The following is a 144,179-nucleotide window of genomic DNA, read 5'->3' on the forward strand; positions in this document are numbered from 1 at the left end:
TCTCTGAGTCTCAGTTCCTTCATCTGCAAAATGGGTCCATCGTGTCCACCTGTCGGAGTTACTGACATAATTGAACGATACACTACATATAAATCCACCATCCAGCATGTGGTAGACGTGGATCTTTCTGCCCTTTTCCTGCCCACACTCACGGAATGTTTGAAAGGAGTAGGAAGAATCTCTCCTCTCCCCAGCAAAATCCTTTCCCCTCCCTCCTTCCCTTCTGTTCTGCTCTACCACACTCAAGTTCCAGCAGTTGCGCTTAATTGGATTTAACTTAATAGTTTTATTGATGCCTTTTGGTTCAGAGGACGAAGAGGCCTCTGGGTAATTTGCACATTTTGAACAAACCAAATAAAGAGCTGATAAGCATAAACAAGTGCGTTTTAATTGGATTAAGGGAAAGCTTTGCTTGGGGACTGCAAACCACAAAGGAGCTGGAGAAAAAAAGGGCTCTTGGAGATTTCAGACTTTCTGCTTCCTTGGACCCCCAAAGCACTCCGCACAAGGCTCTGGTTTCTTTCTAATAAACTGCGTTCTGGTCTATCTGTGTCCATGTCTTACTTCCTACATGAGATGGCAGCATCTTTCCCCCACCATCCTTCCCCACCTGCTGCCATGCGCCATGTTGACAAGTGGTTCAAGCCTCTGCCTTTGGTCTCAGACCCACCAAAGTTCAAGCCCTTGTCCTGACTATTCCATGCTTCTCTTGAGCAATTCATTTAATCCTCTAAGCCTCCGTTTGCTGTGAAAGGGGTTAGTGGTGTTCTCTGAACTGTAAGGTTAGTGTGAGAACTACATGCTGGGAAGTTGCCTGCTTCTGAATAGGCCCAGCAAAATGGCAGCCACTAATAGCAGGGGGAGGGATCAAAGTCCCTGTTCTCATGGGGGCTCACATATCTGTGAGTCAGATATTCTAATACTTATTGTCCAAAACATCCCCAACTGATGGGGCAGGGGATTGTTTTGTCATGTGAATCCCTGCACAAAATTTAAATATGCAGACAACTAAATTCTCATACACTCCTGGAGGGAATACAAAACGGTGCAGCCTCTTTGGAAAAGTTTGGCAGAGTCTCTTTTATTAAAGTTAAACATCTATTTACCTTGTGATCTGGCAGCAATTCCATTCCTAGGTATCTACTCAAGAGACTGAAAACATTATGTTCACACAAAGACCCACATGTGAACATCTGTAGTAGCTTTATTGATAACAACCAAAAACTGGAAAGAAGTCAAATTGCTATAAATTGGTGAATGGGTTAAAAAAAAAGAGTACTCGGAGTACTACTCAGGAGTGAAAAGGAATGAACTATTTACATATGCAACATTGAGTATAAATCTCAAAAGCCTTATGTTAGCTAAAAGAAGCAAGACTTGTATGACTCCATTTACATGAAATTCTGGAAAATTATAATGATAGAAAGCAGACTAGTGGTTGCTAGAGGCTGTGGGGTGGGGGGCGGAGGGAAGGAATTGACTGCAAAGGGCATCAAAGAATTTTCTGGGGAGAAATGGTAATGTTCCATAGCATGATGGTGATGGTGGTGACATGATTGTATATGGTGATGGTTAAAAGTCATCAAATTGTATAGCTGAAATGGGCAAATTTTGTTATATGCAAAATATATTTCAATAAACCTGATCAAAAAGCAAAAGAAAACATTGAGCCCACGGTGGAAGACATACTGATATTGACAACAATAATAATTAAATCCCTTCAGTGGGTCAGGCGCTCCACATACACGTCTCACTTTCTAGACCAGAAAACTGATGCTCAAGAACATGAAACAACATTTCTAAGGCCACACACCTGGGAAGTGGCAGAGCTGGGACTTGAACCTGGGAAGGTGAAGGCACCTCATCCAGGCTCCAAGACCAAAGAACTGGCCATCCTGTGGCTTGGGAATCAGGCCATTTGCTAGGGAAAGATGCAGTCCTAACACCTGAGGGGGCGCTGGTTTCTCCTTGGGGATTAGCTAACAATGACCGAATCCATGCCACCAATGAGGCGGAAAGCAGCCTCTGATAACAATAATTAGCACTGAAACATTGCTTTTAAACATTAGCTTGCTTTGAAGGTATGTTTATTAATTAAACACTTTCCACAGCCCTGGGAGGCAAGAGAAGAGTGGATGGCTGGCTTTCCAGGGCAGCAACCAAGAGGAGGAAGAGGGTGTGATTTTCCCCAGGTGGGGCTCCTGCCAGCCTCCCATCAAGACCCAGTGGCCTTAGTCCACTTAGCCCATCAACACACAGAGAAAGGGCACGTGGTGGGTGACTGTTCTCCGAACCATAGTTTTGACCAAAGGGAACGTAGGTGTGAAATACAGTTTGAGCAAACCTCTTTCCCCCTCCAGACCTTGTTCCCAGTGGGTTGGCTTGTGTGATTCTAAGTTGTACATATGCCCCTAGTTGTCCTATCCTAGGGATGATTGGATCATTAGGGGATCGCCCAGTTCAGTGCTCTGGTTTTACAGAGGGGCAGGAGACTGGGAAGTCCAAGAGCAAGGTATCAGCAGATTTGGTGTCTGTTGAGAACCCAATTCCTGGTCTGCAGATGGCTGCCATCTTGCTGTGTCCTCTCATGGCACAGAGAAAGTGATCTAGTGCCTCTTCTTCTTTTTATAAGGGCACTAATCCCATCACGAGGGCCCCACCCTCATGACCTAACCTAATCCTAATCACCTCTCAAAGGCCTCACCTCCTGGTACCATCACACTGGAGACTGGGGCTTCAAAATATGAATTTCAGGAGGACACAAACAGATAGTTTATAGCTGTTCTTGATCCCTCAAGTTAGCCAATGGCAGACAATTTTCCAGGTTATTACAAACTGAATTAATTCTTCATTTGCGAGAATCTTCCACAACACCATGAATAATCATAGTAATGATAATAAAGAGAATACGTTTGCACTTTTTATTCCCTCTGTGTATAGAGTACTGTGCCCAGGACAAGAAGTCCAGTAGTTATATTCCATGATAATCTCCAGTTTAGAGATGAGGAAACTAAAGCTAAGAGATCTTTGGCAGCTGGTCCCAAGTCACACAGCTGAGTCCAAAGGTAAGTCAGTTTAGTCTGATGCTGGAGGAGCTCCATACCCCGCTCCCTGCCCATTTCACTGAATGAGTGAATGAATGAATGAACAGCTCCCCTTTTATTATATTACACCAGGGTTTGCCAGCATTGGCACTATGGATATTTTGGGACAAATCATTCTTGGTTGTGGTGGCTGTTCTATGCTTTGTAGGATTTTGAGCTACATCCTTGGCCTCCACCCAAACCAAAAATATCTCCAGATATTGCTAGGTATCCCCAGGTTTAAATCCCCCTTGATTGAGAACCACTGTATTAGAGATTAGGAGTTCACATTTGGTTTTGATTGAAGATAGGGTTCCACTGCCCTACTTTGGAAACCACTGGATTACATGATTTTTAATTTCCTACTTTAGGTCCCAAAGAGCCTAAATGTTCCTTGAAACTCTATGCAAAACTCTGCATGCATGGGTATATGTGTATGCTCACTTTTTTCTGGGGAGACAGTTCATGGTTTTCATGAGATTTATAAGCTGATTTGACACCCCCTTCCCAGTCTGATGATTAGACCTGTGAGGTTTTATGCCCCTCTTTGTTCTTTCTTTGGTCCCCCCACTCAAATTTCTCCTCCATCATCATCATGAAAGGGTCTCAGGCCATTTCTTCTCCTCCAGCACAGTCTGTCCTGGGGAAGAAGCCGTCACCCTGCCTCTGTCGGCTGGGAGGAGTGGTAGTGACAGAGAGTAGGAAGGACTTTCCAGAGAATCAGTGAGCTGTGGAGTAAGAGATTATTGCTTGGCAGTTGCCATGGGAACCTATAAACCAACCTTGCTGCTGAGAACCCAGACTTGTCTGGAGCACCAGCTTCCGGCCTTGTCTCTATCTCCTCTTCACCCGGTGGTTCCTCAACCCCAGAAAGGCCAATCCTCTGCATGATGTGTTTTCTTCCCTCATCTCCCATTGCAGCGATCTCCTCTGTGTTGACCCGAAAACCACCCCTTCCTTCTCGGCTCTGCGCTCATTTCTCCCCCTGCGAGGCAGCATTGTGGCTAAACATATGGACTCTGAAGCTAGACTGCCTAAATTCAAAGCCCAGATCTATCATTTCCCAGCTGTGTGACACTGGGCAAAGTAGTCAACCTCTCTGAACCTGGATTTCCCTCACTGTAAAGTGGGGAGACTAAATGTCCCTGTCTCCCAGAGTTCTGGCGATGATTCATACCTATGAAGCTCCTAGCACAGCGCCCAGCATACAATTAGTACTAAATAAATATTAGCTACTATCATCACTCTGAATAGTTTTTCATTCTCCTGCCTCCCTGGCCATTGTCTGGTCAGGTGGATCCTTCTATCCACTCATCACAAAGTCTGTGATAGCTGAGAGGCTGGTGGATGGTATTAAATGCAATCGATGTATTCATTCTTTCACTGGGTCAACGTTTGCTCATCTGGGCTAGGAAGCACGTGGAAATCCAGAGGCGAAGACAAGGTTCCTGCCCTAACAGAGCTCATGCCCTGAGCACTGAGAGAGAGAGACATGCACCAGCTTACTGAAGAGATCACAACAATGGCCACGTCCAGAGTTGTTAGAGGAGGAGTTGAATTTGGTCTTTGTGATCAGGGGAAGCTGCCTGGAGGAGGAAGATCCTGAGCTGAGTCTTAAGGAGGCTTTCCAGGTAGAGGAGGCAGCATGAATAAAGGCATGGAAAAGACTAGAAATAGCACATATGTGCCTGTGTGCTTTGGGCAGTGGTGTGCTGGCAGATACTTAACAACTCTCCAAACAAAACGAAAAAACCACTCACCTGATTTGTAGCAGTTGCCAATTTCCATGGTGTAAATATTCTCACCATGGCCAATTTCAAGCTACCGATGTGATGTCACTGAATGTGAATTTGAGAAGAGATGTGCACAATGGGCTTTTGAGAGCTAGTATAAGTGGGCTGCACCACACCATCGGCTTTAGGGGCTCAGGCTGGGGGTGAGAGAATAGAAAAACAATTCAGTATTACTGGAGAGAAAATTCAGGGCAGCTAAGGGCCTGCTTTGGCTGATGACTTGTGGTTTTTCTCTGAATATCCTTTAAGAGTCCGTGATACACTCATTCAGAAAATCAACAAGCATTTCGGTCACACCTGCTGTGTGCCAAGCACTGTGCTAGTTCTAGGGATACGTAGATCACGATGCGTGAAAAGCCATGGATGTAGGGATGGTAACAACGAATCCTTTGAATGCTTCTACCATAGAGCATAGATCGGAGCCAGTAATTATCAACAAGGCAATTGTAAATACGACTTTGCCTCCCAGCAAGCCCACCAGATCCTTCACATCCACACCTGGACTCCATCTTTTGGGAAATCTGATCCAGAAGGTCTAGGATAAGGCATGGGCATTCCACGTTTTGGAAGCCCGGGGAACTCTGACTATGGGTTGGGTGCCTAACTCAGGTCTTGGAAGAGAATCTGGCCTCTAAGTTGCTTCCTGTTCCCTCTCAACCCCGACACTAGGACACACACACGTCTTGTCCCCCCCTAAGATCGACCCCCTCTCTCACTTCTGGAGGATGGTTCATTCCCCATAATTGTTCAGCAAATGACTCCAGAATACACAAAAATCATTTTGTTGCAACACATTCCGTTCTATAATGACATCATTTCAATTAGCTGGCAGAGCCTGAAATAGAGCTGCACGGTACTGCTCGGATAAATCACCACCTGGTTTGAAAGTGGATTTAAGGCAGCCGGGGTAGGGGGTGGGGGGCGAGTGGACAGAGGGGATAAATATTTCATCATTTCTTCCCTTCTTGATGTTCTGCCAGTTTGTTCTCATTTCCACGCTTCTCCCCCTGCACGCCGGCAGATTGCAGACTGTAAATTTGAGGGGAAGTAGTAAATGTGCAAACGTGATAAATAAACATGTTGGTTTTGCGGGGACGGATATTATTATCATCCAGATTTACAGCTCTCCTCGCCTGCATGCTTTATTGCATTTGGGGAAAAGCAGAGCGAGGTTCTCATGTTACATTGATCAATTTTCTGCCCTTCACCCCCGTAACCCGCTCTGAGTCATTTAAATATCAACCTAGGCCAGGGACACAATCCGTCTCCCTGGGAGTGACTGCATCTTGACAGGTGTTTTCTTTGGGGATAGTTACAGCTGCAGAAGCTAGCATCCTGTAGGGTGCTTTTGTTTCCTCCCTCCCCCTTTGTCATTTCTCTAAAACTGAACATATTTTTGTTTTCCCAGTAGGAAAAAGTGCCAGATGGATGATTTAAATCTCTCTCTCTTCCTGTCTCCTTCTCTGCCTGTCTCTTTATATTCTACCCTCTCCTGTCTTCCATCTTCGGGACAGGTTCTGGATCCTTCGAATCCAAGTGTCACCACCAACTTTTGGGCCACACGATCAAATGACTTACCGTCCCTGAGTCTCTCACCACCCTCGGGGCTGTGCTTTTTTCTCCGGGGCTCCTTGTTGCCAATTTGTAGGGAGAATTGAGTGAGATATTTCTGTCTGTTGCCACCTTCCCTCCCACAACGTCCCCCCAACTAGATGGTGAACTCTTGGGGACAGGGAGCTATGTCAGTTTACCATACCCCCACCCCCACCTGCTCCTCTGCCCCCTGTTCTCCATCTCAGTCAAAGGACCTCCTTCTGGAGATGCACAGAATCTTGGAGCCCCTTTACCTTCCTGGCCACCTCCCCTTCCCTGAATCCAGCCTGTCACCAGGTCCTGTGGACTCCTTCCCCAACTGTCTCTACTCTCTCTGCCTCTCTCTGACCCCACAGCCCCTCTATTTTTTTTTGAGTGTCCCCAAAGTGCCAGGAACTGAGCTGGTCTCTGACCGCTGTCCCCTCTCAAGAGGACCAATACAGCAGCGTCTATAGCAACTGCCCCATCTCCAGGCTTGCCCCCCGCCCTCTCAGTACTTACTGTAATAGCTAAGGGATGGGGCAGTGGAGCGCGTGCCTGCAGATTCTGTTGCTAAGGAAACCACTTCCTTGGTTACCGGCCTGGGTAGCATTTGTCTCACTGGGTCTGGATCCCACTGAGTCGCCCCCACTCTCCAGGAAGATGAGGAGGAAGAGGTGGGAGAGAACAACAGGGGTGGGGAGGACGGGAGACAGGGAGCAAAAGACAGGCAGAGACACAGAGATTAAGAGAGACAGGGAGAGAGTTGCTTGCACAAAGAGAAGCAGAAATCAAGAAAGAGATTACGATGGAAGAGAGAGAGAGATTCAGGGGTGGGGGGAGGGAGAGAGAGAGGAGAAAGACAAGAAAGAAAAGAGGTTTAATGAGCAGCTGGAAGAAATAAAAGAGACCACAAAGAAAGAAATTGAGAGCAGGAGGCAGTGTAAAGAAAAACAGTGACGGGGGTGGGGATGGCCAGAAAACAAACCAATGCAAGAGAGATGGGGGAAGGGAAGAAAGCCTCTAGGAGGAGCTGGGTCCCTGTAGGACCTTGCCCCCCACCATCCCCTTTGCCTCCCCATCCTTTTCTCCCACCCACATTGTCTACCAGGGATATGTTTGCAGCGGCCTCCAGGGTTCCTGGAGAAATCAGGAGGAAATCCCAGCCGTCAGCAGATGCTGGGCCCTGTTTGTTCTCCTTGAGTTCTGGAGGTGTACCGGAGGTGACAGCAGGATGAGAGCCTACGTGTCCCGGCTTGCCGGCCAGGCATGTCCCCTGCCCTGGGGACCACTGGAATGCAAAGCTTTCCTTCCTCCTCAAGTGCCAGGGTTGGGGTGGCACTTTTTGGAGAGGGCACACAGACACATCAGACACTGGGCGGTCATCACACCAGCCTGGGGGATGCATCACCACACAGAAGGGCAGCTGAACACAGAGGCAGAGACAATGTTACACACCAAGATACACAGTTCTCCACAGGCAGTTAGCGTTGCACAGACCTCAAAGCAATGATGCTCCCAGAACATTCTCTGTCTCTGTCTCTTACACACACACACACACACACACACACACACACACCAGAAAAACATTCCATTTGTGACCTTGCCTTACATGACAGTCTATCACGTGGTAGAATTATCAACAAAACTTGTTTTTAATGATGGTGTTGACCTGAGGAATCTTCAGACAGAGGCTGGTGGCCTGAGGTGACCACCAGCAAAGAACTGGCCCAGGTCTTGGACCCAGAGTCTCCCAGAGAGAGCTGACCTCTAAGAGGGAAGGGAGGCCAAGCCCTCTAACTGCTTCGTGAAAGAAGACTAGAAATTTGCCTGGGGGAAAGAAACACGGTACAAAATACATTCAGAGCCCCCTGGCTGGGCCCCGGGGTGGCCCGAATCCTACAGGTGAGGGGCTTGGGGAAGAGAACCACAGGTCCAACCCCCTGGCCCTTCTCTTTGCATGGCCACGTTCGAAGGGGTGGAATGTATTAGTCATATTCCTCTTAGAAAAATATATCTCTTTACACTCGCCTTCTCCACAGTCCCTTGGCTATCTGGGAATGAGCATTTATTTGCATCCCAAGGCTTCAGGGGTGGCTGCTTGGGGGGCTGCTCCAGACAGAATAGCAAAGAGCTGGGACCTATGGCTTTCGCACCTACATGGTGGGGGGATGGTGTAGGTGCACACATGTGGGCTGGATGCAAAATCACCGGTACCCAAGGTGGCGGGGAGAGATGGGATCCTGGATCTCGATGCGTTCTGAGATAGATGATCAGTGATTCAGGTCCTCGGGAATCCTTTGGTTTGATGTCTCAGCATCAAAAGAGCAGCGTTTGTATGGACATGAGCAACCACCCCGTTCACCCCGTTCCTTAACCCCCTAAGAGAAGCTGGCCTATGACCAAAGGGAAGTCTACAGTCTGGGAAGGTAGTGGGGGGTCCCTTTCGCTCAGGGTTCCACCTGATTTGGAGCACTCTTGTTCTCTCTCCTGGATAGCAAGGGACCTACTGGTAGGGGTCAGAAGGGCAGTGTCAGATCAACATGTTGGAGCCCACGGTGGGGAGGGGTGTTACCAGAGCTCTCATTCTCGCTCAGATTCTGCATGTGGCTTGTGGCCGTCCTGGTGAGATAATGGCTGGTTCCTGAGGACCCTGGAAGTGGGTCACCACCTGGATACAGCTGGGGAAGAAAGGGAAGAATTCCAGCCCTCGAGGTGGACAGGAACCGGGTCATTTCTCAGGAGCACTGTGACCTGGTAGGGGGGTGGACTGGGATGTCAGTGACCCCACGCGGTGGCCCCAGTTAACCTGTTCTGAGCACCATTGCTTCCCTGACCCACCCAGAATGTCAGAAACCTAAGGCCGCAGAGAAACTTCCCAGCAATCTTTCTTCAAACAGAAGTGGCTGGGATAAACCCTGGCGTCAGTGCTTCCTGGGCGGGGCAGAGACGGGGAAGCTATGAGTGCTCAGCTCAGCACGGAGCAGAGTCTGGGGCCACATTTTTCCACGTCATTCTCTTTAGCTCTTGCACCAGGGTCCTCAACACCTGCGGTGGGGCACCCTTGTCTCTGGGACACCCATGAGCCCTCCTTCCCACAAGTGGAGCCCAGAGTGGTGGGCACAGGGACACGGGAGACAGAGAAGGGTCCACGTGGCTAGAGCTCCCTAACCCAGTTGCCCCCTCCTTCTCTGGGGGCGCGGTGTGAGTAGGCGGGGCGTGCCTGCACAGTCTCTTCGCCTGAGCCTCCTTTGTCATGCAGGGAACTCAGCGAAAGGCAACAGCAGCCATGGGGATTGTCCCCAAATCGAAGAGGGGACTGATGGGTGTGGGCCCCCAGGGGTCTGGAGTCCCCAGGGCCTGCTTGGTCTGGACTGCCAGCTCCCCGACCCGCTCCGACCCATCATCTGGGGTAGTAGTCGTCGGGAACGCCCGTGAGGTTCCTCCCTTTAAGGGCCGCATCCACCGTCTTGATGTAGGCAGAGATGGTCTTCTGCATGTCCGCCGTGTAGGGGTCGTACTCCAGCTTCCGGAGCCCCGAGCGCTTGAAGTTGCCGTCCTTCTGGCTCTCCACACACAGCAGTCGGTCCTCCCTGACAGCCACACCCAGCAGCCCGACCATCCGGCCCAGCTGGACGAAGAGGTCCTGCTTCAGATCCTCAAAGTGCACCACCAGCACCTTCTTGCCGAACTTGAGCCAGTCCAGCGTGTGCGTGGCCCACCACGGGGCGTAGTTCCTTACGAACTCTGGCCACTCTGTGGACAGAGCAAGGAGGCCCAGGTCAGCGGGAGGACACAGGTCAGATGGCGTTCGCTATTCACAGCAGCGCCACCACTGTTAACCCTTAGATCACCAAACTCGCCTCCCTCCTCCCACCTCGGGGCTGCTGCTTCTGCCTGGAATCATCTTAGCCCTTCCTTCTCTCTGGGGAGAATGACATCTGTCTGGTGCTTACTCCATGCCAGGCACAGACATATATAAATCCTTGTTACTCTATTTTTATATTTTAATATATATTGATCTTAATATAGAGTGTAATAAATATACTAATAGAGCGATCAATTCACTTATTCCTCACAAGAACACTGTGAGGCAGGCATCATCGTTTTCTTCATTTACAGAAGGGGGAATTCAGGCACAGAGAGGTTAAGTAACTTGCCCAAGGTCACGCAGCTAATAACTGGCAGAGCCAGAATTTGAAACCAAACAGTCTGGCATCAAAGTCTGGGCTTTTAACTACCAAGTTATCCTGTGTAGGAACAGTTATCCTGTGCAGTAACAGTATCTTCTCACAGGATAGTAATAGGGCCTTTGTACAGAGAAGTGGAAAAAGCATACAAAATTTTCAGCATGGTGCCCTGTACCCAGTAGGTGCTCAGTAAACGTTGGCTATTATTACTGTGATTATTCTGTTCTCAGGTGAGATGTCATCTTCCCTGACTCCCCAGGCTCAGGCAGGTACCTCCTCTGGGCTGAGGGCAGTTTAAATCAGATTATTTACATTGTCATTTTGACACCTTTCTATCCTATCTTTCTTTCTTTGCTTTCTATTGAAGTATCACACATTGTTTCTTTGTGCTGTTTGTTCCCTTGTCATGGTAAAAGGACAGGGTGGATTTTCACCCAGATTGGGAGTGTGTGTTTGGGATCCCCTGACTCGAGAAAGAGACAGGCTACAACAGAATGTGGGAAATTCACCAGACAGCCCTGGAGAGGACCTCAGAGAGACAGCCAGCCAGCCAGCCCCAGGAGCTGTTGAAACTCTGATAAAGGGGAACCCAGGAGGGGGGTCTTGGAGGATGTTGGGAACAGAGAGAGGGATTTGCAGCCTCAATTCTGAGCCCCAGCTGGAGAATCACGGGGCCTGTACTCCGGAACCCTGAAGCCATACCCCCTGCTTCTCACAGGGGCAGCACCACCCTGCACCCTCCAGACGGATATGTTTACTGAACGAGGCTCAGTGAGTCTCCCAAGCTGCGCTGGGGAGCCCAGCTGGTTCTTAATAACTAAATCCTCAACCTTTGCTGGATGATGGATACCCCTTATCTCATTTAATCATAGTAACTACCCTGAAAGGAAAAGACTACTGTTCATTTGTCACCAGTGAGGAAGCTGAGGCTCAGAGACGTGAAGTAATTTGCCCAAGGTCACACAGCCGGGAAGCATAATCCAGACCAGGCCTGCCTGATTCCAGGCCCCCATCTTTCCTAGGCACCAGCAGCCTCACCCCCACTCCCTCCCACTGCCTCACACCCAGCAGGGGCTTAATAAATGGTTGTTGAACTAAATTGAAATTCCCAGCCGCCAAGCTGTGATGTGATAAAGGGCTCCTCTTTCTTCGCAGAGCACATCAGAATCTGTGGTGAGGCTCCTGCTCCCCCAGTGACCCCCTGGAATACCACAGCCGCTTGGGAAATATTTATGCTGATGACAAAGATATATTTTCTTTTTGCGGTACGCCGGCCTCTCACTGTTGTGGCCTCTCCCGTTGCGGAGCACAGGCTCCAGACGCGCAGGCTCAGCGGCCATGGCTCACGGGCCCAGCAGCTCCACGGCATGTGGGATCTTCCCAGACCGGGGCACGAACCCACGTCCCCTGCATCGGCAGGCGGACTCTCAACCACTGCGCCACCAGTGAAGCCCCTGACAAAGATATTTTTTATCCTTCAAATAGATTATTTACAATGTATCTAGCTAACTGGGCCCATACTGTTATAAGACCAGATGTATCTGTGTGATTAGGAAAAAATCTAGCATGTGTATACTCTGCTTTACTTTTTGAGAAAGAATGTCCCCATTCCTGAGTCATCTCACAGCATCCCTGGTGATTCAGGACAACTGCCGCTCCCATGGCAGAAACCCAGATGGATGCGGAAGGCACTCAGTTACTCAGTCCATCTGGATGGACTTCCAGGCTTAGCCACTTGTGACCATCTCAAGAGGTGCCTGGAGGGTGGTCCTCAAGAAAAAGGAAGGGCCTGCCTGCATGATGGCCTGGATCCCCCAGGTGGTGCCCCTGGCCTTGGACACAGGTTGGGGGGAGATGACATGGCATCCCTGTGACTGCAAACTTCCCTGGGGTGGGAATGTATGTTGCCTGAGCACCTACTGTGTGCCAGGACTGTGCTGGGCACTTTGCATGCACTACCTCGTGCAGTGCCCCTTACAAGAAGCCTGGAGAGTAGGAATTACTCTAGCTCCATCTTACACACGGGAATGAGCCTGGCTCCTGCCCTCCTGGCAAACCCTTTAAGAGCACCTGATCTGACCATCTCCAGCACTCTTCTCGCCCCAGATCCTAGTCTACATCCGCTTACCTCACCTTCAGGTGTCATCTAAGACACGGGTCTGTTCACTGAAGACTTTGGAGTCAGACTGCCAGGGTTCAAGACCCAGCTCCTCTCCATATTGGCTGTGTGAACTTGGGGATGTCAGGAGGTCTCCTTGAGCCTCAGTTTACCCATCTGCACAGTGGCAACTGTGCCAAGAACTCCATCCTAGACATGCCATACAGATGGAATGGAATAAGATTTGCAGACCCTGGCACCAGGCCTGGGACACAGGAGGCGCTGGATAAATGTTGGCTACAACTATTCTCGATGTTGGTCCCCAGCATCTCTGAGATGCCCCAAGTGGCCCACCATTTTGGGGCAGCAGATACTCGCCCCCTCCCCACCCCTTCCTAGAGCAAAGATCCCTCACTTGGAGCTCCTGAATGACTTCGCTGGAATGAAGAACAAAAATGAAAATGAAAAACAAAAGCCCTCATTTAGCTCAGGATTCCCGGTAATTGATGGCTGCCTTCAAACTGGGTAATAAAGGCACACTGTGCTGTGGACCACTGGTGATGAGCGCTGGTTCTGCCAGAACCGTCCCCCACAAGGGCCTGGCGGGACACGCGCTGGCCACTCTCTGCTTCATCTTCCTGTCAAAGGGAGGAACCGGGGTCTGATTAATAGCTTAACTGTATTTAATTCTCCACGGAATCATTAAACACGGTCTCTGTTTCATTAAACAGATCCAGGACAATTCACCTTGTGTAATCGTATCACATAAAACTTTGCTTTGGGCCCACTCCAGGGATATCATAAAATCAATGTTATGGAAACAAAAGCCGGGGGGGGGGTGGGTGGTGGTGACACGAGCCTCGACCCAGCTATAACTGGGAGGGGGACACGGGTGAGTGACCTCTCAGCAGGTGAGTGACCTCTGCTCTTAGGTGGGAGTAACCCTCACATTCCCGGCGAGGGTGTCCTAAAGCAGTGATTCTCAAATTTGAAAGCTCACAAGAAGCTTCTGGAAGGAATCTTGTTAAAATGAGAATTCTGATCCAGTAAGCGTGAGGTGGGACCTGAGAATCTGCATTTCAAACGAATTCCCAAGTGATACTGACGCTGCTGGAGCAGGCAAGGGTCTCAAACTCAAGTGCCTACAGGGTCAGATGTTAATGCAGATGAGAGGACTGAGTGGGTGGGGTCCGTGGGGATGGGGTTCTTTGGGGAAGGCTCTCAGGCAGAGCACTTGAAGACCTGGGTCAGGCCTGGGAGGAAGCACTGGGAGAAGGTCCCTCCCAACCCAGACTAATGAGGGGGCCCCAGGCCCCCCATAGGAGGTGTGTGTCCTGAAATCTCCTCTTTCCCATCCCCTGCAGCCTCTGGGCTCAGCCTGTCCTGACACCTCCCTTATCTTCGGTTTTAAAGCTCCCAACTGTCTTGAATAAGGAAGAGGCAAGGTGGCTCCTGGGAATTAGGAAATTGCCTAAACCTGAGACGAGGGGTTATGCCAGGAGGGGGGAGCCTCTGAATGTACCGGAATGTCAGCAACACCCCGAGGTGAGAGACAGCCTGGTAGCTAATGCCTGGGTTTGGATCTCAGCTCGCTCAACTCCTGGGGCCTCCGCCACATGACCCGCTCCCTTCCTGGGATGGTGATCGTGGCAGCCCTTCTTACCTCCTCGGGTAATTAGAAGATGTGAATGAGATCATTATTGCTAAGTGCCTGGTCCCATATGAGCTTCCCAAGTGAATTCCCTCCCTTTTTACTTGGGGCAGTAGGATGCCTGGGAGGTGGAGAGCTGGACTCTAGTCCTGTCATTATGTGCCCGAGTGACTCTGGCAGGCCCTGCCTCTCTTGGGCCTCATTTTCCCCATTAATAGAGAATGAATCCATGGTTCTCAGGCCTGCCTGCACACTGCTTTAAAAAATACCAGTGCCCAGGCTCCACTCCAGTGATCGTCTGGGGTGCAGCCTTGGAACTGGGACTTCCCCACATCCTGGGATTCTGATGTGCTGCTGGGGCTGAGGACGCCTGGGTTCAGCGATCTCCCAGGTCCTTTCCAGCTTGACAAGCAGAACATCTGCTCCTGGGACAGGATCCTGCCGTTGGCACCTGCAGACTTCTCAGCCTGGCCCCAAACAGTGGTCATTTTTGATTGTTCTACAAATAAATAATTCAGAGGTCTCTTTACCCCTGGGAACAAATGTCATGCCCTGTCCAAGCTTCCACCCCCTCACTGAGAGAGGGGGTGAAGTAGGGGAAGGGACAGACAGGCCCCTTGAGCAAACTGGGAACCCAGGGCACAGTTGGTCAGGCAGGCCCAAGAGTTTCCATCAGTGACATCAGTGCTGAGAATGTGATTGGCTGAGTTAATGTTGTCCTGCCTGCTCCAGTTCTCTCTGGGGAGGGGCTGGAGCGTGGAGCAGCTGGGGGCCAGGGGGAGGGTTTGGAGGAGTGGGAAGCACCCCTGGGCCTAGAGGCTGCAGCAGCCTGGTTCCTTGAAGCTGGATGAGGTTGGCTGGGCTCACGTTCACAGAGTACTTACTTGGCATCAGGAGCTCTGAGCGGGGGGATCTGTAGCCACTGACGTTCAGTCTAACTCATTATCATAGCTCAGTGGTTAAGGGTGTGGGCTCAGGAGCAAGACTCCCTGGGTTCAAACCCCTGCCCCACCACTTCCTGGAAAAGTGCCTTCACCTCCCTGAAACTAGCTTGCACCATCCATGACACAGGGTGAACTGTGTGAACCTAACCCAGGCATTAGCTACCAGGCTGCCTCTCACCTTGGGGTGTTGCTGACATTCTGGTCACGCATGGAGGTGACTTTCATTATGGTAATGGAGATATGGGTGATAACTGACATGGGATTTTGAGGAGGCTGGGTCTGACTTCGGAGCTCTCCCCACTACTGTGGGCTGCTGCTCTGTACTGAGACGTTCTTCCATTCTGGAATCTACTAAGCACCAGAGGTGAACATCAAATTCAGGTCATCTTAATGAAGTTTAGTGCTCGGAGACTGACACTGTCACTTCCCAGCTATACCTGGGGCAAGTCATTAACCTCTCTGAGTTTTCCAATCCAGAGTAGTGGAGGGGGTTCACAGAATGATGATCTTAGGAGCTCATAGGTGACCTCATGGCCACTCAGCCACTGACCTTGGGCTGGATTCAGATCCCAGGAAAGGGCTCTTGAATACGAGGGTCCACTGAGTGTTTTTAAAGGGTGAAATTCTTGGATTTTACCACCTCTACTTTATAAACAGGACAATCTAAGTTCATGGAGGTGAAGGCGCTTTTCTAGGAAGTGGTGGAGTTGGGATCTGAACTCAGGGAGTCTTGGTCCAGAGCCCAAGCCCTTAACCACTGTGCCACGGTAACAACCTGGCTCACAGAGGGTGATGCTGGTGGGTATGGTGGGACGTGCAAAGCATACCTCCTCATCTGTAAGAAGGACCTGGACACTTACACACATGCCTTCAAGGATGCCCTCCTGGATTCCTGGCAGGAGACAGCACTAGCCCCTCGCACTGCCCTCTACACCCTAGGGCTCCACCCCCCCACTCCAAAGCAGTACCTTTGCCCTTCCAATGGGCGTGGGCAGCGAAGCCGATGTGTCCGCCATACTTGCGGTTGAACTCCGCCATGAGGGCCTTGTAGGGGTTGCGGATGAGCAGGATGGCCGCGTCGAAGGCCTCGATCTCCTTCTGGCCACTCTCGTGCGTCTTGATGCAGATGGTCCTCCCGCTGCGCCAGTGGTCCCGCTCACCTTTAAACCCTTCCCACAACCAGGGGGTTAGGGAACGTGGCACTGAGCCGAGGGAGACAAGAGGTCCACCCCACCCCCTCCCGGACCCCTTCAGGAATCCTCAGACGTTCATTTGTCTACTCATTCATTTACTCACGTACTTACAGAGCACCTACTACATGCCAGGCACTGTGCAGGGAGAAAATGATTTACAGAAACATCCATGGGTCTTAGTTTTTGAGAGATAATTTGAATAGTGACATAGATGAATGTAGAGTCACTGCCGTGGTTAGAGCTACAGAAGAGGAGTCATCATGCCTACGTGCCACAGGAGGGGCCTGACAGTGATGTGCTGGAGGATTCCTCTTTGGGTGGAGTCTACATCTCTACCCCACTGATGCTGGGCACGCCGTATGACTTGCTTTGGCCAGCGGATAGGGCGGAAATGGGTCTCTGCCAAAGTCTTAGGATGCATCACATTTCTGTTCACTCTGTGTGTTTCTGCTGTCACTGTGAGAAGGACATGCCCTGGAAGCCTGTTGGCCCCAGATGGTGAGAGACCCATGGAACAGACACGGGTCCAACCTGCAGTCTGCAGCTGAGCAGCCCAGCCAGCCTGGCCAAGATCACTGACCTAGTCAGGCAGCATCCAGAAAGACTTCCTGGGAGAAGAGGTGCTTAGGCTGAGAACTGAAGGACGAGGAAGAATTTACCAATCCAAGTGAGGAGGGAAAGGTGGTGGGAACAGCAGGTGCAAAGGTCCTGTGGTGGGTGGGAAGAAATGTGTCGCACATGAGCGACTGGTACAGGAGAGCAGAGGGCAAGAGGGGGTTGTGATGAAGAGTTTTAGTACTGGACCAGAAAGACTACACAGCCCTTAAAAGGAATTAAGCAAAAGGAAGGAGGGACCGGATCAGGTTCTCATTTCAAAAGCTGAGGAACTGAAAGACGTTCTGGGTAGCTGGAGGATGCTTCTATAGCACCGACTCCATGCTGAACACTGCTCTGAGCCCTTTTCATGTAGTAGACAACTGATCCTTTCAATAATCCTTTGTGGGTTTTATCTGATAGATGACGAAACTGAGTCCCAGGGAGAGCAAATAACTTGCCCAAGTTACAGAGCTAGCGAGAGGCCCTTCCAATGGGCATGGGCAGCAAAGCCGATGTGTCCGCCATACTTGCGGTTGAACTCTGCCATGAGGGTCTTGTAGGGGTTGCGAATAAGGTTCAAAGCTAAGCCATCCTGCTGCCCAAGACTGTGCTCTTCTCCATCTTGGCCTCCCATGCCCATGAGAGTTAAGGCATTTGGATGGGCTCTTCGAAGCCAGTTAGAATGCTAATGTATCAGTACTAGACCTTCAAGACACTGGCTGTGTGTCCAACTCAAATGAGTGATCTGGGACATCGTGTCACGTCTTTGGGCTTCAGTTTCCTGTATGAGGTGCCCAGCATACAGTAAGTGCTGAAGGAATGACTTAAATGGAGGGAAGGTCCCAGGCACATAGTAGGTGCTTAATAAGTGTCTAATGTTGACAGAAGCAGGTGAGGTACCCAGGACATGATACTCAGGAAATGTTTGTGGGATGTAAGTGAAGGGAAGGTACCAAGCATATAGTAGGTCTCGATAAACATGCCTAGGTGAGCTGAGCAGCACACAGTAGGTGCTCAGGAAGGGGTATTCCCATGCCCTTCCCGAGCTCCTGCCCCCGTTCCCTGTTACCCTCCGCCTCCTCACCTTTGTTGTAGAGAGAACCGTCGAAGTAGTAGCTGCCGGTGTAGAAGCCGGTGGCCAGCTCGATGAGGTGGCGAGCCCACGTGTTGCCGGCACCTGGGAAGCTGGCCAGAGCGATGAGCTGCTTGGACTTGGCTGGAAGGAACCTTCTGTCCATGCAGCGGTTGTCTGCAAAGGGCAGGGCACAGACAGGGGTCAGTGGCAGGGGCACAGCAGAAGGAGCCTGTTTAGAAGGGACCAGGGTGTGAGTCCCATCCCTGCCACCTCCCAGCTGTGCGACCCGGTGCTTTCTGGGCCTGTCTCCTCATTTGGAAACGGGAAAATGGTTATATGAGATAATATATGAAAAAGGATAAGCACATGGTAGGGATTCAATAAAAGTCAGCCAGGAGGATGAGCCTTCTCTCCAGCCTCAGTTTCTCCCCTGTCCCACTGAGTCTCTTATCACCCCCACACCTGCCTCCAGATTAAAACTCACAAATGCCGTCCATCTGCATGGGACTGAGTCCAAGGTTTTTATCTTGACCTTCAAGCCCCGTGTGGCCTGGCCCTTGCATCCTCCCGGGCTCACGCCACCCACATGCTCTCCCCTCAAACTCCCCCACCTGCCAGCCACTTGGTTCACTGTCTCATCCGTGCTCTGCTCCTTCCTGACTTGGCAGCTTCAGGTGCACTGGTCCCTCCGCCTTCACTGCCTCCTACCTGTCTCTGACTGCTTATTATCCTGCTCTCTGCTGAACTGGACCCTTCCTTCCTCCCTTCCTTCCTTCTTTCCTCCCTCCCTCCCTTCCTTCCTTCCTTCCTTCCCTCCCTCCCTCCCTTCCTTCTCTGACTCCCTGGGCTATCATTAGTGTACTATGTCCATCTCTCCTGTATTACTTTCTGCTACTGTAATTCAAATCATTATTTGTTTAGTCAGAAACCCTGCCCATATTGTCCTTTGCTGATTTCCTGGCACTTTCCATACTATCTGGCATCCACCTAACCATCCATCTACCCATCCATCCAAGAAACATTTATTATCCTTACTTGCTTTCTCACAATAGCGCTTCAAGGGAAAAGTCTGAAGTCCTAAATTTAAATTCCAATTCTGCCATCTCCTTGCTGGGTAACCTTGGAAAAATGATGGATCTGAATAAACCTCAGTTTCCTCACCTGTAAAATGGGAATGCTGATAATGATGACATCCTGGGGGTTGGTTAGGAGGGTTAGAAGAGAGAATGGGTGTTGAGTGTTAACACATGCTGTGAGCTCTTAGTATTGATGCTGCTAGCCAGAGACCAGGTCTCTTCCCCGTCATGCAGGTTTAATCTGTTTGTTCAGAGGAGAGCAGATTTTGGAAAAAAACAAACCAAAAAGCATCTTTATCAAGCCAAGTAGGTGTCTGGGAATGGTCTTCACGGGAACACATTGCAAAAAGGAGCCTAGATGCAAAACTTTCTGGAGAGTGGTTATGTTTTATATTTTGACAGGGGTGTGGATTTCATAGGACCCAGTTGGCATCAAATAGTACACTTAAAATTTGTGCATTTCACTCTATGTAAATGCTACTTCAAAAAATCATAAGTGGGGCTTCCCTGGTGGCGCAGTGGTTGAGAGTCCACCTGCCAATGCAGGGGACATGGGTTCGTGCCCTGGTCCGGGAAGATCCCACATGCCGCGGAGCGGCTGGGACCGTGAGCTATGGCCGCTGAGCCTGCGCGTCTGGAGCCTGTGCTCCGCAACGGGAGAGGCCACAGCAGTGAGAGGCCCGCGTACCGCAAAAAAAAAAAAAAAAAATCATAAGTAAATATTGAATTATAATTAGTGATATGCAGACTGAAGTGTAATGATGTTTGCAACTTACTCCGAAATGCATCCAAAAATAAAAATTGAGGGATGGAGAAATGGAGAGATGTATGATAAAGTAAACAGAACAAAATGTCGACAGATGTAAAATCTGTAGGATAAGTCTAACAGGTTCACTGTGTAATTCTTTCCATTTTTTTCTGGAGGTTTGACATTTTTTCATAATAAAATGTTGGGAGAGAGAAAGAACCTGGCCCCTCAATTTCCCCTGAAAACAGAATTCTCCATTCAAATACTGCCTGGGCGGCGAGGATAAAGCTGGTTATTTTCAGCACTAAAAAGGAAGTTGATTTGGTTCTTAAGCTCCACAAATCGAAACAGATGCTGGAGGCAGTGTTGTATATAGTTTTGGAATCAGACAGACCTGTGTTTCGATCTCGGATGATCATGGCCTAGTTGTGTGACACTGAACAAGGCTCTTCACCTCTCTGAGCCCCAGTTTCCTCACCTGTAAAGTGGGGCTAATAAACCTTACAGGATTAGATGGATAATGCATGTGAAGTATTTGCAGTATATGTTGAGAAGCTGAGATTAAGAGTGCAGGCTCAGGACCCAGATTGCCTTGGTCTGAATCCCAACTCTGTTCTGTCCCAGCTGTGTGGCTCTGGCCAAGCTCCTCAACCTCTCTGTGCCGAGTTGCCATATTTGTAAAACGGTAATAATAACAGCACCTATGTCATTGGACTGTTATGAGGATTAGATGAGTTAATTCAGTCTAAAGAGCTTAGACAGTACCCGGCACACAGTAGGTACTCAATAAATGGCTGCCATCGTGGACCAGACTCTTGGCGGCCTCATGAACCACATGACTCTCAAGCCACCCCAGTGTGTAGGGCCTGCAAGTGTGACATGGGAAATTGAACACCAGTAATGGCCTGGGGCCAGGCACTGGGAATGAGCAAACCCATCAATCAGGGGCTATTGAAAAGGCTCCAGTGTCGGTTCTGTCCACATCAAAGCTGTTCATGGTCACGGGATAATTAAGCTGTGTATGACCCTTCCCCCAAGCTGGGGTAACACAGTTCTGCACAGAGTAACCAACACTTCCTGGAAACTAACAAACACTCATCCTTCCTCACCAGAGTGTAAATAAAGCCAAGGGCCACACTGGCTAAAGACATTTCTGCTCACTGGGCTCTGAGCAATATTCAGCTGCCATGGAAGCAGCCGCAGTTGGCCACCACCGGTACCCCCATCAGGCCAAACAGGGGACAGGCTGTTGGTGAAGCTGCCACTAGCTCTTACAGCACCTTGGTAAAAATCAGGTAAAGGTTCCCTCCCCTTCCTCTGGGCAGATGTGCTGCCATCCAGAGTGCACGGCATGACAGGCAGAGCACAGGCTGGCTTTCAGGCATTACTTTTCTTCTAGGTTATGCCTGTGCAGTGCGCAACCTGCCCGACCGTATATGGCAGTCTAGTTCCTGGGAGATGAAGAGGGGTCTAGCCCAGTGGTGTTTTGTTAGCTCTCCAGGCTTCAGAGGGTGCGGGGAGTGTCCTTGGCACTGTGGGTAGAGGTTTCTAGCAGGGACTTTGGAGTCAGAGACCTGAAAGCAAATCACTCTTGTAGATGTGTGATTATGGCCAGTTCTCAATCTCTCTGAGTCTTGGTTCTCCCGTCTGTAAAACGGGGATGGTATCATCCTGATCATAGGCTTACTGTGGGCTTCCCATCATTAAATGAGACGAAGCTTGGCATAGGACTGCACGGCGCAGGTGGACAGTTTTTTCAGATATTGGGGTAATCCTTCACGGGCTTCCTTTGGGCTGAGCATCCCAGCAAGGCACCTTTCCAAGTGCCACCACCTTTCATGATGCCTCCAGCAGGAGAAAAGATTTTCATCTAGAAATATTATAAACACCATGACCTCAGGCAAGTCCTTTACCTGTGCTGAGTCTCAGTTTCCCTACCTGTAAAGAAGGCATAATGACTATTCCTGCCTCACAGGAAAGCTGAGGGGAATCAGTGAGAAAATGCATACGAAGGACTCAACACTGAGTCTGGCACAAAGAAAGTCCCTAAGTGCCACCGTCACCACCACCACCACCATCGTCATCACAGTCCGGTACCCCAACAGATGGAAGAGGAGATAAACATTGAGTGTGGGTTCCACTAGCAGAGGAAGAAGGATAAAAGCGGAAAGGATGAGTGAGACAGAGAAAGAGAAGAAAAAGTTACAGGTAAATTTGCAGAATCTTTGAACTGGAAGGCTAACCATCTACAGCTTCATTTTACAGATGGAGAAACTGAGGCCCAGAAAGGGGACATGACTCGCCCAGGATCATGCAGTGGGTCTGTGTTGAAGACCCAAGTCTCCTACTCCCAGATCAGATGTTTTCCCATTCAAGCTCACAGCCCCCATTACAGGAAGAGCCACCAAGGGGGTCTTCAGTATAAGGGATAGAGATGAAGGTTTTCAGAACCATCGCCCCCCGGGGGCCCTCCCTCCATTGCCCATGCAGGATCTCTAAGCCTGGCTATGCTCACCAGCCCTGCCTCTGCCCTCTGCCCTCTGCTCTCTGGCCTGCACAGTCCTCTTGCTGACAGGCTGGCTGGAATGGACTGGCTGGAGCATCTCTGGGAGGGAGGCCTCTGGGAGAGCTTCTGGGGGTCTGCTGGGTCGGGGCGGACCTGGCTTACCTTGGACCTGCGTCTGATACACAATGAAGTAACTGGGTGTCCCGCAGCTCTCAAACTCCTCCGCGCTGCACTTCTGGGCACAGAGCTGTTCGTCCTCTCTCTCGTGGAGGGGAAATCGCGTAGTGGGGAAGCCACAGTGGCAGGCGGTGCCCGCAAGGGCTGCCAGTGGGTACTCCTGGGGATGAAGCAGGAGAGGAAAGGGAAGAAAGTCACCAAATCCCTGGACAGCCCGGACTCTGGGTGCAGAACAGGATTTGCGTTCCAATCGTCCCCTTCTCCATCACTCTCCCCAGCTCAAGGGTCCCCAAGCTTCAGCAGCAAGATTTTGCCCTACCTGCGTACCTCCTGTACTATTATATTTTCCAGCTTTTTTGAGGTATAATTAAGTAAAAAATTGCATCTATTTAAGATGTGCGACTTGACGTTTCAATGTATGTATACATTGTGAAATAATCACCACAATCAAGCTAGTCAACACACCCATCACCTCACATAGTTACCATTTTCTTTTTTGCTTTCCTGTACTATTATTCATTTATTTGTTGCCTTTATGTGTCAAGTCACTTTTTAAAATTAATTTTTATATATATATATATATATATATATATATATATATAAAATTTTTGGCTGTGTTGGGTCTTCGTTGCTGCGCACGGGCTTTCTCTATTCAAAGGAACTATTTATTACTCCTGAAAGTAGCACTGGTTGAGAAGTATCATTTCCATACATTTCCATACTGTAAACCCCAATACTGCAGAAAGAAAAGCACATGATTAAATTCTAACTAGGCACTCTGCCTGCCAAGAACTTGAGCCTGGGGTCGACTCTGTTTTTCCTGCAAAAGGGAGATTAGGTGAGGGGAGAGAGGTGTTAAAGATACTTTAGCACTGAAAAGCAGCTTTCTCCTGGAGGTCTTGAAAGAAAACTGAAAAAGAAAAGTTTTTCTTATGGCCATGCATTATGCCAGAGTAAATCCTCTGTGTCTGACAGTGATATGAAGCCCATGCTTTGGGAAAAGCTGTCTGAATCCTTCCTTTTAAGCCAAAGAGGATGTTGATACCTACCCGTAGCCGCAGTCTTTGCTGGGAGAGCTGCTCCTAATTGTTTTATTTGTTCTATGAAAGAGCTAAGTGGGAGCAGGCTGGGCCTGAGATCTGGAGGGCAATGGACCGTCCTTGGTCCAACTTGCTTCTGCTCAGACGCATGAAGCTGAATTCTCCCTGGCGGCTGGTCCAGGAATAATGTGGTAACAAACCAAGGTCACACCGCCGTGGCTGGTTCCGGTGAGCTTTGCCATGGTAGGTAGGTTTGGTTTATTTCTCACAGGTGTTAAATATGAGCTACAGCACGTAGCCAAAGATCAGAGAGATGCTGATACAGGTGGGTGGACCTGGGCTGGGACTGATGGTATTTTCTAGCCGGTGACCCATGTTGAAGCCTCCTCTGACACCCTAAGTCTTTCAGACCCTCCACCACTTGACACAAGCAGCTCTGGACCCCTGTCCACTTAATCCCCTCAATTTTCCTCCTGTGGTGCTCTAAGGAGATTAGAAGAAACTAGAAGAGGGAGGTTTGCAGCGGGGTCTTCCTGTCGCCCCCCACCCCGCCCACGCAACCTGCCCACACCTTTGCTTCCCTCCAGTCCTATGTGCAGCTGGACCCTCTTCCATCCTGGTTTGCCCTGTGACCTCACTGTCTTGTGTTTGTCCTCCACCTCTGGCTGATCTGTAGGTTCCTCCAGAGCCCTCAGGACAGAGGAATGTCCACCTGGAGGGGATGCCATGGGAGGGGGATTCCTGCCCAAGAGAGAAAGCTGGACAAAAAGATGGTCAAACCCCCTTCATTCTTATGAACACTGCCCCTGACCTTCCAGGATGCCTCTTGGGAGCAGAGCAAGCACTCAGGAAATGCTTGGTGACCTGAAGTGGCCTGGCTGCCCTTGAATGGTTCCTGGAAGCCTCTCTGTGGGGTCTCTAGGGTAGCTCAGAAGTCAAGAGAATAGATTTGGTGTCAGTCCCAGTTCTGCCACTTGCTTGCGCTGTGAGCTTGGGCAAGTGACTTCATCTGTCTGAGCCTTGTTTTTGTCATCTGTGAAATGGGGATGAAAATTCCCAACACCTAGCTTTGTTGTGAGAGGTAAACTGTGTGACCCGTAGGGCAGAGGGCTGCATGGAGGAGGTGCTCGGTAAGTGGCAGTTTCTATGATGATCCTTTCAGTCTTCCTGAGACATGCTTTGTGAATTAGGAGCCTTGATGAAAGAAAAGCCAAGCAGGATGAGTCAGAGCAGGTGGGGGCATTCAGCAGTTGGGGCACACGCTGAGCACCCAGGAAGAGCCACAAAGTTGGCCCCCAGCAAATGTCAGCATCATGGAGGATAAAGACCATATCTTGTTGACTTTGCACCCCCAGCACTGAGCACAGGGGCCTGGCACAAAGCAGGTTCTCATCAAATATTAGCTGAGTGAATGAATGAAATGGGCAACCACCTTCTTGTGGTTGGGGAGGGCTGGTTCTCCTTTGGACCCTCGTGTAATTAGCTCACCTTGAGTGAAGGAGGGAGCTCCTCAGACATCACTGAATGCCAGCGATGAGCCTAGCTCTGTGCTGGGTATTGGGAGTGGTCACAAAATGTTTTGGGCCACAGTCTCTGCTCTTGTGGTGTTCCCTGTCTGGCTTGGGAGGAAGGATAAACAGTCACCCATCAAGGATCTCAGGCTGAGAAAGGATCAGCCAGTTGGATCATCCAGTCCAACTGATATCCAGTGTCCAAAGTTCCGTATGCCACAGCTGCTCTCCCTCTGCTTGCATACCTCCAGTGACGGGGAACTCACACTGTCACAAGGTGGGATTGTCCTTGCCTTTACCTGGCAATCTTCTACACACGCTTCTCGGCCCAGTTCACATGTGGCCCTCATTCCTGAGCAGTCCTCACTATTAGAACAAACACACTTCTTTGGAGGGAAAGAAATGGGCCCCATGTAACTCCTACCCTCCGGATCCACATGAAACAGTCACATTCCCCCCATGTCACAGATCACAGATCACAGTAATGACCTCTCTCATCCCAGCTGGGCTGCTGCTCCTCCAGCCAAGCATCCCGTTCCTCCAGCTGCTCCACACCACCCTCCCCAGAGCTCCGTGCACAGAACCAGGCTCACCTTCTCTGTGCAAAGGTCCACACACTTGTCCACAGACATGTTGGGCATGGCAGCCGTCACGGGCAAGGCCAGGGAGAGGTTGTCGGGCCTGCGGAAGCAGCCTCGGAAGACTGCACTTCCATCTGGAGAGACAGAGGGAAAAGAACTAGTCAGATGTAGGCTGGGAGAGCCACCTTCTAGGCAAGAGTCTCGCCCAAGGTCACGCAGTGAGCCACAGTGGAGACTCATGAGCTAGAAAATTCAAAGAATGTCCTCAACCCTGGCATCTCTGTCAACAACACAGGTCACTGAGATGTTCTTGCTGGGCCATATAATCCCCTTTTCTTTGTCACCACTCCTATGTCTCGCTTTCCCATTCTTGGTGGTGGCAACTTTTCATTTAGGGAAATGACAGATGCCATGGAGGATTTTCGTGATCTCATCAGGAGAGGGTTGGGACGGAGGGAAGCAAAGGGTCCAGAGCTCTCCTGCCCCTCCTTCCAGCACTGGGGTGCCCCCTCTCCCTCCCATTGTCCTGGGCTTTAGGGGAAAAACCGGGGCCTCGGGAGCCTCTGCCCCATCAGTGCTCTAAGGGACTGATTTGTTGGAGAGATTCCCCTTCAGATAACCTAATCTGGAAACATCCCAGCTACGCAACAGAAAATTCAGAAGATGTTGCTATCTCTTTAATAGAAGTCATCCTCAAAACAATACTCAGAGATGTTGTCTTCAGCTGGGTTTACTTGAAGCTGAACCTGAGACAATGTTTTATGGCTTTTCAGGAGAAGCAGGACAGGGCAGAGGAGGAGCTAAGTAAGCATGTGATCTTGGCTGGGTCCCACCTCCAGCCCGGAGGGTAAACTGTACCACAGAGTTGGTCCCACTTTAAGGAAAGGGGCCGACCTTGGCCCTATGTGCCCCCCTCCCCAACATCTGTCATTTGGAAGGCTGCTGGGGCAAGGGGGCAGATGTGAGCCATTGGTGGTAAAGAGGATTTGGGTGGGTACCCTTTGCATCCATTACAGGTGTACACAAAGACATCAATAAGGATGCTCACTGCAGCATTTATTTAAATTAACAGGTGAAAGACTGGAAGCAACCTTGCTGTCCAACAATGAAGTACTGGACAAATAAAGTAGGGAATGACAACACAATGGGATTCTATGCCCCATCAAAAATAATGATGTTAAAGGTTACTTTAAAGAGATGAAGATGTGTTCGAGATAGAATGTTAAATAAAAACTGAGACCATGAAACTCCACATATTATAAAATATCAATTGTGTCCGCAAATTCTCTCTCAGTGTAAATCTCTGGAGGGACATAGACTAATACGTTGACAACCATGGTTATCTCTTAATAGCAGACGTGATGGTTAAGTTTTGTGTCAACCTGGTGAGGCTATGGTGCCCAGTTGTTTGGTCAGACATTGGTCTAGGTGTTGCTGTGAAGGTTTTTTGAAGATAGGATTAATATCTACAGTTCATTGACTTTAAGGAGACTTAACAGAGATTTCCCTCTAAAACGTCGGTGGGCCACATCCAATCAGTTGAAGGGATGAGGGGAAAAAACGAGGTTTCCCAGAGAAGAAGGAATTCAGCCTCTGGATGTCAGGCTTGCCAGCCTCTACAGCTGCATGAGCCAATTCCTTAAATCAATCTCTTGATTTATATATTTGCATATATCTTACTGGTTCTGTTTCTCTGGGGAACTCTGATAGGATATAGGCAATTTTTATTTCCACCTTTTTGTAAAACGCTTTCTAACTTCTTCGACAGTGCATAGTTATTTTTTAATGTAATAAAGACAAATTTTAAAAATTATAAGTGGCCCCTGTCAAATTTATCTAAAGACTCATGGTGCCCATTTTCAATTGGGTTCCACTGTTCTCAAATCTGAGCTGTATACACTTTTCTAGAAGCACAGCTTTCACATGAAATAAAGGACACTGTTGATGCAGTGAATCAAAATCAGGAGCACAAAAGTAGGTGCCATTTACTGAGCACCTACCATGTGTGATCCACTCTTCTGAGAACTTTGCGAATGCCGTCTCATTTTACCTTCCTGGGAACTCTGCAGGGTCCATAGTAAACTCTCATTTTACGGATGAGAGACGCAGGGCTTAGAGAGGGGAGGTTATGTGACAATACTAGGGACCCACTGTTAGCGAAAACGTGCTAAGGATTATCTCAGAAAGACAATGCTAATCCTTGGGGAAAAGTGAAGCAAGCTACAAAAATCAACAACTCTGATACAACTCTGTCTTCCCCTGCACAGTCCTGGGCTGGGGAGGGTCTCAGATCCCCCAGGAAGGAGCCCTCTTTTTTTAGCATATACATATATATCTATATTTAAGTGCAGAGAAAAGGATATGAAATTACTCCCCGGGCAGAAGGATGGTGGAGGAGTGGGGAGGGAGTCTAGGAATGAAAATTTTAAATCTCAGCTGTCAAAGGCACCCTAGTGATTACCTCTGCCACCTGGCACCCTGTAGCCTGAAATTGCTCATCGTGGAGGCAAATCTAGCAAGCTGAGAAGACATCTGGAATTGGGTTAAATGACTGATTTCCAGAGCATGCTGCAGGCTCCCGCCACCCAGCACCATCTCCTCCACTCCCCACCTCTCACTCCAGGCTGCTGCGAGAGGCTGGTGAGAAGTGACGGTGGTGGACACTGTGGTCCACGCCTCAGTTTCCCCACATGTAAATGATAGGGAGGGGGTTAGACTATGCAGTCTCTTCTGTGCAGGACAGCCCTCCATCCCCCAAATGAGGAACTGCCAGACCCCAAATGGCACTAGTGTCCCGTGGGGGAACACGGGACAGTCTCCCATCCCGTGGCCCAGGATGCACCGAGGGACGCGCCATTTCATCGGTCACCCTGAGGAAGAGTTAACGATGCTCAGAGAACGTGCCGTACGAGGTGAGGATGCGGAGGGGAGTCAGGCGTTTAAGCTAAAGATTTACAGCAATGAGATGAGAAGCCGGAAGCAGTGTGGACGAAACCTCACGTAACCAGAAAACTTAGTTAGCTGGACGCCAATCAGGTCCCAGGGCAGAGACGCTGGACTTACTCTCAGAAGTAAGGAGACTCGCCTTTTCTCTTTAGACTCCACCAGTGTTTACTGAGCCCGCACGGATGCCAGGCTCCAAGCTGGGCGCGTTGGCTCCACTGAATCTTCGCAGCAGCCACGAGCAGTAGCTGCCACGGCTGGCTCAAGGAGGCGCTCTGGCGTCCAGGGCCACAAAGCTGTCTAAGGACAGAGTGAGATCAAAGCCAAGTTGCTCTGTCTCCCAAGTCTACGCTTCTTCCAATAATAATAATGCTACTATGATGATTAGATGCTTATAGTCATATCACAGTATCATTGTTATCATCACAGCCACCATATATGGGTCACGTGCTATCAGCCAGGAACTAGGTTAAACTGTTCACACATGTGGCCCCGTTGAACCCTTGCATCATTCTGGTGGTATAAGGATCCCCATTTTTACAGATGGAGAAACTCAAGCCTCAGAGGGCTGAAACCGCTTGACACAAGTCACCCAGCTTATAAGAGGCAGAGCTGAGACTGGAATCTAAGTCTGAGATGCTTCCATTCTTGACGATCTTATCGAATGCTCTCGCCGTACCAGGCACTGTGTAAGCACTTGATATACTTTATCCTCCTAATTCCTATAAAGAAAGTCTCACTCTCCCCATTATACAGAAGGGGAAACAGAGGTTCAGAGGGGTAAGTGGCTTGCCTAAGGTCACACAGCTGACAACTAGCAGCATCTGGATTCTAACCTGGGAACGTCTGAGCTCAGAGTCCTCACACTCTGGGCTGTCCCTCTTTAAGGAACCACCCCCAGGCCCTGTTTGAGCATTTTCAAAACACTGTGACATATATTCACTCCCCTTTGACCACTAATCATTCACAAAGGCTGTCACTCTGGGGTCTCTCAACTCTGGAGTTGGTTTCTCTTTAAGCACCTAAAAATGCCTAGAACTTGACACTGAGTCTCTAGAACCATATTCAAGTTGTTAACCTGCCCCTTCCCCACCAGGACCCTATTCGACGGACCACCTTATAATCCTCCTGGGCCCCAGCTGGGGCAATGGTTTTGGGGCTGAGGCCAAGGGAGGCCCCTTCAGGACTGGTGTGGTCCTGGGTACACTGTAGGGGTGCAAAGCCCACCACCTTTTATCCTATAGGGTGGATCCTTCCTGGAGCCCTCTTCCACCACCCTGGGGGGTCTGAGACCCTCCCCAACCCAGGACTGTGCAGGGGAAGACAGAGTTGTATCAGAAGGCATTGGAGGTTTGGGGGTATGTGTGGGTGTGAGGGAACCGATGGGGCAGGAGATGCAGACCATGAGGGTAGCTTGGGCCTGGTTGTAGTGAGGGTGTGTCTGGGAGGTGGGACACTTGTGCAGTGTGTGTGACAGGGAGGCAGTGTGTGCATCTTGTGTGTGTGTGCGCGCGCGTGTGTGCGTGACTGGGTTTGTGATGGTGTGAGTAGAGATCTACCTATTTGGGTGCATGGATACTGAGCTCTGAGACCACAAATGGGCCCCCGTGGACCTGGTTCATCTGAGCGCATCTGGGTCTGTCCACGTGGGAGTCTAGGACCCTGTATGAGCAGGTGTATGTCCACCTGCCTGCCTGGCCTCGTGACAGTGGGCACCTGGCTGTGACTGTGTGCTTCGGGCTGTGACTGTATGGTTGTGCACTGGACCTCTACGGGATGAGTCTTATCAAGGGGAGGAGACATAATCTTGGAGGCTCTCTCTGGGTTGCCTGGCAACCATGTACCAGAGAGAAGAGCTCCCCCTCTTCTACCAGAAGGCCTGGCTGAGCCTCAGCCAGCCTCCCACCGGACTGGCCCAATGCCACCAGGGTTGGGCATTTCCCAGCAACCCCTGAACAGCCAGCACCCAGATTCGAACAAAAACTTTCGTCTCCTCAGTGCAAGGCCACTTCATGCTTGAGCCACACGAGAGAGCAGAACAGGAGGGTGGGCCCCTCTGCTGGAGTCCAGCCCAGACTGAGTCTCTCCCCAGGGTGTCAAGACCACAGAGACCCTTCCACCTGGAGCCCACAGACAGGTGCCCTGGTGGTATCGGTCCAGCTCCTGCATATCACAGAACACCTTGCATACGGGTCTCTGTACAGGAGTGTGTGTGTCTGACCGTAGGCATGTGAGAGCAGGAGTCCACCCATGGTAGTCTTTGGAGTCACCTGCTATGAGGGGCTCACCCTTGGATCCTCTTGCAGATGTGACCTTGAGTAACTGAGGGCACTGGGGTATCACTCAGGGCCCTGTGAGCCCACAGGCTCTTCATCTAGGCCTCTGGCCAAATGCTCTGCCCTCCTATCACCCCCAGCTGGATGCCCGTCTCTTGGGCCAGATCAGCACGCATCTCCAGATGGCCCCGAGGGCCCAACTCTGACCCAGGGGCTCCAGAAGAGGCCATCCGGCCTGGCACCACACCGGAAGGCCACGGTACTTCCCAGGACCATGGCACTTTTCTGGATGAGCTGCCCTGGCCAAGGAGCAGAAGACCAGTGGCTCAGAGACACGAGTTCTAATCCCGACTTTGCTTCTCCTCCCTGAAAGGTGGCGTCTTCACCTGTCAAACGGGCAGCTCTCCTCCACACAGTGCACACTGGCAGCTCCACCCTGCTTCACTGACCTTGGCATGTTTCCTCTCCTTTCAGAGGCTCAGTATTCTCACCTCTAAAATGGAGGCATAAATACTGGGTGGATCATTCAGAGCCGGACAGGAATGAGATTTGTCAGTACAGTGGAAGGGACAGGCAAGGGGCTGTGAATCTGTCTCCTTACAGGAAGTAGAATTCCTACCCTGGCTTCTCCCCAGATGATTTTCTCCTGCCTTCCTGGATGCCAGGAGGCCAGACTGCAAGTGTGGGAAGAGGAAGGAAGACTCTGTAAGCCCAGCTCTGCTGAGACAGGTCTCCCTTTGACATTTAAGCATCCGCTAATGAGTCCCTGACCCTCCCACCTTAGAAAGCAGAGCTGAGCTGAATGCCCTGAATACCAAGTAAGGTGACGTTTTCAGAGGCCTTAAAGGGCCAGAGAGGGATCAGAAGCTGCTGCTGTGAGTCTCTCTTTGGTCAAGGTATGCACTGGGGTGGTGGGGGGAGGGGAACAGGTTTGGGAAGTTACTTCTAGGAACAGTAAACCTGCTGGATGTGGGGTCTTCCTACAGTCTTGCCCATTCTGCTTTTGGAGGGAAACCACATGGATTCACAGAGAATTCTGTGATGTCTAACGGGAAGGTCGGACTCCCAGGGATCTGGGGAACACGTTGGAGTCCACCTCTCTCTGCAGGTTGCTCTCCATTATGGCTTGGTGATTGGAACACTGAGAACATGCACGGTGGCCAACACGTTGAATCCTCCTGCTACCCTCATTTCCTCCATCTGTAAAATGGGTTGCGTCACCGGTTCTCCACACCAGTGGTGAGAGGTTTTCTTTTCTCTTACGTCTGAAAACAAAAGAGAAGTGGCCAGCCTGGGTCCCCTGACCTTCCTAACACTCTTCCTGTGATACAAAGAATTTTGGACTTCCACAGCAGTAGGTAGATGCCTTCCTGTTTGCAAAAAAGCTCTCGTGCCCAGCAGAAAGGGCCTTGGTTTTGAATTCAGACAGGCCTGGGTCAGCAACTTACTTAGCTGTGTGTCCTTGGACTGAGCCTCGGTTTCCTCATCTGTATATGGGGATGATTATCTCTACCCTGCACAGGTGGGACAGAAGGCGATGCAGTGACATTCACAGTGCCTGAGACCTACCAGGATTCAGTCAATGTGTCTTCCTGCTCCTTCTTCATTGCTCGTTCATGATATGTGAAGGGTGGCTAGATTGCAGGTAGGAGACACTATCAGTGCCCCATTAATACACTCCTGGCACTCACCATCCCAGTACAGGCTGACAGTGACCTACTGTAAACACCTAGGGTATGTGAGGGACAGACTGCACTTGCCAGGGAGTTAATCTCCCTGGGAGCCACCCTCAGCCAATGATGGGTGAACGCTGGAGGATAAATACTGCAGCTTCCTGCTCCTCCAATGGGACATCTCTGAAGCACGCTCTCCACCACCTCCCACAGCTCCCCGGTGGGATTAAGCCTCAGCTGTCCTCAGCAGTGACCTGCTTTGTAAAGGGCAAGTATTGTCTCCTTCCCTTCCCTTTCTCACATCTCCACTCCCCTGGAGGTGCATCCTGGGGTCATGATTCAAGTAAACCAGAGCTCACATCCTTGTCTCTGGGAGAACCCAACTTAAAATATCTTGGATCTTTGAGCATTCTTAATTCACAAGGGAAATCCTGCAGAGTTCAGAGCCACTGCTCTTCACAGCCTGTAGCCTGTGAGAAGGGCGCTCCCTGGAGTTGTGCAGTACAGAGTCCGTGGACAGTAGCAGCAACCCTGAGTAGTGTCTTCCTAACGACCAACCCTTGCTGAAGAATAGCAACAAAGGTAATAATAACAGCTGTTTACTGTATGTCCTTAGTGCTAAGTATGTTACACATATCACACCTCAATTAATCCTCACAACAACTTAAGAGGTAGAGGATGCTATTATCCTGTTTTGCAGGTGGAGACCCCGAGACGTAACAAGATTTGGTCACTTTTCCAGCTCATACAGCTAGTGGGGAGCGGAGTAGGGATTTGACCCTGATCTTATTTGACATCACATCCTAGGTTCCCACCTCTCTGCTATTCTGCAGGAGGCCTGCCGAATTCCAACATGGTTGGGCTCCAGAGACCCCATGCCAGCCACCTGAATTTCCCAGAAACCCTCTGAGGCGCCACAGTAGGGGTCCGAGGATCACAAAAGCCCATGCCCCACATTCTGATAATGTCAGCTCTTCATCGCCAGGCCAGCTGGGATGGTGCATGACCTCGGAAGCTTGGAGTTTCTACTAGCAAGAGGCGAGCAGAGCAACTGTTCATCAACTCCCTTTACTGGGGGCAGATGAAGAACATCCTGGAACCAGCTGCAAGTATCTCTGAAGTCCATCATCTCTTTGTTCTGGGGCTTCACAAAGATGAGGTAAATCCCACCAGGCATCAGCTTAAAGGCAGGCGTGGAAGAGTTCTCCTTGGTTTGAAAGAGGCCATCACCCCCCGGGTAATTAGGCCGAGCTCTACTGCATTAAAGATGCTGGTGAGGAGGAAAGGCAGTGAGCTGGGAGCTGTTAATGGCTACCTATAATCAGAGAGAGATTGAATTACACAAAGAGCCTAACTGTCCGAGGAGAATTCAAACCAGCTATTTTTAGGCATCACCAGCGGCTCCTGTGAGCTGTTGGAAATTCAAATAGCTTGAGTTGGGTGCTACTCGGAGTGAGTTGAGGAATTTTCATTTCAGGAAGGAGGGTGCATCACCACTACTTCATAACAGGCACTGTGCTATGTGCTTTCTCAACTTTATCTCACTTGGTGGTCAGAGCAATCTTTCAAGGTTGGAATTGTCCCCATTTTACAGATGAGGCATTTGAGGCTCAGACAGAATGAGTGGCTTGACCAAAATCAACACAGCAAGTAAGTGAAGGAGTTGGGATAGAAACAATGTCTGCCTGATTTCAAAATCTACAATCATTGCTCCCATAGCCTTCCTGGATTACGGTTCACGGAGAAGAGCAAACCAATTCTCCCCCATCATGATGCAGAAGGAGAAAAAAATTTCTAGCTAACATCTCCTTGGCCCTACACAGCAGAACACACGAAGACCCATATGAATTATAAAATTCAGGGGTCCCAGGCATATATCAAGGGAAAGGAGAGGCCTCCAGGCCCGGCAAAGAAGGAGCTAGTCCATAGCCCATCCATCCAATATGACTTTCCATGGTCATCTGAGGCTCCTCTCAGCAGAACTGGTTAAAACGGAGTATCAGTGAACAAAAACTACAAGCATTGCACAACGTTTCCCTTCTAACCTTCAAAGACAAAAAATCGCCAGAACTAGCAACAGTACACAAGAGTCACCAGGTACAGTGTGACCCACGAGTCAAGATCTACTGTTTCGGTGACAACATGGCTTCATAATACTTTCACCAAGACAGAAAAGAAAAAACAAGAGGGAAAAGTGCCGGGTCCTGGGAGAGGCTGGTCTGCAGTCATGGGGGTTTTAGGCAGCACTAAAGGATTGTCAGCACCACGGACAGCCACCCACGGGACCCACATACATATTGTATATTTTGTGTAATTCTAATGAACCTTGCAATGCGAATCTTGCAAGAATCTTTCAGGCAAATGAAATCTCTTGCAACACCCTATAAAGCCATAATACTCTCGAATCACCAGCAGGTCTCTGCCCCTGGGAGGAGAAGCTACACTTGCTGACACATTTAGCGAACTGCTGTGAAAAAATGTAAGCCAACCAAGAAGGAAGTCCATTTCTCGGTTCTTTTCTAACAAGGGCAAAGAGTCCGTGTGCCCGAGTGTCTGTGGCAAGAAAGAAGAGCAGGGTGCCTGCAGACATTTGCTCTGCCAACCTTCTAATGCTCTCACTACTGTAGGAGCATTCCATCACCTCGGAAACACGCAGGCTGGCTCCCCACGCAAGGTGGACACCCCACCAGAGCGGTGCTTGGGCGATAATAAGCCTCCTTTGGATCTTCACAATCATGAAGAGTTCTGTGCCACTGCTCAGGGAAACACAATTAGGACACGGTGTTAATACAAACTAATGACCCTACAAATGGAATCTGGTTTCCACCATACCTGTTTCCTGGAGTGTTTGCTCATTGCCCTCCCTAATGTAATACATGTTAGTGTCGTGTGCCAGTGGAAGGCCTCCCTTTCTGACTTATTTGTGTATAAATCAGATCTCAGGAATGGGAAGCCACTGAGTCAGAACAAAGGCACTGGATATTCTGTATGGTGTAGAGTCAGGATGCAGGGCAGAAGGAGAGGTCAGGGGTCAAGGAAGAAAGGAGGTAAGTTAAATCCAAGGAACACTCCCAAAAGAGAGGCAATGGGGTCCAAAATCCAATACAAGAGGTCAAGGTGTCTACAGCACTATATAGAGTTAGCACTCAAACTAGGAGTCAGAGACCTGGGTTCCAGCCTATGCTCAGTCCCTAAGAAGCGCTGTGGCCTTGGAAAGATCATGCCTGCCCGTCACGTCTAGAAATTACCTCTCAGCTTTTGCACACTCTATTCCCTCTGCCTAGATTTCTCCCCCACCCTCTGGCAATTCCTTGAGTCTGGATATCCTCCTCTTTTACACATCTTTCAAGGCCTTAATCAGTCAGCCCTCTTCTGTGGAGCCTCCCGCAGGGCTGTTCAATTTAGCCACTTGTGCTGTCTGGGCCTCAGTTTCTAAAGCCATAAAATGAAGCATCAGTGAGGAAAGGGCTTCCAACAGGTCATTCAGAACATCACCTTTGAGGATCCTTTTGTTCATGGCTGAATACACGACTCTCCCTTTCACCTGGAAATCTTAGAATGAGATTCAGCTCAAATGTTGCTCCCGTGGCTCCTATATATACCCGCCATGCTTGAACAGATCCCACTCGTCTTGGGTCTGTCTCTCCACTAGACGGTGGTCTCCTTGAGGGCAGGGACTGTGCTTTATTCCCCATTGTCCTCTCCATGCCTAATGCACATGGGAGCAATCACGTGTTTAATGAACAGTCCCCACGCTCTCTCCAAATACCATGTTGCCAACGGGGAGCCCACCAGGAGTCCCAATGTGACAAACCATCTGTCTCCTTATCCAAGCCACTTCCATTCTCATCTCAGCCACAGTAGCCTTGAGATTAGCAAGGCTTAGCTTTCCTTCTGGAGTTTCCAGCTGAAGGTGCCCAAGCTTCCAGCCTTGTACAGCGACGATTCAGAACAACTGGGCTGGACTTACAGAATCCAGGACTCCCCGCTCGGTAGAAATGAATGGGGTCCCCGTCTTCGACATAAATACAAAGATTCCTTTCTCAGATGGAACAAAACACCACTGCAGAGGTGGGCAAGCTGAGGGGCACAGCAGCATTCCCATCAGCCTCAGGGGTTTCTCACCAGCCACCACCCAGACAGCCCTCCCACTGCTACCGGGGTAAAACACACCCAATTGTAGCGGGATCTAGTGGTCTCGGTGTGTCGAGGTTTATATATTTCACCTGATGACTGAAAAATCTTTGTTGGTCCATGAGAGTGTTATTATACCAGGTGATCTCAATAGTGTGTGTGTGTGTGTGTGTGTGTGTGTGTGAGAGAGAGAGAGAGAGAGAGAGAGAGAGAGAGAGAGAGAGAGAGAGAGAGAGAGAAAGACAGGAGAATGTTCGTATTACTCAACCAATCTGAACATTAACCAAAAGGAGGTCTAGCTGATAGTGGCTGATGACATACACAGCCCAATTCTTGTTATCCAGCTCAGCATCATCCACTAGAATGTTCTAGTGGCATCAGCTTTCCCTCTAAATACACACAACTTTAAGGCCATCTCTTCATATGGTCAACGTCACCATCAAAATAATGTAAACATTGGCATAAAGAAATCAGTATTGGGGATGATAAATCTGCTATCAAATTAAAACCTCATTACACTAATGGCCAAACCAGAGACTTGCTGTATGGACACCATCCAGCCTGGATTTCACACACCCTCCCCGCCCTCTGCCAGCCAGACCTGCAGAGCTGGAGGAACTGAGGCAACGATGCGGGGGCAGAGGGTGCCTCTGTTTCTAGAAATCAGCCACTTTGTAAACTGGCGGCACGCTGGACCCCGTTGTAAAGCAAAGCTTGAACAGGGCTTCAGAAACACGGGGTTTGGAAAACAGAACAGTGTCAAGCACACCAGCAATGAATTCTTATAAACAATGACATTCATACGGAAAAGGCGGCATGCAGACAGGCATTAAGGTTCTGCCAAATCCACCTGGGTGGGCAGGCTGACATTCTGGGCGGAACTTGTCAGTTCCATGGAGGTCTAAGGCCTTATTATTCAAAGTGTGGTCCATGGACCAGCAACCTAGCATCACCTGGGAACTCCTTAGAAATGCAGAATCTCACCGGCTGAATCAGAATCTGCATTTTAACAAGATCTCCCTAGGGTTCATTGGAGCATTCAGATTTGGGATTCTTAGTTCTGGATTCCTATTCCTACCTCAGGCCCGCATCAGAAGAGTAACCAGGACAAACCTCAGCCCTCTGTCTTTCGTCAAGGCCATTAGCTCTTCGTATAGGTCTGAAGGTCACCTTTGAGGTCACAAGACTGTGTGACCTTGGGCAGGCTTACTTAAATTCATCAAGCCTCGGTTTCCTCACTGTAAAATGGAGATACTTAACCATGGTAACTGCCTGAAAAGTCTGTAGGGAAGGGAAACAAAATCAGGCTTGCAGTGGGCTCAGCACGTGCCTGGCACACGGCAGATGCTTGATAAATAGACATTAACTGCTATTAAACACCCAGAGAGGGGACAACGGGACAATATCCGCAGAAGAAGGGGTGGCTCTTGTCCTCGGCTATTCATCCCCTCCCTCCCTCAGTTTGGAAACTGGAGAGTTTTTCCAACAAGACTGAAGCACTGGCAGGCGAGGGATAAATTCTCTCTACAGGAGCATTAAAGACACAAGCTCTGGAGTTGGTTTCAATCCTCTGCTGTTTGTGTGACATCGAGCCTCAGTCTCTTCATCTGTAAAATGGGAGTGGGTGGATAACAGTGCGATTTCAAGGGTCATCACGAGGATTAGATGTGCTCTCCCATAGGAGGCACTTGGAAAACGATGAAGTGTTTGCTGTCGTCATTGTCACCATCGTTAGACACAAGCTGCTTTCAGAAAATGAGGAAGGACAGGCCAGCTCAGGCTCTAGCTGTTTGTTAAGGAGGAAGAGGGGCGTGGCTGGAGGTGAGGCTGGGGCAGGATGGTGGCAGCCTTGGAGGGCAGCCGAGGGCTTAGGAGCGGGGGGAGCCGTGGAAGGTACAGGTGGGCGCTCAGGTGGGCGAGGGCAGAGAGGGGAGGGGCCGACTCACGTACACCTGCGGGCTGACTCCTGGGCCAGCTGCAGCCGGTAGACGGAGAGGCGGTTGGCGCCACCGCACACGCTGCCCCGCTCGCCCTTGCAGTCCATGTCACACTCCGCCTCGCTCACGTTTGTCGCCTGGATCTTGTGGCCACAGTAGCACTCGGCGCCGAACTCCAGCCCAGCATACAGGTAACCCCTGGGGGAGGCTGCTGTCAGGCCAGGGTAACTGCCACCATGGAGACCCCAGGGACAGGGTGACTCACCTAGTGAGGAGGCCTGGGGGACGGGAGGGCTCTGGGGACCAGGAGGTCCCAGGGGAAATGGAGAGACAGACGATGGAAGGGGGACAGGGGAGACCTCACGGGACAGGAGACAGAGGCTTCCAGGAGACAGGGAGATCCCAGAGGAGTAAGGAGACTGGGGTGGGGGTCTCCCTATCTCCCTGGAAGAGGGGAAACAAGGAAGACTTTGGGCGTCAGGGAGACCCAAGGAGATCTGAGGTACAGGGATACTCCAAGGGACAGGGGGATCGGGACTGAGAATAAGGAGACCCTGAGAGGGTCAGGGAGGCTAAGGGGTTAGAAAGTCTTGGAGGTGGGATGGGCAGGAAGCCAAGAAGGAATACAAAGAGGTCCCTGGGGGACAGGGAGACTCTGGAAGGGGACAAGACCCCAGGGACCACCTGCTTCCATTCCTGCCTCATGTCTCACACCCCCATACACTTACCCACACAGACACACAACGTCATATTCACACCCATCTACATATACCTTCAACACACAGGACACTTGACACACACACCCCTCTGGTCCTGTGGTCCCTCTGCCCCACCCACTCTCTTGCTCTTCCCTGTCTAGAGCCACAAGCCAATCCTATCTGCAAAGTCCAGCCTCTTTATTCCAGGAAACATCCCCCAGGAATGATGCCTCTATGTCCCCTGAGAGGAGCTGGACCCAGGGGAGGGGGCAGGGACTCTCGTATGTCTTTGGAAGGTGGCAAAACCAAGGTCACGTATCCGGCCAAGTAAAAAATTCCTTTCCTTAAAACAACAAAAAAAAATATCCAGGCACTGCAAGATTGTCAATTTTTTTTCATAGCTCTGGAATCATTTCCTAAAAAGGACTTTTAGTGAGGACCTGTTCTGTAAACAGATGAAAAGGGAAGTGCTTGCTCTGCTTCACAGGGTAGGTATGAAGTGGTGGGGGAGAGGGGAGTAGGACGACCCCTGCGCAGTCCTCTTGCCCACTGTGGCCTCTGAGGCACTTTCCAGAATCGTGAAAGCTCCTTGGGGGAGCAGCCTGCAAAATACTGGTCATGCAAGGCTGGATCTACGGGAGGTGTCAGCTCACGCCATCACTCGGGACTTCCAGGGGCTGGGCTGGAGGGACAGACCCACCCAGACTCATGTCTCCAAACACCCCTACTACTCGGGTAGCGTGTGATCACACGGTCACCTGGGCAGACGCAGGAAGAGCAGCTTAAACTATCTGGGCATCTTGGAGCTGGGCCAGCCTCCTTCTTCCACCTGTCTGTCGCTGTCTCTCTCAAGCCTTGGTTCTCAGGTGCCCTTGGGACCCGTCTCATATAAATGGACCCACTGATAGAAGGAACAGTGGACAGCAGGAGTTTCTAAAATTTCCCAGCTGGGTGTGAAAATCAGAGCAGTGGTGCTCCAACCATAGTTCCAGGACCAACAGCATCCAGTGTCACCTGGGAACTTGTTAAAAATGCAGATTCTTGGGCCCTACCTCAAACCCACCAAATCAAAAGCTGCGGGTGGGGCCCGGCAATCCTGAGAGATTCCAGGTGATGCTGACGTGTGCGTCACAGCCCAGATGGAGTGACAAGCGCTTAACCAGAAAACGCCGGCATAGTGAGATGAGGGTTGAGATGGGGTAAGTCTCAGCTTGTGGAAATGCAGAAGAGGCCCCCAACCTGCCTGGGATGTCAGGAGAGACTTCTCAGAGGAGGTGACAGCCAAGGTGGAGCTTCAGAAGACGAGTCAGATCAACTCGCGTAATTCACTCTGGTTCAGCGCTGCCCACATGGGTTACCAGGTGGATGCAGAGATGAGCCAGCTGCAGCCCTGCCCCCAAGGGGCTCCCCAGCTAGTTGGGGAGGCAGAAGCAAGAACGGGGTTTGGGCCACAGAATGCCAATAGCTTACACTTCCTCTCTTCCAGGCACTCAAATATTTGCTTTGCAAATATTAACTCTTCAACTCCCACAAGACCTCTCTGAGGGCATGGACTCTGAAATTCACTTCTGTCTCCCCACCGTTCAATAAATAAATTAAAGAATCAACATCCTCAAGAGCTTGGAGTCTTTCCCAAGCTGGAGATGGTCCTGGGCTCAGGATTTCAATGGTGAACTCTTATGGAAGCTGATTATAAAGGGGACAGTGTGTTCTAGTCAGGAACTGAGGGAAGAGTCCCTTGGCCACCCACTTGCCCATTTCCACTCCAGCCATGCAGTGGAGCTCCTTCAGAGCTTGTGATCAGGCTAGAGCCTGAAGATGAGCATGTTAGAGGCCTCTCACAAGCCATCACACATCAGGGGACCCAGGGCACAGGGGAGGAGAAGGTCAGCTCACTCCACAGTGCCTCTAGGGCAGCAGTGCTGGTTCCCAGGCCTGGACTGAGGGTCCCAACTCGCCAGTCCTCTGGGGCCTCATCCACTCTTGGAAAGTGAGCGCCCTCCCCGCAGTGCATGTTCTAATCAAGAACATCATTTTATTCTTAGATTGGAAAACACTGTCTGGACAGGTGAGTGTTTCTCTCTGGTAGAGAAACAGTTTCTTGGCTGGTAAACCATTAAATAGCCCTGATCCCGGGCTCCCACCTCACCCTTCCCACGGGCACCACACAAGCCTCACGCTCACAGACTCACACTTGCCTGCGTGTAAACACCCACTTGTGCTTTCCCCACAATTCAGGACCCTTGCAAACATATCCACAGAGACTCCTGCACTCACAGCTACTGTTATTTAAAGACAGTTAGGTACTGGCATTAAGCTTACAAACATGACCCTGCATACGGTAGTACACTGCAAACTCACTCCTAGGCAGTCTCACAAATTCCCACAGACCAACTCCCTGCTCAGTTGCATGCACGTATGCATATGCACACACGCGCACACACACACACACACACACACACACACACACACACACATATCACCCTTTCCTTGTAGCCACATGTTCATCCTCCATCATGCCCTCCCACGGAAAAAGAAAGACCACCACAGGTAGGAATCTGAGAAGGAAGGGATCTGAATGCCTGGGACACTGGTGGGGCCCTACCGTTCTGCACAGTTGTCCTGGCAACGGAAGACGGTCATCTTTTTGTAGTCGAAAAAGGACACGCCTCGAAGGGCCCGGCTCTGGGTGTCATCCAGGTAGCAGCCGATGTACTTAGCTTTGGGGAGATGAGAAAAGTCAGATTTGGCAGGGGGGACAAAGCTGAAAGGGTTTCAGGAGTAACCAGTGTGCCTCTGGCTATGTGGCCTTGTTGACCTTTTGGTACCAATTCCTTCCTCTGAGCAGTAAAGTAGAAACAAGAGAGACTGAAACTCATGTGCATTGGCAGAACATGATCTATAAGGGCAGTGGTGTCCCATGGGTGAGGCTGTGGGCCCTGGAGGTCAACAGAGAGGAGGGAGGGACCTTTCCAAGGCCAGGGTTAAGGTCATGCCCCTGGGCTCTACTGGTGACAACTGGGCACCCAGTAACCCAAGCCAGCATCATTCCCTAAGCACCAAGCAGATGAGACCTGTATTAGGACAGCTCTGAAGAGCCTGATAAGTTGACAGCCTGTTATCATTTCTGCAAGATGGCTTCAGGTGTTATTTTCCCTTGGAAGGAACACTGGCCTGGGATATCTCAAGATCTAGGTTGTCGTATCACTTTGGTAACATTCTCGTGCTGACCTAGTGCATTTAGGCCAGTTACCTCCCTGAGGCCTACTTTTCTTCATTGTGGGGATGAAAATGTCAGCCCAATGAGATTAACATGGACTTATTTGTATAAACGTCTCTACCACAGTGTCTTGAATATAACAGGCACAAAGTTAAGGTGAGTGGAATAAAAAACCGGCCATTCACAGTGCTGTATAAGTACTTTACAGTTTGCCCACCTTGTGGGCCAAGGTGAATGCTTTCATCCAAAAGGAAAATTTTAAATAATGTAAAACAACTATCCAAGTACAAACCATTCACTTAGTTTTCTTAAAGTAGTACACGTGTTCCTGTACTTCCTGGTAAATATTACACAAAGATGGTACTTTACAGTTTATAAAGTCTTTTCCCATATGTTCTTATAATCATTAATTTGGACATGCACTTTGCTAACTGCTTTACACATATTGTCTCAGCAAATCCTTAGAATGACCCCTATGAGGTAAGTATTAATATTCCCACTCAATGTAGAAGAGGAAACTGAGGCCCAGAGAGGCTAAGTCACCTGCCCAAGGAAACACAGCTTATACCTGTGGAGTTAGGTTTGGACCCAAGCAATCTGGCTGCAGAGCCCATGTTCTGAACTACCGCTTGTTTCTCTTTGAATCCGAGGATCTTTGCAATGACCCAGGTGCAATGACCCTTGGCATGCTTAAACTGTTTTCTTAGATGATTGAACAGAGGCCCAGAAAGGTGAAGTGAGCTGTCTGAGACCTGAAACTAATTGATGGTAGAACAAAGACTTAAATCTAGATCTATGGGACCCCAAACCAGTGCTCTTTCCACCCTTGCACTTGGAAATAACTGAAGGTTAGACCGAGGACCCAGCCAGCCCTTGGAATTAAACGGCCCTCATAGGGAACGACTGAGGGAAATACTACATGCCACTTGATCTGGTTCATGGGTGGGCTGCTATCTATTTAAACTGTGGGCTTCTTGTCCCCCTCACTCATGGTGGAGAGCAGGGTCTAGCAGAGGATACAGGCTCATTATGGAGCAATTGTTTCCCTCAACACCACCCTGGTAAGTGCAGAATTTGTTAGCCTCGCTGGAGATGCGTCTCATCCCTGATCACCTTGAAGTTCTTTCATAAGACAGAGGTGATTTGGTCAACTAAGAACAGTCCGTCCATCTTTAAAAGAAACATTGCCTCCCTGGAGCGGGCGCATCAGATGGTGACAGCTCTGGAAAAGCCTACATCTTGTCACTGCTTGTTCAACAATGTATGTCCCTCCTGTGTCACAGAAGGAACCACGGCCCTGGGGCACGGATGCTTGCTTACATCTGGGCTGGGAGCGAGAACTTCCATGGGCCATGGTGGTGACAGCTTCACACCAACTTCAGCTCAATAGGTCACTAGAGGACAGAGTGTCCAAGGATGGGCAGGAGGAGAAAAAAAAGGAGGAAGGAGAGGGAGGGAGAGGGGAAGGGGGGAAGTGGTTGTTTTACTTTGTCAGCATGAGGTCACTGTCATCAGATCAAAACCTGTGTGTGTGTGTGTGTGTGTGTGTGTGTGTGTGTGTGTGTGTGTGAGAGAGAGAGAGAGAGAGAGAGAGAGCGAGCGAGCAAGAGAGAGCGAGAGAGAGAGAGAGAGAGAGAGAGAGAGAGAGAGAGAGGAGAGAATATGTATTGAGTGTCTACTATGTGCTATCTACTTTACTAAGTGCCATGCCTTATTTAAAAAAATTCAGTCCTCACACCCTTCTTATTAACCCATTTTATAGATGAAGAGGCTGATCCTAATGACTATTACATCTCTCTGTCTTAGATGCAAACCTTTCTTTTGGCATATGGTATATGTTCTGACTGGTAACCACTCATGTTATTCCATGTTACTCGTTTTTACGTAGAATTCGAAACTGTGTCGTCTGCCTATGTTACTACAGCTTGGAAGTGTCTCACTTAAAATTTAAGCCCAGATCTGTCCTCCGTCCATTTTACATTTGGGGGGGGGGGCTTCACTTCCATTTGGCCCACAGACTTCAGGATCACAGGAGGCCACACTGAGTTCTGATGGAGAGTAACACTCGTGACCCAGAAATGCCAGGCTTGGAGTTGGGTGTACTATGACCATGGGTGGTCTCACCTTAGGGTGAGGGTAGGTGCATTTGGCCATATATGGGATAGTGGATTGTGTTAGATGAGATTTTTATAATCAAATTAATAGGAGTGCGAGTGTATGTACACACACGTCCTCTGCGGGGTTAAGGGGAAGACTGTAATGGTACTGTTTGTACCTTCAAAGCACCCCCTCTTCCTATTTTTCTGTTAACAGATCTTAGCTGCCCCGACCATGAGGAGACACTGAACTTGAAAGAGCCAATCATGTTGCACCTGCCACCAGCCAGTGATTGATGGCTACAGGGAAGGGCACATGACCCATTCTTTGGATTTTTATAGATTAAAGCTGGGAGAAAGAAATCTGTTTCCCTTGGGTTATGACACTGGCATTCTCTAAGCCCAGAGCTACCAACAGCCACAATCCCTGGCATCAAAGTCAGTCTGTACAGGAGAAGAACCAAACTAAGTCAGAGGTGAGCAGAGATGAGAGTTAGGAAGAGAAGGGCACAAATCACTCATTTGAAAATCTAGCCCCTTTGGTAGTTTGGAGACAAGACACAATACATTTTCTTCTTTAGCTTAAGCTGATTCAAGATGGGTTTTTGTCCCTTGCCACCAAAGGTGCACTGACTAATATGCTGATTGTCAAGCTAAGTTGCTTAAGTCCACCCAGCTTGGAGAGTCTAGACTACACCATGTCTAGGCTCTTTTTCCCATGTACCACATTCAGTCTCAGCTTGGGAGAAGGGCTTCTCCATCCTCCAAGAGAGGCCTTCCTGGAGGGATGATGGGAGAGGGAGGGTCTTTTGGGAGAAGAGTTGAGATTTGACCATAGGTCCAACTGCCCCTAAGCTTGGGCTTTTAAATGTTATACCACCCCTTCCCTAACCCTCCCACAGGCCAGGCATCAGACTGAGATGTCCTACATAACAGGTGCTCAAAGACTTGTTGGGTGAACAGATGACATTCCATTTCCTCATCTGTCAACAGGAGGAAAAAAGAGATACATGGTACCTTCACTGATGCTCTGGAGAAGAATGGGCGTGTTACATACTGTGACCTGATGGACGGGCTGAGCTCTTTGGGTCAGGAAATGGATATTGAATCTGTTTCCTCCTTGTCCTGGGCAAGTGCTGGTGACTCTTTCCCCACTGACCCTTCAGTGCAGGCTGTGGCCAACGTAACCGGTGACCCTGTCCCTGGAGTTCTATCACCCTGCTAGCAATGAGCTCATCAGCAAGGGTACTGTCCAACCCACTTCCACCATTTTCCAAAGGCCCGCCTCAAGTTCTGCTGTGGTGGCAGAATCTCCCGGAGATGAGGTGGAGATCGAATATGTAGCACAGGGACAAAAATCACAGGTCACTCGAGGGTGAATTAATGGCCGAGTTCACATAATCTGTCAGTTTATCTCTGCAGCCATCTAAATATTGCTGAAATGGCCAAGTCCTGTCCCAGTCCGCCTATTTATCTCAAGCACAGAAACCAGTGAGGGGTGAGCCCAGGAGAGCACAGGCATCTGGAAAGGAGCTCTCCTGACTGTGTTTCTTCCCCTTTCCTTTCCTTTTTTTTTTTCTTTTGCTTCAATTAATCTTCCTTTTCAAGAAATTTTGCTCTCTTCAATGAAAGTAATTCGTTAAAAAGATAGCTACACGTATGCTAATTTGTATTCCTCTTATTTACCGTCTGTGAGTAGATTCATAGACAGGAGGCACTACAGTGTCCTACAAGAAGAGTTTTGGAGTCCACCAGATCGGGGTTCTAATCCTGACACTGCAGTAGCCTTGCAGAATTACTCAAGCTCCTGCCTGAAAAGTGGGAATAGTTATGGGTTGAATTGTGCCCCTCATCAAAAAAAAAAAAAAAAAGATAGGTTGAAGTCCTAAGCCCAGTACCTCAGAATGTGACCTTATTTGGAAATAAGGTCATTGGTGATGTAATTACCTATGAGGTGATACTGGAGCAGGTGGGTCCCAATCCAATGTGAATGGTGTCCCTGTAAGAAAGTGGCTCTCTGAAGACCCAGAGAAACAAGGAGAAGGCCATGGGAAAACAGAGGTAATGACTGGCGTTATACAGCTGCAAGGAATGCCAAGGGCGCCTGCTGATGCTAGAAGCTGGGAGAAAGGCTTGGGACAGATTTCCTCTTAGAGCCTTTGAGAGCCCATCTTGATTCTGGACTTCTGGCCTCCAGAACTTCAAGGTAATACGTTTCCATTGTTCAAGACACCCAGTTCATGGTATTTTGCTACAGCAGCCCTCAGACTCTAATACAAGGGTAATTTTAAGATTGATTGTAAGATTGATCTCTTCATGGAGAAGAGAAACTGTATATTCCTGCTGAGGATTCTCCGCCATCTTGGAAAGTTGTCCTTCAAGAGGATCACTCCAGTGCTGTCTGGGTTTCCTTGCAGAGAGAATGGAATTTCCTGCTCATATCTAGGCTTCCCTGGGGTAGAAGGGATGCATCTTTCACTTTGGTCAAGGCCCATGGATCTTGCAGGTTCAGCTCAACTATCACCTCCCCCAGGAAGGCAGCCATGATACAGCCCCATGACCGAACAGGATCCCTCCTTTGGGATCCCAGAGTCCCCTGGCTTACCCCACCTTAACACTTTTCTGAAACAATTTTCCAAGTATTGTCCATTATTTTGTCAAATTAGAAATAATTTAGGCCCATTGGGGAAGAATTTTTAATAAAATGAAAAAGTGCTATCGTAGGGGAAAGCAGGATATGATGCTATATATACACCATTCTATTCTTTAGAAATACACACATAGAGGAAAAAGACAGGAAGGTAAAGGTGATACACCAACAGTGTTGACTGGGACTGTTGCTGGATGGTGGGACTCTGGGCTATTTTTATTTTCATCTCTTTTTTGCTATGTATTCTAATTTTTCTTCTTTGATAATCAAGAAAAAAGTTATTTTTGAAAACATAATTTATCTTTTACTTGCCTGTCTTCCCCCAGGAGGGTGTGAATACTCCTCAGAGGAAAAAAAAAACACTGCTTGAATCATTCTTGTGTCTCCACCTCCCAGCACAGGGTGGGGCATACAGACGTGCAGTAAATATGGAATGAATGAATGAATGAATGAATGATTGCAGTTGGGGATTCTATAGCTCAGTGGTTAAGAATAAGAGCTTTGGATTCAGACAGAATTGGGTTGGAGTCTGCTCTGCCTCTTAGCAGCTGTGTGACATGGGGGGCAAGTCATTTACTCTCTCTGAGCCTCTGTTTCTTAATGTATGAAAAGAGTTTAATACTTCCTACCTGATGTGAGGCTGAGTATGAGCACACAGTCTCCGACACAGAGCAGACCCTCCGTAATCTGCAGAGATTGCATCTTCAGCTGGAGGAGATGGGGAGTGGGTCCCCTGCTGCCCCTTCCAAAAATGCTGACTAAATATCCCCGTGTCCTTCTTTACACCCAGCCCACCCTTTCTGTAATCTGGGGGGAACAGAAACAGCACAGACTTTGAAATCAAACTGGATTTGGCTCCTGGCTCTGGTCCCAACAACTGGGTCACCTAAGGTAAGTCAAATCATCTCTGTTTTGTCCTACAGAATTACAATATTAATAATAATAACCAGCACATACTAACTGCTTACTGTGTGCCACACTCTGTGCTGAGTACTTGTGTGCTGAGAAGGGAGATGATGTAGTGCTTAAGGTTCAGGTGTAAGATTCAAACCACCTGGGTTCAAATATTGGTTTACCCACTCCTCCAGCTGGATAACCTTGGGCAGGTTACTTAGCCTCTCTGTGCCTTAGTTTCTTCCCTGTATGGGGGAGTTAATAACAGTGTCTACTTAACTGAGTTGCTACGAAGATTACATGAAGTAATAGATGCAAAGGGTTTAGAACAGTGCCTGGCATTCAGAGAGCATGCTATCGATTTATCTTATATAATCATCACATCAGTCATCTGATGTTAAGTACTTTTTATCTCCCAAAGGAAACGGAGGCTCAGAGAGGTGAAGTGACCTGCCCAAAGGTGCACAGCCAGCAAGCTGCAGAACTGGGATTTGAACCCTCATTTGGCTGCTCAGAGCACAGGATTTCGCAAGCCTAGCAAGGTGACTGGCACATTGTAGGTGCCAGCTCCACCCAGGAAGTCAGACTTCCTGCCCAGCCCCAGCCCAGCCTGGGAGCAGCTCCACCCTCACCAACTACGCCGTGATGGGCTCCGAATCCTTTACAGCTTAAGTCTTGCATCACTGCATCAAGCAGAGCCCTTGCCAGCTTCAGAGAAAAGCCAAATGGGTGTAGCATCAGGTCAAAGAAGTGTCTCGTTTTTATTAGCGTTAATCTAATATGTTGTATTTCCTTGCTGAACTTGGAATAAGTTAATCAAGGACAGTCTGAATTTGTGTTTTCTTACTAAGACCACCTGATTCTAAAGCTGCCTGATGAGAGCTCTGGGGTCCAGGCTTCTTTCTTATTTTCTCTTCCTTCTCTCTTTATATTTTATAAAATACATAAGATTTCCAGAGGCAGCGGGGATAGTGTGGTAGAGAAGAAGGCTCACAAGCTTTGGAGTTAAATGGACCTTGTTTCAAACCTCAGTTCTTCCACTCACTATCTGTGTAACCTGGGGTAAGTGACCTCTCCCTGAGTTTTAAATTTTCCCATTTGTAAAATAGGATAATAGTCTCTAACTTTTTGAGTTGTTGTGATAGTTACATAAGGCAATGAAGCACTTATAGCATGGTCTAGCCAATAATGACCATTCAACAGATGTTTAGCTATTATTTCTACTACTAACAGCAGAAACTATTAAGTGACCTATTATTATAAACCAGGAGGTGTAATAAGCATTTTACATATATCATTCCATGCAAATAACATAGGAAAAGCAAGTGGGACAGTGACTGGCATGAAGCAGGTGCTCAAGAAATGGTAATAATTACTCGTGATAGTGGCAGTGGGATTTCATTCTCATAACAAATGGGGGGATGTTGTTATTGTCGTTGGATAGATCAACTGTGCCACTAGGGAATCATATTCTACCAAAGGACCTTGATAAACACAGGCAATTACCATTTACATAAGGGCCATGACAGGGAGTAGAGAAGAGGAACCTTCGATCAAGCCTGGAGGTGGGGTCAGGGACAATTTTCTGGAGGTGTGCTAAGCTGAGATCTGGAGGAAGAGTAGAGCCAAGCCTGTGGAGACACTCCAGGCAGAGGGCTGGCCATTCATTCATTTGTCCATCCAATCACTCATTCATTCAACCAGTAGGTATTGAGCGCCATCTTTGTTCCTGGTGCTGTCCCAGGTGCTGATAGAATGAGGTGACAGGACAGGCACTATCCCTGCCTTCTTGGAGCTGACGGTCTAGTAGTAGAGACAGACTATAAACAAGAAAGCGAGTAAAAACGAGATACTTTCAGATAGCGGTAAGTACTGTGACAAAAATAGAGCTGGGGCACCTGGTCCTGACCAGGCACAAAGTGGTGCTACTTTGGGACAGTCCAGGAAGACCTCTACAGGGTGGCCAGGTTTGACTGAGGTCCAGGAGGAAGGGAGGAAGGGAGCCATGCAAAGATACGGGGAAGAACACCCCAGGTGGACAGGACTATCTATACAAAGATTCCGAGGTAGGATAAGACTTGGTGTGTTCAATGACCAGCAAGAAGGACAACGGAGAGGAGTGTGTGGTGAGGAGGGGTAGGAAATGTTATAACGTGAGGCTGGATTGGTGGGCCATGGTGGGGACTCCGGAATTTATCCTAAGTATGATGGGAGCATATCCTAAGGCGCAGGCTTGTGGCAAACTTTGGGGTTTGCAAAGTAGCAGAAGGAGTTTGGTGTGGCTGGGGTGAGACGAAGCTTACTGATTGGAGAAGGTAGAGAGGGAACCCACATCATGATTTCTCCATCACTGTAGCACCTCACACCTCAACTGTGCCTACAAGATGGGGTCCCTTACCCAGGTAGATTACAAGAATTTCCTGATCATCCCTAAGGATTTACTGTGTGCAGGCAGTGTGCTAAGTGTTTCCATAACCATGTCTCATTGAACTCTCCGGAGAAACCTGGCGGGGAGGGGGTCATTATTCCCATTTTACAGATGACAAGACTGAGGCATGAGAAGGTAAAGCCACTTGCCTGGACCACACGGCTGGTTGGAGTGGACCTGGACTATGAATCCAAGTCCTCCAATCCATTCTGCCACCTCCCACAATCCCCTTCACCTCCCTGTGAAGTTTTCGAAGAGGCAGAATTCTAGGAAATTCCTGAGGGTGAGACGGTAGGGTCTTCTGGAGGCTCCTGAGCCAGGTGCAGGGTGGGACTGAAGCAGGGAAATGTGCTCCCCGGGATGAGTCCCCTCCATTAGTCCTGCTTCCTTCCGCGGTGGGAGAAGGGGTTTTTCATAGGTTGAATCACAGCAGAAGCGTGGCACGTGGCAGGGAACACAAGGGCTAGGGAGGTTTTCCTTCTGTCCTGATTGGTCGTAGATCCTCCCAAACCATCTGTCCCAGATTCTGGAAACATCCATTCGTGTTAATCTCATGAACTGCAGGGGTTGTGGGGTCCTCCCCAGAATGCGGGTTAGATGGGGAGGCATCGGCTGACTCTGGGAGGTAGTCATAGAGCCAGCATCCAGGCCAGATGGGTCTGATTTGAACTTACCACTTACCAGTTATGTGGCCCTGGAGAAGAGTCTTCACTTCTTCAAGCCTGTTTCCACGTCTGTTAAATGGGCATAAGTTCATATTCCTTGTTTAAGTCCGTGGAGTGTAGTGAAAATCAAATGAGGTAATGCATTTACGAAGAAAAGCCTTTTTTTTTTTTCTTTTTTTTGCGGTACGCGGGCCTCTCACTGTTGTGGCCTCTCCCGTTGCGGAGCACAGGCTCCAGACACGCAGGCTCAGCGGCCATGGCTCACGGGCCCAGCCGCTCCGTGGCATGTGGGATCTTCCTGGACCGGGGCACGAACCCGTGTCCCCTTCATCGGGCAGGCGGACTCTCAACCACTGCGCCACCAGGGAAGCCCAAGAAAAGCCCTTTTGGACTGTGACAGGCTAAGAAAATGCAACGAAATATGCCCAGGGCGATGAGGTTCCCCAAGTGCCATCACTGAGAGATCCAGCAAAGTGAACTGAGAAGCAATGCAGCGGAGCAGAAGCTCTGTCACTAGCTAGCTGTGTACACTTAGACTCTCGGTGCCTCAGTTTCCTCACCTTTAAAATGGGAATAACAGCACCTATCACATAGAGTTGTGGTGATAATTCAATGCATGTCAAGTGCTTAGAAAAGTACTTGGCCCTTAGTAAGTGCTCAGTAGATGCTAGGTGTTTTGATTTTCAAGTGTATGTAACAAGGGCTAAAAACTCCTGCAGGGGAGGGTCAGACTTTGGACTCTGACAGATTCAGGGTTCAAATCTAAGCTTGGCTGTTTACAAGCTGTGTGACCTTGGGCAAGCTACTTAATGTCTCTGAGCTTCAATTTTCTCCTCTGTGAAACCTCTTGCATGTATGATGACCGGTTCCTATTAAACACTGAACACTGGCAGCTTTTATTACGTTATTATCATCATCATCCCCCTTCCCTTCTCCTCAGCCACCTTCCAAGCCCAGATGCTCACCCCTCTTACCTCGCTCCTCCTCCTTCTCCCGAATGACCCTCCCCTTGAGGGCCCGGCTCCAGGCTCCCCCGTAGTCCACCAGCTTGGCTCTCTCATTCCCGTCCTTGCCCTTGAACCAGGGTCCATACCTGCGGGCGATGCTCGAGGTTTCACCTGTATCCCGGAAGGCTCTGCCCAGATTTAAGTCACCCAAAAAGGGCAGCTCAGCGCCCTCCACTGGGGCCCCCGCAGCGGGGTTGGCCTGGTTCTGGGAGACAGCAGGCTGACCCACAAAACCAGAGTGAAGGAAGACGAGGCTCCCAGCTGTCAGGTAGAGCACCAGGAAGGTAAAGAAACGTACAGGTTTCCTGCGGAAGTACCGCTGGAATTTGAACCAGAGCTTGGCCATAGCGGGATCATTCCGGACTGGATCGTTTCGGCTCCGCTGGGGGCTGAGGGGTGTGATCCAGGGAGGGAATGGAGGCAGGGCTCTGCTTCTCAAGCTTCCCTTAGGGATGGAGCCCCTGGGGGTCTTCAGGCTTAATCCGTCTGCGAAGGTGACTGCCAAGATCAGAGCAGGAGGGCAAATCCAATGCCTGGCTGAAGCCAAGAGAATAGAGGACAGAGTTCACCAGCCCTCCCGGAGCCAAGGAGAGCTTCTTTGGGCCATGAAAGGGGTTCTGAGGCTCGGGACACGCAGGAGTTGGTCCCATTTTCCTACATCTTGTTCTTTGCCTCAGCGTTCCCGAAGAACTTTGAAAACAGCCATCGGAGGAGGATTTTGGGAGGCTTCACCAGCAGCTGGAGTTCGCTTCTCGCCCTTTCTCAGCTGCTCAGGCCTATAGGGGCTGGATTATTTCACTGAGGGCCGTGTCTGGCCTCTTCCCCAGCTGGGGACCAAGCTCAGCGCGTCCACCTGGCAGAAACAGAAGCTAGCGGGCTTTCATCCGGTCAAGCATTCGGGCTCAGGGCTGTCACCTGCAAAACAGCACAGGTACAGGCATAAGAAATCTCCTCATAGAGGCCAGAACTCGAAGCGTTCTTGAACATTCTCAAGGGGGGGTGCAGAGTCAGAGAGGGGAGGAAACCAGCAGCTCAAAGCACCTAGCAGTGCTGGGTAGAAGCGAATCCTACTGGGTCCTGGTTTGAGGGCAAGCTTTATCTTGGACAAGCACAGGTTCTTATGCCCCACACGTCTGCATATTTGTCAAATATACACTGATTCGTGGGTTACTTCAAGGCCAAAAAGTACTTCCTAGGTCCTTGCTGAACTGTCTGCTGGACATGGTTGGTACTGAACCAGATCAAATTCATTCATTTTTTTCCCCAACAAATGTTTAGCGAGCACCTACTGTGTAGCAGGCACTGTCCTAGGTGCTGGAAATAAAGCTGTAAACCAGAGAGACACAGTCCCATCCCTCACAGGGCTCACATTGTAATGGGAGAGATCAAATCCATAGCCCCCCTCTTCTATCCAAGGAAGAAAGGAAGGAAGGAAAGCAGAATTATTTAGCAACATACGCATTCACTCAGTATTTATTGAGTGTCTCTGGTATGCCCTGCTTTGTGCCAAGCCTTCTATGTGTATTAATGATTCTTCCCCATGTTCCTGTGGGAAGTAACTATTTCCCATTTTACAGATGAGGAAACTGAGGACACACAGCTGGTGAGTGGTGGAGGTGGGATTTGAACCCAGGATGGTCCAAACACAAAACCGCAGCTCTGAACCCCTGCCTTTTTGACGCTCTTTCTCCAAGTGATGGTCTGGGCGTCACTTGGGAATCCAGAGACAGCCCCCGAAGCAGCAGCCCATCTCCACTGCCTTCCAATGACCAGCAGTGGCTCATCCTTTGAGGGTCCCTCAGAGTGTGGTCTGAGGAGCATCTGATTCAGAAACACTTGGCAGCCTGGTTAAACATGAAGTTTCCTGACCTCTCTAACCAGAATCTCTGGTTGAAGAGGACACCTACAGGTGTAACAAGGTGCCCTCAGGTGATGGTAATGAGCACAAAGGTTTGAGAACCACGGCTTTATGAGTCAACATTCAGAATCATCAGCCAGGAGGAAAATAGAATCTAAATTAGAAAATAGAAGACTCCACTTGGCCTATGTTGTTTCATTGTACCACCAGCAGGGGGCCTCATGACAATCTTGCCCAGCGCAAAGAATTCAGCTGTCAGCCAATGGGTGATTTGAATGGTAACAGCCCCTACCAATCCAGACAGCAGCATGGGAGTTTAACTGTGGTTCAAGGTAGAGTCCAGTGTCCCTCCATATGCCATCCTATTCATTCAGGAACTAAGTACTGAGCACCTACATGCACCAGCTACTGTTGCAGGCACTTGGAATAATTAAATGAACAAAACAGCCCCAAATCCATGCTCTCGCGGGGTCAGACTATCTGTTCATCCATCCATCCATCCATCCATCCATCCATCATCCTTTAATCTATCCAGCAGTCCACCTACCCATCTGTCAAGTCACAATCTATTCACCCATCCTTCAACCATTCTTTAATCTATCTGTCAATTCACCTACCCCTCCATCCATTCATCATTCATCTATTCATTAATCCATCCACCCATCCATCCATCTATCCATTCATCTGAACTGTAGCAGCCCACTCATCCATCCGACTCTCCACCCATCCATTCATCCACCCATTCTTCCATTCATTTAACAACATGTGTTGTTTGCCTACTGTATGTGTGCTTGGAGTGCAGAAATAAATAATTCAGAGTTGCTGCTTTCAGAGAATTCAGAGTCTACTGAGGGGGCCAGCGATTTAAACAATCACTATACTAAATCACTATACTACATAGACAATGATAAATCCCATAGTAGATGTATATATGATATAGAGCAGCAATTAATATTAATAGCTAATGTTTACCCAGCACTTATTATGTGCCAGATACTGCTCTAAATGCTTACATACTCTGATTTAATCCTCATAACAATTCAATGAGGGAGATCTGTATCTACTTTACAGAGGCGAGGAACGAGGCTCAGAATTATTAAGCAACTTGTCCAGGGCCACACAGCTATGAAGTTGCAGCTGGATTGTGAACCGAGGCCCATCTGATTTCACAGCTTGTATTCCTAACCACACGCCTATTCCGGACTTATATCCCTTTGAGAATATGGCGAAAACTACAGACATATGCCCAGAAAAGAGCCCTTGCACATAAGCTCCTAGATTTTGGCTTACAATGTCAAGGGGTTTCTGGACCCCGGGGTAAGAAGCCCTGGAATGCAGGAGCCCAGAGAAGTGAGGGACTGTAGCTGCCCTGAAGGGCTTCTCCCAGGAGGGGTCTTTAAGCTGGCAGGTCTTGCAAGGGGAGTCAGCTTTCTGTGTGAAGGAACAGCAGAAGGACACCTTAGGGAGGAGGAACAGCACACGCGGCCGGCAGGGCACAGGGGTGGAGGCAGCCAAGGAGCTTAGGCCATGGTGAGAATGCAGAGAAGCGCTGGGTGGGGTCAGACCATGGGGAGCCTTGAATGCCAAGCTCAGCAGTCTGGACTGTGCTCTAACTGAAGTTTCACCAGTCTCCTATCAGCTAGAAAACCTCCAGGCAGTGGGTTGTGCCCCACGGTATTTCATGTAGATCACACACATGGCAGAGATTTCTGCAGCTGGGACAGGATGAAAAAAGGCCAGCAGCCCTCAAGGGAATGTGCAGGGGACACCAGCCCTTCCAGAGACAGGCAAGCAAGAGCATGGACTCTGGAGGCAGACCGACCTGGGGTCAAACCCTCCCTCTTCCGCCCGCCACCTATGTGATTGGGGCAAGACACCTCTTCTCACTGACTGAGGCTCCTTTCCTGGGGAGTGGACAATAAGAAGCTTGACACCACCCCTGCCCCGCAAATACTGCCGGCAGGATTGCATTAAAAATTGTAGGAAGACTGCGTGGCACATAGAAGGTGCTCAAGAAAAGCCTCCGGCCACTGTCCCTCTCGTGAGCACATGTGAGCTGCCATCAGAGTCACTTGCTACAGCAGCACATTTGCTGTGGGCATGAAGACAGCAAAGATTTCAGCTGTTCTGTTCCCTGTGGCTTTTTGTCTTTCTGAGGATATTTCTGGGTGTAGTTCTTTTTTGTTGTTCCCTTCTCATTCTTTTATATTTCAACACATCTTTCCTCTAAGTGGGTGCCAAATGGGTTTTAAGAGGATAATGAGCTCATTAGAAGCTGGCAGGGAACAGAAAGAGACTGAGGCAGCAGTGGTGGGAAGAGCGAGCGGGGAAAGGGGGGTTCTGACTTGAGTCACCCACACCATCCTGCCAGTGCCAGGAGGTGGGAGGGTCACCTGGACGGAGAACACTCTGGAATCTGAGCCCTATGTAAGTGGGACCCGACCTGTGCTCTCACAGTGTCAGCCCCAGCCTCTGGGACACAGTAGGTCCCCAAGAAACACTAGTGCAGAAAATGAGTGAGAAGACTCAGAGGACTGACCTCTCCCTGGGGCTTAAACCTACACCAATGGGTCCATGCCATGTGCCAAACGCCCCGCGTGACAGCCTAAGGGAGCCGTAAATTCAGGGCGCTGTGGAGGCAGCTCTGTGTGGTCCTGGGGTGCAGGGGCCCCCGCTGAGCCACAGTCCCACTTCCCCCAGGGAACCTTCTCTCTCATGCCCATCCATCATCCTTTCTCTCCTGTCTCTCCCTCTCTCTCTCTCCAAGTCTCTCTCAATCTCTCTTTGCCTCTGTCTGTCCAGACAGAACTGGGGAATGAAGCTGACTGCCATTGGCTGAAAACCTACCATAGGCTGAACACTGTGTTTAAAGGTTTTACAAACATCTTCTCACAAACTCCTCCCTCCTGGCAACCTGCAAGGCAGGTGTGATGGTTCCCCGTACTCCACAGCTTGTGTCTGTCCAACCCTGGGCAGGGGGCATGGCTTGGCCTCCAGAACGCCCCTTCACCTCTCAGTTTCTGTTTGTTCATGACATGCTGGAAGCCAGAATCACATTAACATCCTCTCCCGTCACCTATGGGTGTGAGAGTCGGGAAGGTGTCTTCACCTCTCTGAGCTGCCGATTTCTCTCTGCAGAGTGGGCGGCCCATAGAATCTCCCTCCCGGCGTTTAGGGAGGACTTGAGGAGATAACCCATAGGGGCGGAGTTGACACTCGCTAAAAGCTGGCTGTCATTGCTTCATATCTCTGTGTTTTACATGAGACCGCCCTCTGAGCCTCAGTTTCCCCATCTGTTGAAAGTGGTGGATGCCCCCTACCCTGCCCCCAGGGTAGTGTGAGCTGCCACGAGGGTGAGGCTGAGAGGCCCCCTTTTGCGGGCATGACAGTATTTGGTTACTGTAGTCTGTGTTTCCAGCCGGAGCCCTGGAGTGTCTAAACACAGCCTATTTTTAGCACCAGAATGAACCTCGGGTGCTGAGTTGCCAAGAGAATGATGGACAGGGCAGAGCTGCCCTGTGGGAAGGGAAACCGGGAGGTGCAACCTGCCCCATGGCTCCCTCCCTGGGAGGGGCCGGAGATTCTGGGGAGCAGGTAAGTCTGGCTAGAAGCCCAGAAGGCTGGGCAGGAGCCGGCTCTCCCTCCACAACTCCCTGAACTTGACTTGAGGGCATAAGCCCAGGCACCAACTGACCCCTTGACCATCTAAACTTGCCAAGAAATAGCTGCTGAGAAACCAGGTTTGTGACAGTTCAGTTTCTTCAGTTTTTCTCCAAGAAACGGAGAGCCCAGGCCAAATAATAACAACATCAGAAATCACTGGTATTTGTTAAGCATTTACTATGTGCCAGGCACTGTGCTGAGTATCTTATTTCCATTGCACCACTTGATCCTCACGAGAACCCTTTGAGATGGTTATTAATCTCACTTTCCCCATCCATAAAATGAGGGAAATAACAGTACTTATCTCATAGTGTTGGTGTGAGGACTAAATATTAAATTGAATTATTAGGTACAAGTGTCACCTGTTACCTCTTATTATAATTTGTAGAGAATATATGTGGTTTTGCCTCCCAATGCCCCTTTTTTCCTGGTATAAGGATCCCATTTTCCTTCACAGGGCTTCCTCATCATTAATTCTCAGCTCACATGGCTTGGGCAGAACGGAATCCCCTCCCTGGTTGCTGCAAACACTCTCGTCCTTATCTCTTGATATATGTGTACAAGAATTAACGTAGGGTGTGTATATACCTGGGAGTGAAATTGCTGGGCCCTACTGTGAGAGCATCTTATGACTACCCCGAGAAATGCTGATTTGTTTTCTGAAGTGGCTGTAGTGACAACTCCCCCCAGTAGTGTATGAACATGCCTATGGCTACAATTCCCATCAGCACTTAATGTTGTTACCCTTCTTCACTGCTGCCAGTCTGGTAGATCTGTAATAGATACTGTATGTGCCCTACCTATAGAGTTGACTTCCAAATGCCATTCGGAAGCAGCCTCAAGGAATGACTCATGGGAGTTGGTGTATAAATGCCCCAGCTCCCTAACCCCACTGATAGAATAACTCTGAGGCTGTGTTTGCACAGGCTCCTTGAGTTTCCCCAGCCTCAGTCACCCTGAGTGGTAACTGAGTTGACAGCACCACACTCTATTTGGTGTTTTCCCTTCCCTGTCTTCCTTGCCCACTCAGGGAAGGAAAGGGGTTAGCGTGCTCTTCACCTAAATAAACTACTTACTCATGCAATCCATTACTTGGAATATATCTTGAGTCATCCAATCTTTTCCTTATCATCAGATGTGTAAAATATTTCCAGTTTTCATTCCTTGTAAATAAGTCGTGCTATGCTAAACCTCCCAAATGTAGATCTTAACCAGACTCCTGGAAGGCAATATAGGACCTCTCATGAATGTGAAGTGTAGGCACGATTATACCCATCTTACAGATGAGGAATCTAAGGCTCACAGAGATTAAGTTACTTGCCCACACATACAGATAGCAAGAAGTGGGGCATGAATTCAAGTGCAGAACTAAGTCTCAACGTCATGATGTAATGGCACGCATGGTGCAGACCACCAGGAGAGCTAGTCCTTTCTCTTACACTCTGCATCTCTCAGTTGAATCCCAGCCTCAAAGGAAGGAAGCTTCCTGAGCTTGGAGACATCCCTCAAACACTTCTTCTCCAGGTAAATGAACACCCCACTCCTTTAAATCAAAGTTCCTTCTCATCCTTCTTGTTCCTGGACCAGTCACTTGGCCAGTGAAAGAGGTAATGAAATAGTCTGAGAAATACCATTATAATTGTCAGTCTTGTGGCTTTCACTCATGGTCTTTAGGAATCCAGAAATTAATTACCCCAACAAACCCTGGGGAAGAATTTCGCACCCCTACCTGGTGTGTGAACCCCCTCCAGGACACACCCTCCCACTCATGGGTGCGCTATAGTGTAATGAGCCCATCGTGCCCAGGATGGACATATTGTGTTCTTTTCTCCAGTTTTTGGCCACTCTGTGCAAAGCTGCAATGGGCACTTCTGTACATATAGACTTACTTCCTGGGTAAAAAAAAGGGGATTGCTTTCATCCAAGATTCCACATATTTGTGTGTGCACACAGGGGGAACCTTGCTCCGGGCTCCTGATCACAGGACGTGTTGCCTCCTGCATCCTCACCCATCTCCCAGGAAGAGTCTCCAGAACCCCTACACTCCCTTCCCTTGGTTTCCAGGGCAGAGACTCACCTGCCACCGCCCAGCACTCACAGCTCACCATCCATGTCCATTTTCATCTGTCTTTCCCAAAACTCGAGAAAATAAATGAGAAGGCAAAGTGCCATTAGCTTAAAGTCCTTTAACATCCAGCCATCTGCCATGATGTAATTAAATAAAAAAATCAGAGGGAACATATGGTGCCCATTATAAATAAATATTAAAATTTTGTTTCCCTGGGTAATGACTTCAGTGCCTCTTGCTCCATGGGCAAACTTTATGGCCATCATCACTTGTTACAGGGAATCAGGCTGAGCCATAGTGAGAAACATGGAAAGAGGTCATATCTAGTGTCAGACGTTTCTGGCTTGAACCTGCCTCAGCCACATGGTGGCTGTGTGATCTTCAGCAAGTGGCCTCTCTGAGACTCAGTTTCCTCGCTTGTAAAACAGGACCAATCTACTCTGCCTCATTGGGAATGTATAAGGGTTAAATGAGCTAATGTGTTTAAAATACATAGCACGTGCTAATATTTATTGAGCACCTACTATGTGACAGGCACTGTTCTACATATTACAGTTGTTTAATCCTTAGAACAATCCTATACGAAAGGTCTCATTGGTTAGCCTCATTTTGCAGATGAGAAAACTGAGGTTCAGAGAGGTTAAGTCACCTGTGCAAGGTCACACAGCTAGGAATGGTGGAGCAGAGTTCAAACCCAGGCAATCTGGCTCCAGAACCTGCACTCTTAACCAAGGGGACTCAATAAGAGTTAGCTACAGTTAGTCCTCAAAGGTACACTACACAAAAACTAGACATCGTCTAACCAGATGATCCAGCAATCATGCTCCTTGGTATTTATCCAAGGGAGTCGAAAACTTATGCCCACACAGAAATCTGCACATAGCTGTTTATAGCAGTTTTACTCATAATTGACAAAACTTGCAAGCAACCAAGATGTCCTTCAGTAGGTGAATGGATAAATAAACTGTGGTATATCCAGACAATGGAATATTATTCAGTTTTAGAAGGAAATGAGCTATCAAGCCATGAAAATACACGAAGGAAACTTCAATGCATATTCCTAAGTGAAAGAAGCCAATCTGAAGAGGCTACATGCTGTGTGATTCCAAATATATGACATTCTGGAAAAGGCAAAACTATGGAGACAGCAAAAAGATCAGTGGTCGCCGGGAGTTAGGAGGGGAGGGATGAATGGGTGGAGCACAGATGATCTTTAGGGTCGGGAAACTCTTATGATACTACAATGGTAGATACATATTATATATTTGTCAAAATCTGTAGAATGTACAACACCAAGAATGAACCCTAATGTAAACTATCAACTTTGTGTGATAATGATGTGTCAGGGTAGGTTCATCAATTGTAACAAATGTCCCCTCTGCTGGGGGACGCTGATAGCGGGGGAGGCTGTCTGTGGTGGGGGGCAGCAGGATGTCCAGGAAATTTCTGTACTTGCCGATCAATTGTGCCGTGAACGTAAAACTGCTCTAAAAAGTAAAGTCAATTTTTAAAAAGGGGAGGCAATTATATACTTGAAAAGGCACGGACCCATTGGAGTAGATGTCAGTGAGCCATTTAAACTCTGAGCTGGGGAGAAGGGAAAGAGTTGCAGAAAGGAACAGGGGTGGGGCAGGGGATAAAGGTCATGATAAAATGACAGTTCCCCTTGTCCAGTGGTTTGATGAAAGGGTCACCCGATCCACTGGTCTTCCCTGTCAGGCAGCTGGCAGCCCTTCTCTGAGCCCAGATCACTTTCCTCCCCAACAGGGACTTCTAAAGAAAGGCCCTAAATCCCTATCATTAAGTCATCTGGAGTCCTCCTCCTCCAGGAGATGCTGTCTTGTGGGTCAATTAGTGCACATTTGCATAGAGGTCCTTAATAGGCTGCTAATTGTCTGGGGGAGATAATGGATGACTCTACTGGTTCTGGGCAGAATGTTTACCTACGGGGCAGACCTACAGGAGGTGGCAGAGAACAGAGAAGAAGGAAGGAGGGAGGGGCAGGAATGGGATGGAAGGGAATAAACAGAGTGAATCATTCCTGACTCACATGCAGTAAGGAGTATGATTTTGTGAACCTTTTGCTTTAGTTGTGTGCGTATATACTGGATCCTAATGTAAAGTGCATTTCTCCCTGTAGGTCCATAAAAATCATTTGAGAGAGAATAGTAGGGAAGAGCTACTTTGGGTAGAGTGGTCACAGAAGGACCTACTGAGAAGAAGGCATTTGAGCGAAGACCTGAAAAATGAGAGAGAGACAGCCATGGGAAGATCTGGGGCAAGACTCTTGCAGGCCGAGAAGACACAATGCAGACTGCGAGGTGGGAAAGCGCCCCAAACATCCCAGGAACCTGAATCGGGGGCAGGGTCAGAGTGGAGAGAGCAGGGGCTGGGGAGCAGGACCCCATCCTGCGGGGGCCACGGATTCTGCTCAGGACTGTTTCTGAACTGCAGTGTGACCCACACCTGTTTCTTCTGGCACACAACGTGGAGGGTGGGGGAGGAGTCCCCTAAGGACCCTCCCTGCCCCAGTGGGCTATGGCCATGCCTCAGTGGCTCAGAGAGGCTGAGAGAGTTGCCCAGGGTCACACAGCCAGGCCAGGGCTGAGCTGGTTCCAGGTTTCTTCCCAGTGCCCATGCCTCTCCCTGACAGCCCCCGTCACCTCCCACCCTACCATGACAGGTGACTTGCCGCTTGCAGGCTCCATGCTGGCCATGGAGGTTTAAGCGCTAATTTAGGAATAGTGATAGCTCTCATTAGCAACTCTTCCCAGAGAGGAATTTTCCACCAGGGGTTTCACCAGCAAGAACCACTGTCCCTACCCTCCAATCAAGCAAGCCTAGTTTTTCTGTCTAAGCCAGTGTGTAGGTGTGTATGTGTGTGTGTGTGTGTGTATATGTGTGTTGGGGGAGGGGTCTCTGCCCACAGCCCATTTGTACGGGTTCAAGTTCTCTTCCAGCATGGAGCACCCAGTGCCCTTGGAGGGGTCACCGGCCCCCTGCAGCTGACTCAGAGGAGGACTAACAGGTAGGCTCAGAGCCCATCAGAGCTGGAGGGAGGACCCTTCACAGTCCCCAGGCCAGCTTCTTTACTGACAGATGCGGAAACTGAGGCTTAAAGGGTAAGGCGGAGGGACTCCCCACAGGCATCCAGTGACTTACCCAGACCCAGACCTTAAGCCTTGGCACCTTACCTGGGGAGGAAGGAAAGTGGATGCACCACTATTTATTGCACACCTACTATGTGCCAGGCCCTTCCATTAAACGGTGTCATTGACTGTCCCCAGTGACTCTGCTCGGTAGGTTGGTTTTCTCACTGTACAGATGAGGCAGTCGAGGTAGGAAAGGTCAGCCAACTCACCAGAAGGCAGAGCTGGGGAGCGGCAGAGTGAGACTCAAACCCAGGCCTGTCTGACTCCAGGATGTTAATCATAACCTCCTGCAACAGTGCCCTCCACTGACCTCTGCAGGGTGAGTGGTTTGATTAGGAAGCCCTCACGTCCAGGGGTCTTTCTCCAGGGAGTCTGCTCGGTAAGCTGGCACCCTTCTTGGGGCTCCTCAGCTGGGAATGAGGGAAGTGAACCTCTTCTAGAAGGCATAGGGGTCCCCAGACCCCTGGGGTATCTTCACCATGTCCTTCCGTGGCCCAAGGAGTTCTGGCATCCAACAGAAAGATGTCCCATCCCATGCGGGCAACCACTGCCAGAAACTGACCAACACGACAGCCTCTTGGATCACCATCTGGACACCACTGAGGGGGCACACGACCACACAGGTGCATGTGCCAACCGAGACACGCGTGTGTGAACATGTGCATCCCCCACGTCCCTCACAGCACATATGCATACGTACCCATCCCTACTGGTCCATCCCCATTTACAGCACGTGGCAGGAATCCTTCAGCCCACTTCACAGATGAGACACAGAGGGCGCTCTGTGACTTGCCCAAGAAACATGTTTAGTGTTGAAGGTAAAACAAGAAGCTGAAGCTTCTCGCTTTGACCAAACATAGTTTCTTAGCCCCTGGGATTGTCAAAAGCATAAGCCAGCACATGTCTTCAAAAGTCTAGGCCAGAGTTCCTCAACCTCAGCACCACTATTCTGAATATTGGATAATTCCTTGCTGGCAGGGGTGTGGGAGGCCATCCTGTATACTGTAGGATGTTAAAGCAGCATCCCTGGCCTCCATCCGTTAGATGCCGCTGTTGTCCTCCCACAACTCCCCAACCCCCCAGTTATGACAATGCAAAATGTCCCTAGACATTGTTCTAGATCTTGCCCTTGTGAATAAAGGAAGAGTGGACCAGAACACCACTCTTGACCCATCTGACTCCAGCTTTTCAAAGTTGCAGTCTCCAACTCTAAAGCTCAATTCTAGATTTTATCCTAGTGCTCTTTCAAAAGATGCTATTAGAAGTTTCCATACTAGGAGCCCCGACTTCTAGCATTCTGTGCTGGGATTCCAGGGTCAGTTTCAACGTTGGCAGGTTCTCTGATTCTGAAATTGTGTTCTAAGCCCCTAAGATCCCATCTCCTCCCATGTCCAGCTTGCAACTCTCCCTGGGAGACAGCCATGCCTCGCTGCCTTCCAGCGACCAGGATGAAAGATGCACCCATGAATTATATACTTCCTGTCATCTCTAAGTTGCTCAGCAATTACAGAACACCAAGGGTCATGTGCTGGGAGCAAGAACCTCCCCTTCAGCAGAGAAAAACAGCTGGATGGAAACTCACCAATGTACATAAAGATGTTACCTCTCGCAGGGTAGGTGTCGGAGTAGATTTTTTTTTTTTTCACTTGGCTTATCTGCATTTTCTTTTTTCACAATCAGCTGGGGTTTAGAGAAAGAGATGGAGAGTGCATGTGCACTTTGATGTCCGTTAGACTTGGGCTGGAACTGGCTTCATCACTTACTAGCACTGAGAACGTGTAGAAGCCACTCACCTTTTCTAAGCTGCAGGTTCCTCACTCAGAAAATGGGATGAGGATGACAGTACCCACTGCATGGGTTGTTTAGAGGGTTAGTTCAAGTAACGCGTGTAAAATGCTTAGCTCGGGGTCAGGCGTGCTGTGGGTCTCAGCATAATCACAATTACGGTTAACTTCATTTTTGAATCAACCCAGGCAGCTACAGCACGGCTGAAGGCACATGGGTTCTGGAATATGTTAGTAGTTCAGCTCTGTCACCTTATAAGTCAAGACCTTGGGAGGGCACGTCCCTTCTCTGAGCCTCCCTTTTCCTGAGGAGTAAAATGGGCAGGAACACGCCACTTCTCAAGGTCGCCCACGGGCATCTGGCGCCAGTCAGTGCCTGACTGTTATTACCCCATTCCGGAGGGCTGGCGGGCACAGAGCCAGGCGGGGTGGGCCTGGGGCAGAAGTTGGAACTGGAGGAGGCACCTTATCTCTCAACTTATTTCTGATTCTTCTACAAGAGAGGCCTCCCCAGCCCCAACATTAATAGGTCGCTGCTGTCATGATGTCTTTAAATTTAGAATATCCCCCCACAAACACACATCCACCCACACACCCCCAGGAATAAATCTGCCAGGGTGGGAGAGAGGAAGGTCTGTCTCATCACCGACCTTCCTCATTCCAGGAGGAAGAGGGAGGCAGGCGAGCTGGCTTGACGCTGGAGGCTTCAGCAGCCAGGGCCCTGCGGGGAGGGAAGCTCCCCTCTTCCCCGCCCAGAGTGCTGGATGGAAAGCCAGGGTGCTCGGATGCTCGATCCATGGGGCTCACCAGCAAGGCTAGTTCAGTGAAGGGGTGGACTAGATGATCACTAAGGTCTGTGGGTTTGAATGTGGATACCCCTGCAGACAGGCTGGGTGTCCTGGGTGAGATGTGCAGCCTCTCTGAGCTGGGGTTTCCTCATCTATAACTGAAATTGTTGCAGGGTCATTTTCAAGGGCATGTGACCTGTGTGGTCCCACAGGGCTCTGCACTTGGTTTTAATTGTCTTCTGTCACTGTCTTGAATTTCGTAATAATTTTTGGACAAGGGGCATTTTCATTCTGTAGTGGGCCCTGCAAAGTAGGTAGCTGGTTTGGGGTAGTTGTGAAAACAGAAGGAGGCTCGTGACTGAAATTCCTAGCCCCTTGCAGGGCACCGGGTAGAGATGCAAGCCTGGCCTCTCCCTTCCTTTCCTCTTCCTGCCCCATCTTTCAAGCTCAATCTATGACTGTGTGGCCCAGGGCAAGTGGATTACCCTCTCTGTGCCTTCAGTTTCTCCTCCGTAAAACACAAAAACAAAAACTACCTTAAATTTTCTTCTGGTTCCTACTTATTGTTCCCTCTCACCCTGGCAGTTCTAATTACAATTCACTCACTCACTCACTCATTCATTCATTCAACAAACATTCACTGAGTGCCAGCCATCTGCCAAGCCAAGGTTTGCTTCACGGGCCTGGCCTGAACCAGCAGATCCACCCATGGGGAGAGGTTATCATGCAAAACCTTCACAAATGCATCATCTGTGGGGGAAAATGTCTCTTTCCTCATCTCATCCACAGGATCCCAGGATTCTCCCCACAACTCCAGTCTGGTGCATCTATACAAGGGAGTACTACTCAGTCATAAAAAGGGAATAACTATTGATAGGTATCTGCGACAGCACTGATGAATCTCCCAGGCATTATGTTGAGTGCAAGAAGCCAGACTCAAAGGCTATATGGTTCATCCACATGACGTTTTAGAAAAGGCCAAGGGAAAACAGATTGGTGGTTGCCAGGGGCTAGGATCAGGGGAGGGACTGACTACAAAGGGCCACAGAGGAATTTTTGAGGGTGAAGGAACTGTTGTATATCTTGATTCTGGTGGTTTGTTACATGGTTGAATGTATTTGTTAAAAACTCACAGAGCTATAAACTACAATGGGTGAATTTTACTGTAGGCAAATGATACTCAGAAAGAAACGTTAAAAAAAATATCCCAACCCACTGTGCTTTTTCCTACAATGCTGGCTGAGCCCCGAAGGGAAGGGATGCTTCCAAGAGAATCAACACCTGCTCACTTCTCATTCCAGGCTCCTGGGATGCTCACCTGGAGGGAAGGGATGGCTCAGCCAGGGCAAGGACAGCTCCCATGAGCACCTGGGTTCCCGCCGTGACTGTCATCTCATTGTCTGCTCTGCTCCGAGAACAGGAACACATTCAGGGTTATTTTTGCTCTGAGAAGTACCAGCCACAGGGTACTTTCTCTGCAGGCAGCCGCCACCCCCTGCTGGGTTTACAAAAAAACACATTTGCACGGGGTTTTGTTTTTACATTTGCTTCAGCAGCCTGGATTCTATTAAACGTGGGAAGGGCTGATTATCTGGCTGGAAGCAGCTGATGGGAGAGGGCAGGCTGAAGGAGGATGCTTTAGGTAGGCATGCATTTCCTCCCACTCCAAGGGAGCCCTGGGGTCTCTGTGCAAAGGCGATAAAAGTGCTCACCGAAATCACTTGTGCGCGCACCAGCATTTCCCAGCCTCAGCCCCACTGACATTTGGGGCTGGATGATTCGTTGTTGAGGGGGGCTGCCCTGTACATTGCAGGCTGTTCAGAAGCATCCCCGGCTTCTGCCTACCAGCATCCCTCCACCAGACGTGACGATCAAAAATATCTCCAGACGTTGCCAAATCGCCCCTGCTTGAGAACCACTGGCACACGCGTGAAGATACACACAAGCAAGCTCAACTCAGCATCCCTCTGCCTTCCAAGACCCACGTAAAGAGAGCACTGACACTCTCTCCTGCACCTCCGCACCCCTGGCTCTTTCCGTAGTGCCTAGAATGCACATGTTGGAGGCTCAAAGGCATTTTGTGGGATGAGCAAACCATGGCAGCACGAGTGATACTGACGGCCACCAGCCGCCTTGGTTTGGAGGACAGTGTCCCGCAATCAGACTCTGGCCACCATGCGGGTTTGCACCATGAGTCAGGTTGTTCCCACATCACCTCACCTGGCCCCGGGATCGAGGTCCATGATTATCCCCATTTTCCAGGTAAGGAAACTGAGGCACTGAGCTAGTGGGTGGTAGAGCTGGGATTTGAGCCTAGAGATGTCCGATGCCAGGGCCCAGTCTCTGATTATCACACTCCATTTAAGGCAGCTGCAGCCTTAAATATTTTTTAAGGATGAGATGGGGAACAAATAGTGACAGTGATTCCCTCCTTAACCAAACTCTACTCAGGCTTCCCTGAATTCTTTTACACATAGGTGTCTCTGCATTGTCCAATTTTATTAAGAATCCTGCTAAGTCAGTTTAGCAGAATTCCCATCCTCCACATCTGGTCACCTGCTAAATCTAATAGGTTTTCTCACCCTTCACCAATCCCAGGTAATGTCAGGTCACCTGGTCTGCCTTCAGCACTAATCCTGTTAGGTTGGTTTAGTCAGAATCCTCCCCTATTCCTGATGTTTGCTTTTCATAATTTTCCATCCACTGATCCCCCCACCCCACCTTGCTTTTTAGCTATAAATGCCCATTTGCCCACGCTGTATTCAGAGTTGAGCTGGTTCTGTCCAGATGTCTCTTTTCCCCCATTGCAATAGTCCTGAATAAAATCTGCTTTTCCACTTCAACTACTATCCAGCTCTGGTTGTTTTTTAACAATAGATGCAGATACATGCATCTATTGTTAGATGCATGGGGGAGGGAATGTGGTTGAAAAGCAGAAAATCTGCTAAGATTTATAGAGTAAGGAGTGTGGACTTAGGTGCAAGACCTACCAGCATCCAAATCCCACTTGGCCACTTACCAGCTCTGTGAGCTCAGGCAAGTGGGGGGGGGGCCTCATTTTGGCATTTGTAAAGTGGGGACAATGACAATAATACAGGACAGGATTTTTGTAAAGATTAAACGAAATAATGTTGTAAAGTGCTTACTGGAGCCTAGAAAATGGCCTGAGCTCAATAAATATTAGTTGGATAGATACGTTCAATAGGCTATGGGGAGAATGGACCCAGATAAGGTGGAAACCAGAGGGAGAGGTGAGTTTACATCAAAACACCCAGCAAAGCAAGGGTGTTTGAATCCCAGACAGTCCCCACCACACACACACACACACACACACACACACACACACACACACACACGAGCCAGAGCTGGTTATTCCTCAATGCCCTCCTGCCCGATTGGACCAAATAGAGGTCCACTGTGTGTGTGCTGACCAATGACAGGCTGCCAATTAGGTAAGTGGCCCATGCAGGCCCTTCTACCATAGGAGTCAGAAGCCTGCTAACCCCTGGAAAGTGCAGAGCCTAATTCAGCATCCCTTGACCCCTTCTCAACAGACATGCTGAACACAGGCAACTCTGCGTTCAGAGTCTCAACAGAGACTGCCTTTGTGGGAGACACCGAGAGGCACCACTGTCCCTCCAGGCCTGACCGAGGGACAGGACAAAGGGGTACCCCCTGGGCCATCAGCCATAGAAGGTTCTGCTTCTCCATGTTAATTCAAGAGCATCCACGGCTCCTGCTGAGCAGCTGAAGAGCTCCGTGGAGCCTCTTTTCAACTGAAAACAGTAATTTGCAAGAGCTCACAATGCAAGGAGCAGACGGAACGGCACAGTTGCACCACAGCCAGCCTTTCTCACAGCCCAGAGCCTGTGGAGCCACTTCGAGGACCAGCAGCTGCTGCAGGCTGGTGGGAGGGTCTGGGGACAGGAGGAGGGCACATCTCGACAGCTCCCAGGAACAAGATGGGGCTTTCACAGTAAAGGGGCAGCCAGCATGTCATGCCTGGTGGATGTTTCCTAGGGTTGCTATAACAAATTACCAAAACTGGGGGGCTTAAAACAATAGAAATTTAGGCTCTCATAGTTCTGGAGACCAGAAGTTCCAAATCAAGGTGTCAGCAGGAAGCAGGATTGGTTCCTTCTGGAGGTTCTGAGGGAGAATCTGTTCCATGCCTCTCTCAGAGCTCCTGGTGGTTGCTGGCAACCTCTGGCATTCTTTGGCTGGTAGATACATCACTCCAATCTCTGTCACCATCTTCACGTGCATTCATTCTTTCTGTGTGTCTGTCTCTCTTTTCGCTTCTTATAAGGACACCACTCATTGAATTAGGGCCCACTTGAATCCACTGTGGCCTCATCTTAATGAATGACACTTACTTCCAAATAAGGTCCAATTCTGAGGTTCCATATGGATATGAATTTGGGGGAGGGGGCATACTCTTCAACCCAACATACCAGGTACTGAATTTTACTTCTGCCACTTGTAGCTGTGTGTTGGTAGACAAATGACTTAACCTCTCTGGTCCTTTCCCCTCATCTTTAAAAAGAAATCATTATAGTATTTTTGTGATGATTGGGTATGATGATGCAGTATAGCAAGTGGCTCCAGGCACAGACTCTGGAGCCAGATGACCTGCCACCAACTTGCTGTGTGACATTGAACAGGTTGCTTAACCTCTCTGCTCATCTGTTCCTCTGTCCATAAGGATGAGGAGATTGAAAGATATCATGCTCCTCCTCTCCCTCTCATAGCTCTTAAAGGTCCCCAATGGTACCACAGGGGTCCATGGGACCTCTTAGGATTTCCAAAACCCTAGAAATTATACTTTAATCCTCAAAAATGGTACAACTCTGTGCTTTTTTTGGCTGGAAATGGATTGACTCAGTGTTAGAGTCCATTCTTAAGACAAGCAGAATTCCTCATCAGTAAATATCAGTGTCTCTGATAGTTTTTTTTAATTTAGTGAAAAAAATATTATTTAAAATCATGAAGTTTGTTTGAGAAACAAAAATACTTCCAAACACAGAAGGGAGGAATAATAAGTCAGTTCTTAGGTCTGGAGAGGTTTGAGCTCTGTGGGGTTAGCTGATATCAGCTAAAGGAACAACAATAACAGCTCTTAGTTATGAAATGCTCACCTCGTGCCAGGCATCTTATTCACTACTGTCCACATCACCTCTCATTTACCCACAAAACAACCCTATGAGGCAGATATTCTTATTACCCTTCCTTTATAGGTGAGGAAACTGAGGCGCAGAGAGGGGCAGTGACTTACCCAAGGTCACACAGCTGTTTAGGGGCTAACTGAAGATTTGAATTCAGGTTTGTTTGACTCTAGGGCTGAAACTCTTAACCAAGCTGTTAAGTCGCCCCAGTTGACTATAAGCTTCAGAGCAGAGAAACACAATATGAGCCATACGCATAACTTAAAATGCTCTAGTAGCCACGTTAAAAAATGTAAAAAGAAACAGGTGAAATTAGTTTAACAATATATTTAATTTAACCCAATATATCTAAAATATTGTCATTTCAACATGACAGAAATATAAAATAATATTATCAATGAGATATTTTATATTCCTTTTCTTCATATGAAGACTGCAAAATCTGGTGTGCATTTTACACGTACTGCACATCTCAGAGTTCAGTGGCCACCATAGTGGATGGTGTAGCTCAGGAGAGCTGGATACCTGTTGTGGATTTGCAGAGCTGGAAAAACTATCTAGACTCATCAGACTCCAAGTCAAGAAGCATCAGTGCTGCTGCCCCATGGCCTCCTTATGTGGGAGGGAGGGGAGCTGAACAATTTGTTTCTCTGGCATCCAGACTAGTCTAGGTACTAGGTGACTCATTCCATGTGCCCAAGACCTCCAGCCCGACCCCCACCCTCTGGGCAGCTCCAGGCCACCCCCTCTGAGGGCCCTGCTGGGGGCTGACTGAGTCCAGATTGTTCTTGAGCCAATCTGGGCTCTTGTGGACCTCGGACCCCAGCCTAAGCCCAGGAATCCTGTGGATCAGAAACAGCCCTGCAGAAACAACTTCTGCGAGCCAACAAGACTGAGAGTCTACGCCTGGCTTTGAACCGCAGCTCAGACACTCCTAACTGGGAGAACTTGCCCACTGTTCTGTAACACTGGTATCATCTAATACCTCCTTCTTCACAGGGTTGGCAGGAGTGTCAAATGAGGAACTATAAGTGTCACTTTTATCTCCTGTACACTTATGTCAAACACTGACTATGTTACAGAGAAATGCTATTTTTCTCCCCATTTTACAGATGGGGAAACTGAGGCTCTGAGAGATGAAATACCTTGCCCAGCACCACACAACTAGCAAATGATGGATTCAACGATAATAGACCCTTTCTCATAAGGTGGTTGTGAGGACTAAATGAATTAGTAAAGTAAATGAAAGCACTTCGAAGAGTGCTGGGCACATAGTACATGCTCAGTAGACTCTGTCCCATCACCACCACCATCCTCATCACCATCATCACCATCGTTATCACCACCCTCACCATCATGGTCATCATCAGTTACATCATCATCATCATCCATGTTATCACGGTTATCCTCATCCTCATCTTCTACCTCCCCATGTGTATTGTGAGCACAAAGCACAGTGTTGGGCACAGAGTTGCCAAGCCTACCTTAAGCAAGTTTCTTAAGCAGGTTAAGCAATAAATTAGGTTAAATCCAACCAAAAAAAGGTAAGGCTGAAAGAGAATTCTTGTTTGAAACACATACACACACATACTCCCAGGAGTATTTTCTTTGGCCAAAGAACACTGCACCACACAGCTTTGAAAATGCCTTTGGGGAGAGAAAAAGAAGTCACCCGCCACAGGTCCTGTGGAATTTATTCTCTCCTTCCCAGTACAAGAAGGCTCAGGAGCCTGTGCTCTAGAGTCCGTGAGCCGCAACTGCTGAGCCTGAGAGCCACAACTACCGAGCCTGCGTGCCACAACTACTGAAGCCCACACACCTAGAGCCCGTGCTCTGCAACAAGAGAAGCCACCGCAATGAGAAGCCCGTGCACCGCAACAAAGAGCAGCCCCTGCTCGCCACAACTAGAGAAAGCTGGCACGCAGCAACAAAGACCCAACACAGTCAAAAATAAATAAAATTAATTAATTAATTAAAAATATGTATTATTCGGGGGTTTTAGTATTTACTTAGCATCAAAAAACCATTGTCTCTCTCTTCTTTTTGACATCTTTATTGGAGTATGGTTGCTTTACATTGTTGTGTTGGTTTCTGCTGTGTAACAGAGTGAGTCAGCTATGCATGTGCATGTGTCCCCATGCCTCCTCCCTCTTGTGTCTCCCTCCCACCCTCCCTATCCCACCCCTCTAGATGGTCACAGGGCACCGAGCTGATCTCCCTGTGCTGTGCAGCTGCTTCCCACTAGCTATCTATTTTACGTTTGGTGGTGTATATGTGTCCATGCCACTCTCTCGCTTCGTCCCGGCTTGCCCTTCCGCCTCCCCGTGTCAAGTCCATTCTTTATATCTGCGTCTTTGTTCCTGTCCTGCCCCTAGGTTCTTCAGAACCACTTTTTTTTGGATTCCATATATATATGTTGGCATGCAGTGTTCGTCTTTCTCTTTCTGGCTTATTTCACTCTGTGTGACAGCCTCTGGGTCCATCCACCTCACTGCAAATAACTCAATCTCATTTCTTTCATTGTCTCTTTATATAGCATTATGTTTTTGAGATTTACTGTATTGATAAATATAGATGGAATTTGCTCATTGAAAAAAAAAAGAAGGCTCAGGAAAAACAGCCTCCAACTTTGGCTTCTTGGCCACTCATGGGGGAAGATGCCAAGTGAAATAACCTCCCTTGGGTCTTTAATGGGCCACTCAAACAGAGGGGGCCTTGTATGGGGTATTTTATTTATTTATTGTTAGCACTACTGCCAACCAAGTTTATATAGAGTTGCTATAGGTCAAGGTCTGGGCAGAACCAAAGATGCCCTCTCTGGCTGCCTTTCCTCTCACCCAGGGAGGTAGCCTCTTGGTGACTTCTTCATTCTTCCACCCCTGACTCCACAAAGTTTATCAGCCCAGTGTCTTGATCCCCTCCCCAGGCTGCTCTTCTAATTAATTCTTTAAAGCCAGTGACACCAAGGTGATAATGAATTTATGCGCAGGTATTTGCATGTTAGCAGGATCTTCCTGAATTTCAAGGCTCTGGGTGGGTGGGAACTGGAGAGAGTAGAAAATGGAATTTCAAAGAAGGGAAGTAACTTAAGCACTGCTCAAACTGTTATACAGGAAGCCTCCCACTCCCAGTTCACGCTGGCCTTGCAAACTTGACATTTCTGGTGAGACCTGAGATAACTTAATCATGCAATTCTGGGCTCTCAAAACTTAATCATGCAATTCTGGGCTCTCAACAGAACTAGGGGGATTCCCTAGAACATGCTGAACTGGACATTTGTTCAACATATTCTATTGAGCATCTGCTATACACCAGGCACATTTCTAGATAGTGAGGTAGAGGAGAGAACGAAACGAAACCCCAGTTTTGTGTATTTTACATGATAAGAGAGCAGAAGCTTGATTTCACTAGCTTAATATTCTGCCTGAATTTCAGTCATCATTGTTTTAAGCTAGCATTTACTGAACCTAGCCCTGTGTTAAATGCTCACAAAAATCACCCAATGTAATTACTGCAACAACCCCATGAGACAGGTACTACCTACATTATCCCCATTTGACAGATGAGAAAACTGAGGCACAGTGAGGCTGACAAACTTGGCCCAAGTCATTCACTGAGAAACTGGAAGAACTGGGACTTGAACCCAGGAACCTGGGGCTAAGAATTACATGGAGGGGCATCCAATCTAGTTTTGAAGTGAGAAATCAGGCTGTGACCTGAGAGATGTGTAGGAGGTGCCTGGTGAAGGAGGTGGGGCAGGAGGAAAGGACACTTGGGGGAGATGGGGAGATAGTGGCCTGGGGGAGGCTAAGTGACCTACTTGAAGACTCTAGGTTCAAAGTGGTAGAGCATGATCTGGCCCCAGGACTCTGCCTCCAGGCCCATGTTTCTGCTCCTTTTTTATGCCCTTGACCTTGTGAGCCCTGCTCTCTAACCAGCTAAGCTAAACCAGGGCTCAGTAAGAGCCCAAAATAGCTATGGCTTCCAGGCAAAATTAGTGCGGAGTCAATCTTGCCCCATTCATCACTCTGACTCCAACCTTGTTATTTTCAGGCAACACAGCACTGGGAATAAGTTGAGAGAGAGAGGCGGTGGGGCGGGGCGGGGTGGGGGGTGGGGGGGCGGGGGAGAAGCACCTTCAATCTTGTTACATCACTAGGTTTCTAATGGAAAATTTGTTTCTTTGAGAAAGTTTTCAAGACACTGGTTAATGCAACTGCAGCATCCTTTGACCCTTGCCCCCCTTCTTCTGGCTTCAACACCCTACAGAACCCACATCTCCTCCAGCCAGTGTAGTTTGAGTAGGGTTAGCCCCACATTCAGCTCCAAAGATGAGTCCTGACTAGACTGAGCCAATCAGTGTAGCCATCTCCCTTTCCCAACACAGGGAGGGCTCAGGAACAGGCAGCTAATCTAATTAGAACCAATGAGACTGGCTGGGAGAAAGAGGTTCTGGTTTCTTATGGATTAGTGCATATAGGAGAAATGAGCTTGGGCTCCTGGGGACATCTCGCTATTATTGGGGCAGCCAAAGACCAGGGTAAGGTGGAGATGCAGAGAAACCAAGATATGATGGTTTTCCTTTGAGCCTGGATCAAGCCACACCTAAAGCAAGATACTTACAGATTTTGATGGTTTGGAGCCAAAATAAATTATTCTCATTTTAGAAAGTCCATCCGAGTTGTGTTATTGACACTTTGAATATAAAAACAGTTTTACTTGTGTCAGAGCTATTACAGGATTCTCACCCAGATTTGTGAACACCTGCGGTCTGGGCCGTGGGGAAAGCAGAAATCTGGGATGGAACTGAAGTTGGATGGTGAGGGGCTTTCTGAGACAAAGATTTGGGATGATTATGAGTCTCCAAGAGGCAGAATCAGTTCTGCAGAGAATTTAAATACAGCCTATGGCTTCCTCAAGAAAGAAGAACCGTAATAATGGTTTTTGTCTACTAAGTATCTGGCTATTGTATTTTGTGCATTACCTAATCTGATCATTCTTACCATCCCATGAGGTAGGGGTGAGTATTCCCACTTATAGATAAGCAAATTGAGATCCAGAGAGGAGAAGTGGCATACCCACTGTACTCAAGGCGCACAGTGAGGAGAGAGCAGAACTGGGCTTGGAACTCAGGTGGGTCTGTCATGGAAACCCCCGACCCTAACATGTCACCACCCCTCTAATAGCAGGTGCCCTGGGTAGATCCTGTTTACCCTCCAGTGGACGGGTTTACTTGGAGCGTCTGTGAGCAAATGACAAAGCGAGGGAGTTTCACCAGGACCATTTTCTCCACTTAACCTTGGCAGGATTCCAAGGGCAATAAACACTCCCCCAGAATGGCAGAGGACTGTGCTGAAGCTAACAGATGACTCTGCTGAGGAGTGGAAGCCCTAACAGAATCACAACGCAGGCGCGTCCTGGGCGTTCATTCCCACTGCCAGCCGTAAGATTCATGAGATGTCCCCATCATGATCATACCAAGATCAGAGTCATGGAATGAGTACCTTACAGGTACAAGAAGGTCTCAGGCTCATAGTCCCCAGCCACTAACAGCGTCTGGCTGGAATTGATCAACCTTGTTTTGTTTTGTTTTTTAGCATTTATAGTGATTAACCTCTATTTAGGGGAAGTCATATTGATTTTACATTCTAAGGTAAGTTCCCTTCTTAAGTAAACGGTTTTCATTTTTTAAAAAGTAAGTCAATTCAAATAAGCAAATGCGGCAAAAATCACAAAGGTGGTGTGCTGATGAGTTAAGTCTGGGAGATGTCTCTACCACACCGTCGTATGAACCCCAAACTTCTGTCTCATCAACTCAGCAAACGGGAGGGTCTAACAAAGAATGAACGAGGCCCAAGTGGAAAGGAGAGTGGGCCCCTCTTTCCTCTCCATCCTCTCCGATGTCCCACCCACCCCAAACCTCTGAGTCAGAAGATGCTCTGCTGGGCTGGGTTGTCTCGTAATTCCAGTTACCACTGCAGTATGGAGATGGAAGATGGGTCTTCTGGAGAGAAAGTGGATTTGGGCAGGGAAGGCATTTCTAAGATGAGCTCCAGGTTGGAGAACCAGCAGGGTCTATTAAGGCTAAGCATCTGCCTGGCCCATGACCCTGCGATTCCGTCCTCAGGCACACATCTAAAAGCAATGAGTGTTCTATCTACCAAGATGCTTGTACAAGAACATTCCTAGCAGCTCCCTACGGCCCCAAGCTGGAGAAACAACCCACGTGTTCTTCAACAGGAGAGTGGGTGAAAATGAAACAAAAAAAGAAATGAACTGCTGTGGATGGAATAAATATAGAGGGCAAAAAAGAGGAAGGACTTGTGTATGATGACTTGGGCAGCGGACAAGATATTGGTGCTGTGGGGAGGAGATATAGAGGACCCCCTGGGATATGACAACCCCATTTATTCTCTTGCGAGACAAGCATTATTACTACCTTCATTGTGTGTGTGTCTGTGTGTGTGTGTGTGTGTGTGTGTGTGTGTGTGAGTCTCCATGTCAGAGATGGAAATGGAGACTCAGAGAGACAAAGCAACTTGCCCAAGACCACACAGCACTGAAGGGGCAGATACTGCACTCTGCCTCTAGTGCTCTTTTGACTGCTCAGTCTGTCCCGGAGGCCCTGGGCAGAAGGACCATCCAGGGGCTTTGCTGTAGGCAGAAGGCTGGGAGCACCCTCATAACATTCTGGTTCGCATTTCGCTGCTTGGAGACTCGGGTTCTTCCCCAAAGTGAAACCCTGCAGCCACGTTAAAGGGCTGTCTTCATTTCTGGCTGTGTCTTGGCAGGTGGTGCTCTGGCCTTGAACCTCCTACTGTCTCCCCGTGCACTCGTCACCACCCACTCCATTCCACCCCCGCCTCCACCCACTCCAGGGGCAATTTAATCTCTGGGTGTCCAGTTCCCTGACACGGTCCAGGAAGGAGGTCAGTAGGGTCAATTGCATCATTAGCATAAATTATTGACCCATGCTGGGGCGGCCACTGAAGGACACTGTATGTAACCCATGCTGGGGCCCACAACCTCAGACAACTGGTAGGTTCAGGTTGTGCAGAGAACGCAGAAGAAACTTGCCAAGTGTAGGATGTTGGCTGACCTCGTTCCAGCCTCAGACATCCCTACAGCTGGGTGTTTGCATGACCTCAGATGAGCCTCCCACGGATGACGGGACAATTTTCAGAGGGTTTAATTTGTGCCTGATTTCCCTATATGTTTCTCTCTTCCCCACTTCAAGCAGGTATCTGATCTTGTTGTGACACCGGGCCTCAGGGATATATTTGCAGGGCAGGAAATAGAAGCAGCCCATGAGTCAAAGGCTGTTCTGCTCTCTGTAGGGGGCCAGAGGGTGGTCGCAAACTCAAATGCCTACAGGGGCCAAGGAAGAGAATGGGGGTCACATGTCAGTTGACGCAGAAGAAGGAATGGGAGACCCCACACCCCTCTGAGAGGGCAGCACCTGGTACTCAGCTCCAGCCCAGAGTTACCTGGGCTATTCCAATTTTTGGAGAGATATTGAACATCTGGGTTTTTATAGAAAATATTTCACTTTTTAAATCTTGGAAGCTAAATTATTAATTTAAAAAACACAGAAAAGGCAAAATTATGGAGATAGTAAAAAGATTAGTGGTTGCCAGGGGTTGGAGGGAGGGAGGGATGGAGCACAGGGATTTTTTAGGGCAATGAAGTTATTCTGCATGATTCAGGAATGGTGGATACACGTCATTATACATTTGTCGAAACCCATAGAATGTACAACACAGAGTGAACTCTGATGTAAACTATGGATTTTAGGTAATAATAATAATGTACCGCTACTGGCTCATCAGTTGTACAAATAACCACACTAATACAAGATGGTAATCATAGGGGAAACTGGGCAGAGGGGGCATGGGGGTGGGTTGAAAGGCTATATAGGACCTCTTTGCACTTTCTGTTCAATTTTTCTGTACGTTTAAAAACAAAGTCTATTAATTAAATAAACAAACATCACAAGCCAGAGTGAAACATCTGGGGGCCTCGTTCAGTCTTACAACTATTAGCAAACCCTATTGAAAGCTCATTGATGGGCCTACAGAGGGGTCTTGGGGAGGAGGCTGGGGGAGAGGAAACAATTTCTCTGTGACAGAGAACCAGGCCAGAGGTCGCAAATAAGTCCTGGCAGAGCCCCAAGGGGAGTGGGTGGACCCCTGATGCCAGAAATACCGATCTAGGCACAGATTCCCCCGTTCCAAGCTTGGCCCAGAAGTAGCAGTTTTCAGACTTGGAGGAAACAGGATAGGTGAATGGGTTTTGATGGTGACCAGGTAGACCCAGTAATGATGAAAATTAAGCTTCTTGCAACCCAGGAGAGACTCCAAGTCTAATTTGAATTCACTTAAAGAGATTTAAGAAGGTGGATGCTTCTGGCACACCTGAATTTGTGGCCTTAAATAGATTCCTTGATACCCACCACCCACACCTTCCCACCTCAATGGAATCCAGCAATCTGTCAAACCAAATTCTTAAATGTGCTGGCTCCTCAAATACACAGACAGGGCTGGATTGCAACCCATTCTTAGAAGGGCTCTGCTCAAATCCATCCAAAATTCATCCACCGATCCCTCTGCTACTGGGTCCAGCTTGTGACGAAACTAACATCTACGAAGGTCACTTCATAAGTATCCTTTTAAACAGTTTTAGCAGTGACTACTGGTTGGGCTTACAAGGTACTGAGCCAACCCGATCGGTTAACCTATGAGTAACCCATCGTGCAGGGGAGGAAACATCTCTGAGATACTAAATGACTGTTCTGAGGTTACCTGGGCGAACGTGGCAGAGCCAGGTGTGCACCCAGCACATCTTCGCCTCCTCTTTGTGGTGAATTGAATCAACTGCCTTCATGGTATCTCCATCTGACAATCCATTCCCACAATGCAAAGCCAATGAACAATTATATTTTTGGTTCACGTGGGATTGTTAGAGTTTTGGCAAGCATTTAGGAAGCATCTTAACAATAGTTTCAAAAATATTACATTTGAACAATATTTGAACAGCACAGATGGCTCATTGATGTAGAACGATGGGGTAGGGTGTCCTGTATTGGGGAGGGTGGTCAGTGTATAGTTCAAAGAACCTAACGTGCCTTCTTATATATGGGGTCAACAACAGTCCCCTACATCCCCTGCATGGCCTGGGAAAGGCATGGGATCATCTACATCTTCCCCAGACAATGTGCAAGGCAGGATGATAGCAACATTAATAGCTGTCATTTTTAATATTTATGGAGCACTAGCTATGTGCCAGGCACCGGGCTGTGCCCTTTGCATAGATTATCTCATTTCAATCTCATCACAAACTTATGAGTTCAGTTCTATTATTATCCCCATTGAACAGAAAAGAACATTGAGGCTGAGACAGGTGAAGTACCTTGCTCAAGGTCACGTAGCTCCTATGCAGTGGCTCTGGGATTTGAACCCAGGTTTGCAGGACTCAAAGAGCCCATATACTCACCACTAATTTTATGGGGGTTTCCAGTCTATGAGGGACCTTTCAGCACACGTGGACCTCTTGACACTATCCCACACATCACACTGACTTTTATTCTATCAGTCAATCAGTCATTCAACAACCAGAGAATATACTGAGTCCTTTTTCCAGGCCTGGTGTGATGGCTACAAGACTGAATAAAATAGTCTCCCCACTAAGAGCCACAATCTATGTGTGCACATGGTGCTAGGTGAGGTCCAGGAAGAATGAGTAATGCTGGTCCTGGGTTGGACGGATCCCTACGATGCCGCCAACCGTACGCCATATTCCATGGAATCCATGTCAAAACTGGCCTTTGTCATCTTCCAGTGTCTGATTACTGACATAGCAATGGGCGTAGAGCAAATCCATATCACGTCTGAGCCAGAGGGAACCTTAGGGATCGGACTGTCCCCACCATACAGATTTGGAAACCAAGGCCCCAGGAAAGAATGAGACTTGGCTAATGTCACAGACAGATCCAGATCCCAAACCCAGGTCTCTTCACTCCCTTCTGAGTTCCTTCCACAAGAGCACTGTGACAGTTAAAGTTATGTGTCCAGTTGACTGTGTCACTGGGTGCCCAGATGTTTGGTCAAACATGACTCTGGGTGTGCCTGAGAGGGTGTTTCTGGATGAGATGAACATTTGAACTGGTAGCTCAGGAAAGCAGATTGCCCTCCACAATATGGGTGGCCCCCACTCTTGGGCATGGCAGTAGGAAGATTGTTTTCCCTGTGAGAAGCTTCCTAGATCCCTTTCGTGGTGGGCAGAATTAAGACCCCTAAAGATGTCCATGTCCTAATCCACAGAACTAGTGACTGTTATCTTACACGTAAAAGGGACTCTGCAGCTATGATTAAGTTAAAGGTCTCAAGATGGGGAGATTATCCCAGATTATCCAGCGGGTACAACGTCATCACCAGGGTCCTTAGAAGAGGGAGGTGGAAGGGTCAGAGTCAAAGAAGGAGATGTGACATGAGAAGGTGGACTAAGGGAGAATTCACTCTCTGCCTGACTGTCTTCAAGCTGGGACATGGGTCTTCTGCCTTCAGACTCAGACTCAGACTGGACCTTACACCATCAGCTCTCCTGGGTGTCCAGCCTGCTGACTGCAGATCTTGAGACTTCAAAGCTTCTGAAATTGAGTAAGCCAACTCCTTACAATAAATCTCTGTCTCTTTCTGTCTCTGTTCCTGTCTCTCTCGGTTCTGTTTCTCTGCAGAACCCTGACTAATGCAATCACTGTGCAGGCAGTAGGCTGGGATTCAGGGCATATTTGCCATCTAGGAAACCTATCTGCCCTTTCCTGTGGCCATCCAGAGTTCTCTGCCATGTGGGATACACACACTCATAGTATTCCATGAGGCACTTTTAGGTGGTTCACATATCAAGTTTCCTTAAAATGTCAATAGTTATGTAATTATTTTAATGGGAATACTTAGAAAATTTATAAGTAATTTTTAATTAAAATTTATAATTAATTTATTTATATCGAACCTTGATTTTCCATGTATTATTACTTAGGATGAAGCTGAATAAAATAGTGAGTTGATGGAAGATTCATTTAAAGGGAAACATGCAGCTCTGGGAAAACCCCTGAAGGCAGATCAAGAAATGCTGGAGTTTGGGAACATCATTCGTCTGAAAAAGAGATGTTAATGGAGGGGATTTTGAATTCTTGGGCATGGCAGTGGGAAGGTATTTTCCCTCCGAGAAGCTTCCTAGATCCCTTTCATGGTGGGCAGAATTAAGACCCCCGAAGATGTCTACGTCCTAATCCCCAGAACCTGTGACTCTGCTCCCTTACATGCAAAGGCGACTTGGCAGATACGATTAAGTTAAGGGTCTTGAGATGGGGATTATCCAAGAGGCACAATGTCATCACGCGAGTCTTTAGAAGAGGGAGGCCGGAGGTCAGAGTCAGAGAAGGAAATGGGCCATTAGAAGCCGAGACCCGAGTGATGTGATTTCCGGCTTTGACGATGGAAGGGGGTCATGAGCCAAGGAATGTGGGCAACTTCTAGAAGCTGGAAAAGGCAAGGAAACCATTTCCTCTAGTGCCTCCAGAAGGAACAGAGCCCTGCCCATAGCTTGATTTTAGCCTAGTGAGACCCACTTTGGACTTCTGAGCTTCAGAGCTATCAGAGAATAAATGTGTGCTATTTTAAGCCATCAAGTTGGTGGTAATTTGTTACAGCAGCAATAGGAAACACATACACCCTTCAACATCTCTAAGGGGCCGCTTACATACTCTGAGGACACCCAGAGGGATCCTTCAGTCTCCCTTCCAGTGCCCCTGCCTTCCCTCCTTCAGTAACAATGAGAACACCGTCGGCCTATTGCCACATCTGTGTGTTGAGAGTCACACGTTTGCTAGCCGAGGAAAGCCTTCCAGAATCGAGGCAGGTGGTAGCATCACCTGTCTTTCATACGCCCCTCCACACTGACTCCTCCCCTTCTCCACACTGCTCTCTGCCTTAGTTGCGGTGGTCTGCATGGACCACATCAACGGGCTCTCTGACTTCCACTTGGGTTTGGCCAATATGAGGGCAGGAGATGAGAAGGTGGGTAGAAAATGGTCAAGGCATTCCCTCCCCCAGCACCACTCTCTCCCTGTGGGGCCACCAGGCTTGGCTGAGTCCCTCTACCAAAGACCACGGTCCCTCAGGTGGCCCTCTCCACACACTTTTCTCCAGGTTTCTGTCACCTCTCTCGCCCTCTGCCTTTTCAGGACTAGAGGTGGTAACAGCTCCCCTCTGGCACAAACCCTGATGTGCTGCACCATCCCTTGCGATTTCCCCACTTCATGATAGTGAGTCATCGCTTCCCCCTGGCTTCTGCTGCGACCATAGATGATGCAAACATGACACAGACAAGTTAAGTCACTTGTCCAGGATCCAGAACCAGGCAGTGGGAGAGACAGCACTGGAGCCCAGTTCTGTCCAAAGCCCTTGGCCAGAGGCTGCCAGGGCAGCCCATGGGCTGTGGGCTGCAGAGAGCCAGGGAACAGGTTGTATTTCATTTTCCAATCTGAGCTCACGGCTAACAGCTAATGATTTGGAGCTTTGGAATACAAACCCACAGGTCCGCTTCTCTTGAACGATAAAACGAACCAGCACAGTTTGTTCTAAGTGCTTTTGTGTGTTAGCTCATTTCATCCTCTCAATGACCCCAACGAGGTAAGTACTAGCAGTAACTCAATTTTCTATATGGGGAAACGAAGATTTCCCCATATAGAAATGGGGAGGCACGAGGATTAAATGGGGAGGCACGAAGATTAAAATCACTTGTCCAAGGTTACTCGGCTAAGCAAGCAGAAGAGCTGGGAGCTGAACCTAGCTCAGCGGTCAACTATGGTAAACTGAGCCCCACGTGACCTGCGTTAGGTCACCTGCCTGGCCCCTGAGGACATCTGAGTTTGCAACCCCTTCCCTGGGTTCTTCTTCCCAGGGCAAGAAGACCGAAGACCTCCCCTCAGCCTCCTGGGATGGGCTTGGCTCATTCCTGGCAGTCATTTTCATCCCAAGCAGTCTTGGCCACCGAGAGGGGGAATTCGTCATCATCTCAAATGCAGCTCACTTGAAAGGGCTCTGCTCACGGCTGTCTCAATTGCCCAGCACCAGTGCCGCCTGACCCAGTATTTGTCCAGCCTCGTGCATTTCTGATGGCATCCAGCGCCTGGCTGGAGCCAGTGGGAGCCCGTGGTTCCCATCCCTGTGCCCACGAACACACAGAACCCTTGTTCTCCTGGCCCCCACCCTTCCCAGCACAGGCTGGACCCTTGCCTCGCTTGTCTGAGTGGGGCCTCTAACTTTGTCCTGCCTTGGGCGCCATCCCCTATGAGCCTGCCAACGGGGAAAACAAGCCACGCAGAGGCGCTTCCTAAAAAAATCTCAGAAATCAGAGCTGGCTGGGCCTCATTCTCCCAGCGCATTGCCTTCGGAATGGGCGGTTTTCCTGGGTTTTGTTTCCTCTGTTTCTCTTCTCACTCTTCCTCCAGTTTCTGCTTCTGTGCATCCCAGGGGAGGAGGGTCTGGCTAAATGTCCTCATTGTGAGAGTAACTGAAGTACCCCAGACACCTTGAGATGGGTCCAGGAGGCCAGAAAGGGGATCGATGGCCCTCTTATCACAGAGCAGCCCTTCTGATGTCTGGCCCCAGTGTGGGCAGGGGGAGGGCAGGGAGAGAGTAAAGAGAGCCGTTGGAAAGAACAGGTAGGACCTTGGGTGGGGGGTAAGGCAATTTCTAGAAAAAAAGATGAGACGTGTTATCTGGCCAAAGAAAGCAATTAATTGGCCATTAGCCTCTGGAGTAGGTTTTCATCTCCCAAACTCCCAGAGATTAGAGAGGGAACTGGATTAGTCCCAGGGGGCACCCCGGTGGAGTCCCTGGCCAGCACGGTCACTAAATATCTATGTGGTGACTTTGTGTGTGAGGCATTCTGGGAGATGCCTGGGAGGGCCACATGGAAGGGGACACCGAGCAGACTGAGCCCTACATTCTAATCCTGACTTTGATTCTAACTGGCAATGTCTCCTGGCAAGTCCCTTTCCCTCTGGGCATCATCAATTTCCCCAGATATAAACTAAGAGGGTGGGTCTAGGTGATCCTGGCTCATCCACCTCTGACCGAGCAGAGTTCTGGAACTGGAGGGTGGTGATGGGAGCACAACAGTATGAATGTACTGAATACACTGAACTGTACACTTCAAAGTGGTCAAGACGGCAAATTTTACGTGTATTTTACTGCGATTTAAAAATTGGGGAAAAAAGGTAAAAAATTTAAAAAGAATGGATTTACCATCTATTAAGTAGATAACACTATACAAAGAAGGTGGCAAATATGACAGTGCCTGCCTTAAAGGGGACACTTTACCTCAACGAAGAGAGGCTTTTTTGTTTTTTGTTTGTTTGTTTTATTCCAAAAGCCTGTAAACTGCACCCACAGGGTCAAATCCCAGATCCAGCTGCCTGTGTTTGTAAATGATGTAAAGAAGGTTTTGTTGGAATGTGAAAGAAAGGAAGGCGGGGGTGGGAGGCAGGGTGGTGAGGAAGGAAAAGAAAGAAACTCTACAGCAGTGTGTGTAGCATACACTCTTATGTACCTTATATATATCCCCTTCCTTCTACTTGGCTAACAGAACCCCTATCTTTCGAAGGGGGTAGCGATTTGCCAATTCTCAAGGAACGCATTATGACTGATCTAAACCAGTGGTCTTAACTGGGGGCGATTTTGTCCCCAGGGGACATGTGGCAATGCCTGGAGACATTGGTCGTCACAGTCAAAGGGGAAGGTGTCCTTGGCATTGGACAGTGCTCCAATTCTACAGTGCACACAGGACTGCACCCACAACCAAGAATTCTCCAGCCCCAAATGCCAACAGGGCCGAGGTGGAGAAACGCTGCTGTAGATGGCAGGTCAGTAGTTAGACCAGTAAACCAGTAAGTGGGACCTCATCGGAGCAAGAATCCTAGGAGATGGTGTGTGATACGGTGAAGAACAGTCAGAGGAGCCCCAGCGGAGCAGAGGCTGAGCCCTGGCGGCGGGATGAGAAGGAACAACACCTTGGAGGGGCCAGGAGCCCCGATCTCAGGAGAAACTCAGGTCAAAGGAGGGTTTATGAGGCGAGGACCCAGGGTCCGACGTCAGACCTTCCCGCCGCTGCAGCAGGAGGCTAGTTCATAACTCCAACGACGGGCTTTTCTTAAGAGCTTCTCATGGAGGTCTGCCCAGTGTGCCCACTCGGCCTGGCCACAGCTAGACACACTGGGCTCGGGGCCTGACTTCCAAGAGGGGGCTGTCTGTGTTGCTTCTGGACCCAGGATGGGTCAGGATGGGATGGGCAGAGAGCCTGCCGAAGGGAAGGCCAAAGTGAGGACCAGGACCCATTCCCAAGCACGCACCTACTGCACCCAGGGCCCACCCACTCCTCTCTGCATCACCTCCTCCCTCTTCTGCTTCGGAGCTACAGGCGGGCCGGATGCAGGATGCAGGATGCGACACTCCATCTCCTTGTCTGAAGGAGCCTTCCCTTGAACAGATTCCCACACATCCTTCCCATCCCCATATCCACACCTCTTCCTTGGAGAGCCCCTCTTGAATCCCTGAAATAAACTGAGTCTCCTTCCTTTAGGTTCCCATAATGCGCCAGCCTTTCCCCTCAGAAACGTTCATGATGCTTCCCTGAAATTATTTATTTGAAATCTGTCTGATCAGAGGGGAAGGAGAGCAGAGTGGTTAAGAGCACAGCCTTCCACATCAGGCCAGTGCAGCCGGGCCGGGAGATCGAGGTTAAGGAGGAAGAGGTTTCACATGGCCCGGGGGCTTTGTGAAATTTACAAAGTCTCCTTGTAGGGCACTTTGAAATGCAGCCTTGATACTTAACACATCAGTGGGAATCCTTTGATCATTTCTCCTTCTCAGACAAGAGGGAAAGGAAAAGCACTTTGGGGTGATGCCTTTACCTAAAGTGTGAGGGGGGAGGGGTTGTGCATCCTTGACTCCTGCTTGGGAGTCAGCCTCAGACTCCTGTGTCAGACAGGTCTGCTCTACTCCTGGCTGTGTGACTCTGGACAACTCACTCCACCTCCCTGATCCTCACAATCCCCACTTGTAAAAACAGGATGACGTAGTCATCTCACGATGTTGTTAGAGGCTTTAACGAGGCGATCCATCCAAAGCACAGTACCTGGCATGTAACAAGTGCTCAATAAACAGCAGTTGTTATTATATAACAGTATCTGACACTTGAAAAGACTCTGAACTTGATTCCTAAAGACCTGGATTCAAACTTGGTTCCACCACTCATTCCTGCAGGGTTTTTACTCACATCACTTAACCTTTCTGACCCTCCTCTGTCATATGATGAAAGGAATATGAGCTCCGGAGAGGATAAAGAAAAGGCCTGGGATCATCGCCATAATAAATACAATGGTAGTTCTATTTATTGATCCATTCACTTCACTATTTCCCAAACCCTTCCCTTGCTCAGGCCCCCATCATCTCACACTCACTCATTCATTCAACGAACGTTCATTGAGCATCACTATGAACGAGCCAAGCTTCACATTCTAGGCATCGGGGAAACAATGATGAAGGACACAGAAATCCCAGCACTCACAGAACGGAAATTCTTGTGCAGTAGTTCTCAACTTGGGGTGGTGTTGCCCCCTTCCCCTGCCAGGGACACTGGCTAATGTCTGGAGACGTTTCTTTTGGTTGTCACCTCCTGGGGAGGAGATGCTACTGGCATCTAGTGGGTAGGGAGGCCAGGGATGCTCCAAAAACTTCCCAGAATGCCCAGGACAGCACCAACAAGAATGATCTGATCCAAAATGTCAGCAGCTCCGATGCTGAGAAACCTTGCTCTTGAGAGAAGAAGCAGAGCGTAAACAAATAAATATGTCAATCATATGGTAGATTAGAAGGTGATAGGAGCTGTGGAGAAAAAGCAGAAAAAGGGTGCGGGATGCCAGGAATGGGGATGGAGGTGGTGAGAAGGGGCTGCATTTACTGAAAGTCGTATGTGGCGCAGGAGATGAAGCTCAGAGTCAAAGATGACTCCGAGGCTTTTGGCCTGAGCATGTGGAAGGATTAATGAACAGCCCTGCCCAACAGTCTCTTTATAGCCATGCTTAACCCCTCCCTACCTGCACCTCCCACTACCACTTCCCCCTCCATACAGCAGCCCGGGCAACCTTTACATAGAAATTTGATCCACCCCCACCCAGGTTTCCCAAATGCCCGGTGTACCACCCAGGCCCAAAAGGTCATCCATGACCTACCCCTCCAGGTCCCCTAGCCCTCTCCCCAGCCCTACTCTTCTCCACCTCCAGCCACAGTTCACCTGATTCACCTCCGTAAACACACCAGCCTCTCGCCTCTCTCTCCCATCGGGAAAACTGCCTTCCACCCTCCCCCATCCTTCAGCCCTGCCTGACCCTACTCCTCTTGAAGGGCTTGGTTCAGATGTCACCTCCTCCAGGAAGCCCTCTTGGAAACCCTCCACTGGATGAGAGACCTCCTCTGGGCTTTCACAGCCCCCATGCGTCCTCCACCAAAACACTGATGTGCTGGTTTGTAATTCCCTGCCTCCTGCACTGGGCTGTGAGCTCTGTGAGGTCAGGCGTCAGAAGAATCTTGCTCACCAGGGACCAACAATCCAGGTTTGTCTGGGACTGAGGGGTTCCCAGGACACTTAGATGTTTAGTGCTTAAACTGGGAAAATCCCGGGCAATCCAAAACCAGCTGGTCACTCTAATTCTATCCCTGATGCTTAGCAGAGTCCAGCCCAAGGTAAGCACAATTCATATTTGTTTAACGAATCTTAAGTAGGAGACTTACAAATGTTTCCTAAATGGATGGAGAAAGTTCATTGTCAAGGAGTTAATAATCCAAAACCATCAGCCAGACTTCTAGAAGCCCCTGGCAGACCTGGTATATTCTGCCTCAAGCTCCAAGGACCATTACCAATCACGGTGTTTCTGCTCTCCAGCTAGGGCCCAGGTTCAAGAGTAGGGTCCAGGCCCACCCTCCTGTCTGCACAGAAATGGAGGTCAGGGTGGTAGGAAAAGATCTGGAGCAGTGAGTCCACCAACCTAATTCTCCTGGATTGGAGGCCAGCCCACCCCGGGTCTGGCACTCAGCTGTCCCACCTCGGAGCTCCACGTCCTCGTTCTTTTTCCTGGCCCAGCCCTGTTATCTGACCCTCCATCCAGGACAGCTGATCCTCCATCTTTTGGTAGCCTGAAAAGCTAGAAACTTGAAAATGCTTCTCAGGTTTTATTTTTCTCTTTCTTTCGTAGTTTCTTTTTTATTTTCTTCTGGGGCCATCAGCCCCCCTGCCCCCCAGCCCCCATTCTTATCACAGTCTGAGAAAAAGGGGCTAACTGTGTCCTCTGGGCTGGTGGCCTCTGTGTTAAGACAAAAAGTTACTGGGTTGTTTTTGCCCATGTAAATTTGGACCCCTGTGGCCTTATAGGACAGAGAGGGGCACACCCCACACCACATACGATTTTTTTGTGCTGAAAGTAGAAAAAAACTTGCTTAAACAGGATAGCAGAGATGTTCTCTGTGCATAAACCAAAGCAGGGTGGTCCAGATGGAGTCCCCCCAGAGGTAATTATCTGTGGTGGTAGTGGGGGACATAGGGGGTCTTTCCATGGAACCCATGACCCACAGACAAAAGAAAACATAAAACAAAGATGTACAATTTGATGAATTATTGCACAGTGAACACACACCCATGTAACCACCTTCCAGGGCAAGAAACAGAACCTGGCCAGCGCCCCAGAGCCCCTTCTGTGCTCTTTTTTTTTTTTTTTTTTTTTTTTTTTTGTGGTACGCGGGCCTCTCACCGCCTTGGCCTCTCCTGTTGCGGAGCACAGGCTCCGGAAGCGCAGGCTCAGCGGCCATGGCTCACGGGCCCAGCCGCTCCGCAGCATGTGGGATCCTCCCCGACCGGAGCATGAACCCGTGTCCCCTGCATCGGCAGGAGGACTCTCAACCACTGCGCCACCAGGGAAGCCCTGTGCTCTTTTAAAATCACCCCCCTCCCTTCCTCACCCAAGATCACAACCATCCTATTTCTTCCCTGTTTCTCTTTATAATGTGTTCACCAAGCATGCATGCATTCCTAAACTCTGGCTTCTGTTCTGAGCTTTCTGTAATTAATACTGTATAGTATATGCCCTTTTGTGTCTGGCTTCCTTTGCTAGGCATTACTTTTGCATGATCCCTCTGTGGCATGCAGCTATAGCCTGCCCATTTTTACTGCTGTGTACTATTCCACGTTATGATGGAAGCTCATTTTACTTGTCTATTCTACCATAATGGACATTTGGGTAGTTTCTGGTTTCTCACACTTATGACTACAACATATATAAAAAGAACATATGTACTCATTTCTATTGAGTCTATATCTCAAAGTAGAATAGCAGATTAGAGGATGTATCATGCCATTTAAGAAAATATGGTCAAGCAGTTTTCCAAAGCAGGTGTACTAATTCACACTCATATCAGCAGCATCTGAGGGTCCTAAGAGCTCTTTTTAAATTTCAGTTAATAACCACAGCTTTTTGCTGTATGTATGTGGCAGGCTTGGAGTGTGAGCATAGGAACGGTGCTAAATGGCTTCCAGACCCCCCTCAAGTGGGCAGTCTGGCAGAGGTGACACAGGTTAGTTAAATCATCACACAGCACTGTAATCACAAACCCTGAAGGAAAGAGATGAATCTTGTAAAGTACACAGCAGGGGAGGTCTGACCTGGCCCAGGGGAGCCCCAGAGGAATTCTCAGAAATCATGCTTCACCCAAGACCCTAAGGAGGAGTTGCAATTAACCAGGTAAAGAGGGGTGGAGGCGGAGAGGGATGTATGCTGGGCGGATGGCACGGCATGTGCAAAGGCCCTGAGGTGGAAGGGAGCAATGTGAGTTTAAGGAGCTGAGAAAACAAAGGCCCAGAGAGATCAAGAAAGTCTCCTGAGGTGACACAGCAAGTTAATAGCACAGTTCGGTCTAGATTCCACTACTAAGGGGTCCTTGGGGCCCATGGGTTAGTGTGAATGCAGCTGGCTGCCTTAGAAGGTAGGGCCCCTCTCAAGAGGCAGGACTGCTGGATTCAGGCACACTGAAGTCCAAGTCTCAGCTCCAGCATGTCCCAGCTGTGTGACCTTGGGCAGATCCCTTCACCTCTCAGAGCCTCAGTTTCCTCATCTGTAAAACAGGAGAGTGATGTAAAGCCACAAGCTTCAGGGCTGCTGTGAGTAAAAGAAGGGGACTATGGTTTGAAAGGGTCTGCCATAGAGAGGGTGCTAAGTACATACAAGGAGCATGAGCCTCTATCTCCCTTTCACCAGGCTGCTGGGGCTGGAGTTTTACCGGAGGAGCTAAGGTTGATGAGTACCTGCTATGTGCCCGACACCTTCTCAGGAGGCAGGAGCTATGATGACCCCCTGAGGTTGCAGATGAGAAAACCAAGGCTCAGAGAGGTGGAGTGATTTGCCCTCCGTCACACAGCAGGAAGTGGGATGGGAAAGCCAGGATCCAACCCTCCCTCACATGGAGGGATGGCAGCTGAATTACCTTTGCAGCCTCTGCAGAGGAAGTTTTATCCCAGGAAATCAATAGAGTGAAGCAGGAAATCAGAGAGAACCTTAATAATCTCAGGCAGCAAAATGAACTGCTTCTAAGCAGCCGTTCTCACTGAATCCGATCCACGGAGCCTATTACAAATGGCGCAGCTCAGAATAAAAAGGTCTTCCAGTGGTCATCCAAGGGGATGCTGACGGCATGCAGCACACAAACTGATTCAAAACAATGGGCTGGTGTGTTTTCCAAGGGCATCCCCAACATGTGCTCACTGTGGTTCAGAAAAAACAGGCCCCGTGTCCCCCAGATGGGGGAGACCTGGCTCTACAGCAGAGGTCCAGCTGAGCCCACAGACATGCTTGTTTGGTCTGTGCTGTGTTTCAAAACTGCCTGAATTGGTGACCAACATTTACAACCACAGAGATTTTGTGTAATACCTTGGAATCTTCTTGGAAAAAATCCTTGAGAGATGTGGCCACCTGGGCTCTGTTCTTGTGGGGAGACGGTGGGCTGGGGTGGGAGTGGATGCTCCCAGTAGAGGGTCCACTGGGTTTCTGGTTCACCACTGACCCTCTGCTCTGTCTCACTCCTAAGGGACCCACCTACCCCTGGAGGCATCTGGATTTGCGTCCACTCCCTGCATCCTTTGAGCCATCACGGCTTTTAGCCAGTGAAGTGATCCATGAGGTGTGGTTTGTTAGGGGATGATGGCTTTTGGCAACCAAAATTGGAAGGAAAGTGACAGGTCCAAGGTTCATAGGGGCCAATGGGATGTCCAGGTTGAGTCTTCTGGTCATGGGTGTCTCCCATAGCCCTGAACACTTGAAGAGCCCCTCCCTGGCCTATATTATCACCATGCTAATAATAACATCGTAGTAGTAGCAGGAGCAGGAGCAGGAGCCGTAGCAGTAGTAGTCGTAGTAATAACATTTACTGAGTACACTGCATGCCGGGGTCAGTGTTAAGTACCTGGCATGATCAATATCATTAAATCTTCACCTCACAACAACCCTCTGAGATGAGGACTGCCAATAGGTCATTTTAGTGTGACCAGCATTTACTTCCTCTTCTTAGGTTAACTGGGTCCTGATTTTCCTTTGGGGACCCATCCTACTCCCACTTTTGGTCTTTGTGGTTCAGGAAACCACAAAGGTTGATTCACACCCTCCCCACCAGGAGGATCCAAGGTGGTCATATGACCCCCATCTGACTGAACAGCATAGTCCATTTCTCTGATTCCAGGAGACCTACAAGGTCTCAATTCCAGGACTCGTGGGAACAGGGCTTGCAGCCGACACCATGTAATCATGGAGTTACTGGTAGGCATTTGTGCACAGATGAAGATAGCCAGAGCCAGCTGGAGAAGGAAGCCCACTACAGAGAAAAAGGAGAGTCAAGAGACTGGGAAGGACGGTGAGAGAGAGAGAAAAAGTGAGAGAATGCCCTGAGACTCTGTCAAAGTCCTGGATCCTGCCAAACCTGAAGCTAGTTGCCAGTTACATGAACCAATACAGTCCCTTTTATGCCTGAGAATAAGAGTGTAATGATGTTTACACTGGATTTTCTGTCACTTACAACTAGAAGAATCCCACGAATATAAATACTATCATTATTTTCATTTTACATATGAGTAATTGGAAGCTAAGGAGATTGAAATAAATTATCCAAAGCCACACAGCTGTGAATTGGTAGCGCTTGGATGTGAGCAAGCTTTCCCCTAAACCTAAAGCTGTTAGGTCAGAAATCTTGGTTTCTTACAGGGCTGTCCCTCTGTCTCTAGGAGCCAAGAGTTGGGGATTTTAGAAACAGCCTGTGTTCAGAGCTACTGGTACACTGTGGTGTGTTGGGGGAGGCCAGGAAGGGCTGAGGAGACGCTGCATCAAAGTAAAATATATAATTATTATATAAATCAGTTCAGATGCCACAAGGAGAAAAACCAAAGCTTTCTGTGGCATTTCCCCATGCCATTTTTAATTCTATCTTATCAAAACACAGCTGGGACTTGCTTTTCAAAAGGAAAAAACACCCTTAATTAAAAAAAAATTCTCTGATTAAAGTTAAAATAGCCCACGGGCCATCAGGTGACAATGGAAGGAAGACAAAGGCATTTCAGCAACTTAAAGCAGATTAAAAAACTAATTTGTTGACTCTTTTTGCCAAAGCTCACCTCTCCCCTGGAAAGCTGTGTAGTTTGCATAATGAAGCTAAAATCCTGAAATCACTGCTGTCCACCCAGCTCCTTCTTTGTGGGGATTTCAACGGGCTCCCACCTCACACGGGGGTGTGGTTTCTTCTTATTGTTCTGGTCAGGGTTTAATAGACTCATTTCACTCACTGTACTTCAAACCTTTACAAGGCTCCCCACTGCTGGAAGGATAAAGAGCAAAACACTTATGGGGCTGGCAAGGCCCTGAGAACTGTCTGCTTGACAGTGTACCAACTCTTCTACAATCTAGAAGCCTTTGGTTCATGCCACTTTCCTCACCTCAGGACCTTTGCACATGCTGGTTCTGCTATCTTCCCAACCTTTTTCACCTGATGGATCCTATTCATCCTTCAGAGCCCAGCACATTTTTCTCTCTCGAGGAAGTCTTCCTTTCAAAGGCCCTAATCTGTGCACCCCCAGTGTCAGAGACCTTCCTTCCTGGCAGTTACTTCAAGGAATTATATGCAGGTTAGTATCTTGTTTTTCTCTCCACCATCTCCACAGGGTCTGGCACACAGTAGGTGCTCAATAGAAATTTGTCCAATAGACCAATGGGTAAACCTTGGTGAAAGGGAGTGCATGGTACCAGCGTACCATGGGCTCCTCAACACTGGGGGTCTTCCCTTTGCTGCGTCCAAAGTCCCATCCCATATCCTCCCAGGTTGTTTCAAAATCTGCTTGCACACCCACCTTTGGGTGTGCATGGTGCTTTGGGGCTGAGACCATACTGTACGGAGAAAGGAACACAGGCTCTAGGGTCAGACCCGGGTTCAAATCCCAGCCTCTCTAGACTTTTAACTTATTTATTTTTATTCTGGTAAAATATACGTAAAATAAAATTTTCTACATTAACCATTTTTAAGCATACAGTTTAGTGGCACTAATTACATTCACATTGTTGTACAACCATCACCACCATCCATCTCCAGAACGTTGTCATCTTCCCAAATGGAAACTCTACCCCATTAACACGAACTCCCCATTTCCCCCTCCCCCAACCCCTGGCGACAACCATTCTACTTCCTGTCTCTATGAATTTGACTACTTTAAGAATGTTGTATAGAGAGGGCAGACAGCAGAAGCAACAAGAACTACAATCCTGCAGGCTGTGGAATGAAAACCACATTCACAGAAAGATACACAAAATGAAAAGGCAGAGGGCTATGTACCAGATGAAGGAAAAGATAAAACCCCAGAAAATCAATTAAATGAAGTGGAGATAGGCAACCTTCCAGAAAAAGAATTCAGAATAACGATACTGAAGATGATCGAGGACCTTGAAAAAAGAATGGAGGCAAAGACTGAGAAGATGCAAGAAATGTTTAACAAAGACCTAGAAGAATTAAAGAACAAACACCTAGGAGAATTAAAGAACAAACAAACAGAGATGAACAATACAATAATTGAAATGAAAAATAAACTAGAAGGAATCAATAGCAGAATAACTGAGGCAGAAGAACGGATAAGTGACCTGGAAGACAGAATGGTGGAATTTACTGCCACAGAGCAGAATAAAGAAAAAAGGATGAAAAGAAATGAAGACAGCCTAAGAGACCTCTGGGACAACATTAAACACACCACCATTCTCATTATAGGGGTCCCAGAAGGAGAAGAGAGAGGGAAAGGACCTGAGAAAATATTTGAAGACATTATAGTTGAAAACTTCCCTAACATGGGAAAGGAAACAGCCACTCAAGTCCAGGAAGTGCAGAGAGTCTCCCACAGGATAAACCCAAGGAGATATACGTTGAGATACATAGTAATCAAATTGACAAAAATTAAAGAAAAGAAAAATTATTAAAAGCAACAAGGGAAAAATGACAAACAACATACACGGGAACTCCCATAATGTGAATAGCTGATTTCTCAGCAGAAACTCTACAAGCCAGAAGGGAGTGGCATGATATATTTAGAGTGATGAAAGGGAAGAACCTACAACCAAGATTACTCTACCTGGCAAGGATCTCGTTCAGATTCAACAGAGAAATCAAAAGCTTTACAGACAAGCAAAAGCTAAGAGAATTTAGCACCACCAAACCAGCTCTACAACAAATGTTAAAGGAACTTCTCTAAGTGGGAAACACAAGAGAAGAAAAGGACCTACAAAAACAAACCCAAAACAATTAAGAAAATGGTAATAGGAACATACATATCAATAATTACCTTGAATGTGAACGGATTAAATGCTCCAACCAAAAGACACAGGCTTTCTGAATGGATAAAAAAACAAGACCCATATATATGCTGTCTATAAGAGACCCACTTCAGACCTAGGGACACATACAGACTGAAAGTGAGGGGATGGAAAAAGATATTCCATGCAAATGGAAATCAAAAGAAAGCTGGAGTAGCAATACTCATATCAGATAAAATAGACTTTAAAATAAAGAATGCTACAAGAGACAAGGAAGGACACTACCTAATGATCCAGGGATCAATCCAAGAGGAAGATATAACAATTTTAAATATATATGCACCCAACACAGGAGCACCTCAATACATAAGGCAAATGCTAACAGCATAAAAGAAGAAATCTATATTAACACAATAATAGTGGGGGACTTTAACACCTCACTTATACCAATGGACAGATCATCCAGACAGAAAATTAATAAGGAACACAAGCTTTAAATGACACAATAGACCAGATAGATTTAATTGATATTTATAGGACATTCCATCCAAAAACAGCAGATTACACTTTCTTCTCAAGTGCACACGAACATTCTCCAGGACAGATCACATCTTGGGATACAAATCATGCCTCGGTAAATTTAAGAAAATTGAAATCATATCAAGCATCTTTTCCAACCACAATACTATGAGATTAGAAATAAATTACAGGGAAAAAAATGTAAAAACACAACCAAATGGAGGCTAAACACTACGTTACTAAATAACCAAGAGATCACTGAAGAAATCAAAGAGGAAATCAAAAAATACCTATGGACAAATGACAAAACACGATGATCCAAAACCTATGGGATGCGGCAAAAGCAGTTCTAAGAGGGAAGTTTATAGCAATACAACCCTACCTCAAGAAACAAGAAAAATCGCAAATAAACAATCTAACCTTACACCTAAAGGAACTAGAGAAAGAAGAACAAACAAAACCCAAAGTTAGCAGAAGGAAAGAAATCATAAAGATCAGAGCAGAAACAAATGAAATAGAAACAAAGAAAACAATAGCAAAGATCAATAAAACTAAAAGCTGGTTCTTTGAGAAGATAAACAAAATTGATAAAGCTTTAGCCAGACTCATCAAGAAAAAGAGGGAGATAAATAAAATTAGAAATGAAAAAGGAGAAGTTACAACAGATACCGCAGAAATACAAAGCATCCTGAGAGACTACTACAAGCAAACCCATGCCAATAAAATGGACAACCAGGAAGAAATGGACAAATTCTTAGAAAAGCACAACCTTCCAAGACTGAACCAGGAAGAAATAGAAAATATGAACAGACCAATCACAAGTAATGAAATTGAAACTGTGATTAAAAATCTTCCAACAGACAAAAGTCCAGGACCAGAGGGCTTCACAGGTGAATTCTATCAAACATTTAGAGAAGAGCTAACACCCATCCTTCTCAGACTCTTCCAAAAAATTGCAGAGGATGGAATACTCCCAAACTCATTCTATGAGTCCAACATCACCCTGATACCAAAACCAGACAAAGGTACTACAAAAAAAGAAAATTACAGACCAATATCACTGATTAATATAGATGCAAAAATCCTCAACAAAATACTAGCAAACAGAATCCAACAACATATTAAAAGGATCAAGTGGGATTTATCCCAGTGATGCAAGGATTCTTCAATATATGCAAATCAATCAGTGTGACACACCATATTAACAAATTGAAGAAGAAAAATTATATGGTCATCTCAATAGATGCAGAAAAAGCTTTTGACAAAATTCAACACCCATTTATGATAAAAACTCTCCAGAAAGTGGGCATAGAGGGAACCTACCTCAACATAATAAAGGCCATATACAACAAGTCCACAGCAAACATCATTCTCAATGGTGAAAAACTGGAAGTATTTCCTCTAAGATCAGGAACAAGACAAGCCTGTCCACTCTCACCACTATTATTCAACATAGTTTTGGAAGTCCTAGCCATGGCAATCAGAGAAGGAAAAGAAATAAAAGGAATACAAATTGGAAAAGAAGAAGTAAAACTATCACTGTTTGCAGATGACATGATACCACACATAGAGAATCCTAAAGATGCTACCAGAAAACTACTAGAGCTAATCAATGAATTTGGTAAATTGCAGGATACAAAATTAATGCACAGAAATCTTTTGCATTCCTATACACTAATGACAAAAGATCAGAAGGAGAAATTAAGGAAACAATCTCATTCACCATTGCAACAAAAAGAATAAAATACCTAGGAATAAACCTATGTAAGGAGGTAAAAGACCTGCACTCAGAAAACTATAAGACACTGATGAAAGAAATCAAAGATGACACAAACAGATGGAGAGACATACCATGTTCTTGGATTGAAAGAATCAACATTTTGAAAATTACTATATACTCAAAGCAGTCTACAGATTCAATGCAATTCCTATCAAATTACCAATGGCATTTTTTACAGAACTAGAACAAAAAATCTTAAAATTTGTATAGAGACACAAAAGACCCCGAATAGCCAAAGCAATCTTGAGGGGAAAAAAACGGAGCCAGAGGAATCAGACTCCCTGACCTCAGACTATACTACAAAGCTACAGTAATCAAGACAGTATGGTAGTGGCACAAAAACAGAAACATAGATCAATGGAACAGGAAAGAAAGCCCAGAGATAAACCCACGCACCTGTGGTCAACTAATCTATGACAAAGGAGGCAAGGATATACAATGTAGAAAAGACAGTCTCTTCAATAAGTGGTGATGGGAAAACTGGACAGCTATATGTAAAAGAATGAAATTAGCACCCTCCCTACCTCCATACACGAAAACAAACTCCAAATGGATTAAAGACCTAAATGTAACCCCAGACAGTATAAAGCTCTTAGAGCAAAACATAGGAAGAACACTCTTTGACATAAATCACAGCAAGACCTTTTTTGACACACCTCCTAGAGTAATGGAAATAAAAACAAAAATAAACAAATGGGACCTAATGAAACTTAAAAGCTTTTGCACAGCAAAGGAAACTATAAACAGACGAAAAGACAACCCTCAGAATGGGAGAAAATATTTGCAAACGAATCTATGGACAAAGGATTAATCTACAAAATATATAAACAGCTCATGCAGCTTGATATTAAATAAACAAACAACCCAATCCAAAAATGGGCAGAAGATCTAAATAGACATTTCTCCAAAGAAGACATACAGATGGCCAAGAGGCAGATGAAAAGCTGGTCAACATCACTAATTATTAGAGAAATGCAAATCAAAACTACAATGAGGGGGCTTCCCTGGTGGCGCAGTGGTTCAGAGTCCACCTGCCGATGCAGGGGACACGGGTTTGTGCCCCGGTCTGGGAAGATCCCACATGCCACGGAGCAGCTAGGCCTGTGAGCCATGGCCGCTGAGCCTGCACGTCCAGAGCCTATGCTCCGCAATGGGAGAGGCCACAACAGTGAGAGGCCCACGTACCCCCCCCCCCAAAAAAAAAAACACTACAATGAGGTATCACCTCACACTGGTTAGAATGGGCATCATCAGAAAATCTACAAACAACAAATGCTGGAGAGGGTGTGGAGAAAAGGGAACCCTCTTGCACTGTTAGTGGGAATGTAAACTGATACAGCAACTATGGAGAACAGTACGGAGGTTCCTTAAAAAACTAAAAATAGAATTACCATATGATCCAGCACACCCACTACTGGGCATATACCCAGAGAAAACCATAATTCAAAAAGACACATGCACCCCAATGTTCACTGCAGCACTCTTTACAATAGCCAGGTCATGGAAGCAACCTAAATGCCCACTGACAGATGAACGGATAAAGAAGATGTGGTAGATATATACAATGGAATATTACTCAGCCATAAAAGGAACAAAACTGGGTCATTTGTAGGGACGTGCATGGACCTAGAGGCTGTCATACAGAGTGAAGCAAGTCAGAAAGAGCAAAACAAATATCGTATATTAATGCATATATGTGGAATCTAGAAAAATGGTACAGATGAACTGGTTTGCAAGGCAGAAATAGAGACAGACATAGAGAACAAACATATGGACAGCAAGGGAGGAAAGTGGGATGGGTGGTGGGATGAACTGGGAGATTGGGATTGTCATATATACACTAATATGTATAAAATAGATAACTAATAAGAACCTGCTGTATAAAAAATTAAAAAAAGAAAAGAATGTTGTACACGTGGAATGATACAGTATTTGTCCTTTTGTGTCTGGTGTATTTCACTTAGCATAATATCCTTAAGGTTCATCCTTGTAGTGTGTTAGAATTTTGTTCCTTTTTAAGGCTGAATAATATTCCACTTGTGGATGGACCACATTTTGTTTATCCCATGCCGATGACACTTGGGTTGCTTACACTTTTCCACCATTGTGAATAACGGTGCTATGAACATGGCTATATTACCTGAGAAAGGGATAATAGAGCATCTTCCTCGGAGGGATGTTATAAAGATCAATGAGTGGGACTTCCCTGGTGGCACAGTGGTTAAGAATCCACCTGCCAATGCAGGAGACATGGGTTCGATCCCTGGTCCGGGAAGATCCCACATGCCGTGGAGCAACAAAGCCTGTGCACAACTACTGAGCCTGCGCTCTAGAGCCCACTAGCCACGACTACTGAGCCCACATGCCACAGCTACTGAAGCCTGCGCACCTAGAGCCCATGCTCCGCAACAAGAGAAGCCACCGCAATGAGAAGCCTGCACACCACAATGAAGAGTAGCCCCCTCGCCGCAACTAGAGGAAGCGCGCGCGCAGCAATGAAGACCCAACGCAGCCAAAAATAAATGTATATTTAAAAAAAAAAGATCAATGAATGGAAACACAAAAAGGGCAGAGCACACGTCCCAGCACGTAAAAGCACCTGTATCAGTCAGGGACCATCAGGTAATAACAGACGGCTCACCCCAACGGTGTGACCAAGGACAGTTATGATGGGAGGGCAGAGTGTGGGGAAGCCACTAGGGGTGGGTAGTGCATCCCCTGGGGCCTGGCAACAGAGAGGGGCCGTGACCACCCCCAGACCAGAAGGGGCAGGGGAGGGAGGTTCCTGAATGCAGAGGACCGCAACAGGGGCTATCAGAAGACGCCACCGCCATCACCTGTTGTGCTTTCCTCACTGCACTCATCACTATTTAAATTGAAGCTATTCAGTTATTTATTTATGCATTTTTGTTCTAACTCCCATTCCTGGAATCACCCCTAGGACAGCAGGGCCTCTCTTTGCTCAACACTTTATCCCCAGGGCCTAGACAGACCTTGGTACATGGTAGGTGCCCAGTAAATATTCATGCCTGGTGCATCTAAGCACTCAGTAAATATGTGTTGAATCAACGAATGTGGAATAATTCATTCACTTTTTTCACCGTGGTAGCCAAATAGCTACCCTCCAAAGATATCCATGTCCTAATTCCTGGAACCTAGGACAATGTTACCCAACATGGTAAAAGGGACTTTGCAGATGTGAGTAAGTTAAAGATCTTGAGATGGGGAGATTACCTTGGATTATCCAAGGGGCCCAATGTCATCATGTGTCCTTATTACAGGGAGGCAGGGGATTCAGAAGTCAGAGATGGAGATATGACAATGGAAGCAGAGGTCAGAGTGATGTTGGGCTATGAGCCAAGGAATGTGGGCAGCCTCCAGATGCTGGAAAAGGCATGGAAGTGGATTCTCCCCTAGAGAGTCCAGAAGGAACAGAGTCCTGCTGACTCATTTTAGATTTCTGATCTCTAGAACTGTAAGAGAATAAGTTTGTATTGTTTTACATCTCTGTGCTTGTGGTCATTTGTTACAGCAGCAACAGGAAACTAATATGCTCACATGTGAAAGTAGCATGGGATCTAAGGGGCTGTGGACCTGTCATGGGTTGGGATGTAGAAGGCTCAGGTTCTAACCTCAGGTCTGCCACCAACCCTCTGCAACCTCGGGCAAATCCCACTTTTACAGTGTCCAGGGGGGTGGGTGAGAGGGCAGATGGGCTGAATTTACTTAGTAAATACTCATAGCAACCCTAGAAGAAGGCACTATTATTATCATTCCCATATTACAGATGAGCAAACTAAGGCACATGCCTTCCTTATTTTATTTCCTAAGGTGGTAAACTAAGGCTGTGTCAACACTGTTGACATGTGTTCATTCTGGGGCCAGGCTGAGGAGGCAGCAGCTACCCCAGGGGAGCCCTTCTCCCAGCCATTGCTGAAACATGCAAGGCCCCTGAGGCCTAAGCTTGGAATGGACACACTGTCACTTCCACCAGTGACCAAAGGTAGACACATGGCCAAACCCAAAGTGAAGGATCAGGAGCATAAACCCTGCCTGCCCCTTGAGTGGGAAGAACAGCAACGCTGCATGGCTGAGGGCGTGGATACAGGGAGGAGGGAGGAACTGGGGCCAGTGATGTATTTACCCCAATAACCAAACACTAGGCAAACCTCGGAAAGGGTTCCCACATTGCACTGCCGCGCTCTCCTCACCAGCTTCCGCAGCCCCTGCCTCATCAGCTCCTGGTGAAAATCTGGAAGACCCTGAGCAGTAACATTTGCAGTCTGTGGGGACCCCATCCCCATCTTCCCAACATCTGGACCTGCTCCAGGGAGCCGTTCATCTCTGGCAATTTCTTTCCTCACTTGATTTGTTTATTTAAGGAAAACAAGTTGCTCCTAATTAGAAACTGCTGTCGAAATGTTTGGTGCATCCTAGGCTGCCTATGTTCAGACCTTCTGCCTAAAATTATACCTGTGCTCTGAACATCTGTGAGTCTGTTCAGCGACTGGCCTAAGCGCAGGCTTCTGGTGAGGGAGACGTGGGCTATTGTGGGGGCCAAAGGAGTCGGAGGCAGAGGAAGGCACGGGCTTCAGAGCAAAGGCACTCGGGAAAATGAACATCCGACATCCCAACGCTCTGCTCAGACCTGGCACCACCGATCGCTGAATCAACACTCGGAAGGTACACGCATGAGCACAGTTCAGAGGTGCAGAGCAGACAGAAGAGGAGCTTTAAAGGTTCGGAGATGTGTTCTGTTTGGACGCTCTTGGCTGTGTTTACAGCTCCGCCACCCCACACCTTTATAGCCCTGCAGACACTCAGACACACCTGCAGAGATGCACACGCTCAGAAACGCACACGTACACATGAGACACGCACAAAAGTTACACTGCCCCACGGACAGGCAAACACACGCAGAAACACACATCATACACCCAGGGACTCATAAGAAGATGCAATGCAACACCCCAGGTACACACATTCAGAAACTTCTGCACGGAGACATGCACAAAAGTCACACTGCAACATCCAGGAAGACACGTTCAGAGACACTCACGTGCACACCGAGACACACTCAAATGGACACGGCAACGAACTCACCCAGAGAAACACATGCATATACACAGAGATACAACCAAGCACGCAATGCTTCACATAGGTACACACACTCAGAAACACGTGTGTACACGCAAAGATACACAAGTTAACACTGCAAGACACACAGGTACACACCCACAGGAACACACACATACGCAGACACAATCAAATGTACCCTCTACCGCTCAGATGCACATGCTCAGAAACTCACACGTATACATAGAGACACTCACAGGGGCTCCACCATGGCAAACAGTCACACACACATACACAGAGAGAAGTGTGCAGTGCTATGCACATATATGCATTCAGAGACACAAAGGTACATTGAAAAGCATGTAGATAGATACGCGCGTAAGTTTACACTTACATCATTGAACACACATGTGTACATGCACACACATGCAGGCGCTCACAGATGCCCACACAGATGTGCAGACAGCACGTACAGCTACCAAAGCATGCGCCCAGGCCGACCCGCACCGCTCCTCAAACACAGGGCTCAGCACACAGACCCTCACAACACACAGCTGCATCTGTGCAGCTAATCACATACATACAACTGCTTAACGCTCACAAGTGCATATGCGTACCCACACTCACACTGACTCACATAGGCACGCGCACACGCACACACACACACACACCCATAAATCCATGGACATGCAATCTCACGAGTACACTCTCATATTGACACTAGTCTCACATGTGCCCCCACACACTTAAGGCTTTTATGTAAGTCATACTCACATGCGCACACGTACACATACCTACATGAGAATGCATACATATGCACACGTTCACACACATGTGTCTACACAGACACACACATCCTACTCGGCCAGGAAAGCAAAGTGTTCATTTTCTGCATCCTGAAAGGCGAGCCCGCAGATCGAGCTAACACATGGTGGAGTTCCTCCTGCCCCAGTCCTGACTGCATGCCTGTTAACTCACTCCGTGTTGGCCAAGATGAGGTCTGCCTTCCCCATCGAGGTTTTAGCATGGTCCCAGAGAAACCCTAGTCTGGGGAGGGCAGACATACTGGACTTCTCTGTCCTGGGTCCCTACGCAGCTGCAAAGTTGAAGCCGTGGGGACAGCTTACCTCTATCTCCTGTTGTTCTGGCAATGCAACAGCTGGATGCATCCAGTCCTCTCAGACCGCCTGGGGCTCCCCACTAGGAGCTGCTGGTCCAGAAGCACTTTTATGAGGAAGCAGTGAGGGGGCGGGGACTGCAGGTGTCAGGTGATTGGAGAGAACAAGGACCCTGCTCCTCAGTCAACGATCACCTGGTGCTCAGATAGGACAGGGCCAGCCTCCCCGGGGATAACAGCACCCAGACGCCTGCACAAGACCCCAAAGCAGACAGCCTTGCTGCCGCATCCGTGTAGCTCACTAGATACACTAAGCACTTTCCATGCACCATCTCAGTTTGTTCTCCCAACACCCTTCTGAAGTAGGAACTATGAACTCCTCATTTTACAATGGAGGGACCGAGGTTTGGAGGGTAAAGTGACTGGTCACACTCAGATGGATCTGAGTCCTAGATCTCTTAAACACTAAATTACATTGCCTTCTGGGATTCTGAAAATTGCATCTGTGACAATCACTCAGGGCCACAAGAGTGTCTGAACTGGGATTTCTGAGGATACGTGAAATCTCTTCATTTTACAGAAGCAGTAATGGGCCCAGAGAGGTCTAGTGATTTGCCCAAAGTCACATAGCAAATTGAGGGCAGACTTGAAGTTCAACCTCCTGGCCCAAAGATGGGGTTTCCCCAGAACATCAAGTACTGGCCTCTGACACCCTGGAGGAATCCATGGGTCCCAGCAGCCTAGAGAAGCAGCTCCTAGCCTGGCCCCAGGTCAGAATGCCAAGCAAGGGCAGGAGGTCTTCAGACTCCCACCTCATGCCTCAAGTACTGTCCAGGAACCACACAGCAATGCTATTCCCTAGAGGCAAACGCCAAGAGTGACCACAGGGCCAGGGAAATACATCTAGCTGTCAGGTCATGGCCAGAAGCACCTCCACTGCCTGCCTCACTGACCAACTAGTCCATCGATATGACCCCAGCCCTAGGTTGGAACCCTAGGGAGGAAGCATGATGCCATCTAGGGGGCTGTGACCACAGGGGTGGCTCCAAACTGATCCTTGGAGACCAGGTGGCCTCTTTGGAGCATGTTTTTCATTAGAAGGAAAGATAATCTGGCCAAACTCATGAGCTATGTGCTGGGCTCAGCAGAGCCTCAAGGGGCCTGGATTGGGTGGGGGGTACCCACACCCTCAGAGCTGGGGATGCGAGCGCCAGGAGCCTCCACCCAAAATGTCAATTCCAACCTCTTTTCTGTAAAAGTCTGTACCTCCCCCAGGCTCCAGTCTGAATGGTCTCATTGAGCAGCTCAGGAAACTTCCCCCAAATCTTTTGCTCATCTAAGGAGCTGCAAGGAACGGGAGGTGATTCCCTACCGCTCCTAGTATCTCTGCCAAGGAGGTGATTCTGCTCCTGTGATGACGCTTGGGGCTGCTGGAAGGGCTTGGATAGGGGCGATCTGGCTGAACGGGCCCCCGCCCCCAGTTCTTTCTCCTCCTCCTTACACGCACACACACACACACACACACACACACACACACACACACACACACACACACGCCAGAATGGACGTAAGCAAGACTGCAAAGGACTCTACACAGAGCCCATCACCCAGGCAGCCCTGGCTGCTGGCTCCAAATGACGGGGAACTCATTCACCAGAGTATCACCCCCGACAAGCACCTTGTAAAGTCAACTTGAAAACACGTCCAGCTCCTTCTCCCTCAGAACTCTGAACTGGCCAAGAAGGCGGTGATTCATGAACCAAATGAGAGGGGCCCACTGCCTTCCCCCCGGCCCAGCTCATCCTGAGAAGCCCTGGACGTGCCTGCCTTGGGGACCCAGTGAGATGCCTGGAGGAAGGACGCCTGGATGAGCCGGAACGTCCAACCCTCTGCCAGAGGAGAGAAAGTTTGTCATCTACCCAGAGCTGGGCTGTCACCACTCAGGGTTCTTTACTCACCTGGCTCTGGGCACTGAACCCCAGCCTCCAGGAAGCGGCTGGAACAGGCAGCCCAGATGGGGGACAGGAATCCTTTCACAGCAGCTCTGCACCCCCTCCATTATGGTGCCCTCCTAACAGGTCCAGGCCCCTCAGCCCTTACCTGAGGGTCTCAGCCACTTGCAAACTCTGCCAGCGGAGCCCAGTAGGCGCCTGGGGTCTCTGTCTCTGTGACTCCCGCGTCCCGCTTCGTGCGCCCGCTCTGGGGGCACCTTCCCAGCTGCCAGCTGCTGCAGTGGCATCAAGGAAAGCAGAGACTGGATTTTCTTTCTCGCCACCAAGGCGCTTCCTGGCGGGCCCGGGGGTCTATTTCTCCGGGTGTGGTGCAAGGGACATCCTCCGCGCCTCCAGCGGGAAAGTGGAAGAGTGTACGTCCTGGGTTGCAGCGGCGACAGCGGTGGCCTGGGACGAGGAGGCGGTTGGCGACGCCAGCTGGAGAGCCGGGGAGGCGGGCGGAGGCGAGAGGAAGTGAAAACCGGGCTCCTACGAGCCTGGCGCTCGGGCGGGCTGGCGGGCGGCACTGCGGGTGCCCCACGCCAAGGCGAGGCCCCGCGCAGGCACCCGCCCGGGGATGCCCGGGCCCGCTGTGCGCCGAGCACGGGCTGCGGCTGGGCGCGGGGCTCCCGCCGCCTCGCTTCCTTCTCTCTCGCTGCCTCCCTCGCTGCCTCGCTCGCTCCCCCGGACTTCACGTCTGGAGCCCGAGCTCCCCGCGCCGCCGCCGCCGCCGCCGCCGCCGCCAGCAGCGCGCCTCAGCCCGGCGCGCTCCTCCGCGCGGAGCCACAGCACTGCCTACCGCTTAACTCCTTGCGTGCCACCTGGCCCTCCCGCAGCCTCCCGGGGAGCTGGGCAGACCCGGTGCCAGGCCTGTTGCGGAGCTGGGGCAAGGGCCTCAGCCTCCGAGCCTCAGTATCCTCGTCTGTAAAATGGGCTCTAGAGACCCACGTCATAGGGTTGTCTGGAGAATTAACTGAGACGATTGTGGGAAGTGCCAAGCTGCCTGGCATTGAGTAAGCACTCGATAAACGGCAGAGTATTTGTTATTGTTGCTGCTGGTTTTGTTCAAGAGGCTTAACACGGTGCCTCACAATGGTAAACCCCCAATAAATGGCACTCTGGGTTTTTTGGGGGGGTGGTGGTGTTAGTTTGTTGTTTTACAAACTACATAGGCAGTAAGTTTAAGCTGTGTGACCTCTGGCTGATCACTTACGCTCTCTGAGCCTGTTTCAGAAGATTCCTTCCGAGTTCTGTGATGTTGGACAGGTCCCCCCTCTGAACCTCTGTATCTTCCTCTGTAGAGTGGGATGGTAGATAATGCCGGCCTTCAAAGGATCTCCAGTGAAACTCTGGGAAAGGAGTCCATCTCATGGAAGAGCGACCACTGAGTGAGAGCCTCCTAAACGCCAGACACCTGGCTATGTATTTTCAAACACATCTCCTTAAGTCATCAAAACAACCCTAGGAGGCAGCTAGTTCCATTTTCATCTTTCAGATGAGAGAACTGGGGCTCAGAGAGGTTCAGAGACTCACCTGGCTTAGCACAGCTAGAAAGTAGCAGAGCTGGGATTTGTACCCTGGACTTTTCTGACTCCAAAACCATTATCTGTTAAGCTTGGGACTCAAGGAGAGGCTTTAAAGTGGCCCTTTGCAGACTACTCCTCATTGAGACTAGCAAGAAGAATTCATATCTGCATTTCTTTTATCAGAGCGATTGTTTTCCCAATTATAAAATTAATTATTGTTTAATGCAGATAATTCAGAAAACACTAAAAATATGAAGAAAAGCAAATCAACCTCACTCCCATCACCCAGAGATAATGATTATTAACATCTGGATGTAGTTCCTTCCAGTCTTTCTTCTATACCTACGTGTAAAAGTGGTTGGCACAAAGAGAATCATCCACTCTGTATCAGGAGATGGAGAGGGCTTGGCAAATGCAACTCATAAATCCTTTGCTAAGGCTGAGCTCCCAGTTTTACGTGAGAAAAAGACACGTAAATGCTCACTCAATGGCGGCCATTGCTTTTTATCAGAAAGAAGTGATCTGAATAATACTAATATCGATTGCCAAGAATTGCTGAGTCCTTGCTAAGCAACAGGCACAATTACTGTTAATTCTTTACAAACATCTTAGGTGGTAAATATTGGAATTGGTTCATTGAAAGATGAAGTCACAGAAAACTGAGGCCCAGAAGGGTGAAGTCATTTGTCCAAAGGCACACAGCAAGTTCATGGCAGAGCTTGAATTAGAACCCCAGCTTTTCTGCCCACCCCACCACTGGGTGCCAGCATTATTCCAAATGGCAGACCCTCTGCACCTTTCCCATGCCCTCCTCTTCCCACCACAACTCACAACCCTCTTGCTCTATCCTGGAGACAAACCTCCTCTGGGGAGATGTCCGGGGACTGGCACCTGGTCAAGGAGCCCACTGCAGGATAGTAGGGGGTCTGAGGAGGGTGTGATTAACCTCCAGCCACTCCCAGTCCACCTCTGCCAAAGCCCACTTCTTCCTGTGCCTCCCTAATCTCCCTTAGGAATGGGAATTGGGCTCCTCACAAAGTGGAAAGAGCCGCAGGCTTGAAATCCAGCAGGTGAGGCTCAAGTGCTAGGCAAGTGTCCTTGGGGTGGTCACTCACCCCTTGGAGTCTCTGCTTCATCACCCATGAAAGGACTAATAATGTCTTTCCTGCCTGCTTCTTAGGGTTTTGGGAAAATAACAGATTGGAAAGCACCTTGAGAGTGGCAAAATCATAAACATATAATGGTGATGTTATAATCATTACTGTCATCATCATACAAGCATATAAGAACAGAGTACCATGGCCCTGTGAAGGGCTGAAGAGTGGGAGCGCTGGAGACAAGTTTGTTTTTCCCCATATGGATGACCCATCACGATGTACTGAAAGAACTGTCCTTCCCCCACTGATCTGTGGGTCCACCTTTGTTGGATATAGCATATATCCCCACGTGCACGTAGACTGGTTCAGGGCTCTCTATTTGGTTCCATTGGTCGATTTGGTTATCTTTACGTTAATATCGCATGGTCTCAATTACTATAGCTTTATAATAGTCTTGACATCAATAAAACATGTTCTTTCATCATTCTCTCTGCAAGACTATCTTGGATAGTCTTGGCCTTTTGAATTTGCCTATTAATTTTAGAAGCAGTTTATCAGGTCCCTCATACAACAACAACAAATTCCTGTTGGGTTTGGATTGGGATGACACTGAGTCTACATATCACTTTGAAGAGATTTGCCATCATTACAGTATTGAGTTTTCCAATCCCCCTACCTCACACCATATACAGAAATAAATCCCAATTGCACTGTAGATCTAAATATGAAAGGCAAAACAACGAAGTTTCCAGAAGCCTATAGCAGAGGCAGTCTTTATAACCTTGAGGGTAGGAAAAGACTTAAACAAGGGAAAAAGAGCTATTCATAAAGGAAAACACTGATATATTTCATATATTAAAATCATAAGAGCTTCTCTTCACTAAAAGACACCATTTAAGAGAGTGAAAACTCAAGGCATAGAGTGGGAGCAGACATTTCCAACACCCAGAACTATGGGCTCCTATTCAGAACTTATAAAAAAACTTTCCACAAATCAATAAGTAAAAGACAGAAAACCAAATCAAATGCTCAAGAAACTGGGACAGAGGCTTCACAAAAGAAGATGTTCGGAGAGCCAATGAACTCATTAAAAGGTGTTCAACCTAATTAGAAATCAGGGGCATGCCTATTAAAACTGCAAGGAGATACCATTACACTAAAATTACAAAAATTGACAATCCCAAGTGCTGCTGTTAGGAGTGTAAATTGCTACAAACGCTTTGAAAAATTGTGTGGCACATCTACCAAAGCTGACTATATACCGCCTCTGACCAGCATTTCCACTTTTAGGTATATATCCAACAGAAATGAATGCTTATGTCCACCAAAAGACATTTACAAGAATGTTCGCAGACAGCAATCTTTGTTGCTCACAACAGCACGTTTTAACGACACACATGAACATATCTATGAAACACAAATGGACTCACAGACATGGAGAACAGACTTGTGGTTGACAAGGTGAGGTGGGGGAGGGAAGGATTGGGAGTTTGGGATTAGCAGATGCAAACTATTATATATAGGATGGATAAATAACAAGGTCCTATTATATAGCACAGAGAAGTATATTCAATATTCTGTGATAAATCATAATGGAAAATACTATGAAAAAGAATATATGTATAACTGAATCACTTTGCTGTACGGCAGAAATTAACACAGCATTGTAAATCAACTATACTTCAATAATTTTTTTTAAAACAATCACATTTTAAACTAATCTCAAATAACTCAAATGTTCACCAAAAACAGGTTGGATTCACTGTGTATAATAGCTGGTGGAATACTATACAGCAATGAAAAGGCCCAGATTCCAGATATACACCACGGGGTAAATCCAACAAGCATAGCGTTGAGTGATAGAAACTAGACACCAAGGAATACCCCTATAGGATTTCACTTACATAATGTTTGGATGAAGGCAAACTCAACTGGAGGTTGGAAGCCAGAATGATGGCATCTCTGAGGAGGATGAGCGGTGTAACTGGGAGGGAGCGCATGGGTTTTCTGGAGTGCTGGACATCTTTTCTTCCTTGATCCAGTTGGTACCTACACAAATGTTTGTGATAAGTCATTGAAAGTTATGTTTGTATATTGAGTATTTTTCTGCATGTGTGTTAATTCCACTTTTGAAAAAGCTGTTTTTTAAGTGACAATTCTTAGGCAAAACAGAAACAGGTTCAAATCTGTGCTCTGGTACCTTCTGGCCATGTGACCATGGTCAAGTTTTTGTATCTCACTGAGCCTTGGTTTCCTCATCCAGAAAATAGGAACAATAATTGTACCTACTTGATGGGGTGCTGTGAGAATGATAGGGGTTCAAGTGAAATAACAGATGCAAAGCACTGCATTCAACCAATATTGGCTGACAATGATCGTGAATCATATTCTGCAGTAATATATATAAAAGTATTATGTATAAAGTAAAGGAGTGCCTGAGAAATAATGGAAAGAACTGAGCTTGAACCTCAGCGAGGGTTGCCAGGTAAAAGATAGGATGCCCAGTTAAATTTTTAGGATAAGTCTATAAGTTTACATGGGACGTACTTAAATCTTTTTTCATTGTTTATCTGGAATTCAAATTCAATTGGGTGTCCTGTATTTTTATTTTGCAAACCTTGCAATCCTAACCTCATAGTTACCAGCAGTGTGCCCTCAAGTAAGTTGCTTGACCACTCTGGCCTCGGTTGCCTAATCTGTAAAATGGGAATAAAGGTCCCTTCCAGTATTGACAAGAGAATGAAACTGATTAAATTAGATTTGTTGCCGGCATGCATCGAACACTCTGTATTTGTTCCTTTCACTTCCCATCATCTCCATCCCTCTTCTTCTGTTTTTTTCTTTCCTTGCCTAAGTCTTAGGGTTACCAGAGCTCCCCACAAACATAGTTTAGCCCCCTTGCTGGCCTTTGAAACTAAGAGATGGTGATTAGCTATAAAAAGTAAGTAGCAAAGTTGTAGGGTTTTTTGGACTAAAACACACAGTTTTGGCAGGAAGGGCCAGTCTGCTGCTTCTAGGCTCAAACACTGGGCAAAGTCTAATTTGAGGGGAGGACTTGCTCCACTCTCTGCTTATGCCTGCCATCATCTGTGCTTCAGGTTTCTGAGAAGAGTCTCATCCTCTCTCCATGCCATCTATTTCAGCTCAGAATGTTATTGTTTCTGGCTAAAGTCTGTTGCAGGACTCAGAGAAGAGAGGCAAGAAACAAAGCGATCTTTGAAATAAACTATAAAGATCAAAACGGTGATGTAAGAGAGTTTCTGAGCATAAGAAGAGGTAACACCTCTGAGCTACTTTCATAAAAATGAGCCACTAACCCATACATCACTGTCATTTGGACCCCAGCATCTAAAAATAGGATTTGCTCTCATTTCCTGAGTAGCTGATGCAAATGGAGAGACTATGAGAGTAGAGAACGGGCTGTGTCAGGCGGTAAGTAACCCCCCACTTGATGGCATTTTTCTCAAGTGGAAAGGAGGAGAACTTGCCTCCAGAAATGCTAGGCAAATCCTGGCAGAAGTCAGAAGGTTAAGATGAAGGATGCTGGAGTTAGCCCGACCTGGGATGCAGCCCCAACTCTGCCACCTCCTAGCTGTGTGGCCTTAGGTAAATTAATTAACATCTCTGGGCTTCATCTTTTAAAAAATAGAGAATGAGGATTTTGTGTGGATTAAATGATAGGCATATATAGACTGTTTCCCACAGTACATGTATTATGCACATAAACCATGACCTTTTTATTATCATGTTTCCAGATGGAGAGGACAAAGCTAAGGCGATGTGAGGATGCCATTCATTTAGGGCTCTGAACAGAATTCCAATTCAAGCATGTGTGGGTTTCCCAGAGTCAGACTTTTTTTTTTATGCATTAAGCAACTGACTCACACATCACTGTTAATGTGAGGGAAAGAGACTAAGGTTGAGAAGGGGGAATTGCAAAGGTTGCTGTGATTTTGTCCTGGTGCAGATACACAATGGAGGAGGTCTTCTAACTGCAAGGAGTTTGGGCACGACGTCCAGGGTGGGCTGGTCACTCCCTCTAACACCCTGCATTTCTGCTTCTTCCGTGGAATCTCTCTCTGCTCCTTGACCCCACCATTCAGAGCCCTACTGTGAGTTCCCAGCATCTCCCATCTCATCTGACAGCAACTGGTGCTTGGTCAACCATGCAAACTCCCAGAGATCAAGAGTTGTGTCTTTTAACCACTTCTCTTCGCCTAGCACCCAACACAGTGCTTGGTACATGGTAGGTTGTCTTAGACCATTTGGGCTTCTATAGCAAAAATATCATAGGCAAGCTGACTTATAAACAACAAAAATGTATGTCACAGTTCCGGAGGCTGGGAAGTCCAAGATTAAGGCACTGGTAGATTCAGTGTCCAGTGAGAGCTCATGTCCTTGTTTATAGATGGCCATCTTCTTGCTGTGCTCTCATATGGTGGAAGGGGGCAAGGGTTTTTTTGGGGGTCTCTTTGATAAGGGCACTAATCCCATTCCTGAGGGCTCAATTCTCATAACCAAATCACCTGCCAAAGGGTCCCACTTCCTGATACTATCACATTGGGGATTAGCTTTCAACATGTGAGTTTTAGAGGGACAAAAACATTCAATCTGTAACACAGGTGCTCAGGAAGACATAGATGAATGAATGAAACTGTCCAGTATTCCCACAGATATATACAGATTAAAAGAAAACCTGGTGTGATTAAGAAAATTCACCCATTAAAATTTCAGTAAAAGAGGGAAAGAGACATAAATGTAGAAGAATGTATGCTGAGGCACCTTTTAATGGCAGAGCAGTGGGAAGAATCTAAATGCTAATCAACAGGAGAATGGATGGATCATTTCTGGTATATCCTTGAAGGGAGGCGCTATGCAGCAGTGAAATGAATGAACTAGAACTCTACGTATCATCATGAATAAACCTCAAAAATTAGTATTGAGTGAAAAGAAAAAGCTAGTTGCAAAAGGACACAGACAGAATAATACTATTTAATAAAGCTCAAAAGTCTGAAAAACAATTCAGAATATTTTTATGAGTGCATACATGTAAAAGCATAGAAACACATGCGGGGCTGATGAACATCAAATTCAGGGGATAGGTTACCACTGCTTAGGGGGAGGGAGTGGGACTGGGAGGATTCCAGAGAGTTTTAACTATGTTTTTAATGTTCTATTTCTGAGATTGTTTGGTGGATGCACAGAAAATGTTCTCTGCAGTTTTTGGTGTGCCTGAAATATTTCATTAAAGAAAAAAAAAGAAAACTGAAGCAGCAGTTGAGAGTGAAGGCTAGAATAGAACTGGCTTAATTCCTATCCCCGTTCTGATATTTGCTGTGTGTCTTGAGTAAGGAATTTAGCCTCTCTGAGCTTCAGTTTCCTCAACATTACAATGGGGATAATAAACCTTGGAAGTATTCAATGAGATAATGTATACAAACGCTGAAAACCAGGCAAGCACTCAGCAAATAACTGTTCATATCATAATTAATTGTCAACAGCAGTCAATTTCAAATCATTTGAGAACTGGAAACATCTAACAAGATCACTCATTTCTAATCTGTCTTTGCAGATAAAATGGTTGAGACTGAGAGGTTGAGCAAGTCATCTGAGGTGGTGGGGTACGTGGGAGGCAGATTCGAGGAGCATCTGTGTGAGGAGGACCCCCTCTGGGTTAGGTATGGGGTCTCTGCTCCAAAGCTCTTCCTATGAAACCTGTAGAAACCCTCACTTCCTTCCAAGGGACCGATGATGGTCATATGTGAGACCTGCTAAAACTGAGACATAGACCCCAGAGGCAGGAGGGATCTGTCCTGGTGTGGCTTCACCCCTTCCTCTCCCAATCCCAAAGTATATCGATATCATCATGAACGAGATTGAGAAGAAGAATGTTTACGAGCTCATTCCTTTCTACTTTATATTTTTTTAAACAGTACAAAACCTGATACCTAACACAGACATGCATCACTCTTCACAAAAATACACTTACTGTAACTAGATGGCACTATTTGTAATAGCCCCAAACTGGAAACAACTCAAATGTCCGTCAACGAAGAACAGACAAATATTGTTGTATTCATTCAAAGGAATATGATCCAGCAGTGAGAATGAACAAACTACAGCTGCCACCACTGCACGGATGAATGTCACAAACATAATGTGAACAAAAGAAGTCAGCCCCAGAGATATCGTCTGCTGCCGTTTATATAAAGTTCAAAAACTGCAAAACTAACCAGGCTGCTAGTAGTCAGAAGAGTGGTTACACTTGGGTGGGAGGCTGCTGATGGAAGTGGGCTGGGAGGTGCTCCCAGGGGCTGATAATGTTCCTTTTGTTGATCTGAGTGCTGGTGACATGGGTGTGTTCTTTGTGAAATGCATGAGCTGTACACTTATTATTTGTACACTTCAGGACATATATTACACTTCAATTAAAATGTTCCTTGGGCTTCCCTGGTGGCGCAGTGGTTGAGAATCTGCCTGCTAATGCAGGGGACACGGGTTCGAGCCCTGGTCTGGGAAGATCCCACATGCTGCGGAGCAACTAGACCCGTGAGCCACAACTACTGAGCCTGTGCGTCTGGAGCCTGTGCTCCGCAACAAGAGAGGCCACAACAGTGAGAGGCCCGCGCACCGCGATGAAGAGTGGCCCCCGCTTGCCACAACTAGAGAAAACCCTCGCACAGAAACGAAGACCCAACACAGCCAAAAATAAAAATAAATAAATTAAAAGAAGGCTCAACATTAAAAAAAAAAAAATGTTCCTTAATGTAAAAACTTGCCAATTCCAGTCTTTCAACCTTTATTAGTTACTGAAGCCTATGTTCCATCACGGATCAAGTCACATAATGAAGGAGGTAAGTGTAGGCCTCTAAATTAGCATCCTCTCTTAAGCCTTGACCTTGAACATACCAGCTGAAACCAGCTTCCCTTTCTGGCTCACTGAAAAGGGGGATTGTCTACCCAGGACCTGGCCAGGTGGAGACAAGGGCCATTACTCAGGACACCCGATCCAGAGAGACAGGCAAACACCCAAATTATCTGATTTGGCAGCTTCCTGGGATCAAATGACCCAGATAATGGTCAAACTGCCATGGTGACACCACACGTCCCAGCCAAAACACCCACAAGGTAGACTCTTTCCCTGGGGCCATATTTGTGGGCAGAGAGTCCTATGCCAGCCCCGGGTCTAATTTCTGCAAGAGGAGCTTCGGGGGCTCTTTGAGACTCTGCAGAGGCCACAGAGAGGTAAGCTAGTCTGGATCCCTGTGGGGCTCCAGGCAGGCCTCCTTCCTGGTCCTATGCTGAGGCTCTCCCACGGCCTCCCCCGGACACAGCTCTGAGCCACAGAGTACGGATTATCTCATTTAATCCAACAGCCCTAAGAAGGAAGTAATATCCATATTATTATTCCCATTTTGCAGGGGATGAAACTGATGCACAGAGAGGTTAAATGAGTCACCCTATAGTGAACACCAGAAAGGAATGGAATCATTTATTTTTTAACCGATTCCCTCACCAGCCATGCCTTCTGCTGCCATTACTTCCTCTTCCTTCCTCCAAGGATGCTCTTCTAGCTACTCATGCATCAGGCCTCAGGGAGAACCTCACTTCGGCGGACAGTCAGGGAGCCCGGGTCCTCTGTGAGGCAGACACCAAGATGGAAGGAGATATACATGGGATTTATTGAAGCAAACTTCCATACAGGTTAAAGAGAGACGGAGCAGGATTCAGCAGAGAAAGGCTTCAGACTATGATGCAAGTCTGACATCAGGAAGGGAGAGGGAGAAGGAGGAAAGACTGTGCAGGAAGAGCCTCAGACACAGCACAACTGTGAGAAAGGCTTAGGCAGCCCAACTGGAGCCCCAGAGCAAAGACTACCCATTGGTGGAGCCCAGGTTGGGCAGGGATGGCCCAGGCTGCTCGTCTTCAGACCAGCAGACCCTGGGATATGTCGGCACATTTTACAGAAGGCTAAATGAGCATCGGTTTCCTCAGCACATTGGTTATGAGCCGGGGTACAGAGCGCCTCTTAAGAGCACCCATCTTAATTATTTATTGGATGGCTGTCTTACCCACTGGGCTGTAAGCTCCACACGGGCAGGAATTAACCTGTGCATAGAGCAAGGCTGGCGTGTCGTAGATGCTCAGTTAATATCTGTGGACTGACAAACTCTCCTGACCAGCTCCTCTGGGTTTGTTGATGGCCACACATTTCCTGAGGATGTTCCATGCGGCATCTTTGTGATAAGGATGAGGGATTAGGTGTTGGATCTGGGTTTAAGTTCTAGACCCGGCTCTTCTGATCTGTGTGACCTTAAGCAAGTCAACTCCCTTTTTTTGAACTTTTGTTTATTCATCTATAGAATGGGGACAATAATATCTACCCATTAGATATTATTGATATTTATCTGTTTCAAAGATCAAATGAGATACTGCTATCACAGTATTTTTACCATTATTGTTACACCAGGGAGACATTTATAGACGGTTACTTTTAGTGTTCATGCTTAGTCAAACAAATTAGAATAAGCCTCAGTCTCCAAGACATGAATGTTATCTCAGAGTATATCATTATTTCCATGGAAAAATCATATTCAACATACACTGACACACCTTTCATAGAGAGGAACAGTGCCAAGCAGAGACTGTCACATCATCATTTGTGGTACATTCAGTTATGTGTATCCGAAGCTTGCCCTTGAAGCCGGGATCCATATCTTCCTTGTCTGTGTATTGTTCACACTCAGCAAGGAGCTTACACATCAAAGAGACTCCGTAAATGCACACTCCTCATCCCCATCTGGAGGCACAGCCATGTGACCACATGCCGCCTATATTGGTTGATTTAATCCTCATAACAGCTTCCCCGTGCACAGTACTGTTCCCATCCTCCAAACAGAGAAACTGAGTCCCATCGAGGCAAAGCTACTTTCCTAAACTTGAAGAACTTCCAGGTTTCAGGCCTGGGACAGCCTGGTTCCACACTGGGGTTTTTCCACCGGGACACATGGCTGTCAGCCTGGCAAAAAGGTCAGTCCAAGATGCAGTCTAAAATGCAGTACGGCACCCTCACTGTCCCTGGAAACTCCAGCCTGGCCTCCAGGGAAATGTTCTTGGAAACCAGCCTTTCTGGCATCTTCCAATTTGGACACACGAGTCTCCTGGGAGGAGAGAGAGCCATGGGCTTGTGGGTTGGTGGATTTTTACCTTGGGGTTCAGGAGAAGCCAGTGTGACCTGGTTGCAGAGTTGCCCTAAGAAGCTTCAGTAATTTGAACGTCTTCACTGAGCTTTTCCCAAGCAAACACACTCAGGAGCAACCGTCCGTTAATAACAACAGCAACATTTGCGGAGCTCCTGCTACGTGCAGGTCTGAGGTCTACTGGTCTCAGGCCATCACATGCATTTGACTTCGCAGCTTCTCAACTACCATGCAAGGTGGGTATCCCTACTCCCATTTTCCAGACGGGGAAAATGAGGCTCGGGAAATAAGGTAAGCTACCCATCACAGAGATGGGAAGTGGTGCTGCTGAAACCCGGGCCCAGCCCGGCCAAGGCCTGAGCATGAGATGGGGAGAAAGGACACCAGCAGGCAGAATGGAGCCTGGAGTTCCACCACCCATCTCTGAGGCAGCTGTTCCTTAAGGACCTATTGGGACAGCCTCATCCTTGGCACCCTGCCTTGCATCACCAGCTTGTCCACCCTCCAAACCCAGCCACAGCAATATCTTAGAACACACACAGCTCTGACTACACCACTCCCCTGCTAAAGACCTCCAAACGGCTTCCTGTTTCTTACAGCTGAAAGCCCAGACTCCTTCACCCAGCACTCAAGGCCTCCTGAAGTCTTGCCTCAAGCCCACTTCCTGCACCCCTTCCCTCTGCTCCCGTCCACCCTCCACAGCAGACTCTTCATCCCTCTCCCACATGCCCTGCTCATTCCCCACTTCACCTTTGTATGGGCTATTTTTCCTCCCCAAAATCTCATCTCCTTCCTTCCGCTTCTCCATCCAACAAGCTCCTGGTCATCTTTCAATTTCAAATGGTGCCTTCCCTTGGGATGCCTTGCTTTCTAGAATCCCATTGTCTCACTTACGTAGCAGGGTCAGGGAGAGTAGAAGGATACCAGTTTGGCCAAAGGAATCTTATTCTCATTATGCCTTTTGCCATAACCAGAGGAGGCAATTCCATAGCCTGAGTTTAGCTCAAAGAAATACCTTTCAACAACCATTTACAGAAGCTGGGAACCCTCCTCCCACCCTCCTCCCCACATTTACCGTTCTATTTGCTCAGAAGAGCATTCCCCATCTTTGTGAGAACTGCTCCTCCCCACTCCAACCTCTTGTGTCACGAAGAAGCCATCCCTGAATATGGAGGGGCACCTTTGAGTCTAGCTGGGCCAGTCTTAGAATCCTATTGCCCTGGCCACAGTGATAGGTCCAGAAATTGGCACATGACCCAAGCTCAGCCAATCAGAAAACTTTCCTGGGAGCTTCTGCTTGATGTTGGTGGGAAATAGCCCTATTTCATGCGGTCAGAGGAAGGCTCTAGATTTGGAGGTCCAGAGCTACTTGTGAAATTGGTTTGAGCCCAGTGAGGATGACTAGCTTGAAGGAATGAACCAGAATGCAGACAAAAGGCTAGAGAAGAAGTATGTTGCTAAACTAGTTCCTGGCTCCAATCCTCCCCAAGATCAGCCATTAGGTCATAAGAGCAAATAAAGTCTTTGGTAGGTTCAAGTTCAAGGTGAGTTTTGGTCACTTACAACCATAGCGTTCTAACAAACATGGTTTAAAACTCCTTCTCCACTTATATTATGTAATAAGGTAGTCAATAAATATGTATTAAGGATCTGGTGTGGACCAGACATTCTGCTAAGTGATGAGGGCACAAAAGTGAAATAAAAATATGGTCCCAACCTAAATGTCCATCAGCAGAGGAATAGATAAAGAAGATGTGGTACATATATACAACAGAATATTACTCAGCCATAAAAGGAACAAAATTGTGTTTTTTGCAGAGACTTGGATGGACCTAGAGACTGTCATACAGAGTGAAGTAAGTCAGAAAAAGAAAAACAAATATCATATATTAACACATATATGTGGAATCTAGAAAAATGGTATAGATGATCTTATTTGAAAGCAGAAATAGAGACACAGACATAGAGAACAAACGTATGGACACCAAGGGGGAGGGGGGGATGTTGGGATGAATCGGGAGATTGGAATTGGCATATATACACTATTGATCCTACGTATAAAATAGATAACTAATGAGAACCTCCTGTATAGCACAGGGAACTCTACTCGGTGCACTGTGGATGACCTAAATGGGAAGGAAATCCAAAAAAGAGGGGATATGTGCATATGTATAGCTGATTCATTTTCCTGTACAGCAGAAACTGACACAGCAGGGTAAAGCAACTATATTCCAATTAAAAAATATATATATATGGTCCCTGCTGATACAGAGCTCACTGTGCTAGCCACATGTGGCTATTTAAATTTAAAAATAATTAAAATTAGGTAAAATTTAAAATTCAGGTTTTGAATCTCACTTGCCGTATCTCAAGTACTCAATAGCCATAGGAGGCTGTTGGCTACAATAAAGGGCAGCACAGATAGAGAACACTGCCGTTGGCCCAGAATGTTCTATCCAACAGTGCCGGTCCAGAGGCTTGCCGGTGAAAGGGTTATTCCTAAAACTAGCAGCAACAGCCTCACGCGAGCCTCCTTGGAAATGCAGAATCTCAAACTCCATCCAAGACCTACTCAGTCATAACCTGCGTTTCAATAAGACTGTTGTGACTTTGTTAAATTAACGTTTGTTGTAGAGCCCTGGGGGGTTGGATGCCGAGCCACAGTTTTTAAAAAAGAGTCACTAGGGAAATAAATAGAGACGTTTGTTACTCACAGGTCCCAGAGGCCACAGGCAGCCACTTCAAGGGGCCATGAGAGGAGGGCAAGGCAGAGTGCACATGCCTTTAGTAGGGTCCACAGATAGAGCGCTTTGGGGTTCCCAGACTGAAGCCAGATTTGTCAATTCAAACCAGAAAGAGTGGAGTTTGGGGGAGCTTCATGGTCCCGGGAGGCAGGGGAGGATGTTTACCACAAGGGCCTTTGGGGGAGTCATATTAGGAACTTAACGTTTACTCATGACTCTTCAGACTGTTGTCTAGGACATGCACTTGTGGAAGGGGCTAGTGTGAGTTCAACGTCCCTGTAGGTTACTTGGCCATGTAGAATGGAGGCTGAGGCAGTGATGCTAGGAAGTAGTTTACCTAAACCTCAAAGATGCCCGAGTGATTCATGTGCACATGACAGTTTAAGAGACCCTGTCCTGACAGCCACTCCTAATTCAGTCCCCCTCTGACTAACTCTGTCACAGCCCCCCTCCCATGAATGGCAGAAAGGGTCCCAACCTTGAGAAGGACATGCAGGCTCACTGGCTATCGGCTCACTGAGCCCTGCCCAAGCCACAAAATAACCTCTGTCGGGTGTCTGTCCACAGAGCAAAGGCTCAAAGGACTGACGCCAATCTTCAACTGAAGAGATTCCCTCCCATCGCCCTCGCCATGTCGATAAATAGGACGCAAGTTAATAACCACCATAGGGCTGGGTGGGCAATGCCACCCCAGGGGTGATCTTACAGTGATTCATTTCTTCAGGGTAAAACCCCTGCAGAGAGCTGCAGTGATCCAGGGTGTAGGTTATGTTTTTATTTTTTCAGAATGAGGAAGAAAGCCCTCACCGTGTAGCATGAGAGTCCTGCGTGTTCTCATGCAGTAAAGGATGTGCCCACCCCTGTGTGGGCTTCAGGCTTAGGGGCTGTCAACTAACCCAGCCTGATTCCCAGTGCGCTCTTTGAAAAACCTTTACACACACGCACACACACACACACAAAACACACACACACACACACTTCGACTAATTGGTGGCACCCAACCATAACCAAGAAAAAAGGCAACAGCTATCCGTTTAAATTGCAGATTGTGATCTTTATGCTTGAAATGGTTTCAGACATCCTGTTTAGAGCTTTGGGGTTCTGGCACTCAATAATCTCCAAATTATTTTCTTCAGTTTTTTTGGGAATGGTTGCTATTATGCATTGCATTTCCACAATTTCTGGGCCTCACCCCCAGTTGGTGTCTCCCGAGAGTCTAGGTAATTCGAAGATGCCTATAGCCTGACTCCCTTTCTGTAATATCATTTTAATTCTGTTCAGGTGAACGGCTGTAGACGCTGGTTTGCCAAGGTTGGCCCTACCCCATTCACAGAGGAGGGAGGTTTTAAAAAGACTGGGGGTGTGTAGGGTGTCAGGGGGAGAAACAAGGGCTTTTTCTCCAAGCTGTAAAACTCCTCTGCCCCAAAGATCTTTAATGTGGGCGTCTAGGCTAGCATTCCCTAAAGCGTTAGTAAGTTACAACGGAAGATGTTAGAAGGTGTCACAAGGTAACTCTGGGTTCACTGGAGATGAAAGGATTCCTTAATGTGGGACTTCTCAGGGCTAAATGCTAAAGTGCATGGGGGGAACTCCCTTTGTGTGCGGTGGGAAGGCAGGTCTACTGGGTCAAGTGTATTTAATCAGAGTGTATCAATTTTCCTGGATGGTCTCATAAAAAGCGGTCCACAGCCCTCCTGGGAGCCGCTGCTTGTTCTGGTTACTACTTCAGCAAGGCTCCATACGAACCCAGGCTCGGGTGGCCCAGGACATCACTTCTGCCACATTCTACTGGTCCAGCGACTCACCATGGCCCAGATTCACAGAACAGGAAATAGCCTCTGCCTCTTACTAGGATGTGTGGCCTCATCAATCTGCCACCTGGCTCCCGACTTCCCAGACAGCTCAGGAAAGACTCCGAGTCAGAAAGAAGAGCGTGTGAGCCCTGCTTTTGGCATCCTTAACATGCCCAACTCACCCACCACTCTGCCCACAATTGCACCCGAAGACCTAGGAGTCGGAATGGACATTGTTTTTCCTGCTTCCTCGCTTCTCCTCTCCCCACACCACCCCCCCCCGCCCCCAAGCATCCTGAGAGGACACACAAGAGACTTAGAATTAACCTGTTGAGGGTAACAGCACATTTGATTCCTCTCTGAGAGGTGATACCTGAAGAAGAAGGGTTTGATGACTGATGAATAACTCTAGCAAAAATAAATAACAGATAATAATAAAACAAATCAGTATCGTATGCTTACTGTGTCCCAGGCACCGCGTTATTCACTGAGTGATACACTTACTCATTTCATTCTCGTTATAGCTCTATGAAGCGGCTACTACAATTATTCCCATTTTACCGATAAGGAAGCTGAGTCATTTGCTAACGGCTAATAAGGAGTGGATCAGAGATTCCAGGCAAGGTCTGTCTTCCTTCACATCTGGTATTCTGACACACTCTCTACAACAGACTGGATGGATGGAAGGAAAATCAGCCTGTATCTATGATGGTTACTCTTTTTTGAGATTTTTTGATGATTTTAAAGTCCTTATTGAATTTGTTACAACATTGCTTCTGTTTTATGTTTTGGTATTTTTGCCCCCGAGGCATGTGGGATCTTAGCTCCCCGATCAGGGATTGAACCCGCACCTCCTGTATTTGAAGGCAAAGTCTTAACCACTGGACCTCCAGGGAAGTCCTATGATGGTTACTCTTTTTTTTTTGCGGTACGCGGGCCTCTCACTGTTGTGGCCTCTCCCGTGGCGGAGCACAGGCTCCGGACGCGCAGGCTCAGCGGCCATGGCTCACGGGCCCAGCCGCTCCGCGGCATGTGGGATCTTCCCGGACCGGGGCACAAACCTGCGTCCCCTGCATCGGCAGGCAGACTCTCAACCACTGCGCCACCAGGGAAGCCCCGATGGTTACTCTTTATGTACGGAATACCTTCTGTATGCCAGGCCCATGGGTTACTATTTATTGTGTACTTTCTCTATGCCAAGCTCTGTTCTAAGAACTGTGTTTACTCATTTAACCCTCATAGCAACCCCGTCATGTAGGGATTATTGATGAGAAAAACTCAGTTGAGGAAACTGAGGCACAGAAATGTTAAATAACCTGTCCCGTGCCACACAGCTTGTTACTGACCGAGTCAGGATTTGAACCCAGGACTCCAAGTCCAGAGCCTGGGTTCTTACCCACTCTGTTGCCCTAGAAAAGGGCCTTTGTTCAGTGGTGTATGGCAACAGTTTGGATCAAAATGCCAAGTCGCAGTTGCATTCAGCTCTTCCGGAACCTTCAAAAGCCAGAGCTTCAGCAAAGCTGCAGCAGTGTCCTGCCTGCCTCCTGCCTTGGCTTTGAGGACACTACCTTTCAGCTCCTCTTGCCCTCCTTGGGCCAGCCCCTGCGTGAATCAAAGCACTCGGGCAGGCGAAGGAAAACTACAGCCGGGCTAGGAGCCCAGACTCAGGGGTCCTGCTTGCCAGGCCTGGCTCTTTGAACAGCCCCTGATACGCCAGCCCACTGCTCTGACACCAGAGATGAGAAATTTCAGCTAAGGGGCTCTGAAGGCCCTCAGCAGGCCCACCCCACATTCCTCACATTCCCCACTGCCTGGGGCGGATAGAATTTCCGACCAAACTTGGCAAGCCAGGAAAGACTGTGGTCGAGCTGCTCCCTCTGGAAGGTGCTATGTAGCCCTGGCAGCCCAAAGAAACTTCTTCCTCCCTAAATTCACTGCTAAGAATAACCAGGCTACCTCCACACCCATCCATGAAGGCTGCAGTCTTTTCTGAGCTCTCCCTGTGCTCAGATTAAATCCTCTCTGGCAGGAGAGGAAGCAGACAGTGAGCCCGAGAGCTGGGGTTTGAATCAATCTGGTTTGCGTGTGTCCAAAGCACATTCTCTTGTTTTGGGGGAACCACCCACGTCTAGGGCATTTCTGGAGATGAGAACTGTTTTCCACTAGGACCGCATCCCTGGTGCAGGGAGCAGACCCCCAGACCATCCACGATAGGTGCCGTCAGCGCCCTGCTCGGATTCCCACACAGTCATTATTCCCATGCAGGGCAGCAGCTTCTCAGTGCAAACCTGAAGGTCTCTCTGCCTGGGGGTTTTCCCCGAGCCAGGCTGATTTTGCCCCCAGGAAATATTTGGCAATGTATGGAGACACTTTTTAAAAGATTTTATTTTATTGACATATACTTGGTTTACAATGTTGTGTTGATTTCTACTGTCTGTTACCCTTGCAGACCATCTCAGAGTGGACTTTACACATTTCAAGGGCTCCCTAGACACACGTGGCTCGTGACCCGGGGCCCCTGTACTAGACAACACTAATGTCAGACTAAGACTTTTCCACTCACAGATGCTTGGTGATGAACAGGTCTGGCTGGGAGAGAAAGAAGATGAGGAGAAACAGGAAGGGAATTTTCCAGAACATACAAACATCTCCTAAAAAGGCCTGGAGCCCCGTCCTCTGCCTCTTCCCGCTGGGGGGTGGGAGACAGCATCTGGATGCTGTCCCTTTTCTCCAAGTTAACTTTGCTTCCAGGCACCAGTGGTCAAGGAGGCTCAAGGGTGGTGGACAATGGCCACCAAGCTCAGGGAGCTTGTTCTCTGCCAGCTGCCAGCAGCGGGAGCTCAAGGTCCCTGGGGAGGGCCACAAGACCCCTCAATCAAATCAAAGAGACTGTTTGCATGAGCCTCACCCAAGGCTGGCTCTTGCAATAGTTTTAAATCACCTTTGGCTTAGGGAGGTTGAGTGCCTGCTCGTTTTATCAAGTGACGACTCCCTGGACGAGACGAGGTCCATTTCCACGGCTAATACGACAGAGCATTTGGAGAGTATTGAATCCATTAGGAACCAAAGTGGTTTCCCACTGTCATCAGCTGAAATCTGCATGACGATACAGCTCAGGGCCCAGGGTGGAGGTCCCGGGATCCATGCACAGATGTCCAGACTGACTGCTAAGTCAGGGCATCTGTTAAGGGCGCATAAGACAACTATGAAGTAGTTAAGGGCACAGGTGCTGGGGTCAGGTTGCCTGGGTCTGGAAAACTGGTCCAAGTTCCAGCTCTGCCGCTTGCCATCTAACAGGGAAGCAATTTAATCTCTCCGAGTTCCTTTCTTCATCCATAAAATGGATTAATAATTCTTATTCTCTCTGGACGACCTTCCCCCAGACATTCCCTTGACTCTCACACTCATCTTTTTCAAGTCTTTGTTCAGGTGCTACCTCCTCCAAGAAACCTTCCCTCCCCTCCTTGTTAGAAATCACAACTCCAGCCGTGGCACTCTTTTCATCTCCATTCCTGGCTTTACATGGATTTATACATTTTGTTTGTTATCTGTCTCTCACCAGTGGAATTTCAGTTCTCACAGTGGCTGGGCCAGATTCCAACAGAGAGCAGAAGTGTTCCAGTCCTTGTGACCTACAAGTTGGGAACCATCACAGTCACGTCCTCCCTATTCTATAGGCTGAAACAAGGGACAGGGCCAGCCCAGATTCAAGGGCTTTTAGGGAGCAGCTGCAAAGTCACATTAGGAAAAGAGTGAACAGAGGGAAGCGTAGAGCAATGCGGTCGTTTTTGCATCCGTCTATTACACATAACTTTGAAGTCAGGAGTTATGAATGCCCCCCTTAGGTTTTGGGTAAGAGTCCCCAGTCAGCAAACATCCAGGAAAGGCCTTGGCCCTCTCTGAAGGTGTCCGCAGCCTCTTCCTCAGCTGTATTTGCATATTGTGATTGGCTCCCCTACTTCTCATCTGTCCCAGCAGGAAGAGCCTTTTCTTGTCTCCGGCCCCCAGGAGAATGACTAAAATCCCACACTCGGCCAGAACTTAATATGCGATTCCTAGAGGCGGAAACCTGACTTGCCCTAATTTTCCATAATTAATTCATCAAGACACCTGGTATGGCTGCTGCTCTCTGCAGGGACTCCCTGGCATCCTCCCAAACCGCCCAGTGAGTCCCTGCTCTCCTCATTTCCTGGGGGAAGGGAAGCTATGGTTATGGAAGACCTACTGTGAGTCCAGCCCTAGAGTGGGTGTTTTATATGTGCAAATTCCTTGACCCTCTTAACAGCCCTGCCACGTGGATGGTATGAGTCCCATGTCACAGATGAGCTGACTGAGGTCACTCGCCCAAAGACACACTGTTGGCAAGTTCCAGAACCCGGGTAATGGTTACTTGGTTACTTAGGGGTCCATACCCGGGCAGATGCCAGAGAAATTGTGGCTTAAAGGCGGGATCCTCTCTCTGGTCAAGGCTGACCTCCTTGGGTGATATGATTTGTCTCCCCTACTGCTTGTCACAATGTCTGGAACTCTTCCATTAAGCATTTCTTTCACTGGGTATTTATTTCTTTCTCCACCACTGCCACCAAAAATTAGCACCAGGCAAGGAGACCCTGTTAAATTACAAATTCTGTGGATCTAATAATTAAATACACAGGTTTATATACACAGGTTTCCTGAACCTCCCTTCAGACCTGTGAAAATGGACTCTTCGGGAATAAGGCCCAGGAATCTGCATTTTGATGTCCTCCTCCCTATGATTCTGATGCTGGCTACACCCTGCACAGAAAAACGTCCACCTTGTTGACGCTAAATTTTAAAAAAGTACGTTGAATAAAGCATGACCCTGTACTTGACAAAGAGAAGAAGAGATCTCAAATGGGTACAAGAAAGAAGTGTGGAAGAATATGTTAACCGTGGATAGTTTCCACTCAGGGTGGGGTGGTGAGAGCTCGATGGCAGTTATCTGCCTGGCGTGAGCACTGGGCACTGAGGGTGTGTTCCCTTGTAATCTGAAAAAGCAAGAAGGATCCTTGAAGGCAAATAGCCTTGAAAGAGAGAGACGCATTAGCAGCTGGAAGGCAATATTGAAAAGAGATTTTTGGCCGTGGCAGCTAGCTGAGGACAAAGCCTTGTGGGAAAACATCTTTGGGGTAGGCACCTGGGGGAGTAACAGGAGAGATGTGCAAATCCCAGCATGAGGGCACCAAAAGCCAAGTCTTTCTGTTTCCATAACTGTAATCTCGATCTCTATGCCAGGCCATGTGTCTGATTGCAGTGATGGCCCCAGTTCTCCACCCCTCCCTGTGTCCACGTCCTTGACCATGTGACTGCAGTGCTCCCCCTCCATGACTCAGTTTAACCATGTGACTTGCTTTGAACAATGGGATTTTAGCTCACACACAGTCACATAACTCTGGAACCCTATACCCACACCAAGCCTTGTAAATATTAGAAATAATTGATTGAACTATATACTAGGAATCCTGTTCAGTGCTTTAATCGCCACAAGACAGTGCAGTGGTAATCATTACTATGAGATTTTTTTAAGAACAAAAGATAGTTCTAGAAAAAGATGTAATTCAGGTAAAATATAAAATCCATACTATATTAGGATAATGTCCGTACTATAGTAAAGAGCTCTCACAAATTGACAAGAAAAATAACAAATGACCCAACAGAAAAATGAGCAAAGGATAAGAATTCATGGAAGAAATCTGAGTGGCCAACCTATAAATACAGGAAAAGATGCTTAAATTGTCTAAAAGTTAGGGGAATGCAAATTAAAGTAAAAATATAATACCACTTTATACCCATTGAACTGGCAAAAATTAAAAAGAGCTATGACACCTCCTGCTGGCAGAGATGAGGGGAAAGGAAACTCTCATGAATGGCTGGTAGATGACTGGAAACTGGTCCAGGAAGTTATCTGCTCCCCTGAATTAACTAAGATAGTTAATGTCAGAATCATCATTTAAGTCTGGGTGGTTGAGCCCCAAAGCTTATGCTATCAACCACTGAATAAATGGAAAGAATTCAGTGATCTAATCTAGAGGTTTTCAAGCCTTCTCTCTCTTTTTTTTTAATTAAAGGAGCAGAAGCATCTCTTCCAAGAACATCTTACAGAAAACCCCAATCCCATGAAAGAAATAATAAAAAAAACTGCCATGCTTGAAGCTGGCTGTGAGGGTCCCAGTCCCTGGCTCTGTCCCTTTCTCATTACAGAGCCAATGAGTCTCTAGAGCTCCATGGAGCAGAGTTTGAAAACAACTGGTCAAGCTCAACCCCATCATTTTACAGATGGGGCAACTAAACGGCCCAGAGAAGGTAGGAATTGCTTGAGGTCATACAGCTCATCATGGCAGAGCTGGGACTAGGACCTGGGTCTTCTTGCCATGAGAACAGCACTCTTTCTGCTATGTAACTCTCAAAGTTCTTAACAATTCTGTCATAATCATCCTCAGAGTTATCATTCACTGAGCATCTCCTAAGTGTCCAGCAATACGCATACGTCATGTCCACTCCTGAACAACCAACGTAAGGTAACTGAGACAGGACATACCCAATGTCACATACCTAGGAAGAGACGGGATTTAAGCCCAGGTCTCTCTAAATTAGAAATGGGAGTGCTTTCCACTGTACCAGACTGCCCCAGGGAAAGCAGCTGGTGACTATGGAGACGGTGGGGGATGTGAGAGGGGCTTTAGCCTGGCCCCAGCATGGATGGTTTCCCCCCTCCTCCCATCAGGATCTTTGCCACCTTCTGTTGCTCTGGGTATCAGCTCCCCACTCCCTCAGTACCCAGCACTGCCCGTGGGAGGTGTTCAACATCTGTTTGCTAACTGCTTATTCTCAGAGGTCAGCGATAAGTCACCTATGGGGAGAGGAGGCTGGGGGCAGAGAGTCCTGGGTCCGTAATCTAATTCAGACATTTCCTAGCTTTGTGACCCCAGACAAGTTAACACACTTCTCTGTGCCTGCTCCTTTACACCTACATTAAGGTTCTACGGTATAATGCTATACTGACTGGGAAGCTTTGGGATGCAGATAACAAAAAACCCCACCTATACTGGCTAAGACACTGAGGAAAGCTATTATCCTTCATAACAGAAAGTTCAAGCGTAGAGTGGCCTGAAACTTAGTGGCTCAGTGATGTCAGTGAGGATATAGTTCCTCTCATCTTTCCACTGTCAGAGTTGGCTTCATCTTGTATCTTCTGGCACGGAGCAAGACGGCTGTGGAAGTTGCCGTTGTCACATCTGCACATACAATAGGCAAGAGAAGAGTGTCCATCCCTTCCTATAGCGCCTTCTTAGTAAGGCAGAAAAGTTTTTCAAAAGCCATGAACAGGCTTTCCCTCATTTCTCATTCGGCAGAACTGGGTCCCATGTTAACTTCTAGACCAGCTATTGACAAGGGAATAGTATTGTGGTGATTAGTTTAAACCTATCATCTGTAGTGCAATGGCTGATGGGAAGCCAACTATCTACCTTGAAATATTTAATGAGGATCTGGTGTACAATGAGCATCTCCTGCTTCTTTCAACGCTAAATCCCCAGCCCCTTGGACACTGCAGACACTCAGCAGTGAGTGAGTGTATGAGTGAGTGAGAGAATGAGTGAATGAAGCATTTCTTTCCTCTCTCTACTTTCCCCAGCTGGATTATCTCTTGATGACCTTAATGCCCAAATGAAGCCACAGAAGATGGTATAACTGGGACAGATTAGGAAATAATTTGAACTCTCTCTGGAAAGCACTACTGAAGCAATGAGTTGATCTGCATCCCCCCGCTCAAGTTTCCCGTATCCAAAATTACTCATCACCTCACCACCAGGCTCCCCTGGGCTAGGGTGGACACCATATGACTGACTTGTTGATTTTGCTTTTGCTCCTATTGTTTTAAATTAACTCTTCCTGGCATTGAGATGGCATTTTGGAAGACTTGCGTATGAACATTATTAATAACAGACATTAGTGTCCAGAATAAACAGCCAACCTGGTTTCGGCAGTAGAACAACCAGAAGTGTCAGCCATATGAAATCAGATGGGCAGTGCTGGCCACTGATCATGGGAATTTCGGTGGTCACTATGTAACACGGGGGCTGTTTTGTTGTTTTCCCTCACGTTGGATGTACAGTGGGGTGCGAAGGCAGCTGCCTTCATATTCCGGTAGTAAGTTAGGCTTTCCCAGGGAATTCATGCTGAAAGCTACCTAACAGAACCCCACTGGAATAAGACATACAGTGACCTTGTGGCAAGTCTTTAGGACATTCTTTGACCAGAGACAACCATAGGAGGGAGCTCAAACCTCAGTTTCTCCATCAGTTAGACTGGGAATTTGGAAGACCTGCTAAACCTTGAGAAAGACAGGAGGCAATGCTAGGTGGCTCATGGACTCATGGAGCACAGTCATGTTATGAGTTTTGACAATTCTGGAAGTGGTATGATTTGCTCATAATTCTTGGTCCTTTCTATACCCTCACTATAGGTCACGGTGGTTGGAGTGTACCTTCCTACCCCTTCCTACTTCCTTTGCTATTGGGCTGGACCATGAGACGTGCTTTGGTCAATGGGATATGCCAAAGCAACTGTGGCCAGTTCTGAGCTCAAGCCTTAACTGGTGCCTGTATTTTCACACACTCCTCTTGAAATTTCTGTTCCTTGGCTCTAGAAGGGCATGTTCTGGGTGGCCACTGGGTCTCAAAATGAAAGAGAAAGGGAGCAGGCTTAAACCCAAGAGCCATCCCCATCTGATCCATGGAACCGTAAGAAGAAAAAATAAATTCTCTTGTAAATTACGCAGCTTGTTGGCATTATTGCATCATTATCACAGCAAAAGCTGGCTCATAGAGAAATCTGATTACTATTAACAATAAAAATAATTGCCAATAATAGATACTAGGCATTTACTATATGGCAGGCTATTCTTGCCATATAGTAAATAACAACTCCATGACACAGGAATTGTCATCCCCATTTTACAGATGATAAAACTGAGGCTCTGAGGATTTAGGGAACTTGCCCAAGGTCACACAACCAGAAAGCTGCAGAGCTAGGATTTGAATGGCCCCACAGGCTGCGCTCTCCCTATCTTCTCTGCCACCCAAGTGAACGATCAACCAGGCAAGTGTAGTTCTTTCAGGGCACAAGACCACTGTCCTGCCATCTGAGCACAGGTGGGAAAATAGGAGCTTTTTCTGGAGTGCCCCTCTCCAGAGACCCATTGGAGCTGCCCCCAAACTTGAAACTCTTTGGAAGGTCTGGAGCCATCCCAGGAGGATGCATCATTGCCACCTGGAAAGGTCTTGCTGCCTGCTGCTACGTGAGCATCCCGTAGGGGCAGCTAAGAGCAGACTTGCTCCCTACTGCAGGGACTGGCATTTGGTTCTTGGAAGCATTTATTGAGCACCTACTACCTACCAGATGGAAATGGGATGGCATGAAAAACCTGACGCTCTTTCTAGAAAAGGGAAGGAAATACATTTTCAAAGCCCTCAGCACCACATCCCAAACTCTTCTCTGGTTTCAAACAAACTGTATTGTCATTTGTGGTCCCCCTCCTCTCCCTTCTACCCTTCACTCACCCTAGACTCAGGCACATGGAAACTGTTTTAATCTAAGTCTTTGCTGAACTTGTTCCTGCTGCCTGTGGTGCTCTTCTTTCTTTCCCATTTCAGTGATCAAATTTCTGTTCATCCTTAAAGACCCAACTCAAAGGTCACCTTCTCTGAGGTCCCTTCCCCAATCCCATCCTCTGGGCTCTTTGTTTTCTACGACAGCCCATCTTGATGGCTGATCTAGACAGAGGTCTGTCTTTCCCACAAGCCCACAGGTTTCCCACGGACAGAGACTTGCTCACTTTATATCACTTCCCCGCCCAACACGCAGCATGATACCAGGTGCTGCGATGATTCCCATCTATTTGGAAATTATGCCTTTAATGTTGTAGAGCACGTGCCAGTTTATAAAGAGCTTGCCAGTCAGCTCCAGGGTTGACTCCTGGACCTCTTACCTTGCAGCCCTGCGACCGTGGGAAGTTGGTGACCTCTCTGAGCACCTGCCGAACAGTATCATTGGAAGATTTCAGATCACCCACAGAAAGCAACTAGCAGAGTGCCTGGCTTGTAGCCAGCACTCAAGAAATGCAATCTACTCATAGGACTGCTGCTGTAGTCTATCACCACAGATTCTGGGATAATAGATAATGTTTATTTCAGTTACCAGCAGTCAGAAAACTTTTTCTCTAAGGGTCAGAAAGTCACTATTATACCCCAGGTGGGCCATGCGGTATCTGCCGCACTACTCAACTGTGCTTTTGTAGCGTGAAAGCAGCCATAAACAATATGTGAATGAAGGCATGTGGCTTTGTGTCAATAAAACTTTATTTGCACAAACTGGCAGTGGGCCGGATTTGGACCGTGGGTTGTAGTTTGCTGACCTCTGCCCTAGGAAACTAGAGAGAACCAGAGATGGAATGTCCACTGCACCTGTTCAAGGCTGCAGTTCTTAAGTTTAGATCTTAGGCTGCATAATTAATTGCAGGGGTCACTGCAAAGGGAAACCTGGGGCAGTGGAGGGAATATTCTTGACTTGGCAAATGGAGGAAGAAGTCATAATGCATCAAAGCCTGGGCTTTGGATGCAGATAGACATGGGTCCAGAACCAAGCTCTATCACCTGCTGTGTGTGACTTTGGGCAAGGAAGGGAATGCCTCTCTGTTCAAGCCTCAATTTCCTCATTTATAAAATGGAAATCATAACAACCCTCATTTCACAGGCTTTGGGGAGGACACATCACATCAAGTGCTCAGCTACCTCACCAGAATTTGTAAGAACGTCTTCAAAATGCCAAAGGGAGCATTACCTAGACCCTGGGCAGCAGGAAGGGAAAAAATTGAAATGGAAAATGCTGACTTTCTATTAGCTTTGAGTACATGGAATTTCTCACCAAGACCTTGTAAACCGCTTAACTTTCAACAAGGCTGACATTTGGGGAATGATAAGCTCAGGTGTTGTTTGTAGCCAAGAAGCTTTTTTTTAAGAGGACACTGAGGGTCTCAGTGTGGCAACCCCACACCTGTAATCCCACCTAAAAGAGGTGCAGGCAGAGGATGGGGTGCAGCACCTCTGGAGCTCCAGGGTCCAGCCTTCACCGGGGTCTGGGCACTCCGATGCCCCCAGAGTGGTGGGATATGCAGATGGAAGGCTCATGGGTGGGTATTGTTCTCCTGATGATCCGAAGCGGAAGGAAATTCAGGTGGAAAAGCACAGATTCACACTGGCGAGCAAGAGGATTAAAAAAGGATTTAAGAGGGTAAAGAGAAGCAAAGGCTGATCTATCGGATACTTCTGTACTCAGAACGCCAGGTTTTTCCCCAATTCCAATAAGCTCTTTAAAAACTTCATGAGGTTTTTGTTTCTCTGCTTATTTATTTGGGTCCCAAGGATAAACTCGTGAAAAGCTGCTTCTCTTCGTGGGCAAGTCCTGGGGGAACATATAATTTGTACAGTTCAGGCTAATAAATGACACAATGTCAACACTTTCAGTCACTTACGCCCCACAGCAAACCCAGGCCTTATTAATGAGGGGTGGCCAAAATAAGAGAGGAAACCTTACTCTCGCTTCATTCCTTCTTTCTTTGTTTCCTTCCTTTCCATTTCTGAAGGGCTTCCCAGTGCCAGGCACTGGGGACATAGAGATGAAAAGGTCACTAGGAGGTCAAGGTCAGGTGGGAGAGAGGATGCTTTAATGGAGAGTTGTAAGGCAGTGGGATGGGTGCTCAAATAGGGGCAGCGTAGGCATCCTCGGGCAGCATTCACAAAGCAACTGCTGTATCCTGACAGGTGCACTGGAGACAGGAAAGGGGCAGGTAGATGCTCCAGGACAAACCCTACCCCGTGCCTTCTATGCCCCCATTTAAACTGGAACCATGAGAAAGGGCTGGCCTTAAAAACTTCATACCTTTACCTATAAAGGTGAAAAAACTAGTGACTACCTGCTGTCCAATGACGGGGGGCCAGTGGTTACTTAGTGGCGTATTATGCAGGCATTAAAGTAATAAGGATGGAGACTGTATAGCAACATGGAAAAAATGCTTACAAAATAAAACTGGGAGTGGAAGGTGAAAAGCACATTTTACCAGATGAGAAGGTAAATCTCACTAGGATCTGGTTGTCCAGGAGAGCTGAATCTGGAGAGAGAGTATGCTGGTGATTGGCTTAAATGCCTACCTCTCCACTGTATTTGGACACTTGGAGAGCAGGGACTGTGATATCCATAACTACATGTCAATATCTATCTATCTATCTATCTATCTATCTATCTATCTATCTATCTATCACCATCTCCTAGCTCTGTGGAGGGGACATAATAAATGTAAGAGAGAAGAAAGGCTGTCCATGCCACTCACCCCTGCATGCTGGACAAAGCGTAGTATCTTGCACGTAGCAGTTGAAAGATCAATAATGAAAGATGGAAGGAGGGCTGGATGAGCAAGCACAGAAAATGGGTGGTGAAAGAGGGAAAAAAAAGAAAGAAAATGGGTGAAAGAGAGAAGTAAGGAAAGAGAAAGATAAAAGAGAGTGAAAAGGAAGGGAAGGAAAGGAAAGGGTGATTTTGCCTCGGTTTAACTCAGTTGCATATAGTCAAGAAGATAACCTCTGCCAGGATCCAGCTGGAATCTTATACCTTGCACAACTAACTCCCTTGAAAAGCTGTTGTCCTTGGTGGACCCAAAGCCAGAGCTCTTGGAAGCTGCAGCCCAAGGACTCCCTGGGACAGCCTTGCCCCCAAGGCAGGCTCATGCCAACAAGCCCAGGACAGAAGAATGGGGCTGTTCCCTCTCAGTGAGACCCCAAGCTGTGACCAGTCTCAGGCTGTTGGGTCCCCAAGTGAAACTGGATCTACCTCTGGAGGCATTGACAAAAAGCAGGGATTTTACTGGAGGTTTAGTGGGGGCCAGAGAATGGAGATTACAAAGCGCATCTGAGAGTGAAGCTTCCTAAAAATCCCCTTCAGGCATCTCTGTCTTCCCCAGATTTCCGTCTCTTTTGGCAGCTGCCACACCTCTCCCTTCTCCTTCTCTGCCAGCTTTCTCCGTTCAACCTCGTTTCTTTCCGCACCTTGCTTCTCCAAACCCCCCTGCACACCCAGCGATAAATACCAATGCCAGCTATTAGCCATGCCCACCCTTCTCCAGCTTCTCCAACCTGCTCCTAATTTCTTCTCCTCGCGTCTGACGTTCCTCAAGCATTATTTCCATCAAGCATCACGTTGGAACGTGGTTAGTGACCCTTGGTGAACAAGATGGGCTCTAAATTCCAGCTTAATCTTTGCAAGCTGGGTGACCTCAGACAAGTGGCATCATCCCTCTGGGTCTGTTTTTCCATTGATAAAATGAGCACAATGTGAGCACATGCCCACAAAGATTGCTGAGTATTAAACAGGATGATGCAGGCAAAATGCTGGTCCGTAGAGAGTGTGCAGTAACTGTTAGCCATCAGTACTATTATTTATCCACTGGAGAATTCTGTGAGGTCAGTAGGGCAAGGACTATGATTTCTATTTTGAAACGAACAAACCAAGGACCAGAATGGTGACCTGACTTGCTCAAGGCTGCACAGGACAAGCAGCCGGGCAAGAGGTCACATTCTGTTCCTTGAGTCCAGAGCCTTTGGACTCCAGCCCAGCTCCTTGAGGTCAAGTCCTGAGAAGGCAGGTGCTGGTGAGTGGGGGCCACGCAGCTTGGGCACTGTTTAAGTGTTCTGGGGAGAAGAGCTTCTCCTTCCTGGCTTCAGTTTTCAGAGCCTCAACATTAAACTATGCTAATGCATGACACAGGATTGTGCCACTTGCTAGCCCCTGACAATGACATTTCTTCCAGGCTCGACTCCAGAGAGCCCATTTTGCTGTTCTCAGCAGAGTCTGGAGTGACCTCTTCTATATCCTCGGCTTGAAACAGGAAATTCGGTGTCCTCATGAGCCATTTCTCACAGTGGCCACTCAGGGACTTCCTAGGTCGTTTCTAGTTTGGTGCATGGTGCCCCTCTTTGGAGTCTTGTCATCACTACGTTAAAGCACAGAATTTAAAGGCTGCCTGTTACTGGACACCTGGCTAGCTGCCAGAATTCCCTCCCTTCCCCCTGTCATCGTCACACTCGGCGCTTCACAGTATAGTGTAGTGTTTGGGGAATTCTAGAGTCAGACAGATGTTGGTTCAAAACCTAGGAGTGACACTTACTGACTGTGTGAATTTGGGAAAATTAATTAGCCCCTCTGAGTTTCCATTTCTTTGTCTGTAAAATGGGTATATGGGCGATGGAAAGCAGACCAATAATACTTCATAGGACTGTGGCAATTCAGTGAGATTGTGTCAGTTAGCTATGACTGGAATAATGCTGCAAAACAAATAACCATAAAGCCTTAGTAGCACATGACAATCAGCAATCCACAGAAGAAATAACGGAGCCAACACATACATGAGAAGGCATTAGTAAACAAAGTCAAATTAAAGATTAAAATATACCATTTTTCACCTGTACCTAAATGGCAATTTTTAAAAAAGATATACTTTACTTTGTAGAACAGTTTTTAGATCAACAGAAGATTAGAGAAGAGAGTACAAAGAATTGCCACTATTAAGACCATCTTACCCTAATGTGGTATATTTGTTACAACTGATGAACTGATATCAGTACATTATTATTAACTAGAGTCCACATTTTATTCAAATTTCCTTAGTTTTTACCTCATATCCTTTTTTGAGGGGGTTCAGAATCCTATCCAAGATAGCACATTACATTTAGCCATCATGTCTCCTTAGACTTTCCTCCTTTTTGATGACTTTGACAGTTTTGAGGAACATTGGTCAGGTGTTTTATAGAATGTCTCTCTACGGTGATATTTTTTCCATGAATTCACTGGGATATGGGTTTTGGGGAAGAAGACCAGAGAGGTAAAATGCAATTTTCATCACATCCTATCAAGGGTACATAGCATCAACATGACGTATGAATGTTGATACTGGCCTTGACCACCTGGCTGAGGTAGTGTTTGTCAGGTTTTTCCACTATCAAGGTACTTTCTTCCCCCTTTCTACACTGTACCCTCTGTAAGGAACTACATGCACAGCCCACACCTAAGGAGTGGGGAGTTATGGTCACCCTCCTTGAGGATAGAGTATTTATATAAATGATTTCGAATTCTTCTGGGAATTTGTCTCTTCTCCCTCGTTTATTAAGTTATTCAATCTATTTACACCAGTATGGACTCATGGCTATTTATTCTATACTCTGGGTTCTAAGCCACTGCTCCTTTATTTATCTTGCTCAAATTGTTCCAGCTTTGGTTTTGGGAGCTCCTTCCATTGGCTTCTATGCTCCTTTGACATACTCCCATCATTTTTTTTTTTGAGCACATCCTTACAATTAGGCAGTATAAGATGCTCCAGGCTCACCTTGTATATTTACTGCCTCAGTCATTGAGTCAGTTATCTCTCCAATGAGCCCTAGTTCTTGTTTTTTTTTTTTTGAAGAATGATATTATAAACCAAGATCTGGGCATTACATGTTCATGTTGGTACACAGGGGTCATTGATTCTCTGCCCTCTCAGTTGGCAGAGCAAGAAAATATATGTGAGTATACTAACCTATGTATATACATGTATCTAGAAATATTTCTATATGGAATCATCTGTCCCTATATTAAGGGAAACATGAATTCATACGGATGTCTCCAGCTCCAATCCATTACCACATGCATCACCCTGCCTCCGACTCTTGCTTATCTGTAAACCGCCACTCCAACAGTGAGAAGCCTGGATCCCACTATGCTCCACCCATTCACATAATGCTTCAATTCCAGTATACATGCACAGCAGTAGCAGAATTGCTAACCTGTACCTCATGGAAAACAGCGTTATCAACTACAGCACAGTGCTTATGTGCGGTGACTTTTGCCTTTAGTCTTACAGACTCTGCTCATTTCCAAAGTTCCTCAGGTCAGCACTTTTTCCTCTCCCCCTCCTTTAGTGTGGTTGTTTCATACATTTGTAAAACAGTTAGATTCTTCATCCCCGTCTCCATTCCTTCCTGGGATCCCTGACCTCCTAAATGACTTTTTTTTTTTTACTGCATTCTTTAAGGTTTACTCTTCGTGTTCGAAAGTTCTATGCGTTTTGACAAATGCATACTATCTTGTATCCATTGTTACAGTAATAATGCAGAATACTTTACTGCCCTAAAAATCCTCTGTGCTCCACCCATTCATCTCTCCACCTAAACCCCTAGCGTCCACTGCTCATTTTACTACTGCTATAGATTTGCCTCTCCCAGGATGGCAATGACATTTTTAAGTGCTGATACAGTCATACCTCATTTTATTACACTTCACTTTATTGCGTCTCACAGATAGTGCTTTTTTTTTAATTGAAGTTTTGTGGCAATCCTTTGTGCAGCAACTTTATTGGCACCATTTTTCCAAGAGCATTTGCTCACTTCATATCTCCTTGTCACATTTTGATAAGTCTCACAATATTTCAAAGTTTTCATTGTTATTATATTTGTTACGATGGTCTGTGATCAGTGATCTTTGATGTTGCCGTTGTAATTGTTTTGGGGCACCATGAACTGTGCCGATGTAGGACGGCAAACTTAATAGATAAATGTTGTGTGCGTTCTGTCTGCTCCACTGTCCAGCCATTCCCCCATCTCTCTCCCTCTCCTCAGGCCTCCCTATCCCTTAAGACACAACAATATTGAAATTAGGCCAGTGAATAACCCTACAAGGGCCTTTAAGTGTTCAAGCGAAAGGAAGATTCGCACGTCTCTCACTTTAAATCAAAAGCTGGAAATGACTACGCTTAGTGAAGAAGGCACGTCCAAAGCCGAGACAGGCTGAAAGCTAGGCTCTTGCACCAAACAGCTGAGATGTGAATGTAAAGGGAAAGTTCTTGAAGGAAAGTAAGAGTGATAAGAATGATAAGAAAGTGAAACAGCCTTATTACTGATACTTAGTAGTATGGATAGAAGAGCAAACCAGCCACAACATTCCCTAAAGCCAAAGCCTAATCCAGAGCAAGGCCTTAACTCTCTTCAATTCTATTAAGGCTGAGAGAGGTGAGGAAGCCACAGAAGAAAAGCATGAAGCTTGCAGAGGTTGGTTCATGACGTTTAAGAAAAGAAGCCGTCTCTATAATACAAAAGTGCAAGGTGAAGCAGCAAATGCTGATACAGAAGCTGCGGCAAGTTATCCAGAACATCTCGCTAAGATAACTGATGAAGGCGCCTACACTAAACAACAGGTTTTCATGCCCTGGGATCGAAGGCAAATCAGACATGGATCTGGCCAAGTTCAGGAAGGGATGTTACAGAAATGTCACAGGCACAGATCACCTTAATACCAGGCAGACAATAAAACACAACACTAGAGAGAAGTTCAAAAAACATGGCATTCGCTTCTAGTGGGGCTTGGAGCCCCAGGGAAGATCTGGGAACTTTATGCAAAGTGATGTCCAGGAAACTGAACAAAGAAGCTGCCCTGAGGTGGAAAACACGGGGATGGAGAGAAATAAGAAGCAATCCTATGAATGTGAGGCTAGTTTTCTGACATCATTTTATTCCACTTTTCATAACAGAATTAGCCTTATCATTTTTATGACTCGGATGTCACACTAGTAAAAAAAAAATAGCTGCATGTATTCCAGTGTGGGGTTGAAGTATAATTTACTCAATCAGTCTCATTGGCTGGATTTGGGGGTCATTTTCAAGTTTTCACTACTATAACTGACCATACAATTAATATATATTTGCATTTGTCCAATTTTTGTCAGGATAAATTCCTAGGAGGGAAATAATTGGATCAAAGAGTATGTACGTTTCAAGGTTTTCAGTATATACTGCAAGATTTCCTTATGTGGACCAATTTATACACCATGGCATGAGTGGTCATGTGTCCACAATGGCCTAGTTACATATATAATTATTTTTCATCTGCTTGCTCCATGGGATGATGGCACAGATGATGTAAACTTGTTTGTTATCATTCTTCATATCCCCGCCTCCACCGAGCTCTGGGTAAAAAACTCAAAAATCCCCTGCATGCCACATCTGGAAATGTCCCTGGACTCTCTGTCTTTCCCCATGACAACCTGAAAGCAGATGGCTTATCAGTTCAGCCTAAAAGCAGCATCTTTGTCTTTTTCAAGTCAGGTACTGAAAACCTGGGCTGGGGGTGAGGAAGCCTGTGTTGTGATGGAGGGAAGACCTGGCCTTTAAGAAGAATATTTTATTCATGCCCCTGGGGTGTACTGGCATTTCTGCAGCCGTGTCTGTGTCCTTCCCTCACCCAGATCACTTAGGGCCCGCCAAGATGGAGCTCTGTTATGGGCATCCTTGTTACTCTGGACGCATACATCACACCCCAGATATTTGTGAGCTGATGTTTCCATAATTGGGGGTGGCAGGATAGTGGGATACCCTGGGATCTTGTGGGAAGAGGCTTGGGGTAGCATTTAACAAAGAACACGATTTCTAGTTCCAAGCCTCCCGATGCTTTGAGTAAACAAGGCTCATTAAAGAGGAAAAGTGAAGCACAGAGAAGGGGAGACATCTGTCTGGGGTCACACAGCAAATCACCCTGTCGAAAAGCCTTACAACCCTGAGTCCCATCAGACCTGGTTGCCTCCCCCATGGCAAATCCCTGGTTCTAAATCTCAGCACGCTGTGTGTCTCATGCAAAGGGTTGTTTACAATGTTGCATTACCAAGCTTTTAAAAGTCCAGATGGTTCCAGTTGTGGGGGGTCTACAGGCCATAAAACTGTCATCCTCAGAACTCAAGCCTCTCTCATGGTAATGATGTAATCTGTTTGCAGAAAAAGTCCCCGGCCCAGGCTGTCACAGAGCACTCACTCCCACGGAGGCCAAGCCAGGGTAGGGAGGATTCATGATGATTCTCTGCAGAGTAACTTTCCTTCATCTGTGCCCTGCAGCACATAAAGGGCCTGATGTGCTTGAGGACAGCAGGAGTCAAACCTCTGGACCCATTTCATCTGCTATGTCTCCTTCCCAAGCAGAGCTGCAACAGACACCCTTTGGTCCCCTCCAAGACCCTGCACATGACTTCATGCTGCCGGGAATGCCCTCCCCTGCTGTCAGCCTCAACACCAGCTTAGGACTGCAGGTGCAAATCTTGCCTCTGAAGTTTTCTAACTCTCTGACCCAGGACAAACCACTTCATCTGTCTGAGAATTTATTACCTCATCTCTAAAATGGCATCAGTAATCGATCCAGCATCCCAGGGTTGTTACAAAGATTAAGCAAAATAATCCTCATGATCTGAGGTTGAGAACATTTTGGTTGTAACAAAATCCCAATATGATCAGCTGAAGCTAAACAGAGGAGGGTGAGGATTTACTCAGAATGAGAATAAACCCAACCTTAAGCTTAGGGTACAAAAAAGTCATGTTGCATTTACATTTCCAGTTGATCCCTCAAGACTCCACCATGCAAGAAGTCCAACATCTTCCTCTTAAAAGTCCCACCCGCATCCTTACCCCACGATGACCCTTCTTGGGTGGTTCGTGCATCCCGGGAACAGGGCATCCACAGGGAGCAGCTTCCACAGCAGTGAATGAAGGCTGGAGTCCCGACAGGGCACAGCCGCTGGTGTGCTTTGCTAACCGGGCTGCTGTGAAGATGGTTCTGACATGGCAGCAGTGCTCTGGGTCCAGACTTCTGCGCTCACCTGATGCCACACCCCCAGGTACACGAGCTAGCCCCCAAATCACAGTGCTCAGCTCAGCTTTTCCAGTCACATTCCACTTCCAAAGAATCCAGCATGTTTGTCTTATTTATCACTGTGTGGCCAGCGACTGGAACAAGGGCCTGACACATAGTAGCTGTTATACGTTGAACAGATGGATGGATGGATGCATGGATGAATATATGGATTAATGGGTGAATGGATGGGTGGATGAATGGTAAGCGTGGCAGGGAGGAAAGAAGGAAAGAAGGATGATGGAAGGGAGGGAGGGAGGGAAGATGAACAGATGGATGGTTGAATAGATGGATGAATGTATAAATAGATGGATATATGGATGAATAAATGGATGGATGGATGGAAGGATGGTGAGGATGGGAGGAAGAAAAGAAGAAAAAAGAAGGGATGATGAAAGGAAGGGAAGGAGGGAGGGAGGGACGGAGGGAAGAAGAATGGATGGATGAATGACTGGGTGGACAGACAAACCATGGTGTGAAATATCAGCCCCGAGTCATAGTTAAGAAAACATTACAAGTGAATAACTTCGGTAATTCAGCATTTTTAGTATAGCCATATACATTATCTTTTTTTAATCGAAAAAGTAAATCAATACATTAAAAATCATAGTCTAAGAACTTGCTGATGCTGCATTAATGTGACACCTTCACATGCGTTACCTTGAATTATGTAATGATCACAATTACACATGTAAATATATTTTTAAAAAGATGCCGGTCTAACTGCGATGTTGTGATTTCTATTGATGCCCCACGGAAAGAACTGGGTCAAAAGTTGCCAGAAAGGGAATGAGAGCAAACGTGTATACTGAGGATCCACTGAGTGTCAAGTTGTTTACGAAAACATTACTGTCAGACCCTCTCACCTCTGCTCGGAGGGTAATTCCATGCCTGTTTCTCAGGGGAGAGAACTGACAGGCAATGAAATTACAGGTCCTGCCTGAGACCACAAGGCTAGTAAATGGCAGAGCTGCTTTGAATTCAGCTCTGATCAGTCCCAAACTCTTGCTGTTGTCACTCTCCCTGACTTGGCCTTCCTCGGAAGAGGGCCTTATGGAAGGGAGGGAATGGGGTGCCCATCGTTCAAGGACTGTGCTTACCTGTGTTAGCTCATTAACTTCCCAGCAATCCCATAAGGAAGGGACTATCATCCCCATCTGGCAGGTGAGGAAACTGAGTTTCAGAGCTGAATGTCACTTCTGAGGTTGTTGATTTAATCTTCACAAAAGCTCTTTTTCAAGGTCAGCCGGATTTCATGACAATATGGCCTCAGCAAAGACAGACAATGGACTTGGGGCTTCACAGACTTGCTGGGTGCCCTAAATTCCTTCATTACACTCTCCATGGAGTCACAGCACTTTGGCTCTGGTTAAAATGCAAATCATACCTGCAAGGGATAACATGGAAAGCCATTATCAGCCTGGAGTAAAGCCAGGCCACGTTCGTGTCCAAATTTCATTCTCAATACCTTTGGGTTTCTTTTTAATAACTTAAAAATGTTTTTTTTGCTACCAATTCGTGTTCATTGTAGAAATTTAGGAAATGCAGAGAGGCAAAAAAATAAATGAAAAATTGCCCAGAATCTCCCTGAGGCAGCCATTTCTTCTCATTACATCTAGTAGCAGTTTTCAAATTTTGTTCTGGGAAATCACACATGCCCCACTCTCCACCCAACTAATTAAGGGACTAACTCTA

General features: G+C 47.8%; 1 protein-coding gene across 2 annotated transcripts; it reads right to left on the bottom strand.

Moving 5' to 3' along the window:
• Positions 1-2,091: 2,091 nt before the first annotated feature.
• On the bottom strand, positions 2,092-107,108 carry WSCD2 (WSC domain containing 2). 2 transcript variants are annotated; one of them, XR_012325225.1, is made up of 11 exons: positions 106,464-107,108; positions 52,424-53,371; positions 42,102-42,216; positions 38,812-38,996; positions 25,848-25,969; positions 22,689-22,863; positions 18,206-18,370; positions 16,300-16,500; positions 9,024-10,204; positions 4,844-5,013; positions 2,092-3,811 (listed from the first exon to the last, which is right to left on the bottom strand). XR_012325225.1 is itself a non-coding variant. In XM_019950164.3 (9 exons), exons 2-9 carry the CDS (start codon positions 52,800-52,802, stop codon positions 9,852-9,854), a joined length of 1,695 nt encoding a protein of 564 aa, XP_019805723.1. In that variant the 5' UTR covers positions 52,803-53,371; positions 106,464-107,108; the 3' UTR covers positions 5,059-9,851. The 2 variants fall into 2 exon arrangements, 1 of the variants encoding a protein (XP_019805723.1); XM_019950164.3 differs by lacking the exons at positions 2,092-3,811; positions 4,844-5,013 and having other exon boundaries at positions 5,059-10,204.
• Positions 107,109-144,179: the final 37,071 nt, after the last annotated feature.

Source organism: Tursiops truncatus, chromosome 13, assembly GCF_011762595.2.
Source record: "Tursiops truncatus isolate mTurTru1 chromosome 13, mTurTru1.mat.Y, whole genome shotgun sequence".
Taxonomy (NCBI): Eukaryota; Metazoa; Chordata; class Mammalia; order Artiodactyla; family Delphinidae; genus Tursiops; species Tursiops truncatus.

Excerpts from the sequence above, each read along its gene's own strand:
- WSCD2 (XM_019950164.3), bottom strand. The coding sequence starts at position 52,802 with ATGGCCAAGCTCTGGTTCAAATTCCAGCGGTACTTCCGCAGGAAACCT. Across the intron at positions 38,997-42,101 it reads CAGGACAACTGTGCAGAACG|GGGTTACCTGTATGCTGGGC; the intron begins GTAGGGCCCCAC and ends AGCCTCCCCCAG. Across the intron at positions 22,864-25,847 it reads TGGACCTTTGCACAGAGAAG|GAGTACCCACTGGCAGCCCT; the intron begins GTGAGCCTGGTT and ends CTTCATCCCCAG.